Genomic DNA, 141,023 nt, shown 5'->3' with positions numbered 1-141,023 from the left:
TAGGTCGTAACTGTAGTCCTAGTTGACAGGTAAAGTGCACAATTTTGAGTTAACTTATTCGTTGTTTGATGCTGCCGTTTCAGTTGATTTGTCGAAGTGTCGAAAATATGGCTCCTGTTCACACTTCCGTAGATGATCAAAACCAATCAATTCAAAGGCGTTCTCAAGAATTAGACATCGATCAGATCCGTAAGAATTTTGGTTTACTCCCATTATAGATCAAACTAACTCAAGAGTTGAAGCCGTTGTGAAATTTGAAGCGGAGTACGTTCTCTGATTGGACAAGGTTATCACGTCCTTACTGCAAACACCTTTTCTATCTCAAGCTTGTGAAAATAAGGTTATCAAGGAATTAAGATATATTTATAATAGCCGTGTTTTTTGGTATTTCATATATAGTACAGTGAAAAATTGCCAAAAAACCGATCCGCTTTAGTCCGGTTTTTATATTTGAAAGTTGATACAATTGATTATTTGCCAGAATAATTTAACAAAAAGTTCAAACAAAAAATAGCGAAATTCAGACCAGGGGTGAATCGTGTAAGCTGATTTTTGATAGTTGACTGAAGGGGGTTTGTTCGTAGACTGCTACATTAACATGTGCTGTTGAGTGAGCTTAAATCTCGCCTAAATTCTTTATAACCTGAATCGAGTTGAAATGAGCTTGATTCGACTCGATTCCGGTCGGGTATCAGAGTCGAGTCAAAATTTGTGAAGAAAAACCTGTGTGGAGGAGTTGGTTTTACAGAAAAAGTTTTGTTTTAATCAAATTTAAAAACAAAATGCAAATGACGTAGGTAGAATATTCTTATATGTTGCTGAACTATTCAGTTTTTCATTGTTTAACACAAATCAAACTATCTCACTTTCAATTCATAAAAAACATCGAAACACCATTTGCATTTTAGAAAGTGCTGTCAAACTTAATCAATTTTAAATCTTCTTGTGCGGTGGAAACAGCAAAAAGATGTATTTGATCTAAACTGATATAAACCTTTGGTGGAAACATAGCAAAACTTAATTATCTTTTCTATTATTTTCCCTTGCAAAATAAGCCCAATTTATCCATTTCCTTTAACAAAACTAAATAATATCAACAATAACAGATTGATTTTTTCCCCAGTGGAAAACACATGATTCCGAATGCACAACTACTCAACGAACACAGCCATCGAGATACAAATGCAATATCAATCGTTCCAACATTTGAGAACGAAATCACATAAGATCAATTCGAGAATCGTATAAATGTCAAAAACCCATCCGTAGTAAGATTCTATTTTAACTTTTATCGGTAGTATCATACTGCCGATATTGTTTTTGTTATTCGTGTAAAATCCTACTATACTATTGACAGATTTTAAAACAAAACACTGGTAATGTTTTGAGTATAATGCTGTCATAACACAAAGAAAACCCAACATCAACGTGCTGGACAAACATCTTTAGGGACAGTAGACAGAGCGTTGTCCAATAACATATCCCATCTCAAGTCGTTTTTGCTCTTCCGAAATTGCGTACAACATGAGTTGTTGGCTTTTCCTTTTGTCCAAAATATCTTTTCAAAAAACGTACAGTTTGGGAATCATAGTCCACAGTAGTTAATTAATATATCACTTGACCATTGACCGGTTCAAAAGTTAATGTATTAGCTCCAGAATAAGTTTTTGAAAGAGTTTCAACTCCCATATTTGTAATCCAAAAGTTTCATTTTGTTAAATATCTGTGAACCTGGCTGCAAACTTTTAACATCTTAAAAATAAAAATGTTTGTTAAAAATTTACCTAAACTGTTTCTGGAAGTGTTTGTTATCGTTATCATAAATTTCGAATAAGTAATTCACTGATTACCTATCTTTAAAATTAGCTTTCCAATTCTTTTCTTCCTTTTTAAATTGTGTGATAGAGAATTCTTTAGAAATCGAATCATAAAAATTTTGTTCACAAATTTCTCACAGCGAAATTGAGATGTTTCTAAAAATACGGAAATCTCTGTGATTTTAGAAATATAAACTGACCAATTATGTTTTGCAAACAAGTTTTTGGTTCACAGAACAGCTGTCAGTGTCAAAATTATCTACCATTTAAAAAGAAATCACTAGATAGTGACCCACTTTGTACAAACCTTTAAACACTTCCAAAAGCCGCGTTTTATTATCACCGTGATCTGATCCGGATCAGATCATGATAATAAAACAGCATTGGATCATCATATTTTTTATTATTTAAAGTTTGGTAGCAGTGTCAAATTCGTTCTTTCAAAAGTGACATTTCGAAGCAAAAAAAATATAAACAAATACCCAAAATGGAAGCTGCTGTGGTTGATCGAAGTATTCATTCTAATTTTTATTTCTTTTCTCTATTAAAAACTTTTATAATTTGCAGTTTTTATTTGAAAGTGATGAAAGCGAAGAATCAAACAATTCAATTTTATCCCTATTGAATCTTATCGATGATGATTCAAGTTCCAGTTGTAGTTCCATAACTTCTGAAAATGTGCAAATCACAAAAATAAAAAAATGTTGAAAATACTTTTACATGGGATTTTTTTGAAATCATTCTTTAAATTAAAAATGGTTGTAAGAAACACTTAGGTGACATAAATTAGAACTCAGAACCGTCTAAACCATCTCAATAAAGAGAGTAGTTTTGAAATGACAGTGGTTTGTATTTAACACTTCCAAGAATTTCGAGAGAAAATCATACAAAATTCTTAAAAGTGTTGCATACAACCCACCGTCATTTCAAAACTACTCGATTTTATTTATGTTTTTTGACATTTAAAGCAAGGTTGCCCATAGAACACTTTGCTTAATAATTTTTTTTTGTTTCTTTTTTTTTGGGGAAAATAATACCCATAAATTATGTCAAATATACATTTTTTTGGACTTAATTATTTGAATTTCACCAATTAATTAGTTTTGTTAAAATATCTAATTATTTCATGGATTATATACCAAATAAATAAATATAAAGCTTTCGCTTTTTATTTAAAAAAATATTTTATTTCAGTCAAATTAAAATGTTTATATGGCAATACAGGTTTTATTTAATTTGTTTGCAATGATACCAACATTTACATGTGAAATCACAATGATAGAGCGCTCCTTGTTGTGAAAAAAAAGAATTAAATTTTGGATCTCAAATTGAGATCCAAACACAAAGCAGGATCTTGTGTTGTTGTTGTAATGCATGTAAATCCAAGATCAGGATCAGATCATGGTGATAATAAAACGCGGCTAAAGTCGCAGTAACAACTTTTAATTCATCTAAACAATACCAGTATAAATTATTCCCAAATATATCTATAGATATGTACTTATGGTATCTGTCATTAAGTCCTTTCCTTATTTATCATCCGTTCGTTGAAGCCTTTCAAGTATCCTATATAAAAAAACCATACAAATATATTTTTAAACGCATTCGTCGAAAACAACCAACAAATCAAATGACCAATTTAACAACAAAATACTTCACTTCACTTAAATTATTTATCTCGAACCGTTTTCGTAAGTGCGGTATCGAATCGAAAATTACTACACCAATGCATGTTGGTTGACCTTGTATTTGACTGCCGCACTAAACAGCAACCACCACAAATTGCATTTAAAAATTATGTCATTCTAAGTTTCCAAGCTGGCTGCTCGGGGCTTAGGCAGCCTGGGTATATACAGTACATTACATATATAGAAACACTCCAGACTCGTACGTATGTCGTATATCCAACAACAACAAAAATGCCAGTGATATATTCAATTGATTAGAAGAAATTATTCATAGGCCAATAGTATAACAAACTATACTAAAACTTGCCTACCCTATAAGTGATATGAATGGCTCCTAATGAAAATGTCCAGTCAACCACTTGTTCGTTTAGCTTCGTAAAATACTCGATTACGTCACAGCTTTGCGATTTATATTTTATCCATACATGTATAGAACATAACCAAGTAAAGTATACAAAGACTTGGCAATCATATAGTTTGAACAATTCTCCTCTTCTCTACAAGTTCTAAGCCTATTTCAAGCGATTTAAATGACCACTGCTTGCGCTGGTATTTACTTTTTATTATGCTCTTTGTTGCAAATAAAAGATAGTGCGCATCAGCTACTAATTTACAGTAACGATCAAAGGTTTTTAAAAATTTGATCGGGGTGAGATACTGCTTCGTAATAAAGTGACAACTAAAACAAATCAATACCACCGATAACGGAATCCGATGAGTAGTCTGCGGAGGGAGCCAAATGTCAATATTGACATTTCTGTCATATTAAAAAAAAAAAACAGGATAACGACTTAAACTTGTTTTAAAATAATTAAAATGGTATCAACTAATTGTTAATTGTTAAATTTAGATGAAGTCCATGAGAAACAATTATTTTATTACCTCCCTATCTTAATTTTGATTGCAGCGTTTTAAATCTCCTCGCCAGGAAGTAGCAGCACTTATTTGTTAATTGTGACGAGGAAATCCGTTGCACACACTAAAAATGTTGCCGTCGGTTGTCAAGCTGAAAGTCCCTTACACCAAACAATAAGGGGTTTCATTTTGAATAGCCCGCTATTTAGGAAGCTGTCATCTTTTGGGATTTTGCAAGTAAAAACTACGATATTACTGAATTGGAACGTTTACGTTTATTTTTAACAACGTGCCCACAAGCAAAAAACTATAACAATTTTATAAGAACATTTTAATAACCGGCGAGTTCTTGTGAACAGCTATAAACTTTTTTCTTTATAGTCCCGTGAAAAATTAGGTCTATGCTAATACTCCACAAACTTGAAGACTTAAAAAATAGAATTCTTCAAGTTATTGATTACATACAGCCGCAAATGTGTAAAATGCTCTTGAAAAATTTCATAAACAGGATATGGCTTTGGAACCTTAGCTATGAGTTTCGTTTGGGTGGTATGGCTTTTCACTGTTAATGAAATCCAATTTGCACCATGAATCATGTCAATATGCATTATATCAATAAAATAACGGCCCTTTGTTTAAACAATTCTCAATTTTGGACACACAAAACAATAGCAGCGTTAATGCATAAAATAGTTAAAATCAATAAAATAAAGTATAATTCAACTAAAAAAGTTAACAAACAGTGAGTATTTTCTGCAAATATCATTTTCTGTTATTTTGCGAGTTTTTTTGTTAAATTTATTAGACAGTGGAACGAGAAAAACATTGCAGGTAAGAGCTACGCCAAATCATAAGCCAAATAAGGAGCGCCGGACAATCGTACAGGCAAATCGAAAAAATTTGAACGTTTCTGCAAAGCTGATCCATAATGCCATCAATTTTGTGGAAAAAGTGGAAACCAGAGGTCGAAAACGCAAATTGGAGCACGGGTACCATAGGCAAATAGTCAAAATGTTAAAGAAAGACCCCTTTCAATCAGCTGTATAGATAAACAAAGAGCTCGAACTCAATGTGAGCGATGAGACAGTGCGTCGCACTCTTCGCACAGCTAATTTGAAGGCATGCCACCCAAGAAGAAAGCCACTTCTCTCCAAACGTCCTCTGGTTCAACGCCTTGCTTTTGCAAAAAAGTATGGTGGTTGGACACGAGAGAAGTGGCGGAACGTCTTGTTTTCAGACGAAAGCAAAATCGTTTTTTTTTGGTGGCACTGGGTCTAGAAATTTTGTTTGGCGTCCACCGAACACAGAGTTCCAGCCAAAATACACCATGAAAACAGGGGCCCTACTATGTAACTCGATTCTACAATGAAATTGCTCGAATTCGAAAAATTGCTACTATGTATCTATTTGACTACTTTCGAACAAACGAGAAGCGAATAGTTCTAGTAGTGCCAACTATATTCATATAAACTATCGAATAAACGAGGAACTACGTTACTCGAAAGTAGAATTCAAAACAGGGCAAAATCGAAAATAATCACTCTACATCAAATGTGTTTGCGAGCGGAGTTTTTTTTGTCAAAGTGTAACTAAAATGTTATAAATTTTTAATATGCAATTTGAATTTGAAAGTTTTTCATTCAAGTTTTTGTGTTTTATTATTTACACCGGGAATTCGTGATTTTTGCCAAAAATAGCGTTTGGACTTTCGTTTCTCTTCCTCATTCATTTCAAAATTCATCATCAGCAGGCACATGACACTTTCGATTGAAGTCAAAACTTCGGCAAGTATTTTTGTTATGGTTTGCTGTGCACGTCCAGCGTTCTTATCATCACCGTTGTGGCTTTGGTAACTTCTTATTGCCAAAAACTTCAATGCTGCTGATAACTTTATGATAATTGGAAAAGAATTTTATCTTCTGCGAGAAGTCATGTCGGACAATATGGTCTTAAGTAAGAACATAAACCCGTCTTTAGTTTAGTCTTTAGACGATAGTTCTAAAAAAACTAAAACAAAAGTATATATTTTTGATTAGGAATGCGTTCAAATATTCTACCGTACATACATATAAATGGTCCGTTAAATAATTTCTTTTTTTAAATGCTATAAAAACATCGAGTGGAGCTTCGACGCGTGGCACGTAGCGCCGCCGCCGTCCTGTGGAAACCAAATTTTGCCAATATACTTCTCATCCGTCTGTGAACAAAAATTCGTTCCACATGGCCCGATAACGATCGCCATTGACTGTAGCGGACACTCCGCCCAATTATGCCTCTGAACCAGAATCCGCACCAAACAGTGACTTGTTTTGGATGTATCGTCTATTCAATGTATGCTTACGGGTTTTCTGTGAACCAAATGCGACAATTTTGCTTATTTACATACCCGCAAAGATCAAGCTCCATCTGAAAAGGTGATGAACCATATTCGTTCAGCGGAAAGATAATCTAATTAACTGTGTAATTAGACATGAGCTAAGTGTAACCATTCACGAAAAAAGGACTTGTCGAAAAAAACATTCTATGGCGGACCCTATACGTGCAAACATTTTCTCACTCAGCTCCATTATTTTGGAATTATCACTTATTCTTCTGCGTTTAATTTGCTCGTACCGTTCTTCATTTCCTTGCAAATTGAACCAAATTCCAACGGTGTCCATTTTTGTAATAATTATTTTTGTCCAAAAATTTGATGTTTTATTATTGTTTTTTATTATTTTGTTTTTAAAACTGTCAAACAACTCGAAAGTAGAACATTTTTTGAAAATAATTTGGTATAACTGGCATTCGATTCTACTTTCATACGTGGTACTTTTTGAAAGTAGAATAGGAAATGATTTTCGAATAGAATCATAAGTAGAATCGAGTTACATAGTAGGGCCCCAGTCAAGCATGGAGGCAGCAAAATTGTTTTTTGGGGTTGTTTTTCGTACAATGGTGTTGGGCCCATAAAAAAAATTGATGGCATTATGGATCAACATGCGTATGTCCAAATTTTGGAGGAAGTGATGCTGCTTTACGCTGAAGAAGACATGCCTCTCAGATGGGTCTTCCAGCAAGAAAATGACCTAAAGCACACAAGCCGTAGTGCGAAAGAGTGGTTCCCGCGTAAGGATATACAGCTCTTAGATTGGCCAGCGCAATCTCCAGACCTGAATCCCATTGAGCATTTGTGAGGGATGTTAAACGTGGCGTTGGCAAGCACAACCCCAAAAATCAGGCAGAATTGTGGACTGTACAAAGTGTGTGGAGGGGAATACCCATAAAGCGGTGCAATAAACTGGTGACTTCAATATTATGAAAATGTGATGTTATGAAAGTGAAGGGTTATTGTACAAAATATTAATATGTTAAATAAATTATATTAATTATAAAATTTGATGAAATTATTGAATAAATGTTAATTTTTTGAATATTTATAAAACTGCTGCTATTATTTTGTGTGTCCAAAATTTGCAATTTTTTAAACAAAGGGCCGTTATTTTATTGATATAATGCATATTGATATGATTCATGGTGATAATGAAAGCGTAGAATAAGAGTTTCAGAAAAAGCTAAAGTTAGAGAGAAAAAAGCAATAACAAAGAAGATATGATAAAGAGAAATGAGAAAAAAGTAGTGCTGCTATTATTTTGTTGACAGCTGTAATTGTTTGATTATTTACTTATTGTTTCAAATTTGATAGCTTCGCTTGTCAGCACATAAAGTGTATACGATTGGTAAATTTTTCGATTTTATAAGATCTGTCAGTGAAAACATTGCTTACTACAATAAACTGTTAGAAAATATTTAAAATATATAAAATCTTTTATTCAATCCAGAACTTTTTTCAGTTTATTTTTAATGATAAAATAGTTTCCAAAAACAAAGTCATCAAACTGAAAGTGATTCATTTTCATTGCATTCCCACCTGTCAATTTTTTTCCAATTATCAAAAATTCTAACCATAAAATGGTTGATTCGAATCAGGAAATGTGTGTCCAATGAAGTTTTCAATACAAGCTATAACCAACCTGTCAAAAAAAAATGTCAATGATAATAATCAGTGAAAGTCCTAACACTGTCTCATTAATTGCCATAAAATGTATTTGTAAACTATTTGAAAGTCATGTACCTACACACCGAATTTATTGTCAGCGCTTCCATTTTTTAATTGTTTGACGTTTCTGGCAGTACACAAATTGACAGATATACTTTTTTGCTACCGAACAAATTGTCAATGCGAGCTAAATCATCTACCAATAAGCTTTAAGCATGACTGATTGTCAGTTAGTCTTCCAATGAACTAGTGAATTACTTGGAAGTTTTTAGAAGCTATCTTAAAATAATTTGTCAGATTACTTCTGACAACAAATTGTAAGAAATTGATCAGCAGAGATTGTGGCTTAACAAGAGTTTAAAATCTACCCCAATCATGTACATTTATCTTGATTTTATAATAATCATCTTTCCAATTATTGTGATCTATCATTTTAAGAAAATGTCTGGTTGAAATCTACCCGACATTTTTTTTCTGGAAAAAATCTGTCTTTGAAATCACTACAACAATTCGATTAATTAATGGAGACAGTTGCTCAATTCACGTCAGAATCATTTTTTTTTACAATTTTCAATTCTAATAAGAAGGAAACACAGACAAATATCAATTCAATTTCTCCAGAATAATTTCAATTTTAGCTATAACTGCCTCTTGAAACTTATTTCTGCATTATAAAATGGTGTTGAAAAACTTTTTAACGACACTGTTTAAGTTCACAACTTACTATATACCTTTGCACAAAACTTTGTCAATACAGTTTCAGCAGCAGTAACGACTCGCTTCAAGAGCAATAAAAGTTAATGCATATATACAATTGTATATACAATACGAAGCATGAAATAAATTTCACGAATTGCGAATCGCACAAATATTTGCTGAGTGCGCCCGGTCCGTGTATACGGGTCTGATCCAAGCCTCGGCCTCGTCCAGAGAGGGTGGTGGACAGAGATTAAAAACTGCATATCAATGAGGTTAAACAAAGTATATAGCCGGTGGGCACCGCCTCGGTTTCAATTCAGAATCTTGAATCTGGAAATGATTCAGAGATAGGTTATTTCTGTTTCATGTTTCGAATATACATATGTATCTCTATCTCTATAAATGTGTATTGTTTGTTTCTTGGTTTTCTCAGTTTTGTTGTGCTCTATAGAACCTCACTCTTTGTGTTATCAACACCAAATTGATATAAAAATAAAATAAAGGTTCTTACACTCCACGAACCGCGACTCAACTTAGCGTTCGCGGTCATTGTGTGCCGTTTGATGTGTAGAATTACAAGTTTTTGAGGGCATTTTGTGTTTGCACCACGACTACACTACGCTCGGTGTGTAGCTTGACTTGAATCTGTAGATCCGGCACCAAGTAAGTCTTACTCTGACTGTGTACAGGGATTGCGCCTGAGCCTGACTCGATAACTTGACAGAGACGTTGAACTGCATTTTCTTTGTTTGTAATTTAATTGGTTTGGATATCAGTTTGCAACTCAACAACAATGATACTTTGTGCAGAACACAGACACAGAGTCAGTAGTCGGATAGTAGTTAATGTCATGACTATGAGGTTTCCTCTTCACTGTTTGTGCGTCATCATCAATGATGCTCGAACAAAGTCAACAAAAGTAATTTTCTATCAAAGAACGTCCAAAGTAGGTACAATCTAAAAGCCTAAGACAAACACAGTACAGTGACGAGCAATTAATATGTCATTAGAATGTAACTTTAACACTGATGGAAAAAATCAGTTTTAGATTTAGTTACGCATTTCCGTTTGTTTATATGAACCGATGACATTTAAATTATGCATTCATGTTCTTTTTTGATAATGGATATCGCGTTGACAGTTCACAGCAGGGTTCAATGTTTTTCTTTAGTTTTGTAATTCTTATCATCACAGAGTTGAGAAATGTTTTTTTTTTTGGGATTAAGACGCCGAATTTGTTTCTACAACAATTGTAATTTGTATAGAAGTGTTAATACAATTGAATTGGCCTTTTTTTATCAGCTAGATACATATACGGAATTTCTTCCATATGATTTCGAGGTTTGGGTTTAATTCTGAATTCAACATGATCTTTAAATTTTAGAAATTCAACAAACATTTTCCAAGAATTGTAATTTTACAATTTGTGTTTTGCCAACAAAAATGACCAGTTTAGCCTAGATTATACAAAAGTTGGGTAACTTTTGAGGATATTTTGTTTACTATAGTTATTAAATCAAACTTCTACAGATTCGGGTGTGTATGATAGCTAATCTAATTAATATAGTGGTCACAATCGGACCAGTCACTTTTTTGAGTGCATTGTAAGATATTTAAAAATTTCAGAATTTGACTGCCAGGGACTGACGAGGTAACATAGTATTGATGCATGTTATACACAGTTTTGAAAGTATTTTTACATCACTGATTGTAGAAAATTGATAAGTTCTCTCAAATCAATGATAATATTTAATAGACACCCTTATTTGCTTTAATTGTTTTTTTTTTAAGAATTTAATTTGAAAGAAATACTACGAGTAAATACAGATATTAGGTTTTTCAATAAGGGCTTGACAACTTCTTTTTAAATAAAACGCAAACCATTTGAAATATTGCAAAAACTTTATTATAAGCTTTCAGTACAACCAAAATATTTATAAATGGAGCCCGACTTCATTCATATGGACTTCGATTGCTTCCTTAGTCTAAAGAAACAGCGGTTAGCAAGAGTTATTCTGCGTTTGATCTCACTACCTTGACTACCTCAAAGTTACGTCTGTCGATGGTGACGTTTTGACCAAGACGTCGTCGGTGTTGTATGTCCTTTCTTGGTGACAGCATGTACTTTGTTTTGCCCTCATTAACCGTTAAACCCATTTTTGCCGCCTCTGGCTCAATACTCACAAAAGCCCCATTGACATCACGCTGAGTTCTTCCGATTATGTCAATGTCATCAGCATATGTTAGTATTTGGACAGACTTTTGAAAGATAGTGCCTCTAGTGTTGACGTGTGAGCTCTGCACTATCCTTTCAAGCACGATGTTAAAAAAATCACATGACAGCGCATCACCTTGTCTAAAACCTTTTTTTTACATCGAAAGGTTCTGTTAAGTTTTTTCCAACCTTTATGGAGCAGCGTGAATTCTCCATGGTCATCCTGCACAAACGGACGAGTTTGGCAGGGATGCCAAAACTAGACATGGCTCTATACAGCTCGTCCCTGTAGATGCTGTCATATCCGGACTTAAAATCGGTGTTCTTGGGTTTTTTTCCAGGATCTGCCGTAATGTGAATATTTGATCAACTGTGGACTTTCCTGGTCTAAAACCACACTGATATCAGGTTGTTGACGATGGGCAGAGAAGATTTTATAGGCGATGTTAAGTAGACTGATTCGTCTATAGTTGGTGCAGTTTAGAGGATCTCCTTTTTTTCAGGATCGGGCAAACAATACTGAGGTTCCATTCATCGGGCATGCTTTCTTCCGACCATATCTTACAGACAAGTTGGTGCATACTTCTAACCAACTTATCTCCAGAACTCGGCATTCAAGCCATCCGCTCCAGCAGCTTTATTAGACTTTTGCTTAGATATGGCTATCTTTACTTCGTCTAAGTTGGGAGGACGCGATTTTGGGGTTAAGTCGTCTATGTTCAATGGATCATCCTGCCTGACAGCGGAATTCGGTTCGTAGTCGCCGTTATACAGTCTGCAAAAGTGGTCCTTCCATATCCTCAACATTGACTGCGGTTCCACTATGCTGTTTCCACTTTCGTCTTTGCAGCCTTCGGTTCTAGGTTTTTATACCTTTCACCTGCTCATAAAACTTTCGAACTTCATTCCTGCTTTTAAACCTCTCAACATCTTAAACCTCTCAACATCATGCCCTCTTTTTTTTCCTTCTGAGAAGTCGGTGTTCCTCTCGCCTCTTCTGTTCAAAGAGCTCATGAGGAGCTCTCATCCTTTTATGCAGAGCCGCTTTGCTTGCCTGTTGTTTGGCTGCATTTGCCTGCCGACATTCCACATCAAACCAGGGGTTCCTTGTTGGTGGCTGCTTGAAACCCAGCACATCATAGGTGGCTTCTCTGATTGCATCTTGGCAATGTTGCCACTGGTTTTCGATACATTGTGTTGGCGGCAGAGAACTTCGAGAGAGCTTACTTGTAACTCGGTCGGAAAAGGATTTGGCGATCTCTGGCGATTGTAGCCGTTCGACGTTGTACCTTCTCCCAACGTAGTCAACTTGTTAGTATAAATAAATAACTTAACGTAGCCCTTAAGAAAATAGTTTACAGGCTCGCACATACAACACTAACTTATTTCTTTAAATAACAGGCTAATGAAACTCACGCTTGTACTTATGTACCGAGCTGTTGAAACCACAAGGCCATAGATTGGTCCATGACATTTACTTTTTGAAGATAATTTTATTTAAATGTTGATCGCGGCTGCGTCTTAGGTGGTCCATTCGGAAAGTCCAATTTTGGGTAACTTTTTCGAGCATTTCGGCCGGAATAGCCCGAATTTCTTCGGAAATGTTGTCTTTCAAAGCTGGAATAGTTGCTGGCTTATTTGTGTAGACTTTCGACTTGACGTAGCCCCACAAAAAATAGTCTAAAGGCGTCAAATCGCATGATCTTGGTGGCCAACTTACCGGTCCATTCCTTGAGATGAATTGTTCTCCGAAGTTTTCCCTCAAAATGGCCATAGAATCGCGAGCTGTGTGGCATGTAGCGCCATCTTGTTGAAACCACATGTCAACCAAGTTCAGTTCTTCCATTTTTGGCAACAAAAAGTTTGTTAGCATTGAACGATAGCGATCGCCATTCACCGTAACGTTGCGTCCAACAGCATCTTTGAAAAAATACGGTCCAATGATTCCACCAGCGTACAAACCACACCAAACAGTGCATTTTTCGGGATGCATGGGCAGTTCTTGAACGGCTTCTGGTTGCTCTTCACTTCAAATGCGGCAATTTTGCTTATTTACGTAGCCAATCAACCAGAAATGAGCCTCATCGCTAAACAAAATTTGTCGATAAAAAAGCGGATTTTCTGCCAACTTTTCTAGGGCCCATTCACTGAAAATTCGACGTTGTGGCAGATCGTTCAGTTCTTGCACGAGCTGTATTTTATACGGTTTTACACCAAGATTTTGCGTAAAATCTTCCATGTTGTCGAATAACACAAACCCAATTGCTGCGAACGGCGACGAATCGACATTTCACGGTCTTCAGCAACACTCTCAGAAACAGACGCAATATTCTCTTCTGTGCGCACTGTACGCATTCGTGTTTGCATTAGCATTAATTGTTTGCTCACTTGGTCGATTATGTAGACCATAAATCGGACGTAAAGCGCGAAACACATTTCGAACCGAACACTGATTTTGGTAATAAAATTCAATGATTTGCAAGCGTTGCTCGTTAGTAAGTCTATTCATGATGAAATGTCAAAGCATACTGAACATCTTTCTCTTTGACACCATGTCTGAAATCTCGCGTGATCTGTCAAATACCAATGCATGAAAATCCTAACCTCAAAAAAATCACCCTTTATAAAAGTTCTTAATATATTCAATGTGAAAATTCAGTAGGTGCTCCTGACGTATACTTGTTTTTTTTTAACTTCCCATAGGAAGTTATTGTAGTTGTTCCGTTTGTCGAATTAAAAATGTTGACATTTCTAGACGGTTTAAGGTCCCTAGAGTCGAAATAAAAGATTGTAGAGAGATGTCTGTGCGTGCTCGATGGCTTTTAGAAATTATGCCGGACGTTTTTTAAAAAATGCTATACACAGGGCCGGCCCCAGACAATCTTGCGCCCTGTGCAAGATAAGTAGAATGCGCCCTTTTTTATATTTATAAACATAAGCTGATACACAAGCATTAGCTTTTTGCACATTACCCAGGAGGTAGACTTTCAGTGCGTTTTTTTTATTGAGGTATCCCAAGTAACCCTAAACCATAAACTAAAACCCAGCGATGAAATGGGCAGAGGGGAAACGCTTAAACTTGGAAACTTACCTTTCTGGCCTTACATTTTGCAAATTCAGAATGAGATCATCAAAGTCTAAAGAATTTAATAATTCCTTTTCAATGGACATTATAGATAAGCCTACCAATCTCTCATGCGTCATGGTTGTCCTAAGATATTTTTTAATAATTTTAAGTTTAGAAAAACAAGAAGCTACCGTAGCCGGGATTGTATTAAGGATTTGGAGAGCAATTACTTCAAGGTTTGAACTAAAAATTAAATTTAACACATCTAAACTTGAGCTTTGTGGTGTAACAAGCAAGGGGTTAACTCTTGAAACAATTCTTCTCCATCTAAATCTTTAAAACTACCTAATGTTATAACATTCTGAAAATTAAGGCATGAAGCACGTACGTTTTTATTATTTAAACATTCGCTTATATTACATAAAAATGAAAAATTGATGTTTTATGTATCAAGCTGTTCAAAACTTTCTGTAATAGATTGAATGGCTTCATTAAGAATTTTGAAAAAAAATATACTTTAAATCATCATCATCGCAATGATGAAGCTTCAAGAAACATATTTAGTATTTCCAGGGAACTAGCAATACGCTCGGTTAATTGAACAAACCTACCCATCAAATTTTTCATCTAAAACTTGTATGCCAATTGGCAGATTAACGGACGGACTTCACAAATATTTACTAGTTTTATTATACTTTCTAAAAAATCAAACCAAGTTATTTCCTAACAATTCTGCAATGTTTTTTGGCTCTTGGTTTCCTATTTCTATAAAGGGTCAAAAAGGGGTTTCAAAGTAAGACTTGGAATTTTGTTCTTATAAATTTCCCACCTTTCCACTAAATTTATGGAATGCGAGCAACATGGAACGAAAAATGATCTTGGTTCCAGGGTTCGAATTCGATTCTGAAGACCCGCTTCTTTTCCTATCATATTCGAACCATTATCATAACTTTGGCTTCGACAGTTACTTATTAAAATTCCACGTAATTCAAGCTTGTCTAAAATCAACGTTTTTGACGTTTTTTCGTCGTCCATAGCTTAAGAACCAGTAGAGATATCGACTTCAAATAAATGTTGTTATACAGACAATAATGCAGAAAGGTCTTTTAAAAAAATTGCGTGAGTGTTTTTTTTGTCATAGCAATTTAAAAAAAAGTTGAAAATTTTGTTTAACCCTAAATATCTCTCGAACCAATAACGCTAGAGACTTGAATTTAATTTGATATTGTATATTGTAACGTGATACCAAACAAATATATTTTTGGAAAAAATTCCATTTACCGTTTTTTTTGTTATAAATCAAATCAACTGAACAAAAATATTCCGACCTCGAAAATTTTACGAACAAAAAATGATTTTATCTCCAAACCAATTTTGTGCAACGAAGAATAACGTTTTTTACATCAGGTTAAATGTTTAGAAAAATAAAATCAAATCAATAGTTTCTTTTATAAAAATAAAAAACCTAAAATAAAATTATAAAAAGTTGGTAAAAATTGATTTTCGACTAAATATCTTTTCAAAACTCTGAGATATTGGCTTTAAACTGATTTTATCTTTAAAAAAATATTGTTCTCAACATTCAGTAAAATTTTGAGAAAAATCGAATTAACTGTTTTCTTACAAAAAATAAACACCTAAAAAATATAATAAAAGTTGGTAAAAGTTGATTTTCGACTCAAATATCTTTCCAAAGCTTTGAGATATTGGCTTTAAACAAATTTTATCTTTTATAAAATATTAGTGTCAATATTCAGTAAAATTTTGAGAAAAATTGAATTAACAGTTTTCTTACAATTTTTTTTATAAAAATCCGACAGTCCGTTTTTTCATAAAAAAATAAATTCTACAAAAAATAGTACCCAAATTTGGTAAAAATTGATGTTGGGTTCTCGATATCTCGTGAACAAAAGAAATATATTAACTTCAAATTAATTTCATTCATCCAATTTGTATTTGCTTATGTAAGAAATAAAAACTTTTAAGATATGCTACTAAAATTGGTAAAAACTGCTTTTCGAATAAAAATCTCCCAAAATAGATTATGAAATCAAACTCTTTCATTATACGAAAAATATTGTTGGTAATTTTTAATTTTTGTAATTCAAATGACGATTCTTTAAAAGAACTCAATAACCTACAGACCTTTTACGGAAGACAAATTGACGGACGGGATGAGAAGTTATAAGTGTGGGTTGCATCACAGGCTCTTCTTTTTTTTGTAAATAAACTTAAGAAGAAATGTTAAAATTATGAAAAAATAGTAAAAATTCAACAGTTAGTAAGAAGGTTGCTAGTTTAATAAATAAATCCAATCCATTCTAATAAGCGTTGATTACCTACCTTTTAGTAATAAGTTTGACTTTTCTTCTTCTTGTCAAAACCATGTTCATATTTTAATTGACAAATTATGTTCTATATTTATCATTTGTCTTTATTTATTTTCAGCGCCTGGAAATCGATAGGGAAGGATTAACCAAACTAAAAAAGGCAGTTAAAGCCATTCACAACTCTGGCAATAGTAAGTTACAAATTATACCCACACATATTTTTTTAGAGTATTATAAATTAACGATCATTAATTTTTCATTCAAAGCTCACGTTGATAATGAAATGTTCCTGGTGCGTGCCCTCGAACGGCTCGGTGGCAAAGTAATTGACCAAGAAGAACCCGACATTGGAGCTGCATTCTTAAAGTTTTCAGTCGTCACGAAAGAGTTGAGTGCCCTCATGAAGACCTTGGTAAATAATCCTTTTGCTTTTTTTGCAGTCCTGCTCTCTGTGCGCACTCAATCAAAACAAATAACAAAATTTCCAATTTCGAATTTTCAGATGCAAAACATAAACAACATTATCATGTTTCCAGTTGACTCGATGCTAAAGTCAGAGTTGCGTGGCGTGAGGGGAGAAATGAAACGGCCTTTTGACAAAGCTGCAAAAGACTACGAAGCGAAGTTTATAAAGATTGAAAAAGAGAAGAAGGCCCAAGCCAAAGAGGCTGGCATGCTGCGAACCGAAATCGATGCCGCTGCCGTAGCCGAAGAAATGGAGAAGGAACGAAGAATATATCAGCTTCAAACGTGCGAGGTAAATGATACTCTCCATTGAATTGTTGACAAACAAAAGAAAACCAAACAAAAAAAAAACATCTTTCAATCCCTATAGTATCTGCTTAAGTATAAGGAAATCAAAACAAAGACTGGTATCGAGCTGCTGCAGCACTTCATCGAATACTATCATGCATTGAATAAGTAAGTCTGACCGTCCGTCGTTGTAGTTTATACAGAATCCAAGTTAATACCTGTTTGTTCGTTTTTTGTTCGTATTCTCTTACAGCTACTTCAAGGACGGACTACAGACCATAGATCACTTTGGCACCTACATTGCCGATTTAAGTGCCAAGCTCCAAAGTATTAAACAAAAACAGGACGATGATCGGCGCAGCTTGTTGGATCTGCGAACATTGCTCCGTAGCACGCCCGACTTTGAACGAGTTGAGAATGTAACAACGGATAAGGGAACTGGTTATTCATTGCACCAGTTGCAGGGGGATAAACATCATGGCATTACCCGATCTGGGCATCTGCTAAAAAAGAGTGAAGGCAAAGTGCGTCGAGTGTGGCAAAAGCGACGATGCCGAGTCACAGCCGACGGCTTTTTGGATATATGCCATGCCGATGAAACTAAAGCACCCACTCGAGTGAATTTGTTGACATGCCAAATAAAGCCTGTACCGGATGATAAACGCGGTTTTGACCTAATAAGCTGTGAGTGACGACTAATTGTTGTTTCAAATAAAATAAAACTAAAAGAGATTTTCTTGTTTTGTTTACGTAGATAATCGTCCATATCATTTCCAAGCTGAGGACGAAAGCGATCAAAAGGCTTGGATGGCTGTGTTAGTAAATTGTAAAGAAAAGGCATTAACAAAAGCATTCCAACATGCGAACCCACAAATGAGTCCTAGTTTAGTTGAGCTGCAAAAGACTGTTATAAGGTAAGTGGTTTTCATTAATCATATTTTTGAATCGTGTATTTGTTCAATTAAATTTAAAAGGTCAAACCGTACATTCATCATTGTGAATTGAAATAAATTACAATTTGTATAATTTTGAAGTAAAGCTAAACATAGAAATTGATTTTTGCTACCGTTGATTTTGATCAAATTCTTATCCATTTTATTTATGCCAATGTATGGTCTCTACCTTATTATTAGACCTCATTAGACGTTATTTCTTTCCAAGGAAGAGAAAAAGTACATGTGCAAGTATTGAAACCTCTCTCTTACAGTGATATGAAAATAAAAACGAGATATTCCTTCTTCTCTTGGAGCCTTTTAAGCCAATGAAATAGTCCCACAATTTTTAATATCAGATTTATCGTTTTAAAATCATAATTTTCATGGAACATCTCTATTTAGGCAGTGGCTAAGTATTTTCTAATAGTTATTTTTAGTTTTTTTTAATTAAATAAAATGTTGACATGATAAGTATAAGTATAATAGTAAGACCCCACTCCTTATCACCAAACACCCTAAAGTTAGACAAGCTTCATAAATGAATTGATAGAATCTAGAAGAAAATTCATGATAATTTATAGATCGTTACACCCTTTACCGCATATCCAAAGTTCCCAAAATCCGCGATTGGTTTGTTGTACATTAGAATGGTCAGTTTCGTAAGCCACTAGACCTTTGTTCTTGAAACGAGCCATTGTCCTACCAAATTTAAGAAAGACAGTTTCTTTAATATTATATCTTAATATAGAATCATAACAAAAAAAATACCCTCAAAAGTCTATTTTTTAAGTAAACGGGTAAAACACTGTCGAAATTTACAGCAAAATATCTAAAATCAAAGAGTGATTTTATTGCAGTCCAAAGTTGAAACTATTAGTTATACCATCTCGTCGCCCCCCTCAGCTAATAATCTTATGATTTAACTACTTTAAGGATCTTATAGGGCTTTTCAAAAAGCGGTTTAATTTTATATTTAAAATAAAATGAGTGTTTTTTAAGAGAAATAAATAGATATAAAATAAATGTGTATGTATTTCATAAACAATGGAAAACGATATCAGCCAAGTAATCGCAGTACAATATTCTTTTCATGCAATATTCCAAACCAATACACATACTAACGGTTGTAAGTCCTCAATACCTTCAGAAATTCCATCTTTATATTCTTGAATCGATTGTTTAGCATTAGCATAGACCTTATAGTTCACGTGACCCCAAACAAAATACTGTCAAAGTTTTGAATCCGAACATCTTGGAGGAAATTTCTCTTGCACAATTTCGTTTAAATCATTTAAACAGTTCTTTAAAAGTGACAGCTAGCCAAATAGTAGACTAATCAAAATGAAGCCTCCTATTGGCCGCATTCATGAATGCCAAATTGCACTGCAAATATATTGTCATATTAATGATAAATGAAAATATATGTGAAAATAAAATAAGAAACATTTCGGGTTTTGAGAACTTTAAATATTTAATTTAGTTTTTGAATTAAATAAAATTAAAAATATAAGATATAATATGAGTGATGAAAGTACACTGCCAATCACTAGTATGAGGCCACATATTTTTCAACCGATTTTCGTTCTTTATACATACCTGCTGGAAATTTCGTTCCAATAAAAATTTACTACATTTGAGTAGGTAGATATTTTCTTTAAAAAAAGTAATAAAATTAAGGGGTTAAATAGAAAAAACAGTTGGAATTTCCCTACATTAATTAAAGAGCTACTTAAAAACAGTATGAAAAAGTGCGTCACTTAAATGAGGCCACATGAAAAATCTTAAAAAATATCAAAAAAATGAAAGAAATGTTTACAGTTTTTGGTTTTCAAACATTTATTTATTAAGTTTTTCTCAATTAATAATGAGTATGCCCCCCATTTTTCGATATATCCTCTATTAGACGGTTTGGAATGGAATCATAAAGTTTTTTTAAATAGTCAAGTAAAATCTCGTCCCAGGCATCACGGATAGCTTCAATTAAGGAGTCCTTGTCTTCAAATTGTCTACCGCCTTCATAAACTTTTCGAGAAAGCCTTGCCCATACGTTTTCGATTATGTTCAAATCCGGTGAATAGGGTGGCCATGGCAAAAGCTCTACGTTTTCTGATAAAATCCAGCTTTTCACAACCCGGGAAGTTTGGATGGGGCATTGTTTTGTTGCAAAATCCAAGGCAAAGGTCCAAAAATATTTTTCATCTTCGGAAATGAGCGTTCTAACAAGTATTTGTAGCTGTTTCCGTTCATTGTTAGAGAAAGAAACTCCAATTCGATTTTGCCATAGTAGGTGATAGCTCCCCACACCATAACACCTGATGTACGGCTGTGATGTCTTCCCAAAATTAGTTCCTCTTTTCTTAAATCATGGAAATAGGTTAGGTTAGGTTTAGAACAGGTTTCTTTTTGAGTTTTCTTCTCTGGATAGTACCATCTTTTCTTATTATCCTTCGGACTGTCGAAATACTGGCTGATACTCCGCTTTTGGACCTTATTTTAGTAGCTGATTGAGTAGAATTTGAAGCAATACGTAAAATTAACCGCTTTTCTCGGGATGTTGTTGCTTGGGCTGTGCGTCCTTTTTGGTTTTTTCCATAGTTTTGAGGATCAGCAAGATAGTTGTTTACAACTGTCTTACTTTTGTTCAGATTCCTTGCTATTTCTCGGCTTGAGAGTCCCATTTCCTTGAAAGCATCGATTTGTCCTCTTTCTGCTACTGTCAACGTCTTTCCGGAACCCATTTGTAGTTGAAATTTAATAAAAATAGTTATTTGTAAAACGTTCTTAAATATTGTAACCCAAATTTTGAAAAAAAAATTGCTGATCTGAACTTCTACAACGAAATATTCGCAATGGCCTCATCCTAGTGACTCACTTTTTTATATCCTTTTTAGGTAGCTCATTCATTAATGTAGGGAAATTCCAACGGTCTTTTCTAATTAACCCTATAATTGTATCACTTTGTTTTAAGAAAATATATACCTACTTTCATGTAGTAAAATTTTCCGGGCTAAACAAATTCCAACAGGTATCGGACCGAAAATCGGTTGAAAAATATGTGGCCTCATCCTAGTGATAGGCAGTGTATATTCGTATTTGTATTTAAATACTAAACAACTTATTTCATTTTGAATTCTTGAGTCTTTACGAAGCATCTGATTGTACAACGTCAAAATCAGTGTGCACTTACTTTGTAGCTGAGAATTTTACATTACGTCGGAGGTTAAGTTTTAACTCATTTTATATTTGCATTAAGCCAATTAGAATGCTTTAACTACGTAGCCCCATTGGCTGCGTTCGATCGCTACAAAAAAAAAAACATCTTTCAGCTCTTTATAAAAAGCAGATAAAAACTAATAATTTGAGATCCAAAATAATTACAAAGTAAACTTTTCAATTAAAAATTTTAATAATTTACCGAATTTTTACCAAAAACAAACAAATTTGAAATCTATTTTCAGACTCCTCCAAATTCAACCATTAAGTTGAAATAGCTGTTCTGTCAAATACCTATACACATTTCAAAAATTTGGAATCCTTTTAGCCCAGCTTTTTTAGATCATCTATTCTCTAGCAAAAACATTAACGTATCCGAATACCCTATCTGTCTAAAATTTGAAGAAATATTAAACATTACCTAGCCCTTTCTGTGCAAAAGTTAACTAGGCCCCACGGATCTCTTGCATTGTGCGAAGCCAGGCAGTTAATTAAACAATTGCATACTCCATACATAATGGTATACATTGACCTTATAAATAAATAAATCTTCATCAATTCTTAACACACTTGTTTGTTTATTGTTAATTTAACAGCAACCGCTCTTATTGACAAATTGTTTCCATACAAAGACAAAACAAAACAAAACAAATTTAATCAGTCTTTTGAATATAATACAATGTTTATTTTATTTCCCCGCAAACCCTTTTTAAAGTAACACCAAAACAACCATTTACGATTTATAAGTAGAAACAACAATAGTCCCAATTTCTGGAAGAATTGAATTCCATGACTGAGTGGTCCATGATAGCGGTACAGCTGTCCATATCCATGACATTGTTTCCGGTGGTGAAGAGCACAATGTTGAGAACAGCAACGATTACAAGTGCAGCACAAACTTTGGCAACGTTTGTGATAAAATAATTTTTTAAATCGCTCTCGTTGACTTTCTGCGCAACAAAATTTACAGCTCCAATAATCGACGGCGGCGGCGCCAGTGCGCCAGTTGTTGTTAATTAAGAAAAACATTTGTATTTATCAGGGTAAAGCTTTGCCTTGGCAAATTTAATCAAACGACTGAACTAACTTGAGTCATATTTCTCTGTTTTTAAAACAAAATTGTATCTCGAATATGATTGAGTGGTTTTTTTGGTGAGTCTTTTGAATGAGTTATTTCTTCTTCTTCTTTTTTTTAAATTTTATCGATGAATCTAATTTATCATAGCTTTGGATCATTAAAAATTCTGAATGTCATTTAAGATGTTAGGCTTTGATTTATATGGTTTGTGATAATTTAAAAATAAATAATCTTGATCAAATTAACGGTTTCAAAAAATTTAGTATCGCTTGATAAAAATTGCATCATCCTTAGGATCTAAGTGAAAACAAAAAGGAGATTATTTAACGTTAGCTGCACATGATTCAAGTTGAAGAAACTACTATCAAAAGAGTATTGTTGTGAAAGAAGATTAAAGGAAAAAGTTTGAATAACGATTTGTATAGAAAGAAGAGAAAGTGATAAGCGAAATCTTCTTCACTGAATTCAAATTTATGGTAAGAGAAAGAAAAAAAAAAACATTTTAATTTAGGAAGAGTACCACAACTCTGGCTCAAAAATATAGTACCGATTTTGGGGGTTTATCTCCCCTCAGGCCAATTTCATAAAAAATTACTCAAAATCTAAAAAAAACATATTTAAAAACAACGGCAACACTTACAGTTTATACCTTTTTCAAAAGCCAAAACTCTACTGTTTATAACAAATGTTAAATAAAGCTGCTTCAGTCAATAGTTCTTGAAAAAAAAACAATTAAGTATTATTTTTCTCATGATTATAGATATCGATACAAAAGGTTTTTTTTAGATTTGTAGGTCAATTTGTATAACATTGTGCTTATACTGAGCCCCTCTACTAAAAACCATTATTTTTTCTTGGCCGCAAAGTTATCGTACCCATGTTTTTAATTTTTTTAAATCAGAAAACTATCAGCTTGGTTCTCTAAATCGAGTGAAATGAAACCGATTTCATAACTTCAAATACTTTTCGAAATCACTTATGTTTCTTATGTTCTGTGCTTTTTAAATAAATAAATATTAAATATAAGTGTTTTTTATTTGCATTGTGTTAATGCACATAAGTTGCAGTTTTTGGTTTTTTTGCGATAAGCAGTTTCCAAATATCGGTTGGTAAGGACTCTGGTATCGAAGGTATAGTTTCTGAATGTGTAATGAAAGTTTTTGAAAGAAAATTGTTTTTGGTGTAGAGAAAATATTTGGTATGTTGCTTCGTCACTTCCCTCAAATAAAAAGTAGAAACTACAACTTCTCAAGTTTGAACCAAGGACGTTCTATGAAAAACTTAAAATTTACTTCCTTATAGCAAAACTATTACTGTTTTTAAACAATTTCCTCTTGTCGAGCTCAAATCAGAACAACTTAACCTATTCAAATTTAATCCCTTGAAAATGCCAAATATTTAAATGTAGGACGGAAATTCATTTCGTTTTGAGTTCGAAAAAAAAAAACTTAAATCGAAATTTTGAATCGATTTCAATTTCCTTTCGATTGAATGTGAAAAGTAGAACCTAGCTAAATAACTGATTTTAAATATCTTTTTGTGCGCAATTTTCAATAAAAATTGATGAAACCATTAAGAAGAAAATACTTAAATAAGAAAACAGTTCCTCATGTTCAGTAAAAAAAAACTCTTTTTTATTTTTTCAAAATTCTCTAAGCTCTGAGTTCTTCTATTATTAAATTAAAAAAAAAAATTAAAACCCCCGAATTCTCTTTAAAAACGCAATGTTTTTAAATACTATAGAAAAACGAATTCTATAAATCTGTTGTTTTTTTTTTTATAAAAAAGTAGGAAATAGTTTATATTCTGCGTAAAAAATAATTTAAATGCATTACAATATTCGAAAACCTGATTAAAATAGCTGAAAATCGAGATTTGGAAACAATCTAAAGTGCGTCTACTAATATGGTCAAGGACTGTATAGTGTATATACCTTCATTATTATATTATATTCAATGCCAATAACTCAAAACACAAGAAAAGGCCTTAGTAGGTTTAAATAAACCCACGACGATAAAATAGAACAAACAACATATTTTCAAACAATGAAATCTTCAAAGTAGTTTTTTTTTAAATTTAAATTCTTCGAGGGAATAAACCAAAAATCGTTGGGTTCTTAAGATTAGACAAAATAAATTGAATATCTTTGTTGTGTACCCAACCAAAAACTGCGTAGTGCTGTCCCCATTGATATTCTTTAGTTTTTAAAGAACAGGTTTCTTTGCGCCTCAAGCTGCAAGAACAACCCTTTATTTACATTTAATATGGTAATATTAATTTCTCTATATTTGAAAATATTTTGGAATTCATGAAATCAGTGAGTCTATTATTTTACATGAAGCTAAGCAGAATGATGCAATTTTCCTTAAGAAATTACGTACTATGGTTTTCTACTCAGAAACCGCATTCGAGTACTTTCTGATATCACTTGTCTACAAAAACAAATCACTCAAATAAGCGAGCCCTCTCTGCTAAAAATAGATAATCAAATTTGATAAACACAACACAGTTTGATAAATGACGCATCTAATCGTAGAAGTGTGTCTTCAAATTCGTTTAAATAGCAGAAGTTCTATGGAAATTTATTCAGTAAAGCAAAAGCTTAAAAGAAGTGAACATCATCTTAAAAAAAAGAAAATAAGCATACATTTTAACATAAAAGAATGGCACCTAAAGAAACTACAAGCAGTGAACCTAGTGCATCAAGTACAAATTCTGGATTCGAAAATAATAGATTCCATCGACATCCTGGATTCTTTTTTCATCATGGCCGACAAGAAAATAACATCCAAAATAGAACTAATGATCTAGATCATTCCGATGGACAAAAACATAGATGGCATTGTCATCGGGATCATGGATTTCCTCCTCATCGTCATTCCAATCATCATGAAAATCAATTTGGTGGTCACGTTAGTCACAATGGACATTGGCATACTCATTTGAGAACTCATCCACAACATTATGGACCATCTCAGCAACATAACTTTGAACATTATCGTCATCGTCATGGACCTCCTTGTTTTCTGAAAGCCTCAAAAAAGATACCCTATGATGAAAGATTTGAACCACCAAGTGGCTTTCAAATACATACAAATTGGGGGTGAAAAAAATAACAATTTTTGTATTTAAATATTTACTGCTTGAGTTATAAATAAATGTAAACATAAAAATTAAGTGTTTTGTTAATGATTTTAATAAGACTGCAAGATATCCATTCCATTACCATTGTTCAAAAACAATAACCTAGCTGCCAGCCAAAATACTTTATGACTTAGAAATTAAATTAACTGCGTGTATGGTTAGGTAGCTTCGTAAGGATTAAATACATAGGACATTTTGCTCTTCTATGTGTCCTTCGGAATCACTTCAATATCGTGTTCATTACAATGCGTAAAACAATGAAATATGTAGAAACATCTTCATATGCTAAAATTTATATTCATATTCATACATTTTTCGAAATCGATATTCTTTGACCAATTAAAATTTATATTTAAATGTTGAACGAAAACTTAATTTTTAACTATTTGCAGATACGTCCAAAATTTACCAGGAAATGACCAATGCTGTGATTGTGGTTCTCGTAATGATGTCACGTGGATAAGTTTAAATTTCGGTGTTCTCGTATGCATTCAATGTTCGGGCGTGCATCGGGATCTTGGAGTGCATCATTCAAGAATACAGAGCTTAACATTAGACAACCTGACAACAGCGAATTTATTAATTGCTCGCGCAATGGGCAATAGTACACTTAATGAGATTATGGAAGCAACACTGGGAAGAGGAAAACTATCACCGGATAGTACAATGTAAGATTGATTGATTTTGTAATTTTAATCCCATTAATTCATGGTCTTCTTTATTTGTCAATTTACATGCGTTCATTAATTAAATTATGTACTAATTAATTTATATTATGCTTTTATTTTAACTTAAATAGGGAACAGCGATATGATTTTATTCGCGCCAAATATGTTGCAAAACGCTATGTAATGCGAACGTGTGCCGATGACAATGACCTTCGCTGTGATCTTGAACAAGCCATAGTTAATGCTGATATGAGTCAGCTTTTGCAAGTTTGGGCTGAAGGAGCCGATTTGACATGCTGTTTGCCATCATCTGATGATGGAGAAACTGCCCTTCACTTAGCCATTTTACGTGAAATGGGTTCCACATTGCATATAGTAGATTTTCTTATACAAAATATGCCACCAAAGGGCCTTAATAAGGCGACAAATCCCCCAGATGTCATAGACATGACTGGAAAAAATACTGCGTTACATTTGTGTGCTCTGCATGATCGGCGCGAATGTTTGAAACTATTGTTGCGATCTGGAGCAGATTATGAGTTAAAGAATTCACAAAATAAAACTCCTTTAGAAATTGCCAAAGAAATGGGTCACAATGCGTGCCAGGAATTGGTAAATCAACTAAACTTACTCCTACGAATCGAATGCAAGATTAACGTTTCAATTATATTTTCAGATTGAATGTGCCATAAGAAGAGAAAAGAGTGCTTTTGATCATATCAACACCGATTGGAATCTGCCAAATGACGATGGTTCAACAGATTTCTCAGACGATGATACAGTCATTGATGAGCGAGTGAGTATTTATCGTTATAAATTGGAATGAACAAATGTATTGAATTTTTTCTTGCCAGAAATCACGTTCCCGACCACCAAGTTTTGCTGGAGGTGATTCGCCCATCTTGCGTTCACGTTCCTCGACATGTGATTCAATACAAAGTGGTTCTAGTCCAATATCGAATTGTCCGAATAGACAATTTCAGTTGCCAACAACAACTGTACCCTTTAATCAGGCCGGTACTAGCCCGAAGCAACACATTCCCATCGGACAATATCTGGCTGGTGGGGGTGGTTCCAGTCCTGGTTCAACTACGAGCAGTCAAAGAGGTGGCCTTGTTCAGGGAGCCAGGAAATCCACTTCAACTGGTAAATGAACCATTATTATTATTATTTGTAAATATGTATAACGTATTATTTGCTGTTCTCTTAGCAAATATGAATTCCTTGAAAAAACGTACAGCACCTGCTCCACCTCCAGTATCTAATTCCTTCTACGGTACCTTACCCCATGCGCCTAGACATTCACAGAATTTCGATAACAATGACTCACGCAACATAGTCAACCATAAGAACCAATCAGAAGTGGTCTATAGCACGTTGCCACATCTACGTAGTGTCGATAGTGCACGGGGCGCAATATTCCATTGTGATAATAAAGTATACGAGAGATTTGATCCAACTATAGCACAACAGGCTAAAGCAGCTGGCTTGCACGATACCGGCGGGGTTGGTGGTAGCAGTCAGAGCCTAAAGCAAATGACAACTTTTGGTCACAAACGTTCACCAAGCGGAGAATCGTTGAATCGACATTTAGCTGGAGCCAAGCTAGTTCTACCACCGACAGGAGAAATTCCTCAACTAAAACATGTTGATAAATCTCTTTCAAGGCCGAAAATTCCACCCCCAGGTCCACCAAATGGTATGATAAATAAAAAATAATTATTTTATATAAATACCATTGATTTTCATTTTCAGAAAGAGAAATATCAAATGGACAATCAAATGAGAGTATAAGTTCAATGGATGAAGGGCCGGTCGCACCACCCAGAAAGGTAAAAACTCGTTTGAATTAGTTAAATTACATCCACAATCTGATGGATGTGTATAGAGTGTAATCAAGAATTTAAAAACACATTACAGCCAGTGATGGACTATGTAAATAACTATAATAATCAGTTTCAAAGACTGAATAACGTGAAAAATAATTAAGGAATATTACTTATTCATGGGTATGTTCGACATTGTCTTCATCGGGTTTTCAAACTCGAGTGTCCTTTAAATATTATAATTCGTCGTCCTTGTATCTTCATTTACTGCGAAATTCACATTGTTTGTTGAATTTGTGGTGGAAAGTTTGTTGTATTCTTTAAAAATTAAATTTTTGATATCAATATTCTCCTAAATTTGAAAACATATCTATCTAGGCATCTAAATAGTATTTTCCGTGATTGCAATAAAAAGAGAAAACATGTTCCCTTCCAGTAAAAGCGTTGTGGCAATACCCTAGGTTTATGATGGTCTTTCACACAAAATTCATGACATGTTTTATTTTTGGGGTTTAAACAAAGATAGGTTTCCATTTCAGTCCTTGAATTTTTTTAGATAAGATTAGATTAAAAACATTTGTATTACTTTATTTTTAACATTACAAATCATCAGTGGACCAAAACAAAAAATATTATTCAATAATGCCACTTTTTGTTGCAGCGTAAAGCTGGAAAGTTAAAGAAAATATCGAGTCCTAGCGAAGAAACGGTATTTATAATGCAAAGAGTTGTGCTGATTCAATTATATCTCTAACAAAATATGCAAATGTGTGGCTCTTTTTTTAAATTTACTTCATAATTAGATTGCAATACTAAATAATTAATTAAAATTTTGAAAAAAGCATAATAAAATAGCAGTTACATTATGACATTCAGCCGCTTATCATCGTATTTTATGTGTGTGTGTTCTTTGCAAGCGTGTTAATTATCTAAAAACTAATTGTAAAAATATTAATTTTATTATTTTAGCTACTCAATCAAAACTATACTGAGTATGAACCATGGATGTCAGAAATGGATTCGTCTGGAGGACTTGATTATTCTGCTGATTCAAATCTCTCATCAATTGATAATGAACGTCTGAATGCATCACCAGATAGTAATCAGAAAGGAAAACAATATAATAATTACGTAAGTAAAAGAACTTTCTATTAGTTTTTTATGGACAATGGAAAATTTTTACTAAGCTTCAACTTGAGTTTGTTCAGAAAAATAATAATTTATGAATAAAATTTTATTTTAAGAATGGCCACCGAAGATGTCGCGCTCTCTATGACTGTGTTGCCGACAACGATGATGAATTGGAATTTAAAGAAGGTGAAATTCTCATCGTTCTTAATGAACGAACAGATGATGAAAATTGGATGGAAGGTGTTATCGAAGGTCATCCCAGTAGACGAGGGATGTTTCCAGTTAGTTTTGTTCATATGCTACCCGATTGAGATTTACACTCCAATAAGGAGTTCACAGATATTTGATAAAAATAATATTATTTCCTATTTGTACAGAAATTTAAAAAAATATAAATATATATACATATCGTAGTAGTTTTGTCCCTATTGTGAATTCCAGATTTCATAAACTGTTCATGACTGAGTTTAAATTTAATTATATAATTATTGTATATTAATTATTTATTGGTATAAAAGTTTTAAGTGAGCATAAAAAAGTCATACACTGCATCATTCTTATGAAAAATATAATAAATAAGGTTTGGTAAGAAAATAATTCTTCGGGAAGGAGCTTTCAAATTGACTTGCATGGTTTGGAACTTAGTTTTTAATTTATTTTAGGTTGATGTCTTGATAATCAAACAAAAACTTTCTAGAACAATATTGTTTAATTACACTTTGACGAAATTTTTAATCTTCTATGAGAATTTTGTATGACAATTCTACTTAACATGTCTTTTTATAAAAGTAACACAGAATGTTTCTCTTTTTCAAAATCACATTTAAATAAAACACAGTTTTGAAAAGAATATCAATTTTCTGGGATTCAAGCGAAGGGACAGATGTCATATACTTAACTCTATATTAATATGTGCGTATATTTATATTTATGATTTCTGTTTTTATTTTATCTTTTGTGTACGCAAATAAATTATTATATCCTTATCGTAAAATTAAATTATTATCATAATTGTTTGTCAAATGTATTAAAAGGGGTTTAAGCAGCTTTAAACTGCATTAAAACAGAATGCACAATTTTCCTCAACTTATAGTTCTATATTATATTTATATATTTTTTTAAATAATTTTATATCATTTATAAATAATGAATAATCAATATTCCTTTCAGTAACTCAAGACCTATTGTTTATTTTAAATACTTCAATTTAATAATAAAACTATTATTATTTCTTTTTTAAATTCTAAGAATTGTAATAAACATTTAAAAATACATTATAATCTTGAAAACATAAACATATGTAACTATATTTAATTAAATTCGACTATATTATAATATAATATCCTGTCTATAAAAAAAAAACATATATATACACACAACAAACATAATATATACGTATAACAAAAAGAACACACTTTATCGTTAATCTAAATTGTATGTAGTTCTTCTTGGTCACCCACATGTAAATGCATGTAAATAAATATTAACTTGGAGCAGAAAATATAAAAACGAAACAAAATTTTAACATTATAAACAAAAATAATACGCGCTGCCATACAAAAGAAAAAAGAAAGAAAAGTTTATTGTGTTTTTGAAAAGTGAGTTATGGAAACATTTTAAATAAAGTTGAAATATGTTACAGTTTCAATGTTATCCCGAGAGTTATATATAAAAAGAAAATATAAAACTATATATAGAAAGAAAATTATGTATACAAGGAAACAAAACACAAAGAATCGAAAACAAATATATATATACATATAAACAGAATAAAAAATGTTGCAATTAAAATTTAAAAAAAGGCAAAGAAAAGCAAAAAAAATATCAGTCATTGAACAAAATTTAAAAAAAAAATTAATACTATGAACTAAATTTACATTTTACTTATTTCCTATTTATTTATACATACTTATATAATTATATAAATATATTTTAATGTATACTTTTTTCAGTATTCGTATTTATTAACAGCATTCACAAAATAAATTTAAAAATTATTACAAAAATACATGTATAATAAAAAAAAAGCAAAAGAAAATTTAATTAAATTTGTTTATATTCAATTTCAAATTAATGTAAACGAAAATATATTATATTGAAATTAAACGCCAATGTATTATTGAATTAAAGAAAAATATACCTCAGTATGGTTCTATTATAGTATACTCAAGTTTTTATGTGTTTAAGGATAGTTTTTCGAGAACTTGTTAAGGCGCATTTACAGTTAAGGCGCATAAGAGTAGAAGTAGCATTTTATATGGACAAAGTTTTTGATGTGGGCTAAAAGGGTAACAATTTTCCGTCGGGTTTTATGATTTATAATCAGGATAAGGTTACGTGATACATAAATGCATGGGTAAGTTCTAAAAAGTATAGGAATATTTAAGTATTTAATCTTGACTTCATTCTATACTTTTTTGTATTAACTGCTAGCTAAAATGTCGACAGAAGACCACTCAATAATGAGGTAGGTGACTTATTTTTCTAATGGAACAGCAATACAAACCATTTTGAACTGTTTAGGGTAAGTTGGTGAAGTTTTTCACTAAATTTTCGGAGGTTCACATTCATTTTCGTCAATGAATCTAATTAGGCTAATTAACTTATCAAAAATTAACGTCTTATTTATTATTATCCTTAAAAAGTGTTTTGTTGTTCTTTGGATTTTGTAATAAGTGTCATTATATAGATTTAACTACAGCCCCTGGCCATATTATAAGACGCACTGCAGAATTTTTATAATGTTTAGATTATACGCAATATTTTTAACGTTCAAGAATGGATGTATGATTACATTTTTTTGCAAGATGGAGCTCCATGCCACACAGTCCGGTCCATTAAAACTTATTTGAGGGAAGAAAACATCCCTCTGTTGGACAGGCCGGGAAACAGCCCTGATTTGAACCCATTGAAAACGTGTGGGAGCTAATGATGCGGTCACTTATTGAAAGAGTAATTCACTTATTAAAAGAGTAATTCACTTGTTGAATCACCACGCACAAATGCAGGAAACAGTCAAATCATGCATTGACAGTTTGCCGCCAAGAATTGAGGCTCTTGCAATAGGAGGTTCAACAAAATATTGAAAAAATACAAGAATAACAACAACAAAAAACTGAAAATATTAATTTTAAAAAAATTCTTTAAATCTGTTGTTTTATTTCTAGGAAGTAGTTTATATTCTGCATACAAAATAATTTAATGGCATTACAATATTCGAAAACCTGATTAAAATAGCTCGAAATTACAATTTTGCATAAAATCTAAAATAATAAAGTGGGTAATACTCCAGACCCCAGTAGTACCCGTGGCATGATCGTTAGCGCATAAGACTGTCATCCCAGAGGTCTTACATGTACCACCTAAAGTTATTTTTACGAGTACCTTTTACAAGGAATTGAAAATTTCCCTAAAGTAATTCCTGTCAAGAAAAGTGCTTTATCAAATAAGCTGTTTGAATTTCGTTACTCGCACACAGAAATGATTGTAAGGCACAAGGACCAGATTCTCTATACTAGCTTTTGCGCGATCTAATTTATATTATATTTAAAATACTTCGGATATACTTTTACATTCCTTAATTGAAAGACGCCCATTTGAATCCTCAATGCTTAGAAACTGCAGTTTTAGATACATAAAGATCCAATACAAAACTCTCCAGCTATAGCCGACATGTTTCGCTAATGTTTTTAATAGCTGACCAAGTGCTCATTTTTCGATAGCAAAGCAACATTAAAAGCATTAAGCTCTTATATTATCCTCATTGGGTATTAAAGAGTGTTGGTGCCCAGTACAATAGGTAAAATATTCCTTAGCATTAGGGCAATGACTGATTTGAGAAGGACACTCTAACGAACAAAGTGTTGAAATTAACTCTTTAGACCAATACTGTTTAAACTACTACTATACTAGAAACTATAACTTATTCATTATAATGCATTGTTTTAATTAGCCGATTTTGATTGATTAGCTTCATCAACCCAAAACTTCTAAAAGTTTTCTTAAAAGCTTAACCCACTTGAAAAACTAGCCCTAGGTAGGAATTATATAAGTTTAATAACATGTTTCCTTGGTCTCTTTAAGCTTAAGAGACACCTCAATATTCTAGGGCTAGCGAGCAAAATTAATTGTAGTTTTTGTAATGAGCATGAGAAGACAACATACTTTTAATACATCAGGTAAACGTAATACCATCATTCAGAATTTCCGATAAAATAAAGATATATCGGGCATACATAAATAAATAAATTAGGTGAACCAGGCCCTAGTGGCTTACAACTGCCAATCATTCCTGTGTGCGAGTAACGTTGTCAGAGATAGAGGGGACTTACTGGTTATATGCCGTCCGAACGGCTAATTTGAGAAAGCACTTTTTATGACAAGAATTACTCTTCGAAGATTTGTTAATTCCTCGCAAGAGGCAGTACCCGTGAAAAAAAAACAAACTGATCTTTTTTAAAATACTCCAAATACTCAAAATAACCAATTTGGAGGGCAATCTCACCCATCTTCTTAGGGGCACAATAGATCTCAATCTCAAGGTCGCTGTGCATCATTCAGCCCAATTCTTAATATTCCCGGGGAAAACAATTCCCCGGGAGACTTGTTCTCCCGAGAGTAAAATTCTCCTATTTCGAATTCCCCGGGAAGACATTTTTCCCTTCGAAATCGGGAATGGAGAATTTTGATTTTCGAATCAGCTGTTTCGTATTGTTTGACAGGAAAAATAACTCGCGAACAAAATTTTCATCATTCAAATTAAAAAAAATTTAAAATGTTTTCAATCGCGGCAAGGATTTTACGTGAAGAATATGAAGAAAGTGAACATGTAAAACCAAGGACTATTAGAAGATCTTTAAGAGATAGTGCGAATCCCTTCGAGTTGCCTCAATGGCTGTAAGTATTCATTCATTCAAATATTGTCTATCATAATTTTTAAAAAATCATTTTTTCTTAGGTTTCAAAAGCATTATAGAGTAAACAAGGTTTCCTTTAAATACTTGTTGGATGTCCTCATAATGTACAGTAAACCAACAAGAAAGCGTTTTGGAATCCCACCAATCATTAAATTGAGCGCATGTTTACGTTTTTTTGCTGAGGGAGGGTATCAAACCGGGGTCGGAAACGAAGGAAGGGTTGGTATGGCTCAACCTAGTTTCAGCAAGGTGCTAGCTGAAGTACTTGAAGTTTTAGAGGAGCAATTATGTCCACAGTGGATAAAACTACCTAAAACAGTTGCAGAAAAAAGAAATATAGCGTTGGCGTTCTATACGAAACATAATTTTCCTGGAATTGTTGGTTGTGTTGACGGAACGCACCTTCAGATCATTGCCCCTTCTGAAAACAGGCACTTATTTTATAATAGAAAAGGAAAATATAGCCTTAATGTCATGCTCCTTTGTGACAATGAATTAAGAATTTCGTACGTCGATGCTTCCCATCCAGCTGCATGTCATGATTCCTTCATTTGGAATGTGAGCCCACTAAAGGTGCACTTTGCCCGGCGAAGGCAGCGAAAATTATAAATGTGTGCTGCGCATTGCATAACATATGCATTTATTATAAAGCCGATCCTATGGACGATGAATTGATTTCTGTAACACCTGAAATTTCTGAAATTCCTCTTGAAATCGCATCACAAGAAAGATCTGAGTATACCACAGCGGCGCAGAGAATATTACAAAATATAGGCATCAACCTTTAAACATATGTATGTAATACATCAATAAAACATTAATTAATTTATTCAAAAGTAATTCATTTATTTATTTAATATCACACGTTTTTAAATCAATTAACAACAAAAAAATAACGGAATTCATCCCATTCATCCCAATTAAGTCGTAGACAGTCTGTTCATAGTCGGAAAGTTTTTGTTCTTTGTTTGGCCCACCGCCAGTACCATTTCTGGCCTTAAGGTTTGTAGCAGCCTTAGCTCTAACATATTTTTTCTGGTCACACCACACCTAAAATAATAACACGCACTTCTTAATAATAAATTATCGAATTTTCGTTTAAAAAAATTACCTTTTTCCATTCCGATATGTTTTTGCTTGGTGGCCCAGATGCATTTAAAGCATTTTCAGCCGCATGCCAAAACAGTAACACCTCCTCCTTGCTTCCTTTCTGGAAGCCACAAGCAATATCGCGTTGGGCTTCCATCAAACTCAACAGAATTTGAAGCTGGCACTTGTTTGTTGTTTTAGACCTAAAAAAACTCAAATTTTAACATTTATTGTTTTAAAAAATAAATAAAATCTTACATTTTGGTCAAACTCCCCACCAAATTTATCGGGAGAAACTCGCGCCAAATACATTTTTTAATTCCCTTCTTTTGACATTTAGAATGCCTACTTTTTTCTCGGAGTATTTGTTCCCACATTCGAAGTTAGTTTATAATAAGGGAAAAGAGAAAAGGGAACAAAATCCCCGGGAATTTTTCGTTTAGAATATGAGAGAAGGGAAAAGGGAAATATTTCCCTGGGAATTTTCATTTAGAATTGGGCTGATTATCTCCTTAAAAAATTCAATCATCCATTCAAGGGCTCAATTCTATTTATAAAAACAAAATATTTCTCTGAATACGTCCACTAGTGAATCAGTAAATTGTTGTTTTTTCTTATTGGCAGCACTGTTCCTAATTTGACATTTCAACGCGCTGCCATCTATTGTTGAACAAACCCTAAGCACCCTCTAAATGGTAGTCGTGTGTTTTTGTTTAAGAATTTTCTTCTCATAAATCTTGTTTTATCTTCAATAATTACTCAAACAAATCCAATTATTTATTAAATTAGTAGATCAGTTATTGATTAATGTAATTAATCACATTTAGTGAACGTAGAAACCAAGTGAGTAACTAAAATCTTCATCTCCAACCATCAACCACTCACACAAAACGCTCGCTTTGCAAAAAAAAATATAATAAAAAGAAACAGACTGCAAAAGAACCCTCTGTTTGGCCAAAACCAAAAGATTATTACATCGAAAACAAAATATTCCTTCATATTTGATACTTATATTTTTTTTATTAAAAAAGCATCAACTTCAAATTTATAATTTGCAAAAATTATTTATTTCTATCTCCCCTGGCAGCTGTGCTGCATGCAACAACAAAAAAAAAGTAACTTTTTTGCACTTCTAAGTTAAAAGAAAAGGAGACAAGGGAAGAATTGTCATCAGGAACACCCGTGCCGTGCAGTACCCCCCAATTTCCCCACAAAGTTAAAAAAGTAACCGGGGGAAATTACTATGAGCGCTTCGAAAAAATACAAACAAATGGAAACAGTGGAGGACACAGAAAACCTTAAGCAAAGCAAACTCACCTCCTCCGACGACGGAAGTAATAACAAGTTCTTCGTTAAACAAAACAACGCTAGCAACAACATGAGTAATTCACAGCAGCAAGTTCCATTTGGATCAGCCAACGGCGAACGACGTCCAAATTTCTCGATGCTCAACAACGCCCAGGTTACCGAGAATAGGTCGACCTTTTTAAACAAGGCCTCCATAAATAATATGTCCAAACCAGGAGATGTTAAAAAAATTGTTATAAAAAACTTCAAATGTAAGTACATTATACATAACACGATATGCGTATATGTTCAAATAAAAAGTGCTATAAAGTCTGGGAAGAAATGAATGATAACGAGTAGGTTCTAAATATAAATATTATATTTGCATGTAGGTACTTTCTTTTTTAAGCTCATGGCCTTCTTTTGAATAGGTTCGGAGATTATCAAACATGCAAGTCCAGAAAGGAAAGCTAACTTCAGCCTCTACCTGGATCTATTTTGGTTTTACGATTGTTTAAAATATTTTTTTTTTTAAATCCTTCATTTGCACATTTTGAATATTGATATCATCAATGAAACAGATCAAGGCTATATACATATGTCAATTCGTAGTATCAATTTTAATACGTTTTCGTGTAAAAATTCGATTCATACGGAAAACTACGTCTAAGTGGGTAGTTTTGAAAAAAATGAAGTAAATTTTGAATGAGTAACACATAATTTTATCTAATTTGATTTGTTTTAAACCACTTCTATGTCAAATTGGAAAGGCTTATTTTGGAACCACTTTTCATGAAAAAAAGTGTACCTGTCAATACTAATTTGCAAATTGGCATTTTTCGTCAATTAGGTGGTAGTAGCTGGGTTTAAACTAGCCACAAACTTCTAACCAGACAATCATGATTCCTTGGTGATTGGAGAATGTATTATGCAAAATTACAAGATACAAATTTTGGCATAAATAATTGCAACAAAATTCAAAAACATCGAGCATTGTTATTATAATTTCTGAGTAAGAATAAACTGGGTTATTTCGAACTAGGAAGCATGTGTCCTAAGTTCTCCATGGCGCTCCTAAAGATGCGAACTAAAAGTAGATTTCAGTTAATTGAACCTTAAGATCAGAAAATTGTATTAGTTTTAGCTCGGAAAATATGAACAAATATCAAGCAAATTCTTCATGGCGCCCCTAAAGATGCCAGGAAACTAGTAGTAGATTTCATTTAATTAAACCTTAAGTTAAAAAAATAGTATTAGTTTTCACTCGGAAAATGTGAAAAATGTAAAAGAAAACACAATTTTAAATGTGAAAAAATCAGGAAGGTCATCACTTAAATGCTACATACATCTATACACAAAACGGCTTACATTTGAAAGTTAAGACACATAAGGGATTTAAAAGTAAGCAAGCTGCCAAAAATTGCCTTCTTATTAAGGCAACTTTATTGGAAAGTTGACTGGAAAGTTGGTAAAGAAAAATCCCTTTTACTATCAAGTCAAGTCTACTTATTTCAAAATAACAGTTGATCATTTGTTTTTATTCAATTTTCAGCTAAACTTTATTACTCTATGGTTTATTTATTTTCTGTACAATTATATTTAATGTTTTGTGTAAAAGGGTTCTCTGTCAAATTAGTAACAGTTCTTTGCAATACAAAATAGAAATTGTGATGGACTTGTTGCTTGCCTGAGGAGTGTTTTGTAGACAATAATGTTTTTAGTAGTTTTTGTACGATGAACTGAAGGTAGAGGTTAGTGAAATAAAGTTCTGAGTTTAAAATTTATGACACTTGAAAAATTACCTAGTTGCCTTTGTCAAAATGTACGTTCAAAGAATGAAGTTGACAATTTATCTCTGAAGTCTTTAAGTTTATGATGTTATGAAATGCCAATAAAATTGTCCACCTTCTTCTTGTAAGCTTAAATTTTGCACATTAAAATAAAATTCAAAGTCCACTAGAAAATTATTTTACAATATAAATAAATTCAGAGGGACGGTTTCCAAATTATTTATGATCCCAAATTTTGAAGATGTAAACAATTTTTGGAAAATTGTATCGTTAGCTTGACCCTTGCCTACAAGGATGATGTTTTGCCAGTCCACTGAATACCAAGAGGAACAGGAACCCCCTTTGTGTGCATTAGGTTGTAGACAAGGTTGTCCCGCGCGTCACTAGCGCGTCGGTGTCGTGGGTTTTTGCACTGCTAACGGACATTCGTTACCTTTTCTTTATACATGCCTGTTGACATATTTATAAAAGAAAGACACTAATAAACACTTAAAACCACTCTCTATGATAGGGCTAGTAATAAACTCTCTCTCTGTACCCGAATCTCTTATTAGAAAGCCACCAGGTGTTATTTGGCTCCTTTTGCGTAACCCTCCCACAGTCAACTATCATATTATGTGCTCTTTTTTGTTATATAAAGAGTATTGAAAAAAATATCTACATATGTAAGTCCTTAATTAAAGCGATTTAGTAATTATTCTTATTTTGTCTTTAAACGAGGTATTCACTGGAACAGAAAAGAGGCACTACGTGGTGTGGTGTTAACCTGTGCCTACTAAACCAGGTCGTCTCTCACTTACTCCTCCAGTAAAAAAACTAATTTCTTCCGTAAACAAAACGATATCGAATGTAACGCAACTGTCAGAAAATGGTTTCTAGAACCGATATTCCCGGCCGTTACAATTCTGAATTACGTGTATATCTATTTGGAATAAGAATAGTATCAACAGATGCAGAGTAGAACTCTATTCTCTATGTAGCTTTAAAAAATTTCAAACGAAAAATAACGCGTTGCACTTGAAATCATAAAAACTATAAAAAGAATTACTGTATATTGAAAATAATTATATATTATTATTGTTTTGCTTCGCTGTCCCACGTTTGGGCTTGATCCTTTCCTACAAGGACGATTTAAAGTTTCTTATTTTTCTGCTAGAAAAGCTGTAAAATACACCAGAAGTTCTGTCCTTGTCTCTTAATCGTGGCTTCAACTAATTAGGTGTTTAAAGTGGAATAGGTTCATTTTAAAAAAGTGTATAAAAATCTTAGCAAAAACTTTTTACCGCATACACAAAATGGCCTTGAATCTTGAAGTTGCATCCCATGTTGTGCGCCCTCTCAAGGGGTTATAAATACCTTTATAAATGAGTTAATACACTACAAGCAATTTGGAAAGCAGGGAGAAGGCTTAGAAAAAAGATTCCGATGCAATTTGATTTTGAATGCCTCCACATTGAAATAAGTGAGTCTACTGCGTCTGTACTTAACAATATTCCGAAATCGGACTAAAGGGTACATTGATGAACATTTCTAGAGCAACGGTTGAGTAGTTTGAGAGCAGTAGTGCAACAATAATTACTATGGTGAAACATTGCGGCAATTCTAATAAATAAAAAATAAACATAATTCTAAAAGACTTAGTTTAAATATAATGGCTTGTATAGTACAAAAAAGGCAAGGTATATTATCCATACTTTGCTTACAATAATAACTTAATATTCACTAAAATCTTTTCTTAAATCCGTTTGAGTATCGAGTAAGAAAAGTATGTAAGCTTTTATCTAGGAAGATTTTCTTAACAAAGATTAATTATTATTTATTTCTCTTCAAAGTTTATATCTCTTTTAAATTTTGTCTTAGTGAAACCAACACTACCAGAAAACTATTCAGAAAAAACATGTGAAAAATTGCAAGAGGCTGTTCTAGCAATTCAATTATCCAAACCAATACAATACTCCCTTGAAGAACTCTATCAGGCTGTGGAAAATATGTGCAGTCATAAAATGGATGCACAACTCTATGCCAAATTAACTGCATTAACTGAAAATCATGTTAAAAAGAATGTTGATTCATTCACTGGTGAAAGTATGGATAAATTGGTAAGTTGTTTTTAACTCCACTTAATTTTTCTGATGTTTCAATATTGTACTAATTTTTGTTTTAAAGGTTTTTCTTAACAAAATCAACGGTTGGTGGCAATCGTTCTGTCATCAAATGATTATGATGCGTAGTATATTTTTGTACCTTGATCGCACTTACGTCTTACAAAACCCGACTGTTCATTCTATATGGTGAGTTTTCTGATTTATTCTATAAAGTATGTATTTTTTAAACAATAGGAAAAACACTTAATATTTTTAAAGGGACATGGGACTGGATCTCTTTCGAACCCACATTGCACTCAACAGCTTAGTACAGAAGCGAACTGTTGAAGGTCTGCTTCTGTTGATTGAAAAGGAACGAAACGGCGATGCCGTAGACCGTGCCCTTCTCAAGAGTCTTGTGAGGATGCTTTGTGATTTGCAGATCTATTCAAGCGCCTTCGAGGACAAATTCTTGATTGCAACAAAGCAACTTTATCAAGCTGAAGGACAACGTAAAATGCAAGAGTTGGAAGTGCCTGAGTATTTGCAACACGTTGATAAGCGCCTTGCCGAAGAGAATGAACGTTTGTTACACTATTTGGATTCGAGTACAAAGTAAAATAATTTAAAAACGATCTACGAGGAAAGAATTTGTTATAAAATTTTTGTTTTATTTGATTTTAGATATCCACTTATTTATACAGTAGAAAAAGAGCTCCTTGCTGAACATTTAACGCTGATTTTACAAAAAGGTTTAGACACGTTATTAGAGGAAAATAGACTGACTGAATTGACACTGCTCTACAGTTTATTGAGTCGTGTTAAAAATGGTACCACAGAGTTATGTGGTAATTTCAATGGATACATAAAGGTAGATTTTTTTTTTAAGTTTTTCCTTTTCCCTTTTGGCTTATTGGATTATTTATTTATAGAAAAAAGGACGTACCATTGTTATTGATCCTGAAAAGGACAAGAGTATGGTGCAAGATTTACTTGATTTCAAGGACAAAATGGATGTTATAGTGCGAACGTGTTTTGAACACAATGAAAAGTACACAAATTCGTTGAGGGAAGCATTTGAGTTCTTTATAAATCAACGAGCAAATAAACCAGCCGAATTAATTGGTATGAATTTAAATTTTAAATTGTTATGATTTTAATATTATTTTTGTTAATTTATTGTTTTTTTTTGTCAAGCTAAATATGTGGATATGAAATTGAGAGCAGGCAACAAAGAAGCCACAGAAGAAGAATTAGAACAGATTCTTGATAAAATCATGGTGCTGTTCAGATTCATTCATGGAAAAGATGTATTTGAAGCGTTTTATAAGAAGGTAATTTATTAAAAAGTAAGACTTCCAGAGCATTGAAAGTTAAATGTGTACTATTTTCTAGGACCTGGCGAAACGACTTATCGTTGGCAAATCAGCCTCAGTGGATGCCGAAAAGAGTATGTTATCGAAATTGAAACAAGAATGTGGTGGTGGTTTTACATCAAAACTCGAAGGAATGTTTAAGGATATGGAATTAAGTCGTGACATTAATATTGCATTCAAACAATATGCTGTGAATTTAGACAGAGAATTCACAAACATAGATTTGACCGTAAACATCCTAACAATGGGTTATTGGCCAACTTATCCACTTACTGAAGTTACAATGCCACCACAACTTGTTAAGCCCCAACAAGTGTTCAATAAATTTTATTTGGCCAAACATAGTGGTAGGAAATTACAGTGGCAGCCAACCCTTGGCCATTGTGTTCTTAAAGCACAATTTGATCATGTAAGTTATTTTCTTTAAAACAAATATAAGCCCTTATAATTTTTTTGTTTGGTTACAATCTCAGGGTCCAAAAGATCTTCTGGTTTCCTTATTTCAAGCACTTGTCTTATTACTGTTCAACGACAAGAATATCCTTAGCTTTGAGGAAGTTAAAGCAGCGTGTAACATTGAAGTATGTCGATTGATATTTTGTCAGCAATTGTTTTTTTTTATATGTACATACATTTCTTAATTTAAGGACGGAGAATTACGAAGAACGTTACAATCTCTTGCCTGTGGCAAGGCACGTGTTTTGACAAAAATCCCCCGTAGCAGGGAGGTTGAAGACAAGGATCAGTTCCAATTCAATAACGAATTCACAAATAAGCTCTTTAGGATTAAAATAAACCAAATTCAAATGAAAGAGACGGTATAAGTGAAATATTATTATAACTCAACAATTTTATTTAATTGAAATCAATGTTCTTTTTATCAGGCGGAAGAACAAAAAGCCACAGAGGAACGTGTATACCAGGATCGACAGTATCAAATCGATGCCGCTATAGTTAGGATAATGAAAATGCGAAAAACATTGAGTCATAATCTTTTGATAGGCGAACTATTCAATCAGTTGACTTTCCCCGTAAAGGTATTGTATTGTTATATTTATTTCATGTATGTTTTAGTTAATTAATTGTTGTTTTTCTTTTTTTTCCATAAGCCTGCTGACTTAAAGAAACGAATTGAATCTCTTATCGACAGAGACTACATGGAGCGCGATAAGGATAATCAAAACCAATACAACTACGTCGCTTAAAAGAAGAAGGACTCATTATTTTTTGTTTGCAAAATAAAAATAAAATTCTTTAATATAATTTAAACCGGAGATAAAAAAGAAACGTGCGAAAAAAGAAGTTATTTGCGTAGGAATGATATAAATGAATATAAATGTGAAACTACAAAAAAGAAAAACAAACAACACGAGAATTCATTAAAAATATTTAAAACCAAAATTGCAATTGCGTTATTATTACAAAAAAAAAGATACTGAGAGAAGGTGCTATACATATAAGTCGTAACTAAATGGAGTAGAAAAAAGTACTATCTAAGTCCTGCAAATACAAGAGTACATAAATACATGGAAATGTCTATAAGAAGAGCAATCTTATTTCAAATCCTTTCAATATTCTATTTCTTTTGAATGTTTATGTTAGAATGTTTCGCGAACAGCAACTTATGATGGAGCATGTTTGAGTTTAACTTGGAATTCAGCGCATTAAAAACTTTCAAATCAAATCAAATTGGGTGGCGCAACAGTCCGTTGTGAACCAAGGCCTAGTGACTTACAACTCTCAACCATTTCTGTGTGTACTGTTGTCAGGAATGGAAGGGACCTTCAATTTTAGGCCGAATCCGAACGGCTAGTTTGAGAAAGCACTTTTTCATGACTAGAATTACTCTTGAAGGATTTTTCAATTCCTCGCAAGAGGCAGTACCCGCCAAAAATTATTTTTTTTTTTTAATTAAGGTGGCACAGGCAGGGATTGAACTTTCAGAAGATGTATATTTCGTGTTTATGTTTCTCCATATATTTTTGTAAAACTACACCTTATAATTCCATTATTTTTGTATGATGATGTAGAGAAAACTAAGTAGCTTAACTAAAATGTGGCACCTCGTAAATCATCTCCATATATTTATAATATCAAAAGAATGGATTTTCAGGTGTAGCTTAAAAAATTAATAAAATATAAAAATTATTTAGCGAAAATTGCTAACTTTTAAAATCAGCTGAACATAATTCACAAAAAAATTAATAAAAATATTTATGTATAATGATGCTAATGGGATTGTTCTTTGATTTTCAAATATTTGAAGACCCAATGGAAAAAAACGGCACAAGCCAGTTTTTCAGAAATAAAATAATGGTGCCATCTTGTGCTGTTCTTTTCTCTTTTTCAAAAATATGTGATTCTATCTTAAAAAAAAAAAAATTAAACCCATGGTGCAGAAAAACAGAATAGGTCCTAAACGTTGTGTTGAAGAAAGGCACAAATTCATAGACTTGTGTCGTTCTTTTATAACATCTCAGACTTAAATAATTGCTTTTTAAGTGCAGTGGTGTTATGACGCTTTTATTGTTATTCTTGGAGTATGTTTTTTTTTATAGTTTACAGGCACTCCAGGGGTTATTCGTACCTTTTATATGTTTATATTTAAACACAGTGCGAGCGTTAGAAAAATAGGGGAAGATTTAAGATAAGACACCGGTGCACATTGGTCTTAAAGTTCTGAACATCAAAATGGGAGGGAAAAACAGAGTTGGCCAAAGCATTATACATTCGCGATTAAGGAAGAATTTCTATACTTGACACTACGCCCGAAATTAAGCTCAAGAGTAAAGTGATGAGCATGCCTGAAAGTGCGAGCATTACGGCTGAATCGTGTAAGGGTTGGAATGCAACTGGCTAAATAGATAACTGTGACCATCAACAAAACGGTTGTTTAATAAGTAGAGGCTCTTAAAAATCGTCACTAACTACTCGCACTCACTCGTACTTATAATATAGCACCTACGTTTCCAATTAAAAAGTTCAAATATAATAACTTACAAAAGCTCACAAAATTCCTAATTATTGTCCTAGAAGTTTTAACGAAATTTACATTTCAACACTAAAACGTAAGAAAATGATGAATATGAATACCTTGGCGATTCACGGGTGGACGCTTTCTTAAAACGGAGAAACAAGAAAAAGCCATAAAGTTTATTCTATTAATGATTTATATTTATTTTATATATCCATACAAATATATTTTTTCTGAGCTTTAGAGAATAATGGGCTAAACATTTTTTTTGCAAATTTTAATTTTCTTCCTAAAAATTAATTTTTTTCGAAATTGTTTTGAGGTTTCTAATACCGTATTTCCCATGCACCCTTCATTTGAAGTATCAATAGTATTTTTAGAGTCGTTTTTTAGGGCAAAAACAAAATTAGAGTAGAACCTAAGTTATTATGAGAGAATCATCTGTTATCCTTATTACACAAACTATTTTATTTTATTTTATGTGAATATATTTTATGTGAATATATTATATGAATTGAATGGTGTAGGCCCGAGGTTGTGCTAAATAAGCGGCATACTACTCACTGTTTACACGTTCTTGTAATGCAAACACATTTTTATTGACAACAACAATACGTATAGATTCGGCAACTATGCCAGAATATAAACTTTAAATTTAGGGTCTATTTTGATTTCTGAATTTATTTTCATTTCTGTCTGGAACCTGGTTATTTTTTCAATTTGAATCAATCTCCAAACTATCTGGCGTAATTTCCGGGATCCTGATATATTAAAAATTCAATTTTATGAACTTAAGTTTCACTGAAAACTTTAAGGCGAGTAAGTTCATTATCTCTGGTATGAGTTAACTCCTTTAGACTTCGTAGAACCATAAATCGTTACTCTCTGTCAAACACAGGTTCTTAAAAAAATCCGTCGTAAAAGTTTATTTAAATTAAAGTTTTACTGTTTTTTATATTTTTTTATAACCGTTTTTTATTTATCTATTAAATAGTGGAAAGTTATGTTTAAGAATAGATGAAATATCTTGTAGAATTGATAGAAGAAAACCCAGTGGTCTCACAAAGTGCTAGCTGCAACATTGAACTCCCACTAGTAAGGTCTGAAAATAGTGCCAACAAATTAAAAATGAAATCAAGTTAATATACATCTAATCTGATTGGATTTCGATCTAATTAGCCATCTTTTTACCTTGTTAGAATAATTTTTTGTTGGAATCTTCTCTCCTTTTATATTTTCTTGATCCAAATGTCTTTATAGAAAAAATATTGTTGAAAGAAATTTGAAAAAAAAAACATTAAATCAGAGTATTTTTATTGAAAACTTACTCTGTAAATATCAGCTGCTTATTGTGGAACGCAGAGTGTGGAACGTTTGAGTGGCGTTTCAATAACATTCATAATACCCAAACTTAGTCGACTTAAAAGTGACTCGATTTAAAAATGTATATGATGACTATTTTTATTTTTCTTAGTAATATTGATGCATCATTCAAAGAGCATAAATAAAACTGGTCGTCAAAATCACGTTTTGACGACCAGTGTTACGAAACAACTGAAGAAACAACACTATTTGTAAGGTTTAAGATGTCCTAAATTCGATTCTCGCATTTAATTTTTTCTTAACGCATCAGGTTTCTAAAAAATATGCCCTTAAAAATTCTAAAAACCAATAACGGTATTTTTAAGGCCAAGTTAAAGCTGAGAATATCTCTTTACAATAAATTGTATGATGATTTTGCAAAGTTCAAATTTTTACAGTTTAAATCATTTTAGTATCTTACTTAGTTTCTGTAAATTCTCATCAGTTATAAGTCTTTACTTGATTCTATATGAAGTTTTGAGCAAACCTTGAATAAAATAGTTTCATAGCTTTGAAAAATGCTGATAATATTTTTATGTTTTAATATACACATGTACATATTTCAAAAACTTAGCATAATAGGAATGCTTAGACAACCGATTCGTTACAAAAGCAAAACTGACTTTCAAAACGATGAAGGCATCAACGTCTTCTTCAGGGGTCGAAAAACGGTGTCCGCTCATTTTTTTTTAATGTGCGGGAATGAAAAGAAGTCATTGGGTGCCAAATCAGGACTGTACGGCGGATGACCCATTAATTCGATGTTTTGACTGGTCGAAAATTCCTTATTTTGAGACGATGTGTGAGAGCTTGCATTGTAATGATGAAGAATGATTCGCCTCTTCTTCTGCTTTTTTCGAATTTCTCTGAAGACTTCTGGCAAACAAGTTGTCGTATACCATTCAGAATTAACCGACTCTCGTTGCTCTAACGCTACTTTTGCCACGTGGCCGATAATGCCGAAGAAACAGTCAACCATTTGCTTCGATGTGCTCCTGCCGCGAACAACTTTTGTTGGATTTGGCTCATCTTGGAAGACCCATACAGTCGATTGCTGTTTTGTAGATCATAGATAATGATTCGTCACCTGTGTAGATATTATACACATCCTTTGATGCACCTTGACATAATTTGTTCACCATTTTCTTGCACCAATCCACACGTCTCACCATTTCCTTGCACCAATCCACACGAGTCTTCTTTTGAGCATTTGTTAGATTATGTGGGATCCAACGCGAACAAATCTTTTTCACGGCCAAATGTTCATGTATTATCGTATTGATGCTAAAGCCCAAAAATGACTCTATCGTACGATATGTAACATGTCGATCTTGCTTTATCAGTTCATTCACAGCATTGATATTTTGTGGCAAAACAACCGGCTTTGGACGACCTTCCGGAATTCATCATGGAGCGAGCGACGACCACGATTGAATTTTTTATACCAGCTTTTTACAGTGCTTTATGATGGTGCTTTAACGCTGTAGAAAGAATTAAGTTCATCGCTGCACTCTTGTCTTAAAAATCCACGTCGAAAGTAAATGAAAATTATCGCACGAAAATGTTCACGAGTCAATTCCATTTTTTGCCCGAGATGCATTTTTCAAGTAACTGTCAACAACACAAATCGCACTTAAAAGTAGAAGGTTATGGTTAAAAATGTCAAACTTTCTGTTGAAAATGTCAGATGGCGCCTGGCAACTCTTACATATACCTAGTCTAGAAAATATAAGTAGCAACCCTCGTATTAGTGTTTTATTTTATTTGAAGAAAATCTTGTTGACCATTGTAATAAAACACATAATATTAAAAATCATTCTATAATTTTTTATTACTTATATAATAAAATATACGATAAAATGAATACATTACATATAAATATGTACAACTCTTGAAAATAAAAAATCATTTTGGTTATACTTAAAAGTACATGAGCTTCTAATCTTTATTCTTATTTTTTATTTTTTTTTATTTGACTTACTTAATAAAACTTACATAAACTTATGTATAGTAAAAGTATGTAAAATTAGTTTTGAGTTATTTTTATTTTATTGATCCTAAAACTATGATGAAATTATATGTTGTAAAATATTTACAAATAAGTTTTGTTCAGTTACCAGTCTATGGTTTGGTTTAGGAAAACATAAGTAATATGCATTTAATTCAATGAAAACTAAATTTTGTATATAAATTGAGCTGCCGTATCGGAGTTTCAAAATAGTTGTTTCTTTTTTCTAAAAGTGTAATGTCAACCTACTGCAGTTCGCAAACTGGAATAGCTTTGCCTGAGGTTGGAAAAAATCAATTCAATTTATTGAATCGATTTGATTAAAAAAAATAACAGCTACTATAAGGCGCAAATCGTTTGAATATTGTCAGAGGAGTATTATTAATTAAAATTTCAACTTTTTAAATATTTAATTAAGTACCAAAGTAATGTTTTAATATTAAGGCAGTTTATATGTTTAAGATTCAAGCTTTCTCAGTTAGAAAATCATATCCAACCGATAAGAAACAAAGCTGCCTGTGATTTGAGTTTTCAAAAACTTTTTTTTTTAATGTCTTAAATTAAATAAAGCAACTGAACAAAACTTTAAAGCAAAAATCTGTTTTTTTCTTCCTTTCTTTTATTTTTTAGTCTAAAGTTTATAGTTTGCTTGTTATTATTTTATAAAATTTATTCAATAATACTTAAAATTTCAAAAAAAAAAAAAAAACAGACAAATTAAGTCTTTGCCAATTAAATAATGAGTAATGAAAGTTCTAAAAAATATAATGAAAAATTAAATAATCTTAGTATAATGGCACTTAGTCGAATTAAATTTTTTATTCTTAGTTAATGAATTAAAAAAAAAAAACAACAAAACAAAACTACTTATTTACCGCTTTAATTTAAATCAGGCACTGGTCGTACAATTTTTGTTTATTTTTTATTTTCGTTGAAATTTAAGGCGCGGACAATTACTTAAGGCACAGATGTAAATTAACAAACAGAAAATAATAAAATTACTTATTGTCCATTAGAGTAAGTTAGTTTTTTGGAATATTCGAACATTTGTTTTCACTTTGTTTTCAAAGAAAAAATTAAAGAACAGTTTTTTAAAATGGTGCACTAGTATTGATTGATTGATTTTTGTTTTGTATTCATAAGGATTGGTAGCACAAAAAGACTGCTTAACACCAATTGTAGAATTTAGGCGTCAATTTAAATCACAATGAATATATGGAAAAAGTGGTTTCATTAGGAAACTAAATGTCCCATTTGTTTTTTTATAAAGTTATAGCAGCGCTCATTGTTAAGATACGGAAACTCTTATCACTTTCTCAAGTATTATCTTATATAATTACATAAGCCGAAATTCCGTACTAAGTACAAATACAACGATCAATATGTTGGGGAAGAATATAAGACCCGGGAAAAAACTAAATTTTTAGTAACAATGGCATCAAAGTAACGTTACGTTTGTTACTTTTAAGATTATTGCACACATTCTTTGTTTTTTTTTTACATTATTGCAAAATATAAATATGAACATTTAGAATTCAATTTTGTGTATGAATAAGTTCCAAAATACAATAAGGACTACGTTTAAAATGAATTAGACAGAAAGTGATGTTTTGAAACAAAATTTCAATCCCCATTATTCCTTCCTAAATGATGTAGGACTTACTCTTTTGGATTCATTTTTTTTTTCAACGATAAAAGCAAACATTTTTATATAAAATCAAATTAATATTTCAAGTGAAAAAGCCTTATATTTCTTAAGACTAATTAAAAATTGTTTTTTCTTTTATTCTCCTTGGACAAAATAAATGTTTGTGAGATAAAAAAAAATATTGTATATTTTTTAAAACTTAATTTATCTTAAAATCAACCTTAAATATTAAGAAAAAAAATATAAATGTGTATTTCATAAGATACACATCATATACATACATACATACATATATGTAATTAAGAAATGTACACAGTTTTTTACGATTTTATAATATAACTTAGATTGGCCTTACGTTTAATTAACGTATCAAAAACTTACATAATGGAGTTTGTTTTTTTTTGTCGTATTATTTAAATCAGTTTTACGTTATTTTTTTTTTGTTTGAACATATAAACGATATTAGACACATACTTCGTCATATTGTAATCTAAATTTATCATCAGCGGAAGCTAATTTGTGTAGAGTCTTTTTAATACGCAAAACTGGCAAACGTACATTGGCGTTTTGATGCCAACATTCTTTCATTAGTTTTGACATGCCAGCAAGCAGCTGAAAAAGAAAGGTTGAAAATAAATAAATAAATCAAGAAAATAGTTTAGTAGAAGAAACATTTCGAAGGTTATTTTATCTTTGCATTAATATAGAAAAATCTAAATTTAATTAAGAACACAAATTATTGAAGTTGAAGATATCCTTAAAAATAAATATTAAAAATTCAATTCTGGGAATAATTATCCTTTATTTTAAAAGGATAACATTTTTAATACATTCATGGTAGGCGGCAAATAAGAACAATGTCTAAAATTGAGCATATACAGTTGTGTTCAAAAAAATAATAGTGCCTGTTTTTTTTAGATTAAAACGTGACTCAAAAGTTATATAATTTTTCTTTTGTACAAAATAGGTAACCCAGTCTTTTATTATTATGCTTAAAGACTACTTTGTTTAAAACAAATAAGGTAGTGAAAACATGAATTAAATCAAAATAAAGCCAAAACTAATTGTTCAAAATAATAGGAGTAAACAAAGTAAAGTATAAAAAACTAAAAAAAAATATTCAATATTAAGATTTTTTGTCAGTATTTTGTGGAAAATCCTTTGTTTTTTATAATTGCTGCACATCTGCGTGACATAGAGTTCACAAGGGCCTGACAACGCTCAACTGGAATTTGGTTCCATGTTTCCTCGACTGCGTCTCACAACTGCCTCGAATTCAAGGGTCTTCGTCGAGAAACACCCTTTTCACATCTGCCCATAAATTTTCTATGGGATTGAGGTCAGGCGACTGAGCTGGCCAGTCCATGACCTCAACCATTTCTGGCAGACTACTAGTGTGTTTCGGGTTGTAGTCTTGTTGAAATACCCATTTAACCGGCATATTCCAACTCGCATAAGGCAGCATCACACTGGACATTATATCCACATAAGCGCGCTGGTCCATCGTGCCAATGATTTCATGTATGGGGCCAACACCACTTTAGCACCTCCATGCTTTACCGTTTTAATGGTGTACCGAGGCTTAAACTCGGAATTTTCTGGACGTGTCGGACGTATTGCCTAGAGCCAGTTCCACGGAATAAAACAATTTTGGTCTCGTCAGTCCACAAAATATTTCGCCATTTCTCTGCAGGCCAATTAGCATGGCTTCTTGCAAATTTCAAACTAGCGGCTACATGTTTTTTTGTAAGCATCGGCACTTTTCGTGGACTGCGAGCGGAAAGATTGTGTTCCAACAAACGCCTTCTTATTGTTACGCTACTTACTGCCAGTCCTAGATTTTTCTGGATCATCTTAGGGGACGCAAAAGGATCCATTCGGCTGTAGCGAACAATACGACGATCGTCATTTTCACTCGATTTTCTTTTCCGTCCCCGGGTTTCGACTTTTTTTCATATTTTTCAGCATTGGCGATCATTTGGTCAAGGCACCCCAACATCAACTTTATATCCTTATACGTTTTTTCTTCATTTCGCAACTTTTTTATGATTTTCCGTTTTTCGTCGGTGCAGTGCTTTCCTCGGCCCACTAAATAACCAATCTTGTTTAAATATTCGAGATTCCAACTATTTAATATTCCTATTTTAATTTAGTTACTTAGTGTTTATTTTTTTTTAAGTTTTTGATTTTTTTTTTACGTATAATATAACTCACACTCCTATTATTTTGAATAGCCTGATTGAGAGTAAAGATCATTTGATCTCTGGTTACAAATGTAAAGGGTTATGAATTGCAAACCAGTTCATTGTTTTATCATCTTTAATGTCCCGTTATACTTACCAGTAGAGAAGTGGGCTGATTACCAGTATACACATGGTAAAAAAAAACACTTGAGCAAATTTTGTAAACACACTCCTATTATTTTGAACACAGCTGTACATAGTCAGGGTAAAATTATTCAAAGCAATGATTGAATTCCACAATAAAATTGAAGTGGGCAAAATAATAAGAGTGGATCATTTTTTTTTCTTCTCATAATAGAATCTATGCCTTAAACGTTTTTAATTAGACCAAATTTTACATCCGAATTTTCTTTGACATGACTGTAAAACATTTCCAGTGCTACTAACCATTAATGCTGGTCACTTGCAATGCACCGTTAGTTTTACTTACAAATGTCAGATTTGCAATGGTAAAAAAAATAAGAGTGCTGAGTAGAATTGCATTATTTCTGGTCTTGTTCATTTCCGATAGCAATTTATTTATTGAATTTAGAGTTAGACTTGTATTTAAGTATTTAAAGTGTATTTATTTTTTAATTAATGGGTAGCGGAAGGCATTGTTCAGAGGAAGAACGCCGTTTGATTCTCCAACTAAGAGATAAAGGCAAAACATACAGTTTCATTGCAGATGGTCTTCACCGATTTCAATGTGTTGTTGCTAGGGTGCTAAAGGAGCGAAGTCTACCAACAAATTTTACCGAAAAAAAGAGGACGCCGAAAAAAAACAACAACTTTGCTGGTCAAAAGGATTGTTAGAGAGAGGTGCTTAAAAATCCCTTTACAACATTAAGCGGTATAAAAGTAAATCTAATATTGGATATAAGCTCTCGCACAATCCGCAAAAGCTTGCAGGATACAAATGTACATGGTCGAATTGCGAGGAAGGTTCCATTACTTAGTTCTAAGAACATAAATCAGCGTTTACGATTTGAAAAAGTAAATCATTCCCGAAATTGGCGAAATGTTTTTTTAGTGACGAAATCAGGTCCTATCTATTTGATAAAAAATAATATGACCAAGGAAATCTATTTGGACACTTTGGAAAATATAATGCTTCCATATGCCTTTAGTGTGGACCTACAGGCAAGATAACGACCCCAAGCACACGGCTAAGGTGGTGGACAGGTGGTTTCAACAAAATAATGTGCAGGTATTGCAATGGCCTTCTCAATCTCCGGATTTAAATCCTATCAAGAATCTTTGAAAAGATTTGAAGAATAGGGTCTCGTATAATCAACAGGCGTTATGGAAAGAGATACAGGAGGCATGTAATTCTAAACCTATGGAAACATGGCGAAAACTAATGAATTCTTTACCAAAAAGAAGAAGAAGGCAAACACCAGGTGGAACAACCCTCTCACGTTTCGTAAGGGACTCAAACTGGTTCCATTGAGCTTAGGAGGAAGCTTTAAGATTCATTTGGTATCACAATGGGCCATTAAACTGGCCTAAGTGTGTACGTTTCTATCTTGGACAGCCGCTTTAACCTAACCTAACCTATGCCAAAAAGATGCGGTGCGGTACTAAAAAAAAGTACATTCTAAAAAATACTAAAGCTTTAGAGGTGGCCCACATACTAAAATTCGTGAAGAAAAGCGTTTAAATTGATATTTTTTTAAATTTTTGGCCAGGATAAAAATCAACTTAAAAACTTATTGAGCAGGGTTTTGTTATTGAAGGTTATATTATTGTGAACAAAAATTAGGGAGAAGAAGTATTTCGGAAAAATATATGTATTATTTTCATTGGAATTAAAACAAATAAAGCCTAAAGCAAATTAATGGAAAAAATCGGTTTCACCACTGGATATAAGATGCCAAGTTACAGTAAGTAAAAAGGGGATGGTTCGGAATACCGCGTCTTTAACAGCCTGGTATTGAAGCACAAACGAAAACTGACTTAATCCAACCAGATAAAGGAGGCTGAACTAAACTTAGGGCAACAAATAAAAAAATATTAGAAAATCAAGGGAGTAGAGTACGTATGACAAGGTAAGACACAGCGTTGGAAGGCATTTCATATTTGCGAGGAAGTACGTTTCGATTTCCCTCGAAGCAGATATTGTGACAATGATAAAACTTAGACGATCTGTTTAACTGGTGCGCTTAGTGACAAAGATAAGGATTTAAGATTTAGAATGGTCCAACAAAATAATAGGGCAGTGTAGTCTTGGACTATTTCGGGTATTTTTCGATTCTTATCACAATTTCTTTTAAATTTAACGACATTCGATCAATTTTACTGCTGATGCTCTTCACTGACCTCCATGTGTTGTTGATAGAGTGCTTCAACAGCCCCAAAAAAAACCAACAACTTTGCTGATGAAAAAAATATAAATAAGAGCTTAAATGTCAGATGTCAGCTCTCGCAGGATGCAAATTATTTCGACGAATTACGAGAAAGTATCCGTTATACAGTTTTAAGATCTAAAGCTTTCACAATCGAATACAACAAATAGATAAAATGTTCTTTTTTAGTGACGAAACCGAGATAAATATATTTGGAACTAATAACAGAATTTGTGTGAAGGATAAATCAAGATCTGAAAAACTGTTGAACACGGTGACGGCAACATTAAATTCTAGGGTTGCTTTTCTTATACTGGAGTAGGTCCTATTTATTGTATAAACATTAATATGACTAAGCAAACCTATCTTTACATTTTGGAAAATATGACTCTAGTGTCTACAGCAAGATAACAATCCTAGCCACACGGCTATAGTGGTGAACAGGTGGTTTCATCAAAATAACGTACCGGTAATACAATGGCCTTGTTAATCTCCAAACTTAAATCGTATCGAAAAACTGTGGAAACATTTAAAGAAAAGGATCTCGACTAATACAGAACAAATACCAAAGAGATTATTTGGAAAGAAATGCCGCAAGTACGGAACTGTGCACCTGTGAAAACATGCCGAAAACTTATCGACTCTATGAGACCGAAAAAGTGACCCATTAGCAACTCTTTATAAATGGCGTTTAAATTGTTTTTTTTTTTTTTTTTTTTACTTTCCAGATGCATTGTATTATTTTCTGAATAGGATATAAATGAACTTACAATGTTAGGTTAAAGACAGAAAAAGTATTTTGTTAAACATTTCTTTTTATTTCATCGCTTTATTGCAAACTAAATGCAAAAATTGGTTTCACTTTTATTATTTTGGCCACCACAGTATATAGTCTTTTGAAACTTAGATATGAGAATATAAGTATGTATACATAGCCTTTTGAACACAATGCTACATTTTTTATTCATAGGATATTTTCAGAAACACTGATTTTATAATTTAATCTCCAGTCAAAAAATTTTTACATTACTAATATAAAAAAGTCCAAATAAACAACTTACCGGATCCGAACTCCAGCGATTCGGTATCGATGGACGATGATTATCGCTGCACACAACTTTTTTCATATCTTCAAAACTTGGATCTGAAGGTACAACATCATAATATGGTACTTTGTATTCTTCAGCTATACCACCCGATATCGTCCTTCTACAAACCTCCCAAAGAACAAGACCCAAAGCATAAATATCTGCCCGACGAAGTGCTTCAAAACAATGCATATTTATACTACAAAAGAATTAAATTAAAATCAAATAAATTCATTAAATTATTATTAAACAAACCTCTCATCGAGTACTTCTGGTGCCATATAACGTTTGGTTCCAACTTTTGGATTATTACCAAGATCTAACTTTCCAGTGACATGGGAATGCGTGACAGCCAATCCAAAATCAGCTATCACACAAGTTCCATTTGGTTTGACTAAAATATTTTTTGATTTTAAATCACGATGCGCAATTCCTGGTTTACCCTGGTTTATTAATTATTATTATTTATGAAACAAGTTCATTAATTTTCATAAAAACTATAAAATTTACCTCTTTTCCGAAAATTTCAGTATGTAAGTGTACAAGACCATTTGCAATGGATAAACATATCATTATCATATCATAATGACTGAGGGCATTCCTGTTCAAATGATCAAATAGGGACCCATGGGGATAATAGTGAGTGAGTAACCATAATTGAGTGCAGGAATTTCTTGATATCATATCTGATCCTATATAGCCAAGGATATTTGCATGTCGAAGTAATACAGTGCTACAAAATAAAACAGCAAATTAAGATCAATTTTGTTTCAACTTTAAGAACAAATTTGAACAAACCTATAAATTTCAGTTTCTCTCTTCCACGATTCCTCATCACGAGAGAAGAATATTTTTACAGCAATACTTTCACCGTGCCAAATTCCACGCCAAACCTCTCCATATTTTCCCCGGCCAATGCAATCGACTAATGTTATTTGTTTAGCTAAAGTTCTTTGAACTAATAATGGAAGACCACTTCCAGAGCCTGATGTCACAGAATGTTGAAAGTATTCCTACGTACAATTTTATTTGTATTTGTTTGTATTCGAGTCTATTTCAAAGTAACATACCTTTAAAGTACTGTCGCCAGCGCTTGTAGCTCTCAACATATCATCACTAACCAAATAAGATTCCGGATCTTGTTTGTTTCTAAAGGCAGTCAAGTTTTTCTGATGTTTCCGCCGTAAATAGTAAAGAACTATAGTTCCAATTACTACAATAACAAAAACCGGTCCAAGTATCGCAAATGATAACTTTACCATCCCATTTCCCATCGGATCTACTTGAGTTACTTCATCTAAAGTAGAAAATTTAAAATTTATAAATAAGATTGATTTAAATTCTTTAAAAAAAAAAGATTAAACATACTTTGAAATACCGGAGGTAATTCAGGAAAATCACCCCCATTACAATAGTCATCGGAACAGCATACCACATTGATTTGTACCACAGCATGCCGTTTTCTCGGTCCTAGATTATTCAGTGTGTTCTGATTACAAATCAATGGTAGCTGTTCTGGTGATGTTGTGCATCCCCGTGAAACATTTTCTTCACCATAGGCATTGCGAGTTCTTGATTTCCAACACTGTTTAAAATATTACAAGACAAATGTTAGGAACAACACTAAAGATATCAAAATCAATTTATTTACTTGAATGGCATTCTGGCACATATGAGCATCATGTGTTACATTTTTGCACGGCGATTCACATGAGTAGCATTTAAATCTGTATAGAAATATAAACTGTATTAGAAAAATCTAATTACTCCAATATTTCGTTTTAAAAAAAGAAACAACTCTACATGCTCTATAAAAAATTGAATTTGCAAAAATATAGGAAAACATTAAAAACAAGTGTATTGCAAAAGAAAACATTTAAAAAAAAAGGACAAAACGAAGCAGCACACCACAAAAAAAAGCATCGGCATCATCATTCACCAATGATGATTTAGCCATCGAACTCGATGCCCTTTACCTTCTTCGCATTCTTCTTTTTGATTTTGTATGCCTCCTAGAGGTAGTAGCATATGCGGGGAATATATTAGGATTTATTAAGAGAATAAAGTTTATATATTTTTAAGGGGGTTACTACATTATTATATGTTTCTATGAACTAAGTAGGTATGATCCACTTTCTTTTTCCATAAATATTGGTTATTTTTTAAGTAAAATTTGTCGTACATCAAATATTTCCATTTTTAACATGTGAAATTTACAATACCTAAGAAAAAAATTGGTCATATTAGGAATATAAAAAATCTAAAAGCAGCACAATGGTAGTACCTCTGGCATTAATAGTAGTTAGTGCGTTGGACTGTCATGCTAGAGGTCTTGGGTTCGATCTTTGCCTGTGCCATCTAAAATATTTTCACAGGTACTGCCTGTTGAGAGGAATTGACAAATTCTCTAAGAGTAAGAGTCATGAAAAGTGCTTTCTCAAATTTGCCGTTCGGATTCGGCTTAAAACTCCCCTCCATCTCTGACAACAGTACTCGCACACAGGTATGGTTGAGAGTTGTAAGTCACTAGGCCCTAGTTCTCAACGGACTGTTGCGCCACACAATTTATTTATTTATAACCCTCATAGCTAGACTATTTTATTGACATCATGTAGGATCTTAGCTTAGACTCGAACAACCTAATCTAATCCATTTCTCCAGCCTAAACACGGCGATGCTCACGTTACCTGCAGAATTAATTACAAGGGGCTTTCCGACCTGATTACTTTTCGCTCATACGCTTTAGGTGATCTACCGATGAAGTCCACAGATATTAGTTATTATCATGATATCTACTTCGAGGTAGATTGCAGCTTCTTCAGAATCGTCGTTAATCAGCAATTATCCGTAAGCCGTAAGAGTTTTCTCTGGAACCTGGCTTAGGGAAGGAAGTGACGTAGCTAAACTACCTGTTTTCCGATCTACGAGTATTCGGCAGTAACAACTTTTAAATAAGTTTTTACCAGCAGCTAGCATATTTCTTCTACTAAAGGATGTGCCATCTAATGGGTGTTTTTCATAGGTAATTTCGGCACTAACAGCTGTTTTCCAGTCGAAATGTCATACCGCCCAGGAGAGAAGTGTGTCGCTTATTGCCAAAATGAGCCCGTTGTATAAAAATAAATTTTGGCCGAAATGAAGAACCTACTGCACCTTCTATAAGGAAGGTTGAGCCAGCATCTGGGGATCGGAAAACCCTTCGAGAGTGACAGTTTGATGCAAATTATGAGTTGGAACCTTATTTTTTTCAAAGCAAGGCTGGGATGTGAGTAACTTTTTATTCTACTAAAATTGAAGACATGTATTTGGACAACCATTCGTGCTAAAAAAGTCCATGATGCAATCGATCTTTTTCGCACCAAGTCAACACATTTTTTTGGGGGGATTGGCAACGTTTAAGTTGTGAGGGGGTAAACCGTTATAGGCCGATGTTGGGCTAACAAATCGAAGAAACCATACAAGCACTTAATGCCAACAAGTATGATTAGTTACGGAATATTTTATTACAAAACAAACCGGACCAGCCATTTGAACGGCGTTTTCGTTTATAATAAATAGAGAAATATTTGTTCTTACTATTTTTTACATGGAAAAAAGATATCCTCGAAGGATCAAAGATTTATATTCATATACTACTATCCTGATGACATGGCCCATTCACAGTCTACGCCACCAAAAACTTTATTTCCCCGTCCGCCAATAAATGTGAATTGTTTAAAAATGATTGTCTTATTCTTTCGATGGTGATGTGAGAAAAAAGTTATTGTTCCCAAAACTGATCTTGAGTTTTAAACATGGTTGTAAATGTATGAAAAACGAATCATTCAAATGTTTCCAAAAACCGTGGCAGTTTTGACTCTAAGGAAGTTAAATAGCCACAAAACAATCAAATTTTTGATCCTACAGGTTTTTCAATTGATTTACTGGACTTCACTTAAATTCTCCTGCCTCTTTAAATTATTTTAATAAATCCTTTCAACCAGCTGGGTATATACAAAATTGTTACCTAATTAGTTTTCTTAAAATACGACCCTCGCATCTCGTCGATTATAAACGAATATTTATGGATCAAAATAGAGGACCTTAATGAGATTCCAAACAAAACTTACCTTGGATGTTTTTGTATAGAATTCTGCAGTGGAAATTCCCTAGCACTTGAATGGCTCGCTTCTAGATCCATATTTTCTTGATTTTCTCCCAACAGCCGACCATTTATTTCGCCTGAAATTTGATTAAGAACACACACTTAACTTTTGGTACGAAATTCAAGAGTTTTAAAGATTATATTTAATAATTTAAACGAATTTAAACACTTTGTTTCAATTAACACGTAAATAATATTTATATATTATGTATAATTCCGTGTCCAGCTGAATTATGATCTATTTGTATTATTTTTTCTTCTTCTTTCATTCAGTGAAAATAAATGCCACCCTTTTTTTAAAAACACAAAATTTATGATATGCTTCGGTTTTATTTATTCACAAATATATTAGATTGTTAGAGAACATTTTGAAATTGTAATATTATGTATTTTAAACCAACCTTTAGCGATATTTTGAGTTAAAATCGAAATTAAAATTACTATAAATACAATGGCAGCCATTGTAGTTACCTATCAAAAAATCAAATCAAAATAATAAACGATGTGCTATGTAAATGCAAGGGATTTTTCTTTATGGATTTGGGTTATTTTCTGAAGAGTGTGTTCAGCGATTGAAGGTGATGTACTTAGTTATACCCCTGTTTCATGACATTTTTTGACCCCTGCAACATTCAATGTTTACATCATAGAGGAAATATATTATCTAGAGTCCCGACCGGTACCCGTCCTACCTGAAACACCCTTAAATTTTATTCGAGGTGAACTCTCTCAAATTCCCTATCGGTGAATACATGTGAGTGGTGAAAAAAAGCAAAATGGGGGATTTCCCTTATAAAAAAATGTATGGAAATTTTGTGACCTGTCAAAAATTACAACCAATTTTGCAAAACAAAACAATGGGTTTTCGGATTTTAAGAGTAAGTATTTGTTAATTGTTCTGATTTTTAATATAATTTGATATTTTTCAGACCAAAAATCTTTATAATGAAGAGAGGATATACAAGTTCACTTAATTAAATAAAAAGTAAGTTAAATTGAAGTGAAGGAGGTACAACAATAATCGATTTATTTTATGGTCAATCTTTTCATTTTAGATGCTGCCAATAACATACTATAATGCGGGAAGCATTTTCCTTGAAGAAATCTGGGAGACAAAGCAACAAGGTGCTGATTTGCAGGCAAGTTTTGTGTGTATTATATTTCTCTTAAAAAATAATATTAATGTTTTTAACGACAGATACAGATTGTGTTCTCAATGTCCATAGATGCCGCAGGTGTTTACGGTGGAGGTGTCGCCATCAAAAACCATCAGCAAAAACACCACCAAGTCAATGATACAAGTACAAGAAGAAGTTTTGCCATGCAATAGTCGACCGCTAACGCCCTTTTCGATCAATTTCGTAAGTACGTATCGAAACAGTCATATCGTTGCCAACTAGCTTAATCCTCATCTTCTAGGTGTAAAGAGTACTACCAGAGACGCAAAAAAAGCAAGAATACAATCCAAAAAGTTTCAGCCTTGACTGTAAATTAAGTGAATTCAATTCAAACACTAAGGATTGCACTGGCTTAACGGTGGCAATCATTCGGAGTTAAAGTTTAAGTTTAAGTTAAACAAATTCGGATCAGTCTCTCGGCGAGTTGAATCCATCGATTTTCACACAGAAAATCAACATCAAAAACAGTAAGTCAACTTCCAATTGCGATTTCCTTATATAATGAAAATTAATTTGTTTATAGTCGAGAAAATTCAGCAGCGTCATGGCCAACTTGCCTATTAACCAACCCATCTCTATTCGCAGTGGAAGTGTTTGTGGATCAAGCGATCTCTGCGTGTCAACAATGCGAACACAATGTCATTAGGCCGGAGTACCAACCTGGACCCTTGTATTGCAAAAGCGCGAGAAGATCAGTGTAACTGCGATGCAGCGGCTACTGCAGCCGCTGAGGCTGACACCGCCTGGAAGAGGTAGGTGATACGAATGCCGGTTGAGAAGGAAATTGTTGGTAGAGTATAGTACCTCCTCAATGACGGGAGTCGCAAGTCATTGGTAAGCCATAAAAAATAAATTATAAATAAATTAAATACAAAACAATCTCAGCAGTTTTGTATTTACTACTTTAGAAATCCCTGCAATTTTAAGAAACTTGAAGACTAACGAAATGAAGCTGAATTCCATGTTTAGAATCAACTGGAAACGACACAAGAATGCCCCTACAAACTGCGCTTATGATGTTCCAAGAGTTGCTGCGCAAATGGTCGCGAGCCGGCAACCTTCATATAGTGAAAATATCGGATTGGAATTTGTCAACCCAAACGACTACTTCACAGTAAGTTTCACATAAACAACAAAACAAAAGCACTAATTGATGTTTTTTTTCAGCTACGAATCAAAGCGAAGCTAAGAAGTCGATATGCCGTTCAGTTGGTTCGACGATATCTTCGAATCTCATCCATGATACGTCGTTGCGTATCTAGTTTTTAAATTAAGCTATATTTTTTTCAAAATTGTTTGTAATTGAGTATATTTTTTGTTTTTAAAATTCAATTCCATTATAGATTATAGTTTTTATTTAAAATGTATATTACAGCTAGGTTCCTAAATTTATTTCTATGTATATCTAGAAAATAATCTTTTTTTGCAAACAACTTGTTTATTTATTTTGAGCTATAGTGTAATTTTGTATATATTGTATATTCTACTGTTTCTTTGCTGACTAGGATTATTTTTATTCAAAATTATTTATAATTTGCTTTACTTTAATAATAAAGGAATTTGTTTTGAATTCAAAGATGTTGGTGCTTTTTGCTTCAGGGGTTGAATTCGGTTGAATCAAGTGAATTTTGAAGAATATACAAATGGTAATGTACAAATTTTAAATAGTTCGTTTGAGATAATTTTTGATGCTGATTACGAATCTAAACTTCGATTTTAGCTACATGTGCTCAAACTGAAGAACACCATTTCTCAACATTATTTTTTTATTTATCCAATGTTCAACAAGATGAAAAGTACGAAACAAATTTAAGCGAAATATTAAAAAAATATTGTAGATTTGGAAATCATCACATTTAAAAAAAAAAAAACTACTTCATGAATTTAGTGAGCCTAAAAAAGCCTTAAATGTATGTATATTATGTCACTAATTATAAATTTGAGTACCGAATGGAATTTAAAAACATATTTGAATTAATTTCATTGTATTTAAAAAAATAACATGATTAACAAACCAGGAAGTCTACATGTTTAATGTTTCAAATTATTTTTTTTTTATAAAAAAAAAGAATACAATATTATTATTAATGAAAACAAATTGTTTTTATCCATATGCTCATCATTGCCAACAAAAAGGAGACATTTAACATTTTGAACTAATAGATAGAAATGGTATGTGATGTTAGTGCTGATGAGTTAGTGTGATGTTAGTGCGAAGTTTTGAGGGCGCTATTGCTTGATATAGAACCCTCCAGCTGTGATGATTCTCATCGTATCAGCTGAAAGAAGATTTTTAATTATAAAATAAATTACCTCAAGCAAAAACATAACACTTTTCACTTACTCTCTGTTGTAAATCATTAAGCTTTTAGTGCCAGATCAAGATTGGATAGTCCAGGCTCTGGAAAAATCTTAACGATAGGATTGCCTGTTTTAGACCCGCCTCTGAAATGAAAAAAACTTAAAAAACTAAAAGAAGTGATTTATTTGTTATTAAAAATCACCTCAATGGACTAGAAGCGTCACATCTTCAGCTAGAATCGTTTGTGATTTTTTGTGTTGTTAAATGAGAAATGCAATTTCTTCCAGTGGGATAAAACAACTTGAACAACGTGAACAACTTGAGAAGATTCTCGACTTCAGAATCTGGCATTTTCAAAAAGAATTGATAAAGAGAAAAAGGCGACGTTTTTTCTTCGTCCAGCCAAATACCATCGCCAGCAGATTTTCCGAACTTGTCTCCTTCTTCGTTGGTAACAAGAGGCAGAATTGAATTAAAGATATTGACGCATTGAAAGCAATAAATCATGAATAAAGGAAGGTATTTCAATTGAATTCCAGAGACCTACAATTTAAATTAGAAAAAGCGAAAATTAAGATAGTTCTTATTTTATTATTTATAAACACATCCTCACCAACTACATCACAGAGTTCGCCAAAAAATGTAAAAGGAAGGTATTCAAATGTGCATTTCTGCAAAAAAGAACATAGTGAATCAGATCAATTGTCCAATCCTCGGTGGTAGGTACTGTCTTGAAAAACTGACTGTAGATTAAATTAACTATTGTTCACATGATCAGGAAGGACTTGCATACATTGCGATCTTTCGCCTATCCGTAGCTGGCTCAAAGAAGTGTTTTGCATTGCAAAGATGGTGGCACATTACGTGAATGTGCTACTGCTTTCACACGCTGCAATTAATTCAACTTGTATTTGTATTTGGCTTGGCTATAAATGACCACCAAGTAAAGAGATTCCTCAACTTTATAACAACTCTCGACTTGTATATCCCCATCTCGTCAAGTGAAGCATGTCGGATAGGTTGCAAAGCGAAGCTTTTCAGACTTCTGCGACATCGCTGGAGTCGCCCCTTCTTATTCCTACAAGGTTTAAAATGAGGATATAAGCCATCAGAATAGAGCGATTTGATTGCCAGGAACAAAGTCTTGTTGAGGAGTGTAATTTTTTACTAAAAAACAAAACAAAACAATATTCATATAATTTGAGTTAAAAATTAATATGAACACATTTACCTTCAATTTGTACCTATTCACTCCACAATAAATATGTCGGCGTTGCTGGCTTCCTACTCGGGGCTTTTACTTCCACTTTTATTGTTGGTTCTGGTAATCCTTGGTTTCTTCTTTATCTGAGGATCAAATTAAATTCATTAAATTCATTATATATTTTTATTTCAATTAATTAATATTTTGTTTTACCTTCATTTGCATTATTGATACTGAATTTTCTTTTGTTTACATTTTCGTAGAATTCTCAAAATACTCACCTCGCTGTTGATTTGTCAAAACTTGACATTACTCAAATTGGGCCACGTTCGCATTGCAGCTCTAGGGTGCGCTTATACTTTCAGCACGGTTTTTTCTGTTTTTAGCGAAATTTTCCATAAAATACATGGAATTTGTGTGCCAAAAGCATTCAAATATTATTTTTAGCACAGTTTTCACTAAAAAGAATGTGTAAAATTCATTTTTCTAAAAATATTGCATTCATTTTTCAATTTTTGAATTCAACGGATTTCTTTTTTGAACGTCTGAGTTCACCTCACATTGTTTTCCCCCGTAATTGTGCAAACTTCACCAAAAGCCCATAACTACTACATAGAATCTGGATTTTCCCATAAGAAATGCACGGGAGAACTAACACATGCTTATGCTAACGGGCAAAATTCTCTAAATTTAGTTTGTAGGCCGAAAGAGAGCAAACCCATTAAGTCGGGACTCTAGATAATATATTTCCTCTATGGTTTACATTTTAAGCTTTTAGAAAGAAGTACATAAAAAAGGCTAACAAATTAACCAGAAGATTAATTCTTTTAAGGAAACTTAATTCTCTTGAAGAAGTATTTACTTTAAATCTATATAACAATTTTTAAATTTTTTTTACAAAGTACTTTTCACAAAAGTTTATCACACGGGAAATTTCTAATTTCTCTTCATTCAAGTGCATTCAGATAAACATGCAGATTATATTAGTCGATGAATGATGTGCAGATCCACTCTCTATAGTCTACATTTATGAAGATCTTTGTATATTATTTGTATATAATTTTGCATCCTCTTTTTGTGCAGGTTATAAAATGCAGAATAGTGTAAGTCTACCATTAGATACCAATTATTTAAAGTTTCATCAAATTAGGCCAATCATTCGCTAATTAACTAAACTGCCAATGTGGATTTACATGTATCTGCATAATGCAAAAAAAGTAAATGGAGGCAGGATATAGTCAAAACCTGAAAGTTGGAGAGAATATACCTGTGGAAACTGTTTCTAACAAAAACACTCTATATAGAGTGTTTTTGGTTTCTAACTTCCTCACCTTTTTGACAGCACAGTGCACAGTGATGCCTCAAGTCTTTTTATGATAGTGTAGTGAAATAATTCAACATTTCATAGAAAATAATGAGAAAGTGGGAAAATATTTTCGGACAACCAAGAAATATTATATCCATCCCTGAAAACATTACTCACACACAATAATGGTTAAGAATTGTAAGTCACTAGGCCCTAGTTCTTAACCGACTGTTGCGCCACCTAACTTATCTATTATTAACCAACAAATATTGCTTTTTTCATAGTTTTAAAACTATAGTTAAAAATTACTTTTAACGCTTTACAAAGTAAAAAAATAATTAAGTCTTCAGCTTGCTTGCTTTTACAGCTTAAAACATCTTTCGACAGAATTTAAGTTTCAAGAGTACGGTATATTTTTATAATTGTTTATTTTATATTTTTATATTTTTAAACATCACCTCAAAATTTTTGAAATCAAATTTATGAACGACACATCAAATATTGAATAACTATTGTAAGACTTTTCTTCAAAGTTCTTATGTGGCGAAAACATCAACTAAGACGCGCGTTAAATGTGTTTCGTAAGTATTGCGATATCATATTCCATTTACCACTTTAAATATCCTAATGTCAATAATGACATCTGTCATCTCATAACGATACTTTAAATTTTTGATTTCTCTTTTTTAATCCTTCTTACGAAATACGACGAAACTTTTAAATATTTTTTTTATCATAAAATGTACAAATTAAATAAAACTCTCACAAAACACTTAATTTTAAATAGACATTTCAAAAACTACCTCTCAACATGGTCTCCTTTAGCAACTGCATTCAATTCGCCACCATATAAGAAAATTAATTTAACGCGCAATGATGTGGTAAGCACTTTTTATTTTTGTTTTGTGTCACCAACATTCCAATTCTACTGATCTAGTGATGTCTTTCGTTCGGTAGGGATTGTTTAACTTACCTGAATTAAAGTCCTTCGAAGGATTCTATCTATTGAAAGATAATGTGGGAAACAAAACTGACGACTTAATCCAAGAAGCTATCTCCCAAAATCGTTCAAGAAAAATGGTAAACCACAATCATTTGAAAACTTTCTCATAATGGCACCATAAACAACATCATTTACTTGTTTAAGGTTGAGATTTTCGATGAACTATCTGATTCCCTTTGCAAAGTCGCTGATCTTGCTGAATTTATTCGAATCGCTCATCCACAGATTAAGTATTCGCATGCGGCCGAGGAGGCTTGCATATCAATAAGTGGAATTGTCGAGAGGTAAATCATTTTGGAGATTCAAAAAGAAAGCAACAATTCAAAAATAAATTGAAACTTCTTAGTTTGAATACGCATAAACCAATATTCAAGGCACTCCAAGGTGTTGTCGAAAATGGTGACATTATGCCAACAACAGAAATCGATCGTCACGTAGCCAAACTCTTTTTATTTGATTTCGAGCAATGTGGGATTCACCTGCCGGAGTCCGAGAGGCAAAAAGTAGTTCGTCTGAATGATGCTATCCTTCAATTGGGTCAGAAATTCATGGGTGGAGCCGTCCAACCATCAGCGATACCCAGAAAAAGTGTTCCAGAATCGGTAGCACATATGTTAGTTAATTTATCTAAGAAGAATTATAAATTAAATATAACTCTGTGGGTTTTAGATTTCCATCAGATGGAGACAACGTGTATGTGTCTGGACTATATACCAACTCTTCTAGTGCTCAGGCTAGAGAAGCAGCTTTCAGGCTCTTCCTTCGGCCAGTGGAGAGCCAAGAAGAACTCTTATCCGATCTCATCGCTTGTAGATACTATCTAGCAAAAACTTGCGGTTTCGAAACTTATGCACATCGAGCTCTGAATTCTAGCACCGTGGAGAATCCAACTATGGTCAAGCAATTTATTGACGAATTATCTGACGAGCTCCGACCTAGGGCAGCAAGAGACTTTGAAATAATGGAAAAAATAAAGGTTTTAAACTTTGAATTAAATGATTTGAACTTTTAATACATTTATGAAATCAAAATGATCCTTTCAGAAAAAGGACACTAGAAACTTAAATGCCGTGTTGGCTGCTTGGGACACACCCTATTTCACTTCAGTGGTCAAAAGTCAATTGCTCAACGCAAGTTCCAATGATTTCCTGCCCTATTTTAGTTTAGGCGGTTGCATGGAAGGCTTAGATAATCTCATGAAATCACTGTATGGAGTCAGTTTAGAAAACACTGAAGTTGAACCCGGCGAAGTGTGGAACAATGACATCTACAAACTATCTGTTATACATGAGACTGAAGGCCTCTTGGGGTACATTTATTGTGATTTCTTTGAACGCAATGGAAAACCAAATCAGGACTGCCATTTCACAATTCAAGGGGGCAAAAAACTATCGGATGGAAGCTATCAGCTGCCAATAGTCGTAGTTATGTTGAATTTGAGTCCAGCCCGGTGGACAGGACCGACTCTGTTGTCTCCGTCTCGTGTGGATAACCTTTTCCATGAAATGGGTCATGCGATGCATTCGATGTTGGGACGAACCGAGTATCAACATGTAACGGGGACTCGTTGTAGTACCGATTTCGCTGAGGTGCCATCAATTCTAATGGAATACTTTGCAAGTGATCCCAGGGTGAGTCAGTGAGAAATTCTTATTGATCCAAGCACAAAACAAATCTATTTCTCCGTCTAAAAGGTACTAAAAACATTTGCAAAGCACTATAGAACACATGAGCCAATGTCTGAAGAAATGCTGCAACGACTCTGCGCATCGAAAAACCTTTTCTCAGCCAGTGAAACACAGTTGCAGGTGAAAATTCTTCTTATTCCATGTTTGAATTTCATTGACTAAACAAACAAAAATATTTCTACCTTTCAAGGTTTTCTATTCTGCTTTAGATCAAGCTTATCATTCAGAAAAACCAAATCAAGGTCAAAATACAACAGATACGCTGAAAGAAGTTCAAGCCAAATATTACAGCCTTCCTTATGTGGAAAATACTGTAAGTTTTACTTTATCTATATTCATGATGTTCTTTTATTCTATGACTACATTCACAGGCTTGGCAACTTCGATTTGCGCACTTAGTTGGTTATGGTGCAAAATATTACTCCTACCTTATATCAAAAACAATAGCGTCTTGGATATGGCAGACATATTTTGAAGCTAATCCTTTCAACAGGGAGTCTGGTGAAAAGTATAGACAAGAAGTTTTAGCTCATGGCGGTGGTATTCCGAGTCGACAATTGGTAGCCAACTTTTTGCAAAGAGATGTAACGCCAAAAGCTTTATCGCAAAGTTTGATCCATGAGATCGATTTAAATAATGAGAAAATCAAAGAAATGAGTAAAAAGTTTAAATCATCGATTGGTGAATAATGAAGATGATGCATAATAAAAAAAAACTGTTATATTAAATCTTAAGTTTAATTTGAAAATTTGAGTCATAAGTGTTTAATAAATTTAAGTATTTATTGTTATGAAGATCCTTCAGCCCTAAGCTTTTTAATGCGATAGATTTTCGTTTGCGATTGAGTTTATAATTTAAGCAATTGATGTTTTCGTTTACTATTTTTAAATGATCTGCTTTAATATTTGTATTGTTTTATCTTCCGTAAAAAATACATCTTATAAGTTACTTAACAACAAAGTAGCTCACACTTTTTGAAGCCCAACAAATTGCATTCACTCTTTTTGAACAAAAATTTGTGAACTAATCGAAAACTATTTCGAACAAAATCGTGAAAAATATAGGGATTTATTTTTCCCGTGCACTTTTGAAACCCTTTCATTATACTAAGAAATATTGAAGCATCGAAATATTACGGATTGGTATTTTTTCTTTATTAAAGCCACCTTGACGAATAGTATTTAAGTTAATTTATGAACTATGACTATGAAAATTTACCAAAACAACTTCAAGGCCATTTTTTATCAAGGAAATAAGATGAAAGATATTTTTTCTGTTTTTCATCCTGTTTACTTCATTAGGTCAGAGCAAGCTTTCGTGTTCTTTTATTTGTAAGCCCTCTTTTTTTTTATATTGTACGCGCAAGAAGGGTAAACTGATGGGCATTCCTAAAAGAACGAGTATTGGTTGAATTGTTTGAGGGGGAAATGCAACTGGCTATTTCATTAGAGCATTGCTTATGGAAGTAGCGATAGAAAAATAAGATACATGAAACCTTACGACGTTGCTCGAGAGATGCAAAAGTTTCAGTTAGACAATGGTCACCTCTCATTTTTAGAGCTCTCTTTTGAATTCTGTCCAAGAGACTCAAGTGGGTTATAGGAGCACCTGCCCAAATGTGGGAATTGTACTCAAGTTTTGGACGAATATAGGCGTTATAAATTATAGCCAGATCAGAAGGGGTACAAAACTTCTTGCATCGTCGAAGAAAACCTAATCACTTTGCAGCATTTTTGGCGATGTCAAATATGTGATCACTACACAACAAGTGGTTTGTAATGCACATACCTAGGACTGATAGCTGTTCAGTCTCCTCGATGCAAGTACCACTCATTGGGGGAGGGTTACGCTTTTGCGACAGAGTAGACAGCATTGAGTTTTCGAAGCATTAAATTCTACACGGTTTTGATTCCCCATTGAACAATGCTGTCAAGATCTGAATTTAATGGGCTTATCATACGCTGCCGTTGGTAGTCCACATCCGAAGAACAAGGATGAGAATCTAAAAACGAATATGAAAAGCTGAGGGTACTGTTATCCGCGAAACAATTTAGTGGGTTAGAAGTTTCAGACAAAAGATCATTTATAAAAATGAGGAAGAGCGTCGGAGACAAAACGGAGCCCTGGGGCACACCAGCGTTTATTTTGTGAATATCAGATTTGAACCCGTCCAATACTACTTGAGTTGAACGGTCCGAAAGGTAATTTCTAACCCAACGAAAAAGGGATTCATCAATACCAAATGCACGCATTTTCTTAAAACTTTTAAGCGATCGATGTCCCAATAACGATTTTTGTATCGTAAATTGTTGTCTAGGATCTCAAAAATGTTGTGCCAAAAGATTATGGTCGGAAAAAACTATTTGCGAAATTACTTGCGGCTTTCTACTATTTTATTTAATCATATTTGACATCAGATTTGTAAACATTGCCTTTCCTGGATTTTTGGGACCATTTGAAAAATGATTCGACAGCTTAATTTTCATTAGGAGACGTATTCCATAGATACCAAATATATTTACTATGATTTTTCAGTCATGAGTATCTTAAGTTTCTGCCCCCACTATTAATAATTCTACCCATTATAAACTGAAGAGGCTTGATATCCTTCCCTATTTCCCTTAAGCTCGCACTTTGTTTAAACATGTTAAGGGTATTAATAACTTTTGAGTGCGTGTTAATAATTAAAAAAATATTCTGGAGTTAAGTAATTGACCTAGAGACCTCTTCGTAAAACGAATCCGGTAGGAGGAAAGATAAACTTATTGGTTGCATTTTTTTAGTCAATGGGGAGTTTTATCCGTACATTTCAAGTTAGGTTTCAGATCAATTCTAAAAATCGTTATTCGCCTTGTTTTTGTTTAGAAGGTATCTCTAGCATTTGTGTGGTTTGTTTTCACTTTTGAGGCGATTCATTTTGACATTGTATCTCCAACATAATTTTTGAAAATGTTCCAACATTTTTGCCTCCCTTAAGATACTTTTATTTAAACATCAAGTGAGTCGCCTCAAGAAAGTCCAACGTAAACAAAGTTTTTCTTCAATATTTGTCAATTGCGACCATATATGTATCTGCATTTAAATTTTCCAAAACAAAAAAGATTTAATATTACTCCTAGCGAGGAATTGACAAACCGTCCAAGATTAATTCTTTTCATGAAAAGTACTTTCTCAAATTAGCTCGGATTCGAAACATTCTGAACATTACTCATATACAGGAATGGTTGACAGTTGTAAGTCACTAGGTTCTGGTTTTCTACATGCTGTTGCGCCACTTAATTTATTTAAGTGCCATAATTCAGGTCCTTTTCATACATTCTGTATCATCCACTATGACCCCGTGGATTAAATTTTAGGCATATTTCAACATTTATATATTTCCCTTAAACCATAGTTGTTGATTTCAAGTGGATTTACAAGTTTTTGTATTTGATTTCTGCAAAATATAGAGGATGTAAGATTCAAAACTCATATTTGTTCGAAAGAGACAAAAGATCAAAATATAGAAGATCTTGTTAAATGCAGATTATAGAGTGTTCCTTAAAGCAGATATTAAGACAGACAAGTTCTTTCTTCTTCTAAAGCAGCATTTACATGAGCGCAACCAACGAACGACGAATGACTAACAAAATGTGAGTTTATATACGTTTGAAGACACATTTCTACACAAATTCTTAACAAAACGATAGGAATATAGTTTCTATTTGATTTATGATGCATACTTTTAATTTTCAATATCATTTATTAATAAATTTAAGAAAACAAATTTATTCGTCGCGAAAAAAAATTGAAGTTGATACGAACTGTCAAGCTTTATTCGCGTTCCATATTATCCACACTCCCAACGAATAAAATAATCGCTCGTACTTAACCTAAACAAATCAATCTTGTTTTGGTTTCGGTGGTCAAAGTCAAACTTTATTCGCGACGAATTAGAAACTCTCATGTGAAAGAAATGTTAAAATCGATGAATATTCGTTTATTCGTTCGTCGTGCTCATGTGAATAATGCTTAAGTTACTCTTCCACACATTCGTTTTTTTGATAAACATTTATCCCCTTCTGCTTTTAATAAAACAGCAAATCCAGATACATGCAAGTCCTCCATTATTTTGTCATCGAAGTTGCTATAAAAACATAATACTTAAGTGTTTGCTCAGCCTAACTATAATATAAAGAGATTTTGGCATCACTTATTTAAGTCATTTTCTTCTGTCACCGCATTATAATAAACTCCGCATATGTTTGGTCGTTCATACAAAAAAAGTTATGACGATTTACATTTATTAATTAATGTAGTGTTGTTATTTGCACATTCGGTAAGTGTTTTAAAAAGTATATATATAGAAAAAATATTTTTTTCATTAAATGCAACGTATAAACTATACAAAAACATGAGTGTTAATAAGACAATATCCAAAAGTAGATATTTAAGTGTTTGTGAATAAGCGTTTTTCTTTGTTTATTTCTTTATACCGTAAAATATTACTGAGGTAATTAAAATATTTAAAAACAATATTTTGCAATGGAAACTTTCACTATAAAGTGGCTGAAATATTAAAATTATCAAAAGTACAATCTCTACTTTACATCTTAAAAGTCGAGGTCGAAAAAGTGAAAAAAAAGACAATAAGAGGTAATGAATCACCTCGAGTCGAGTATTGTTATGGCATAAGAACAACAACACTGATTTGATTTTGACCGTAGGTTTTATCTATAGAAAAAAGTACTCTTCAGATTGTTACCTACATATATTCGAAGTTGTGTTGTTCTCTTCCAAAAAAAAGGTGAAACGGGTGAAACTTTCGTCATCATTATCTTTTAATCGGTTGATTACCCAAAATAAAATACTAAAAACACACAAAAATACCCCCTATTTCAGTGTGTGCCGTTTGCCACAACATCAGAGAACACCGGAGCTTGTAAAAGAAGGCCTTACTATTTGTGCCTTTTAGTCAAATGGAATCATATTCACAGATAAAGTGGAGCATGGATTTTCTTTTCTTCTGTTTTCTTCTTTTATGTCTGACAAAGCGATTGCGACGTTCTGACCTATTAAACTCTTGACTATATTAAAGATAAAAGAACTGAGGAACTATTCGGTGTGTTATCTTTTTCTGTGGATGAGGAAAACTTTTTAGTTTTTGTTGTATTTGATGTTTGTTGTTTTATAAACTGTACATATATTATTATATTATGCGAATACGTTCTCATTTGGCGATGTTTGAAATTGTGTCAGTAGGTAGTACCATAATGGAATTTGATAAATAAATTATTAAGCCTAAGATGTAGCAAGAAATTTACTGGGAAACTATTTAGATTAAGTGCGTGCTAAACAAGAAGCCTATTTTTTTAAATTAAGGGCGTTATATGTTAAGTATTTGTCTAATATAAGAACCTATAATACCTGTCGAGTGTAGTAATCTTAAAGCAAAATAAAAACTACATTACTTTTCACTTATATACTTTGTTGTTCTCATAATAAAACATGACACCTTTAACTTTATTCTATTTATATAGTAGCTAGGTAAAGTAAATCAACCACCCAAGTCTGATGTGGTTTTTTTTTATGGTCTATGTAATAAATCATCCAGTTATGAAAGGTTAATGGCATTTTAATTCTCCTTGTTTTTTTTTTACTTTAAAGCAAAATAAACGAAAGATTTATTCGACATTGAAGAGAAGCCAAAGTTGTTTCTACTTTGAATTTTTCTTTGAGCAATAAAAATGCAAATTATATTCTCAGAATATGTAAAAAGTGTTGAATGTTGAAGTGTTCTGAATTTCGTTCTTCCAAAGATGTAGAATAACAATATATAAAACACATTGCAAAAAGGTCAGTTTCGAGTTTTTAAACTTATTATACTTACGTATATTTATTTTGTTATTATCGAATGAGCTTTATCAACATTACCTAGTCTAGTCCCGACCTCTTTTAACAAGTCTTCAACTTATTCTGATCGCCAACATCTAATCGTTCCTGTTCATGCCATACTGCAAATGTATGTTACTAAGAAATCATCCATAGAACATATCACAATCTTAGTGATTTGCTAGCCTTAATAATACAGAACCACGTTTGTAATACTTCAAATTCACCCCTTTCTACCGTGATCGTAATCCAACTTTTACATACTGATCAAGATTTACAGCTTGATCTGGATGAAGAAATCGTTTTCATCCTTAGACATGTTCATTGGCCAATCTGAAAAGCTAAAGGATACCACTTTCGGAAATTTAGAAATATTCCTATTGAAAAAAATGTTGGCCTACGAACTAACTTCTATCATAATTTCCTATATTTGTTTGGTAATAAACCCCAAAGTAAAATTAATTCAGTCCCAAAATATAAACAAATTATGTTCCAAACATGGGACTTTTCTTTATGAACTAATAAACAAACGAATCTGAAATGCTTCTAAAATTATATAAAAACAGTGAGGTATGTATGCAACCACTCGCTAGTCAAGAGACTTAGGTATGTGCGAGGATTTAAACTCTTGAACTACAGTTTTTCGTTTTTAAAAGTTGTTTGTTTTTCAAAATGAAGTAACTGGTAATTTTTTATAACATAACTAACAAAGTCAAAAATAGATTATGCACTTATTGCCATTGCAACAATTGGTGGTCGTTAGCCCCTTTTGTCAGGTGGGAGTTAACTCTTTTGTTATTTCGTAGGGTCAAAAATTGTATTAACTTTCAAGAGAACAGTATTTACAAAGATCATGCCACAGTGCCTACTTTCATTCAAGGCAGATAATTTTGTTTCATACCATCTGATATGTGAAGCAAATTTTAATATTTGTACAAATGTTAATTATTAGTAAAAATTTCACCTGTGTTGGAAGAAAAAAAATGTATCACCCTTATGTGTGTTCAAGAGAAATTGATCACTAATTTTTGAGATCTTATATGAAAAGATTGATCAAAATAATAAAACTTTTTTATTTATATTTGGAAACAAAAATTGATAACGTTTTGTTATTTTATTATTAAATAAAAAAAAAGAAGTTACTACCATGCCAAAAATTAAAGGGATATCAAATAAAAGTCACGCAAATAAGCAACAACTAAATAAACAATTAGACTTATACATTATCGCCCCTTATTTGTGGTGTGTGTATTCAAAATTAAACTAATAACTTCCTCCCCTGTTAACATTTAAGGCTGGTTTTATAATAATTTTACAATAAAAAAAAAATGACGTTGATATTTTTAGACAATGACGTGTTTATATTAATTTTGAAGCAATTACTCAATGCTTTTAATATTTAGAAATATCACGCATTAAAGTGAAAACTAGAAAAACTTTGTTTTAAATTTTAACTACTCTAATGGAAGAGAGCTTTAAGATTTTCATTAGTGATTTGTGATGATGGCGCTCTTTATTTGAGTATATCTAAGATCTTAAAAACATGTGCGGTTTTCTGAGTGTTTGACATTGAATATGAATTCCTGATATCCGCTTTAGATTTGTGCGGCCACTTGGTGACCATCCCCGCAGTTATATTGCTGATAGCCTTATATGTTTGTCACTTTCAGTAGATTTGTTTACTAACAGATGTTAAGTGTGATAAGAAAATGTTATCTTTCTTAAGAATGTTGACAAAAAAACTAATAAACTTATTAATCATCATTCGATTTTTTTAATATCTTATCAGCCAATGCATGTAGGGTGGAATTTTAGACAGAATTACGTGTTTTAGTGTTTAGAGACTTGCTTTATTAAATGATTTGAATTGAATCCATATCCTTATAAAATTTAAAAGAAATTAAGTATTTACTTACTAGGGTCGCTAGACCTATTACGTCCATGAAGTTCACCTTTGCCGAGTAAAGGGGTTTTAATACTCCTAAACGCCATGTTTCTGGAAATTTACTGCAGCTCTCTTTAACAATTTCACATTCGTGCTGATACCTGTTTGACCGTTCTTCGCCAAGTAATAATAGCTTGGCCCACTTCTCTGCCTTCTTGTGTGCGGGAATTCTACTTCATCGGTTGGCCCGCAATGCACCCGTCGCCACTTTCGTCTTTATATAATAGACTATGAGTTCCTGGCCCATTCTCGCATGAACTGTTAACGAACCAACAATATTTACTATACAAAAATTAGAAACATAACAAACAAATAATTTTTCAACTATATTCTAACGTTTGATCTTTTTATTTTCAGACTTTGAAACAAAAGAACTAACGAAACCAGTATTAAATTAGTTCTAAGTACCAAAACCAAAATGTTCGAAAACGAAGGCATCGACGACGAAGACCTGGATTGTTCCAATTTGACAAACCGAACAAGTGTTATCTTTACAAACGCATACAATGGAATTCCTCAGACATTGATACTTAACGTCGTGGCATGGCTTCTGCTTATTATACTATTTACAACCTTACGTCACCAAGCTGGAGATTTTGGACGTTTGGCGTTGGTCAACAATCGAGGAAATAAAAAACGATGGACTGAAGTATTCTATTCACAACGCAGTGAATCAGTGCAAACACCTTCAAGTGATTTTCAAGGATCTCTCACAGTAAACAATCACCCTATCGATCATGGATTATTCACTTGGGTTAAAATAACATGGCAGCTTAAGAAAGAACAAATTTTGTTGCACACTGGACCCGATGCCGTTCACTATCTATCGTTCCAACAACATCTGATGGTTGTTATGGCTATCGTTACGGCAATCTCGCTCATTGTCATATTCCCCATTAACTTTCTGAATGGCACCGATCGAAATGGAACTTATGCTGTGAATGCTTTTGGTCATACGACAATGTCAAATCTGCCTCCGGATTCTGAATGGCTGTGGGTGCATGTAATTGTTGCTATACTTTTCGTACCACTTGTGGTTTTGATAATGCGTCGGTCTTCGGGAAGGAATGCCTTTAAAAAGGCACCCACTCGCACGATAATGATAACAAACATATCATCAAACGATCGCAACAAGACGGTCATTAGAAACTACATCCAAGAGTTGTTCCCCGATGTCACCATTGAGGATGTCCAAGTTGCTTACAATATTTCCAAATTGTATGAAAAGAATACCGAGTATGAAAAAGTTCTAGATGCTCGTATTTACTGCGAGAATCATCGTGACCGCGATTCGATTAAGGTGAAGCCAGAATTTTGTTCATGCAAATCGGAAAATGCCTACGAGTATTATCAGCAGGAGGAGAGAAAGCTATCTGGTGATGTTGCCCGGCTGCGAGCTGCTGCGCTAAATGAACCACTAGGCATTGCATTCCTCACTGTCTCAACTGTCCTTGAAGCACAAAATATTGTGAGTCATTTCACTCCCGGCACATATCGTCAATGGGATCTTACATTCGCTCCATCACCAGTCGATCTCTATTGGGAGAACCTTAACGTCAGTTCTAGCCGATGGTACATTAAATGGGCTATTGTGAATATTATACTCTTCACTGTGCTCTTCTTCTTAACAACTCCAGCTATTGTTGTGAATATGCTTGATAGTGTTGCACTTGTCAACGGCAATAATATCACTCAACTGAGTCCACTTATCTCGGATTTCTTGCCAACATTGATGCTTTGGACACTGTCGGCTCTGATGCCGGTAATTGTGGCTTTTTCGGACAAATGGCTCTCTCACTACACTCGATCCCTGCAGAATTACTCTATCATGACGAAATGCTTTGGATATTTACTCTTTATGATTCTGATTTTACCCTCACTTGGTCTGACTAGTGCTCAGGCTTTGTTAAAATGGACCGTAAGCAATGAGACAAGTCGCTGGCAATGTATTTTCCTTCCAGATCGAGGTTCCTTCTATGTTAATTATGTCATAACTGCGGCTTTTATTGGTACTGCACTGGAACTGTTACGTTTTCCCGAATTAATCGAGTACATCTGGATGCTTTGTACGGCTAAGTCCAAAGCTGAAACTCCGCACATTCGCAAGTCAATTATGATTGAGTTTCCTTTCGGCACACACTACGCTTGGACGGTAGTGGTATTTACCATCAGCATTGTTTACAGTATTTTTTGTCCGCTCATCATGCCATTTGCCATGGTCTACATATGCTTCAAGCATTTTGGTGATCGGTATAATCTTTTCTTCGCCTACGGTCCCAGCAACATGATAAGTCGCAATGGCGGCAAAATACATTCCACAGCTGTAACTATGACAAAGTTCTCTGTAATATTCTTGTTGGTGATAATGGCTATGTTATCGGTTATTCGCGGTCAAGGAATGGCCCGAGGAATAGTTCTTACATTCGCACTTTGCGTCACTATAGTTCTCTTTACTTTTATGTCACCTATTAAGCGATGTACCGCAGCTAAACGGCCGAGTATTGTTGAGATGACTGGACCAGCTCCTTTGTACATTGCGGATGTATTAAAACCTCAATCTGTTCCGCCGCATTCAGGTGCGCCTTTCGCTGGTGCTATGCCAGACTATGGATCGGATAGTGTTTCTGATTTTGACATCAGTTCACAGGGTAGCGTCGAGGCCTAAGAATGTTCTTTTTAATTTTTGTCTTAACTTTAGTCACACTAACAGCGTAACAAACTTGTATCTCGTGCTATTATTGGATAAGATTTTAATTTCTTAAAAACGAAAAAAAGAATACATATGATTGAAATATTTTTTGCAGCTCTTATTGTTTAGAAATTAAAACTGAAATTTAATTCAATTGAATCGCCTTTTAAAATGTGATAACGAAATTTATTCAAAGTTAATATAATTCTTTTCTTTGATTGTTTTCCTATTTTCTAATATATCACATTCTATTGTAAATATTTAACTTTTTTTATATATTTTTTTTTTTTAAATAATTAAGTTGTAAATGTTTGTTAATTGGCAACGCAGTTTCAAACGTCTTTAAATTTATATAGGAAAGTTTCTAAATACAAATATTTATTTTGTATGAATTATTCGTTATAAATTATATATTAACTAAAATATAATATTTATAAGTAATATTATATTATTGTAACATTTCTAATCACTACATAAAATTGTGTTTTATTTAAATGGCAACATGAAATTACAGAAGCCTTCGTTCTTTAGCAACCTATCGTTGGTTTGGGCTTTCAAATCAAAGAGAGTTATATTCCTTAATTTTTGGTAACTTTGTTGCGTATAAATAATGAAAAATCATGCTTAAAAATCAAATTTTAAAGAACAAATTTGTACTAAATTGGAAAATTTAATGAGGTAAGTAAAATTTTAATTATGGCGCCTAAATACCTCAAAGAAAATACTCTTGAATGTTAGTCATTCAATTCGAAATCTGCTCCCAAGGCCGCCGAATACTCATATTACGAAGTAGGCTGTAAGATTATGTGTTGTTTTGGAATTCGCATGATTGCGCTCTCCCAAACCTACCGAAAACATTAAATTTTTGGAAATGATTTCATTGTTATCTTCGACAATCTCTTTCGACAAATCTCATCATCTATCCCATTTGCCAGCCGACATTATCCGGTTCTGCATGATCTTTTCAACGTATAAGGAGTTTCCGAGTCGGTGTCTGATTTTAAACGCCAAAACATGGTAGAGGCCAACTTGGAAAAATACATGTGTACCTCACGGCTATAAGCAGTTTTAAGGGTAATTATTCCAAGGTATTTGAAATATTGAACTACGTAGAACACATTCTCAGTTACTCTGAAGGGTATGACAATTGTTCCTTTTACAGTCGGTTACACCATACTTACTTATGTCTTTATACCTGTTAAGCCCGAGGGTGTTCCCTAGCGGGACATAGGGCCTCAACTGCTCCTACGCGCCATCGTGTACGGTTTCCAACGATGTGTTTGAGCTCCTTCAAGCCCTTCTCAAATCTCGACGATTACTTAACGACTGTTTTTCTCCAAGTAATTCTTAGTCTACCGACTTTTCTGCCTTCTTGAGTGAATAGATTGCACTGCAATGCATGTTCTGCAATACAGTGATTACCTTTTTGAAGCTTGTATCCAATCCAATGATACTTGCACCTTCGTACAGCAGTGTCAGTTGGCTCCTGACCGCTGTTCTATAGACAACTAATAATGAAACTCTGCAGTATCTTAGTAACCGTCGCTATTATTTCCTGTTCTATCTGAAAGAAGGGATCTAGGTTCCCACATTCATTCTTTTAAAGCCTTTGCCTTCTTTGCAGACCTTGCCAAAGATCATACTAGATTTAAAAGAACTCAAAATAAATGCTGCAGAAGAATAGAATAGAATAGAATAGAATAGAATAGAATAGAATAGAATAGAATAGAATAGAATAGAATAGAATAGAATAGAATAGAATAGAATAGAATAGAATAGAATAGAATAGAATAGAATAGAATAGAATAGAATAGAATAGAATAGAATAGAATAGAATAGAATAGAATAGAATAGAATAGAATAGAATAGAATAGAATAGAATAGAATAGAATAGAATAGAATAGAATAGAATAGAATAGAATAGAATAGAATAGAATAGAATAGAATAGAATAGAATAGAAAAGAACGGAGTAATCTTAATAGCTCTGTAATTAAAATAAATTACATACAAATAAATGAGAGCAACGAAAATGACGAAATGCGAGGAAGAGGATACTTTTTATTAACTTAAAGACTGATCGACGAAGTTTTAAATTTGTTCCTGACTTTAAATTGAATAATATAGAAGACTTTTCAGTGTAGGCTTAGCTTAAGAATTCCAATTAAGATAATCTAATGTTTCGAACGCATTTACACTAAGGACTGGCATCACTTAAAAACACCTGCTCCTTTCACAGTCACAGCTGTTTGGTTGCAACTGCAAGAAAACAAGTCAAAATTAAACGTCATCTATTCGGATTTCTGAAGCTTGTTTTCACAAAAAAAAAAATAATTTAATTATTTTTCATGTTTTATTTGAAATGTAAAATAATAAAACAATAGCAATTAAAATTATGAACAAGCATGATTGGTTTTTGTTTTACCTTCTAAGTGCATTCGTATTTGGATGTTGTCTTTTCTTAGGTGGGTTCTATCCAGTTGATTTTCAAAAGACTGGATTAGCTCCGTCCCCGTTGCCTCCAACCAAACTAAATGGCTTAAGGTGGGTTCTCAAATAAAAATACAAATATTTTGTGTTCATAAAAAGTATAATGGAAATCTTTAACTTAATATAGCTTGAATCGACCAAAGAAACAATATTCAAATGTTGTTTTTATGGTTATCGATGCTCTACGATATGATTTCATTGTACCTGAAATGATGCCCTACACTAGCCGGCATTGTAAGATTAAATTGAAAGCAAGCATTCCAACAGTTACCTTACCTCGAATTAAGAGTCTTACATCTGGAACAATATCGAATTTCATAGATGTGATTCTGAATTTGGGAAGTTCCCAACCTCTGCAGGACTCAATTTTACATAAATTACACCAACGTGGAGATAAAGTAGTTTTCTATGGTGACTTTACATGGGTCGATTTGTTTTCGAAAATATTTACCCGATACGAATCCAATACGGATTCATTTTACCTAAGCGAGTTTCATGAAGTAAGTGTACCGCAAAATGTTGGAATTACAATGGTTAAATATTCTTTCCTTGAATCAAATCTAGGGCGACAATAATATCACAAAAAGCTTACATAAGGAACTAAGAAATTTGACCAGTTGGGACTTTCTTATATTGCATTATATCGGATTGGACCGAATTGGCCATATGGAGGGCTCGAATGGAGGAAAAATATTTTTAAAATTGAGAGAAATGGATGACATTGTAGATCTTATTGATAAAGCACTGGCAAAAAAGGTAATAGTTTTGAGTGGACAAAGAAAATTCGATACATTAAATTTTAAATGGGTTGATTTATATAGCTTACTGAACCGAAGCCTCTATTGCTTGTGACTGCTGACCATGGAATGAGAAATGGAGGTGGACACGGTGGAAGTTCTCCCGAGGAACTTTTTGTTCCACTCATTGCAACCGGTCGCTATTGCACCCCACAAAATAAGTAAGTTCTTGGCTTCTTTTACGTATGTTTCCAAAGACAACACATATTACCTTGATAATAAGATACCACACCCTTAATCCTTAGTCTCAAAAAAGTGGATCTTATATTGTTTTTGGCTCTAAGTTAATTTGAACACAACCACATTTCATATTTGCAGAACACCAGAATATAATCAAGTGGATATTGCGGCAACATTATCCATACTTCTTGATGTTCCAATACCTTCAACCAGCATCGGATGTATTATACCCGATCTAATAGAAACCTTAACTCCTGAAGAGAAATTGTATGCTTTTTATTACAATACAAAGTTTTTAGTTGACAAGGCAATTGCTAAATATGGCAAAAAGATTGTCGAGCAGATGGGTGGGTAGTTCAAAAATAAGGAAGAGATCTTCTAAAGCATTTAAAGTTTGTCACATTTTATTTTAGATTATTTTGCATGGTTTGAAACTGCAACTGATGCTCACACAATATATCTGACTAACATATTGAAAGAGAATACAACAAGTCCATATCTATTTGAAAAAGCCAAACTTAATTACATTCGTTCGGCATCTGAAGTCTCACATATATTTGCTCGATCATATACTCGATTCGATTTTGGAATGATTTTGTTTGGAGTTGCCTTAACTGGTTTGGTAAGTTTTAGTTATATTGTGTATGTTCTTGCAAAATCTTAACTGTTTTTACTTTCTTTTCTAGTCAACAGTTCTAGTTTTCGTGACATGTATAACTTCAACTAATTTGTCCAAAAAAATTCACGAACCGATGATTTATTTTGGTAGAATATTCCTCGCTGCAGTTTCAATAAACACAATTGGCTACGTGTTTCACTATGTCCACACTAGTAATATCGTACTTATGTGCCTTACAACTGTTCCATTATTTGTTATCATTTTATTAAGCCTTGAACTATCTAAACTTGTTCTTAGAAGTCGTGTGATTGTAAGAACTAAACAAAGATGTGATTAAGGAAAATTCTCTTTAAACTAACTTTAACTTTTCAGTTTACTCTTGACATTCCAATATCGATAGCATTCGGTATTCTGTTTCAAATTTTCTCACTTTGTAGTACGTCGTTTATCGAAGAAGAGCATCAAACGTGGTACTACTTAGGATCAACCTTCTTGCTTAGTCTGTTTTGGAAAAATATCTCGACTACACGACTAAAGGTTATTACTTTTAGTAGTTCATCCTCGCTAGAGCGAGATATTTTGATTTTCTTTAAAATTCTGAGTCCATTGACGAAACCATTTTTTGCTGTGCTTTTAACTGTTTTCATTCGGAGACTCAATCAAACTGGCGATAAATGGATGCGAGTACCGGACATGGGCGACTGGTTCGTTGTGTCGGAAAATAAAATATATCTTAGCTTGTTCCTTATTTTTAGTAAGTCGTTGTTATTTTTTGACTAAATTGCACCTTGGAAATTGGTGAATTTAAATAATTAATTTTATTGCAGGTCTTTTATTAATAATTTATCAACTCAAACAGTTTAACACACCTCTACAAATGGTAGCGTGCATAATCACTTGTATCTCGGTCTATTGCTATCGTGGTGTTATCGATGCTGTTGTATTTTTCCATGCGAAGCATTTTAAGTAAGTTAAGCTTAATGAAGTATAATGAATATTTTTAATTGTTATTATTGAATAAAAGTTTTCCTTTCAGTCCGTTTTTGGTGCTGCCATTCTATTGGTTGAGTGTGTTATTTATCTTAGCATCAAGTTATTGGCCTGTGATATTTGGTACAACAAAAGACAGCAAATTAGACAATGCCCGAGTGTGTAAATTACTTGGTACAAACTTAACAGTTTTTACCCTAGTATCAGCACTTCTACACAAGCCGCATAATGTGTTCCTTGTCTTTGCAATACAATTTATATTAAAATGTACATTTAGACTTTGCGATAATTTGAGAGGATCAAGAAGAAGACTAGACGCCCAAATGATTTTGCTGTACAAAGTTGTTGTGACTATTTATGTATGCAGAATGTTTTATTTTTATCAGGTAAGTTAGTTTGTTTTTTTTTTTATTGAAATTAAATAATTACTCCCGACACTTACTGCGAACTTTCAAGCCGCGAAAGGTTATTATGATTAAAATTACCTTCAGAATGTGTGCTTTCTATAAAAATTAGGAACGGTTTTTGCTATTACTTCAAAGTTCAACTTTGGCCTATTGAAACAACAGTTTCCCCTACGCACATAGTTTTATTGTATCTGCAAAATTTCTCATGTCCAAAAAAAAAGTTTAAAGAAAATCCTCCTACGAGAACCGTTTTTGAATATGAGGAAGCCAACTGTCGGTCTCAACGACTTCTTTAGGAACTTTAACTGGTCACTATGCTTCCTCGAAAGCGGCGGGTATTCCGGAGTAGATATGCTTACAAATTCAATTCATTGTAGAATGAGAAATTTTATAAAGAAAACTCAGGTTCGATTCGAGATTTAAATGGGGATTTTATGGGTACAATCTTCTTCCGCACTCGTGCAGTTAAAAAGAGTACTGAAAGACCTTGACCAACACAATGCCCCTGGACCGGATTGTATTCCTCCTACTGCGTTAACTGTTTTATCTTTCTTAATTTCTAAGTCTCTTTCCGAGTGAATGGAAATAGCATTTGTTAATCCCGTCACTAAAAAAGGCGAATTCCCTCTCCCCCTTTCTATCGTCTAAATTTCACTTATCATTTCAAGGTCATGTAAACGCTGATTATTTATCCGACAGTATGATTATTGAACTTGATATATCAAAAGCATTTGAGAGTTTCACACCAAGCTCTCTTACCAAAAATGTGCTTTTGGTAATGATGAGTCTCTTCTTCTTTGGATTAGAAACTGTTTCGCCGACGACAATATTCTAAGCTTTTCATATGCGTTTCTAAATTCGCATCCTTGTCTAACGGATGTAAAGCTTTAAGGGCATATCATTTCAAGCTCATTAAATTCAGGTCTTAACAGCATTGCCCAATGCAAAAGGAACTGAAAGGCGACCCCCGACAATATTTTCTGCTCACGAAGAATATCTTTGAATCGTCTCGAACCTTAATTCCCACTTACCTTTCCTTGCCAATAAAAAATGTTTACTAATTTGAAGGAAGCTGATGCACCACATCTTTTAACATTATCAAAACTGCATGAAAATATTTGATCAGAAAACCTTTACAACAGAACGAACATAAAAATTATAAAATATGTACTTATGTTTTTTTTTCTTACTTTTAAGGGTAATTCAAACAGCTTGGCCACAATCGATCTCAATCCCGGATACATTGGACTCTCTCACTACAATCCATTATTCGTTGGAATAATGGTTACACTAAATACATATTTTGCTGAAATTTTTGGTTTCCTTTATCTAATGCTGGAGATTTTCCAAAAACAAGATGAAATCTCCATTTCGAAGGAAACCAACGAATTCGCCAATTATGCTACAGAGAAAAATAATTACAATCTAGTCACAACAATAATGGCAGCAGTTAAATTATTAACAACATGTGTTTATTTGATTTTAATGGTAGGTTTTCGACATCATTTATTTATTTTCACAGTATTTTCACCAAAAGTATTGTACGAGTGTTTTTCGATATTACTCTTTTATTTAAATGTTTCGATGACGAATTTGTACTTTTATTTGTTACATAAAATTATTTAAATATTACAAAATTATAAATATAACATTTTTGTTTTTTAATTTAAACATAAAACTTAACTGATGTGGGGTTTGAATAAGTCAGGAAATATTTTGTTTTTGTTTGTCAATAATTGTAGGAAAAACTTAAATCTAGTATAAAAATAATTTAATTAGAGTCAACTCTGAGTGCGTAATGGATGTCATCCATACTAACATTGAGTAAGATTTTTTGAAAAATGTCAGTCCTTGAATGTTCACAGATTATGAGTCTTTCAGCTCCTAATTTTGAACAGATCCTTAAAGCAAGTCCTTTAAAAACAAAACAATCAAGGAAATACGAATATTTTAAATAATTCATAAATAAGTTGTTATTTACCTGGAGTAGGAATTGGAGCACCCATAAAAGCAGAAATGGTTTCGATTTGTGAATAAACTCCCATAAAATTTGTCTCTTCGACTCCAGTTCGAGTAACCTTTTTAAAGAAAACAATACATTGAAAACTTTTGATGTAAGATAAGATTGTTTTTGTCATACCTCTGCTACAACAGCTTGGAGGAAAATTTGTTCAAGTCTGGAACATTTTTTAATAGCCAACACTTTTGCACTTGATATCATTTCACTTAAGGCCTGTTGTACGTGTAACATATTCACGATTTTAGGTTCTGTTGGCTGTGCATCTGCAATTTCAGTTGCCCTTCGACAAATGTCAAGGGCTCGACGAGCATCACCAGATACAGCGGCGACTTTTCTAAAATTATTAAAGGAAATAACAAAGGATGGATAAATATACATTTTTTAAGTTTATAATTGCTAATTCCAAACATCGAATAGAATTTGATTTGTCTACTTCCTCAAAAAACTAAAATATCTATGAAAAACTTACCGTGCAACCAGCTGCACAGCATCACCTTTGAATGCTTCTGAACCTCCCAGCCGTCCAATAACAATTTCCTGAAGCTGTTTGTGGGTATATGGTTGGAAGGTAAGTCGGGTGAGACCAAGACGAGATGTAACTTTGCCTAAAAAAAAACAATAACTTAGAAACACTTTTATTCAGTGGTTAAAAATTGTATTTACCCATTAGAAGCCTTTCAGGAAGATCCATAGTATTGGCAATGGTTACAACAACCAAGCGAGCAGCTGACTTCGTTGGCCAGTCCAATAAGTTGTACACAACATCTTGGCGCCGATTACACAATATATCTAATTCATCAACTAAAAGCACTGTGGTTGTCCGCCGAGGTGCTGGAGTAGTGAATCTCTTTTCTAGCAATGAGTGAGCATGTTCCCAAGAGACAGTTTTTCCAGTCAATTGTCGATATATTTGGACATACGCCTGCCGAGGTTCTGTTAGCCTCATTCCATTGATTTCGATGAACTCAAAGTCAGGCAATTTATCTTCAGCACTAAAGCGTTGCAACTCTCGAATAACTCCTGTCACTGTGGCAGTTTTACCAGTCCCAGGAACTCCGGAAACATACATACAACCACCACATTGATCTTGAATTTTTCCCTGGAGAAATGTGTAGATATTGAGGAATTCTGTTTCACGACATGGTAGGCTCTTCGGCACCACTGATACGTGCAAACGTTCGCGAGCTATTTGTAAATCAGATTTGCGACGATCGCTCTTCGATGCCTCCCGACTGTCGATAGTTGGTTTTAAGCTGCCCGAACGCATTAGTTTAAGTTTTTGTGAAGGTGTCATTTGACTAGCTTCAGGTGATGTATGTTTACTAGCTGGGCTCTTGCGTGTTGGTGTTTTTGGTGCTGAGTATTCTTCATCGGATTGATTGCCGTCTTTCGACTTACGCGATCGACTTCTTTTGGGGGTCAAGAGAAGAGCTTCATCATTTTTGAAAATTCTCCTCTCAACAATATTCGAGAGTTGAATATTTCGCTTGGGAGTACCTTCAGCTAAAAACAATATTTTTAATTTTAAAGTTTGTATGGAAAAGCTTTACAGGAGAACTTACCAGCAACACGGCTGCTGGCTGATTTTAGAATACTTTTTCTCCTGTTGGACAGCGCCGGATCGTCAGGGTCTTTGGTTTTTTTTGAAGGTGTATGATAAATATCTATATAGGAAACATCTTTTGTAGCTGTTCGCTTTCTATCTTTTTGTATTGAATTTATTGTAGTAAGGTCTTCGATTTGCTCGTCAATTGAATTTCGCATAGAAGAACGTCGTGTGACAACATTTGGGCTAAAATAAATTATTTAATTGTTAGCTCTTTTATATATTATACGCGCCCATAAGGCTTTTACTCATAGTGAACACTCTAGAAATCAGAAGAGTGAAATATTTTAGTGCACAATACATCTTTAGGTCGCAATGCACTTACCCCAAACAAAATTCATTAATTTAGGATATGATTTAAAAGGAGATACGTAAAATTAAGCCGGTTAAAGCATTCCACATTCGTGTAGTGCGGGTAAAATAATAATCTCTGTACTTACAGTATGTCCAAAAAAGGCCCAAGGGTAAATTGATGAGCAATCCTAGAAGTCTTGCTATTACAGTTGAAATGTTCAAAGGAAGAAATTCAACTGACTAGAACATTTTTTTCAAAAAAGAGATACAATAAAAATGGGTTATTGGTGCACCTGCCCAATTATGAGAATTGCACTTGAGTTTCGGACAAATCAGATAGTCGAAGAAAAAATCTTAACCCTTAGAACCTTTTTAGAAGATGTCAAATATAGCATCGATAGGTAATGTGTGCTGTTCAGACTCATCGATTCAATTACTACCCAAAACATTGGGACAACAACATTAAATTCTACACGGTTTATGATTCCCTATTGGACAATGCTGACAATGAGCTTATCAAATGGTGCCGTTGGAAGTTCACATGCAATAGACAAGAATGTGAGTGTGAAAACTTTTTCTATCTATTATTTCAAAAAAAAAAACGGCAGTATAGCAAAACTACTTAATAAGGGCTGATTTTGTGTAGACAACAAAACCAAAACAATCAAACAACAATAACCAACGAACTTACCCCTTTTGACTTTCGGATAGTCGCAGTTTTATTTTCAAATTTTGTGGAGTATTTTCCGGGGTGCTTTTGATAATGGAGTAATTCATTATATCCGAATCCATGGTTGTATTACCCGCAGCATTGTCAAGGCTGATGTTTAAATTCCTTCTAGCTGCCAAGGCCTTAGCATGTGTTGGTGTTTTTGGAGAATGATTTTTCTCAGTGAGCGGTGAACTCAAATAGTTGGCATTGATTTCCTTATTAGTGGACGAAGTCATTTTCTTAGACGAAAGTTTGACAACGCTATTGCCGCCGATTATTTTAATCGGTGATACTCTGTTCTCATCCATGCGATCAACATCGACAAATTCTACGTCCTGTATGCGCTGTTTCTTGGCACTTGATGTAGTCCTAGTAGTCGATCGTCGACGTGATGCGCTTTCGCTAGTGCTTTTGCTCACCGATCGTCTCCTGGAAGTTTCTTCTTTTTGGTATTCCAATGGCACCAGCGTATAGGACTGATTTTTGAGCTTAATAAATTTATATCGACAAACAAACATCGGACAGTTTTTGATTTTCTTTTTAAGTATTAATCCCGATGCCGAATCTTGAGAGCTACCCGTGACCACATAGCACCTGCGAAATATGGTTTCGATTGATATATCTGGATCGTATGGACGATGCTCTTCAATGACTTCAATGTTAAAATCAATACACAAATCGTCACGATCAAAATTCTTTATAGGAATACATTCAGGTCTGAAAATCAAGTTTTTTTATTTACTTTTTGTAGTAGAGGAGGGATAAGTTCTGATTTTCTCTTACCTGGAATACCATTGGACCACAGCTCTGAAAGGATCTTTTTTTGAATATGGATCGCAGAGTTCATATAAGTAGAGAATCTTTGCAATGTCACAACCAGCATCAGTGTCTGGTTCAGCAGCATCGGCGTTTGATACAAGAACGTAGTCACCAATGCAAATACTCATTGGACCAAAAACACATTTTCTATGGAATTCACAAAGTTCAGATGTTGCTCATTAATTTTAAAAGAAAATATTGAATTATTTTGATTTGACTTACTTGTAAAAGTAAACTTGCTTATGCTCCAAATGGGGAACTTGAATGCCTGATACTTGCCCACCAACCCAATCAAAAGTTGTTGAATTATCAATTTCTTTTACCCCCATTTTAATTTTATTTCATTTGCCTCAGTTTATTTGTCAATTATTATTTTAAAAAATATTAACACGGTTACAAAAATAAATTAAATAATAAGGAGAACGTGAAGAAAATTGAAAAATGCAACCTAAGCAAAAGTTAAATGAAAATAAAATAAAAGCAAAAAGCGCGCAATTGTTTACTTCGGTCCCGCCAGTGATTGACGTTTATTTTGGCGGTAGAAAAACTGGTTCTGTTTGTTTTAAATATTTGATATGAAGTGCTGCCAATAAACTATAATTTTTAAGGGCCATTCGCACAGTAAGTAAATAACTAAGGTGAACAGATGTTTAATTATTCTGTTAGGATGATTGACTTTTACCACACAAACGAGCCTTAAAACTCATTGAATTTACTAACCAAGATTGTACTTGGCTTCTGTAAACAAAAGAAACATATGCGGTTAAGCTTAAGAATTCAGATAGGTTGACTGTATTCATTGCTGTTGGACAGCGGTAACGGAGTAAAAAACTGAGGGCTACTAACTTTACGTTTGTTTCGTGTGGTATGGTAGATGTACATGGAAAAATCTTAGGCCTTTGGTAGTTTAGTTCGCCTGTCTATTTTATTTCAGAAATAATTTAAAGAGCTATTTTACGAAATAAGTAAAATTTAATTTAAAGTTGTACAAAGAAAAAAATGAAGAAAGACGCAATAAGCAGTGTCTCTTTACAGTATGTTAATTTTACCCCCACTCAAAGGTAAGTTTATAAACAATGATAATTCAAATACTCAAAATTCACATCCTTCCCTAATGAAAATAAATACATTAGGTGGCGCAACAGTCCGTTGAGAACTAAGGTGTAGTGACTTACAACTCTCAACCACTTATGTGTGCGAGTACTGTTATCAGGGATGGAGTTGACGTACAGTTTTAAGTCGAATCCGAACGGCTTATTTGAGAAAGCACTTTTCATGTCAAGAATTAGTCTGGGAGAATTTGTCAATTCTTTGCAAGAGGCAGTACCCGTGAAGAAAACTTTGGATGGCACAGGCAGGGATTTAACCCAAGACCTTTGGCATGACAGTCCAACGCACTAACCATCATGCCACAACTTCAGTTTTTCTTTTAAATCTAGTTTGTTGAAACGTTTACAACAATAGACTTAATATAATTAACAAGTGATTATTCCTGTTTCATGATCTTTTGGTACAACAACAACAAACATGTTTCTTTATAAACTGTGGGTCTTTGTTAAGTTCTTAATTTGAGTAAATTAGATCAAATTGAGGTTTTTATTTTTATTTAATATTTTAAGTATGTAATATGATACATTTTTTTTTTATTTTTTCTTAGAACCTCTGAAAAAGAAAGTAAACTATTAACACACTAAATATGGATTGCTAGTCGCTTTGCATCTTCATAGGAAATACCGGTTTAAAGTGTCATAGGAAATACCGGTTTAAAGTGCCATCTATTGTATCAAAGCTTAAACAAGATTTTTTCAAAGAACCTAAGGACATCTATTATTATAAAGTTGGACACAAAAAGAGTAAACGTAAAGTTCTATTACTTAAATTACTAACCAGTTAGATCCTTCTGCTAGCGAATTGTGCATTTCATATCCATGCTTCTCATTAATATATTCATTGGGTAACTTATTGTCAGTTATTCTAATTTTCTACTTGAAAACCTTCTAAAATCGTTGATTATGATTTAATTTCCAATTCGGATTTTTCAAATTACTTTGAAATGGAAAACAGAAGAGAACAAAGTTTGAATTTTTCAAAGGATGAAAAGAATCAACCTAGTGGTTTAATAGGAAATAATAAAAGTAACTTCGTCATATGGCACTAAATAAGGAATAAGCAATTTTGTGGATGCCCCATGACGCGAAAGAAAACTCACCTTATTCATTATAAAACTACGAATATCGTTGTTTATTTTCAATGCTTTCAATTCTGTTAATTGGCAGTTATCTCCTTTGTTGGGTACTTCTTACACCCAATAACTTACTTGACACGTTAATCTTTAGTTGGACTTTTATTGGGAAACGCTACTGTGAATTTTACCTGCAAAGTACCTTAATTTTGACTTCACTTATCCTAAACAGAACACAACAATTAAGTTCCAAAAGAATCTTCATATAGATGACATTAATTCTAAGTTGGCTACTAGCAGTCCATATCAAGCACTAGTATGTCTCTTAAATGGAGACCAGTGTGTTTGAATAAGTTAAACATATTTCTAAAACCAGATTTGAAATTAAAAATCAAACAGAACTAAACCCTTTTGACAGTTATTGTTGTTCGAAACTCCGAAAAGGTTGTATAGCACTGAACCTTTTTTCTGATTTTGTTTTATCCAAAGGTTTCACCCACTACCATCACAAATCAAAACCCAAAGCAAAACGCCAAAAAATTCACATGTCTGTCAGAATTCTAAAGAACCACTTGCATAAAGGAAAAGGGAATAGGTTTTTACTTTTTCGTCTACGTTGTTGGTCGACGTAAGAAAAATTTGTCGTGAGAGCTTTTTTGTTTAAAATATATTTTTTCTAGTTTTTGTGCGTTTGTAACACATTAAAAATTCAACGAATTTCTTTTGCTGACTTCAAAATTTATAATTTACTAAAATAAATAATATGAAAAACATAAGCAAATTGGTTTATCAAGTCAAATACGGGAAATAGAATCGTGTGAAATTCGGGTGGAAAAAAAAATTGATCACGGAAAAATCGACACCCAACAGCAGTGTAGTAGCAGCAGAAGCAGCAGCAGAAGCGACTCCAGCAGCTCCACCACCAGAAGCAGCGACAAAAACAACAACAGCAACCATGTCAAGTAGCGAAGAGATGCTCTATGTGAAGGTATTTTTATGGATTCCTTTTGGTATTTTATGTTGCAAATTGTTGCACAGTACCTAGGTGCCTACCTAAAGATTTTCCAACTGCTAGCTGCTCTTCCGTCCGATCAAAATGTTTTGTTGTAATTGTGATTTTTCAAAAGTAGGGCTTATGCCCAAGTGAATTGAAATTGAAGCCAATTTTTCATTGCATAGTTATCTAACAATTTCATTGATAAGATGGGGGTGGCTTTTGTTTTATCGAATTTTTGCCTGAAGGCCTTATAGCCAAATTAACGGTCAAATTGATTCGCTTCTCATTCAACGGTATTTATTGTTCTTCTTTTAAATATCGAATCGAGTAGTATGTATGTTTCAGCAAGTACAACAGTTGGATTGAGAGTGGAACAAGCGGACACAAAAAGTTGCATTGCTTCTTTTGTTTTTCTGTTGGCATTTTAGAATTGGGACTTTATCGTGGTTGACAAGTGGTTTGGCTTAGTTCAAAGCATTGAATAGAATTTTTAGGGTGATAAACTTACTGCCAACAGAGCGGTATTGTTGTCGTTTCGCTTGTATTTTGGGTGATTCAGAAGTTCTATCGAGCTTCGCCAAGATAAACAAAGAATATTTTGCCACGAAGAAAAAAAAAATATGTGGTGGACGACAGGTTTACTTTTCTTTAGGTATTTTGAATTAATTTTGCGGGTTTTAGTGTTTTTAGTTGTTTGTTGTTCATGCAATGCACGTTTCCCATATTTGCTTGACATTTAAATTTTTTTCGCAACAAACTACTCGTCTAATTATTATGTATGAATTTTGATAAACCTGAATGTACCTACGTTAAAAGATGACCATTTGTATTTGCATAAATTATTTTTAATTTGTTTTATGTTTGTATCTTCATTCTTTACTAAAATTATTGGATGTTCAAATTAATTAGGTACTTTCCTATAATTATAAAATAGGTTTTTGATTGTTGACATTGATTACCAATAAAAATTCTGTCAAGGTGTTCTGATAAGAGTCTGGGAATTGTATACATTTTATTTTTAAAACGTGACTAATATGAATTATCTATGAAGAACGATCGCATAAGCAAAATGCAGTTTAATATTACCTACAACATGACTTGTTGTATTATGAAGATGGTATAGGTTTCATTTGCCGAAAGGTAAATACAAAATAGGTACCTACCTATATTGACTTATTTACAAGCTCAATATTATGATACCTATGATATGATATAATATGATATAAAATATATTAGTATTATAATTATGTAGTTAATAATACACTCGATTTGGTTGGGTAGTAGAAAGAGCATGGTGTGCTCTTGAAATCCAATTAGATAGGTGGTGGGTAGGAATAGGTAGTATTTATTTTGTTTTAAAGCCGGTCGTGTTGATAACATGGATTGTGTTGTAGACACATTGAGAATTATTTCCTCAAGCGGAAATAAAATACAAATGATACTTGTCTTCATTTTGCGGCTCATTATCGTCATTGATTTTACTAGTGCTGTATTGATTAATTTTACTTTATAGCTGAGTCGCACAGATTTGCTCCCGATATGAAGTAATTATAATATTCGCAAAGATCAGTATTAAAAGGCAAATTTATGGAGACTAGTGGCTTTTTAGTTAAAAGTTTAAATATCTTATGGGTAATGTAGCGATATGATAAAGGTTACAATCAAAAAATATAATGAATTAAATAATAATCACTTATGAGTTACATTGGAATGATAAATACCTTAGGATATTAATATATCATTCAAAATATTTTTTAAATGTTAAGCTTGTAAAAAGAAAAGTAAGATAGTTTGAATTAAGAATTTAGAGATGAGGCAGGTAACATTGTCCTAGCTCAAGAATGTTTTCGATGTCTATGAGCTTGTTGCACGGTGGGCGGTAAGAGTTTGCCTTTCGGTGTAAATGTTAATAAGTCCAAGCTGTGAATTGGATGGTTGTTGTCGTGGTGAAAAATGTACATATTCGTTTGTTTTGCTTTTGTTTAAAAACACAGAAAATTAGGTAAGTCAGGTAGGATTAGAAAGAAGATACCGATGCACAATAGCTTGAACTGTACGCACTTTTTAATGATTGGGAAATATTAAGTCTTAATAAAGCTTTACACATTTTGTTGGTGTGACTAAAGGAAGACTTTATTTACTTTAAAGAATGTTCGAAATTGGGATCAAAGGCAAACTGATGAGCACTCCTCTAAATACTGAATTTATGGAATATATTATAAACATATATTGAATTTTTTGAGGGGAGAAATGCAAGTGGCATTGTTTAAAAACTTTAGGAAAACGGTCGCCTATTATAATTAAAGATTACTTTTGAATTATATCCAAGTGATGACTGAAGTGCTTTATTCAATCCCCCACACCTAAATATGGTGGGGGATTGAACTTCCAATAGGAAGTTATTGTAATTGGTCCGATTTGTCAAATTGATAATTTCAACATTTCTCGACGTTTCAAAGTCCCTAGAGTCGAAATAAAAGATTTTTAGAAAGATGTCTGTGCGTGCGTGTGTACGTGCGTTCGTACGTCCGTACGTCCGTACGTTCGCGACGTTTTTTTCGTCCTCCATGGCTCAAAAACCAGAAGAGATATCAACTTCAAATAAATTTTGTTATAAAGATAATAAGGCAGAAATATTCAGAAAGGGCTCTCAAAAAAATTGCATGGGTGGTTTATTTTACCATAGCAGTTTAAAAAAGATGAACATTTTGGTTAACCCTTAATATCTTACGAACCAAAAACGCTAGAGACTTGAAATAAGTTTTATAAAAATCAAATTAACGTTTTTTTTTATAAATCAAAAACACTGAAAAAAAATTGTCACGTCCAAAATTTTACGAATAATAAATGATTTTATCGCCAAAACAATTTTGTGCAACGTAAAATAAAGTTTTTAACATCTGGTAAAATTTTGAGAAAAATCTAATTGATGTTTTTTTTTATAAAAAATAAAAATCTAAAAAAAACAACTCAAAGTTGGTAAAAATTAATTTTCGACTCAAATATCATTTCAAAAATTTGAGATTATGGCTTCCAACTAATTTTTTCTTATAAGACATATTGTTTTCAACACTCCGAAAAATTTTGAGAAAAATCGAATTGACAGTTTTTTTGACGAAAAATAAAAACCTTAACAAAAAAATTGATAAAAGTTGGTAAAAAATGATTTTTGACTCAAATATCTTTTCAAAACTTTGAGACATTGGCTTGAAACTACTTTTATCTTTTAAAAAATATTGTTGTCAACACTCAGTAAAATTTTGAAGAAAATCTAATTACCAGTTTTTTTTACAAAAACTAAAAACCTTACACAAAAAACAATACTAAATCTTGGTAAAAATGTACTTTCGACTCAAATAGCTTTACAAAAATTTAAAATATTGTCTTAAAACTCTTTTTATTTCACAGAAAATATTGTTTTCGATATTCATTATTTTTTTTTTATAAAAATCAAACAGTCCGTTTTTTCATAAAAAAAATAAAATCTACAAAAAATAGTACGCAAATTTGGTAAAAATTGATGTTCGGTTCTTGATATTTCTCAAATTAATTTCATTCATCCAATTTGTAAAATTTAAGAAATGCTACTGTAATTGGTTAAAATTGTTGTCGACTAAAAATCTTTTTAATAAAACTAGATTTTCAAACTAAACTATTTCTTTATATCAAAAATATTGTTAGTAATTTTAAAATTTGTAAGAATAATTTAACTAACAACTTTTTTAACCGAACACGTAAACCTACAAACTTTTAAGCAAGACAAATAGACAGACGGGATGGAAAGTTATCAGTGTGGGTCAAATCCCAGCCTCTTTTTTAAATTATAGTTAGGTCAGAATGGGTAAAATACTTTTTTCCTCTACTGATTGAGAAAACCTAAAAATGTATGTTTAAATGTTGGGAAGTGTTAGCAAGATCTTTTTGGATGACAGTATCAAACAGATAGATTTGTGCTTGAAATCAAGCAGCTCTATTGGAATATTTTAATTATTTTGGTAAACAAATGCCATGATATGATTACCTCGATTCGATTATTTATTCATTCTTGGTGTCTTCTATAATACTGCAAGGGCTTATATAGTAAAGATCGATTGGGGTTCGCTAAGTATGTACTTACAAGTTTTGAAACCATCGGTATGTAAAAACAACGGATGGTTTATAAGAAAGGGTGGATGCGAGGATAAATAATCGTTATTGTATTTAACTCCTCTGCTCTTGCTCTTTGACCATTTTTGACATTCGTTAGCCTTTTGAGTATTTTTTTAAGGTAACATAATAATTTTTATTTTTACATTAAAAAATATCTTTTTTTTTGGTAAAGGGTTGTTTAAAAAAATGTTGTATTTTCTTCTTTTTTCAAAAAAAAAACTATTCAAAGGCTCGTTTGTCTTTAATTTTAATTTGTATATAAATTTGTGGTCAGAGGCACACCCACTTATTTTTATTTTTAATAAAATAAATTAACCACATTTGAAATTAATTATTGAGAAAGTTTAAGGGTCTCAGGACTAGCTGTAGTGAGTGTTTCTTATAGAAAAAGGAAAAAGCTCTTGTAAGATAGGTAAAAGAAAAGAAGTGTCTATGTTCCCTTTTAAAAGCTAGTGCAGAAAAATGATATTAGGGATTTTTGCGGAATTTTTAAAGGTTATGTGAATTGATCTCTTTAAAAGGATCTTCATAAGGTAGATCGACAAGATTATTGGACTAAGGAAGATAAAGGTTCAACCAAGAAATCTACTTTGTAAAGCGCCGATTCTTTGAAAATAAGATTTCTGATTGGAAGACCAGACTTGGCTAGCGTATTCACGAAGATGATGTGAATTAAACATACATATAATGAGACCAAAGCGTAATTAATAATATAATCATAATGAGCTCGGAAACTTAACAAATTGTCGCGAACGAACCAGACAGATTGAATAGCAGAATCAAGGAAACTAAGTTCGGAGGGGAAATTGTAGGGCTACTTTTAGATGGTCGACGTAAACGGTAAACGCGTTGACTCTCTGACGTAAAAATCTTCACAATTTGTCCCAAAAGTGTCACGTAGTGGGACCCTCAACGCGTTAACAGCATTGTCCCTACTTTGTGACCGTGTAATGTCTGAATTAATGCTATTGGGTTTTTGGGAATTAATTAAGACAATTAAAACAGCAGTGACTTTTCAAGTCGATATTATATTTTGTAAATGAGAAATCGTAGGAATATATGTAACCCTTTTTATTTAGTTGATTTTTTCATAAAAAGACGAGATATTGCAAGTGGACTATTATGATATTAACATAAATATAACATGCAATCAAACATAGCTTAACAAAGTCATTTGTTGACTGTCAAATAGTAGCTTTATTGAATATAAGAATGAAACAACAACAACTTGTGTGTGCTACCACCAAGTTCATAGGCTGGAGTTATAGCTATTTCACGGGGGCCAACCCGATCTCAGACTCCTTTAGTGGTGCTTAATCGCTTTTTGTTCAATTTAATTTTTGAAGAACTTTTGCCCGAGCTGGGCTTGAACAAGCGATCTAGCGTGTGAGGAGCTAGTGCACTACGCACTACGCCACCGCACCCACATGAAAGTTGTAAGCCAATTACAGGTTTTTTCGTTCTATCGAACTATACTGAACCGATTAGCATTTTTTCTAAGTACACACAAGTAATTGTTGTTGTTTTATTCAGTTTCTTTCTATTATCTCCTCTCTTTTTCATAAGCCAACGATTTCGATTGGATTCGTATGAGGAGGGAGATGGGGCGAAAGAGTTGACACGGGTCAAGATTTTTTTTTTTTTTTTTTTTTTTTTTTTTTTTTAAATTTTTACAATTTTTGGAGGTTTTTTGTATGAAATTTTATACTCACAGTTTAAAGCAGCTGCTTGCCGAATTTTATAATTGAATATAAGAATGAAACAACAACAACTTGTGTGTGCTACCACCAAGTTCATAGGCTGGAGTTATAGCTATTTCACGGGGGCCAACCCGATCATCAGACTCCTTTAGTGGTGCTTAATCGCTTTTTGTTCAATTTAATTTTTGAAGAACTTTTGCCCGAGCTGGGCTTGAACAAGCGATCTAGCGTGTGAGGAGCTAGTGCACTACGCACTACGCCACCGCACCCACATGAAAGTTGTAAGCCAATTACAGGTTTTTTCGTTCTATCGAACTATACTGAACCGATTAGCATTTTTTCTAAGTACACACAAGTAATTGTTGTTGTTTTATTCAGTTTCTTTCTATTATCTCCTAGCTTTATTGTTGCCCCGAATGTGTTGAATAATGCTTTAGGATATTGTCAAATTAATTAAAACACTTTCATTTTTTTATATCGTGTGATTGTCATAGTTTTGCAAGTCAACGCATTGACATACTCGTCATAGCATTTTGGGACAACATTGAACAAAGTGTATCATTCGGGTGATAGTCTACGTTTTAAGCATTTGAGCTCTTAACGTTCAAACAGAAAATTTTGATTTTTTTGTGACGTCAGAACTTAACCCATTGACTCTTTACTTTGACCATGTAATTCTAGCGTAATAATTTACGGATGAATGACATTAGCACTATACAGTTTTAAGATTTTTTTTAAGCTTCAAGATAGGAAAGAGTCATCATACATAAATACAAATCTTAAAATCATTTAATATCTTACGGATTTATTAATTATTGCATTGTCCTTAAAAATGTGACCATCGCTGTATGTGTAGTTGTTTGCTAATGTTAAATATAGTTTTCCGTCGCATTTTTTGGCCGCTGTAATTTTTGCAATGAAACAATTAAGTTACATTAACTTTCCCAAAGTTTCGGCTAGGGTTGCTGCCTTCTTCAGGCCAACTTTATAAACACAAATAAAATATATCCTAGTTATATCAATAGAATACAAATACAATACAGTTTACTCAAAAATAGGAAAACAATTTAATATTAATTATATAAATTAATATATGTACATTAAAAATAAAACTATAAATAGCTATAATAAGTTTTCTAGACTTTTGTCTTAAAGAAAACAATTATCTTTAATACAAAGACACTATCTACAAACAAATTGTTGGGATGCCAATGTGCAACGCACTATCTTCGACTATTGCAAATGTGCTTTTGGACCACGTTTTAGATGAATGTTTAAATAACATTGAAGAAAAAACTGCGTTTATAGCAATATATGTTGACGAAATATTTGTAAAAGAAACACAGACAAAGTACTAAAAATTCTAAACGGATTCCACACAAAAATTCAATTGAAAATTGAAAATGAGGTTAACAAAATAATATCTTTCTTAGATGTAAAAATTTACTGTGTAGAAAATCGTTTGCTTTTCGAATGGTATTAAAAACCAACAGCATCTGGAAGACTAGTTAATTTCCGACCAAACCAAGCAAGGCATAATATCATCAAAACTGCGTCCAACTTCGTGATTAAAATTTTTAAAATAAGTGATATTGATGTACGATTCCACGTCACCAACGAGAAAAAAGTCATCAAAATCTTAAGTTATAATGGTATCCTTCTACCATAATTCGAAGTCTCTTTTAAAACACAAAATACAAATTCCCCGACAAAATATTGATGAGCCCATTAGAACGCACCACAAAACCATGGTTTACGTCAATTCTATCCGAAAACTTCAAAAAATCCAAATTCAAAAAATTAACAGAGGTTCGCCTTGCTTTCAAATCAAACAAAACACTTGACTATTGTTTTACTAAACTCAAGACGAAACCTGATAAGGACAAACAAACAGATGTGATCTACAAAATTAACTGCAATGGTAAATCAAATGAACCGTGCAACCTGTGTTATATTGGGACCACAAAACAACTTCTTAAACAACGCATCTCGAATCAAAAGTCCAACATAAAACAAAAAAATTATGAGAAGACAGTCCTGGCCATTCAAAGCATTGTAAGCGGTCATTCTCAAAACTTTGAAGGTGTGGAAGTTCTATAGACAGAGAAACATGTTTCGAAATGATAGGTTAGGTTAGGTTGGAGTGGCTGTCCAAATGCCATTGACGCAGGTAGACCTCAAGGGTCCATTGTGATACCACTAATGAGGTTACTCATGGGAGAGTAATGAACTTAAACAAACCATCTCGTACTTTTAATAAAGTTAGAGCGACGTTTTGTGTCAATCGTTGCCAGTTTACTGGTATTATCGAAGAAGGGATTACCGAGAAAGTTATTCCTTCTAATGGAGAGTGCTGGACATGTACATAGAAGGTGTTGGACTGTTTCCTCTTCCTCCTCGTCCATGCAGCTTCTACAGAAGTCATTTGTGTAGACCCCTCGCCTTAGAGCATGTCTTGCTATGAGGCAGTGTCCTGTTATTACTCCAATTGTAGAGCTTATACTTTGTCTGCTCAGTGATATCAAGCCTTTTGACCGTTTTAAGGCTATACTTGGCCATATTTGCTTGGTTGCTAGGCAGGTGGTACTCTGTGACCATCAAGCATTTGTTGATTCTAGAGCATATTGCTTGAGAAGATATTTACATGTAGCAAGTGGTGTTCCTAGGTTATGTTTTTGTCTAACATTAGGCAGAAGTGTTCCGTTTGGTCTCTGTGGCCTGGCACCCAAATGGTGAATGTTAAACTGTTCCGTCATCTCATTCAGAGATGATCGACAATCGTGGACTGTTTGAGAGTTTGTGGAGACAGACGCGAGAGATTTAAGAGCGGCTTGGCTGTCTGAGAAGATTCGTATATCCTTACAAGACGAGCCAGGATAGTGCTTCTTTAATCGCCATTACTTCTGCCTGGAATACACTGCATTGATTGGGAAGTCTATCGAAATGATACAAGTTAGAAACATTACAGTCATATTCTCAATAACAAAAACAACACTAACCGAAAACAAGACAAAACATTTCTGCTGTATTGCTCTCTTATTTTTTCTTAATTGTGATTTGTGTTTTATTCAATTAGACTTGACTTCATTCTTTGAAGTGCTATTATCTATATTTATAGTTTTAGTTATAATTAACTCAGTTTAAATGTTAAAGGAACCATTTATGAATTTCTCAAGTTTCACTAATAATAACTTTGAACTCAGTCTTTGGTAGCATCCCAGTCGTAGTAATTTTCCTCTATTTTTATTCCAGGGCCACCCTTTTTCAGAATGACTTAATATTGTCCATGAGATAGGTATCATTATCGTTTATCTAAACGAACTATTTTTTTTTTGAAGTTTTGACAAACATACAAATAATTTGCAGACCGAAAGTCTTTCGTCGCTTTTATTATAAGCAGATGCACTTAAAGTATGGCTTACTGGCTAAAGATTAATCACAAAAAATGTATGAATTGGAGAGTTTTAGAAAGCTAAAAGTTGATAACTTTCCATTCTTAAGAATACTAATGTTAAGACAGTAAACTTTGAGTGAATATAAAAATTGCTTGAGATGTCAACATTATCTGTGCCGTATTCAACTTTAAGTGTACAAAATTGTCTTTATCTTACAAATAAAAATTACTTTTACAGGGTGCCAGAATATGGATACCAAACGAAGAAAACGTGTGGGAGGGTGCCGTATTAGAACAGGACTACACAAAGGATTGCAAGGAACTTAACGCCTACAAAGATGCTGGTCATCAACAGATAACAATTAAAATTAAATCTGCTAATGACTTGCCCCCATTGCGTAATCCAACCATATTGATCGGGCAACAAGATTTGACCGCCTTATCATACCTTCACGAGCCGGCGGTCCTGCATAATTTGAAGGTGCGTTTTCGTGAACGCCAGTCCATTTACACTTATTGCGGCATAATATTGGTAGCAATAAACCCGTATGCCAAATTGCCCCTCTATGGGCCAGATATCATTCGAGCGTATCGTGGACATTCCATTGGTGAATTAGAACCACATATATTTGCTCTTGCCGAGGAAGCCTACACAAAATTAGAACGAGAAAAATGTGATTTAAGTATAATTGTGAGTGGAGAATCGGGAGCTGGTAAGACTGTTTCTGCCAAATATGCAATGAGATATTTTGCCGCTGTGGGAGGCAGTGAATCGGAGACGCAGGTTGAACGAAAAGTATTGGAGTCAAGTCCAATTATGGAGGCATTTGGTAATGCAAAGACCACACGAAATGACAACAGCTCAAGATTTGGAAAGTTTACAAAATTGTTGTTCAAAAATAATATGGGAGTAATGAATTTGACGGGAGCAACTATGCAAACTTATTTGTTGGAGAAGTCCCGAGTTGTATACCAATCTCCTGGGGAGAGAAATTATCATATTTTCTATCAACTGTGCTCAGCCAGGGAGCAACACCCAGAGCTTATGTTGGGTAAGTGTGCTTCTAAAATAATAAACAATGCTGTAATTTCTAATTGAATATTCATATTTAAATTTTAGACCATCAAGATAAATTCAATTTCCTCAACAAAGGCAAATCACCAGATATTGAGCGTGTTTCTGATGTTGATCAATTTAAAGAAACCGTTCAAGCAATGTCCATACTTGGATTTGGTCCAACACAAGTAAATAAAATATCAAATCATGGTTTCATTTTTATGTAATGCATTTCTTTTTAAATTTAAGATCTCGGAAATACTCAAAATACTTGCCGGTATTTTACATCTGGGCAATATTCAATTTGTAAGTCAATACAAAAAGGACACCAATGAAATTGATTCTGATGCCTGTGATATAATGGTAAGGCCCAACATAATGTGTTATTGGCTGAAAATCTTTATGCTGTGCAATTTTTCTTCTAGCCAAATGACTTGCCATTGCATGTTACCGGTGACATGTTAAAAATCAAAGCCGATGACTTGCGCAAATGGTTGATAACCCGTCAAATTGAATCATACCATGAAAATGTTCTAATTCCCAATAATATAGCTGCGGCCGAATCTGCAAAGGATGCTTTAGCCAAACATATATATTCCAAACTCTTCCAATACATTGTAGCTGTGATAAACAAAAGCTTAAATTCTGGCCGTAAGCAAAGTTGTTTTATTGGAGTTTTAGATATTTATGGCTTCGAGACATTCGATACGAATTCATTTGAACAATTTTGTATAAATTATGCAAATGAAAAACTGCAACAACAATTTAACCAACATGTCTTTAAATTGGAACAAGAGGAATACTTAAAAGAGGGCATCGTTTGGACTATGATTGATTTTTACGATAATCAACCATGTATCGATATGATTGAATCTAAGTTGGGAGTTCTTGATTTGTTGGATGAAGAGTGTAGGGTAAGTTTGTCATAATTGAAATGTGTTTTTTTTTATTTTGTGTATTCAAAATTCTCGTCTTTTTATAGATGCCCAAAGGATCTGATGAATCATGGGCTGGAAAGCTTATTGAGAAATGTTCAAAGTTCCCGCATTTTGAAAAACCAAGATTCGGAACAACAAGTAAGGTTCTTCATTGAATTGATGCGGTAAAATGTGTTTCATTTTAAATTTGATTTTGAAGGTTTTCTTGTTAAACATTTTTCGGATACTGTGCAATATGATGTTCATGGATTTTTGGAGAAAAACCGTGACACTGTGTCTAAGGAGTTGGTGAATGTAGTTGCTCAATCTGAAATGACCCTGTGTAAACAGTTAATGGAATTGGAGGAGACGGACACGCTAAGTGAAGCAAAAACTACAGTTGGTGGAAGGGTTGTTATAAGTGCATCAAAACAAACGGTAAGTCAACTAAACTAAAAGGATAGTATTAAGTACTTTTCGCTAGAGTAATTGTTGTTTTATGTAATATTATGTTGTTCTTTCACCCATGTGTTTTTAGCTGCCAGTGGACAAACGTAAACGAGTTAGTTACATTTTCTTACATATTTGTTTTTTGGCATGTTTCATAAAGACTAAAAACAGAATATGCACATATAATATACTATTTGGAATGATGGTTCCCTTACCCTACCCTGCATGTTGAGCGACAAAAACATATTATTATCCATTTTGTCCAAAAATGATTTCATTATTCGAGGCTTCTCATCTTCCACATTTTTAGTTAATATTTCGATATTTTTAGTGCCAACCAGTGCCTATCCTATTCCTTAAACATCCAACCCCAATAACGACCAAAAAAGTTTTAACACTTTCATTTATTCTTTATGATTGTATGTTAAATATCAAAAACCAATACGTTTTAAAACTGATTATTCTCAATTAAAAAAGTCAAACTCATCCTTGCTTTTTTCCTGGGTTCATTTTAATACAAAAATTAGAGTCCAAATTTCAATCTTTATATTTCTGATCTCTATTCTTTAGGTCACCCCGTCAAAACAGCATAAACGATCTGTTGGGTCCCAATTTCGGGACAGCTTGTCGTTGCTTATCTCAACATTGCATTCTACAACACCGCACTACGTGCGATGCATAAAGGTAAAACATACAAATTAAATGTAGGAAATTATAAGAAGAAGATACCATTCACTAATTTGTAGCCAAATGATGATAAGGTCGCCTTCAAGTGGGAAGCTTCAAAAATAGTTCAACAATTAAGAGCATGTGGTGTGTTAGAAACTGTTCGCATATCTGCAGCAGGTTTCCCATCTCGTTGGTCATACCACGATTTCTATACTCGCTACCAATTACTATGCCATCGAAAGTTTCTCAACAAAAGCGATCTAAAGAGTTCATGTCAAAATATTGTCACTAAATGGATTCACGATGAGGAGAAGTATCGTTTTGGTAATACGCAAATATTCTTTAGAGCTGGACAAGTCGCTTATCTAGAGCAAGTTCGTATGAATCTTCGCAAAAAATACATAATCACTGTGCAGTCTGTGGTGCGAAAATTTGTCTATCGCATGCGTTATCAACGTATCCAAAGGGTCGTGCTAGGCTTACAGACTTTTGCTCGTGGTTATATAGCCAGAAAGAAGGCAAGAGCTATACGAGAGGCGAGAGCAGCACTGATAATATCGAAATATGCTCGTGGCTATGTGTGCCGGCGTAGATTCCTTAAGCTACGTTTTTCAGTTTGTGGAATTCAACAGTATGCTCGAGGAATGTTGGCACGGCATCGTTTTAAATTGGCCATGGACAATCATAGGGCAACTCAGATACAACGTTTCTGTCGAGGTTATTTGGCCCGTCAGGCATATAAGAAGAAATTGCGAAGCATCATTGTTTGTCAGTCGGCGATTAGAAGATTCTTGGCTCGTCGTCTTTTCAGGAAACTTAAGGCCGAAGCCAAGACAATCTCTCACATCCAAAACCTATACAAGGGCCTGGAGAACAAAATTATTTCACTACAACAGAAGATCGATGAGTTGAACAAGGAAAATACACAACTCAAGCTAAAAACAACAGCTATTCCTGTTTTAAAGTATGTTACTCAATGGATGGTGTAAAATTAAGAAACTCATGAATTTGTTTATTTTTATTTTAGGAACCAGTTGGAACAGAAAAAGAATATCGAGAATCAGTTGAAACAGTTGAAATTGTTACTCGAAGACAAAGAGAATGCTTTGCTGGCGGTTGACAAACAACTTGAGGCGGAGCGAGATGAAAAAATGCAACTGCTGGAAGAGAAAGATCATGAAAGAGAAGAATGGTCTAAGCAAAAACAAACGTGGCGCATTGAAAATGAAGAACTCCGCAAACAGGTTGATGAAATGATCGAATTGGCAAAGAAAGAGGAGAAGGGTTCACTTCATCGTTCGCGTATTCTATCAGAAGTTGATGTCAATGAAGTTCATGAGGCTTATCAACGTGCAAAGAAAGACAAAGACTTTTTGGAGGGTGAAAATTATATGCTTAAAGAGGAAATTAGCCGTTTGCAAAAAGGAAATGGAAATGCTACAGAATATTCCAATCATACAAGATCTTTGAGTAATGCATCGAGTCAGAATGAAGAGGACTTTGGTTATGCATCGGCCAAGAATACACTTGAACCTAAGCGAATGAATCAAGCTTTGACTTTTGATAGTAACAATCAATCTTCAATGGAATCATTTGCAAAGATTGGTTGGTTTTTTTTTATTGGAAAACAATATGAAGGGAATTATTTAATTGCTTTACTTTTTTCTCTTACCATTAGAGGTGACATCAACTCCGAAGAGCGAACAAACAAGTTTAATTCTGAAGCTAAGGGGTATTTTGGAAGAAGAGAAAAAGAAAAACAAGATTTTGGTAGACCAAATGGAAAAGCTGATGAACAAAAACAAATCTACTGAAGATTCTCTAAGGTGTGTTCAATCATTTCTTTAGGCTTGTTTCAGATACAAATGTTTTAACATATTTCCAGAGTTACGGAGCTAGAAGTTGAAAATGAAAAAATACGCCATGATTATAGTTTATTGCGAAATAGCATAAGCCGTGGTGTTGAGATGCAAGAACTTGAAGGTAAATTTATAAACAAAAATAAACCCTTATCTAAAGATTACAATAAAAATTATTTCTTTTATTTTATTGTGTGTTAAGCTCAACAAAGTGCTCTTCAAGAAGAACTAAAACGCCGTCGGGATGAGTGCATCCAGCTTAAAGCCGTACTTCAGCAGCAGAGTCAATCCTTGAAATCATTTGGCGGTGCTAAACCAGTGCGAACAGATAATACATTCCAAGAAAACTCTGAACTTCTAGAAGCTTTCCAAGCACAGAAACTTGTCAACAGGTATGCACAATTTGTTGGTGTTTTATTGATAGTGTTTCCAAATTTTATTTGGACCCTGAACACTTTGAAAACCTTTTAAAAAGTCCAAGTGTCATTATTTGTATGGCTTATATGTTTAAGCTACAAAAAAAGAGAAGGATTATAGCTATTATTTAATTATGTTTCTAGTTGAATTAACGAAAGGAAAACAATTGTGAATAAATTAAATAAAATCTATACAAGAGCATTGAAATTACAGTTTTGCTTAATGTAGTTTTTAAGATGTAGAAAACAGAGCTCAGTTCTGCATCAAAATTATTCTTAAAAAACTTAAAATAATAAATGGGTTATATGTTAAAGTTGATGAAAATCAATACGTAGGATTTATTTAAATAAAATTGAATCCAAATCCAATTCCAAAATGATAACAAAAAATAGCAAGCCTCTGGATAGTGTCCGTTTGATGATTCAAATCTGTTCAGTAACCTGTTTTGAAGTGTGAATAGATCGAGACCATTTCCAACTTTAAATAAGCTGAAATCTTACTATCAATTGGGTGAATATATTATATCATTGCGTATGAAGTACTAACATTCAAAGAAAATCTCTTTTTTTGATGGTGAATTTATCTTAACATCCAATAATCTAACACTTAATGAATTTTTGTAGACGAAGTTTTGTCTACACTTTACATTACATCACTTTATAAACCATTTTAACTCGAAACCAATAATATTCACATTGTAACATCAAGTCTAAAACGTATATAATGTAAATACTCAGACCCTTCATACATAAAGCTATTTTATTGGTATGGTTTTTTGACGGGCAATCAAAGGTGAATCATTTTTAGGCATTTTTGATTGGTGGTTCCATATATGTAAAATATAGCTTATCCTTCACTACTTCAATTTAAAAAAATGGTTATAGATTTTTCGAAGGTATTTCATAGCGAATCATTTTGTAACAATTACAATAGGGAAGTTAATTCTTTTGTTTTGAACTATTTAAAGTTCTACCCAAATAGAAAGTTATGCATTACGAATGTGGTGTATACCGATTTGGTCAATTATCCTTTGAACTGAAACTGCTTTTGCTAATTAAAAAATTTACCTCATAACTCATAGTGCTACGAGTTTTTTATATCCACGTTATTTCCTTGATAACAAAAATAATGAACTTTTTACAACTCATGAAATTCAGTAATTCAGTGAACAAAAACATTTTCAAAATAAAAATAAAGGCGGAATGTAAAATTACTCATGAGGCCATTTCCACAAACAAAAAAATACAACTAAATTTACATAAATTGCAAGATATTATTTAATGACATGTATATTTCTTGTTATAGACAACTTGAATCAGAACTCAGTGCACTGACCGAAGAAAACAATGCCCACTTGGCTGAACTATCACGACAACTTGATGAACTACGAAATGAAAAGGCCCAACTTCAGACCATTCTACAAAGCGGTGTCGAAGATTTAGACGAAGCTAATATTGAGGCTATTCGTCAAAATGAGCGTTACCTAAGATATGAATTAGAAAAATCATACATGGAATACACTAAACTACAGGTTGGTTTAAACAAATACAAAAATTCATTGAATTTAAATAAAACGAAAAATTGAAATTTTATAGGAGGATATGAATGTTTTGACTAAGAAATACGAAGATGCCAAACGTACTATCCATACGTTGACTAGGAGACTTCGAGATCATGGCATATCGAGTGCAAATCCAAATCAAGAAGATTCTAAGGTTGTAGCGTCTGTTGGGAAAAAGAAGACCCATCATTACAAAGGTAAATTATAGAATAGACTCGAAATTTATTTGAAAATATGCTAAATCATATTTATTATAGGAATTCTCAAGTACAATAAAGGTGATCTTGATAAGATTTCTCAGCGCCTCATAGTTGGCCTGACACCTCGAGTTGCCATTGGCTTATTGCCAGGTTTACCAGCGTATATTTTATTCATGTGTATTAGGTAAGATGAAGTAACTTTCCCTACCTTCGAGTGTGTATAAAACAAAAACGTTTCTTCTTCCAGATATACTGACTTGTTGAACAATGACGACAATGTGCAAAAATTGCTGGCAATGTTTGTGAATCACATGAAGAAAGTCCACAAGTTCCCCTGTCCTACCGAAAATCGTGTCCTCTGGCTGGTTAACTCATTGACGTAATTTGAATGAGCCATATCAAAAATATAGAATGCATTTTTACCTTTTTTTTTCACATCTATTTTCAGACTCCATAATCTTCTTAAGCAATATGGTAACATTGAGGAATACAATCGTTTGAATACTCCACAGCAAAATCAGCAGTTGCTAACTAACTTTGATCTCTCTGAATATCGGAAAATCATATACGACATAATTGTGGGTCTATATGAAAGCTTAGTAAAACAAGTCCAGGGATTGATTAAGCAATTCGTGGTGCCAGCCGTTCTTGATCATGATGAAATTAAAAATGGACAGAATCAAGGTAATCGCCGAACAATATCGTTGGACGGTTCACCCGAGCATGCAAAGGTATCGGCACCAAGATTGCTTGTCAATCAACTGGAGCACTATTACAAGCAGTTTCACTTTTTCGGACTTCACATTAGTTATACAGAACAGATATTCTATCAGTTGTTGTATAATATTTGTGCCATTGCAATGAACACGCTTATGTTGCGTGGAGATATTTGCATGTGGGAGACAGGTATGAAGATTAGGTATAATGTAACATGTCTGGAAGAATGGGTTCGTGAAAAGAAAATGGTAAGGCTTGACAAAAAAAAATAAGATGAAAACTTTTAATGATTTGTATTATATTTTTTTGTTAGTCTTCTGATGTGACAAAACCATTGGCTCCTTTGATTGATGTCTCACAATTGCTGCAATCAAGAAAAACCGAGCAGGATGTAGATAGTGTATATGAATTGTGTAATTCACTGACAACTGCACAAGTTCTTAAGGTAATTTTCGTTAGGGATCTTTCAATAACGTCTATTCAATTATAAAAACTATATTTTGTTGTGATTTTTTAGATGATAAAATCTTACAACTCAGATGATTGTGAAAGAGAAATAAGCAGTACGTTTATTGAGAAACTAACTGATAAGCTCAACAACAGGAACATGGTAAGTGGCAGACAATTGTTGTGTCTACTTTTTTTTTTTTTTAAGACATACAATTTACGACCGAATCTTTGCGTAGCAAAAATATAAGAAAGAAAGATAACTAAAATATTTAAATATAGGAACTTAAAATAAGAGGTTCTCGATAAAATTAAAAAATCAGTGTTTTCAAAGAAAAATCAATGTAAAAAGTAAGGTATTCAATTAAAAATGGAACTCTGACTCGATTGAAGAGTATTGGCCTAGAGCTTCGCATCACTCTAGAGAAAAACGTTTTAAGGTTTTGCTTTAATAAAAGCCTTAATTCTGCGCGGCATACTGTCAATGCATGATTTGACTGTTTCCTGCATTTTTGGGTGGTGATTCCACACGTGAATTACTCTTTTAATAAGTGGTCGCATCTTTAGCTACTTCCCTCTGCATCAGCTCCCCCACATTTTATGGACTCAAATAAGTTTTTATGGGTGTGGCATGGAGCTCCATCTTGCATACAAATGTAACCATACACCCATTTCTTGAACACACGTGAATTACTCTTTTAATAAGTGGCCGCATCTTTAGCTACTTCCCTCTGCATCAGCTCCCCCACATTTTATGGACTCAAATAAATTTTTATGGGTGTGGCATGGAGCTCCATCTTGCATACAAATGTAACCATACACCCATTTCTTGAACGTTAAAAATATTGCGTTTAATCTAATAATTATAAAAATTCTGCAGTGCGTGTGGCACTGTATATAGCACTGACAGTTAAAAGAATATTTTTAGTACTAAATTTGTGTGATCAATAAATTGATTTTAGATAATCAATATATCATAATCGTAAGCTAATGTGGTTATAACAGTAGATATATAGCAGTTATATTTGCATTTAATAATTTTTTTAATTTAACTTTTTACTTAATACATTTTTTTAAGATTTGAATTCTTTTCACTAGTTTAATATTCAGACTTTTACTTGATTTAGATTTCATATACATATGTACATATTATCATCTATTCAAAAGTAAAACACATTTTCTAATTGCGTGTTTATCTTTTAGTATTTGTATGAATATATTGCACAACTGTTCTAGAATCTGATTTTGTTGAGTTTTACTTTGGACCGAAATAACTTACTTACATACATAAATCTGAATAAAAAGAAATGTTGCCTTAGGTAGAGTAACGCACTTAATTATTGGCACATTACGATAAACGTACTTTTAAGCATTTATAAACATGTGGTTTTGTTCAGTTTTTCCTTCGTTGGTTGTATTTATTAACTATCAAATGCACATAATGATTGGCACATTTAGATTATTATGTAAAAAAATTCCCTCCAACCTAACAGCTCTATCTATCTTCTTGCCTATAGTTCTTTCTCTGAATTAAGGGAATCCCTTTATAACCAATACCTTGACCAAATGGAAAATAACCTTCTTTCTCATGCAAGGACATTTTTCAAGTTTATAAATGTCAAACGAAAATCTGATGGGTATCCACCTTCAATGAGTTTCTCCAACATAATCTCCTCAGATCGAACAACCATATCAAATCTATTTGCTACACACTTTAGCAAATCGTATACTGAACATCTTCATGATCCTGATTCACACTACTTTAGTTATTTAGATGGTTGCACTAAAGCCTCTTTTTCATCTTTTACAATAACTGAAGAAATGGTACTTGCATTTTCTGTCAAAGCCTCTAACTGCACTCTTTGAACTCTCTCTTTCCCAAGGTGTGTTAACTCATATATCGAAAGAGTCATTTATATTTTCCATTCATAAACAAGGTATTAAAACTAAAATTAACAATTATAAACCTATTGCTAAACCTTCATGCATTCCAAAAACTTTTGAAAGCTTAGTTTATGCTTGCGTTTATTTCCATTGCAAGCCCTTATTCTCCCCCGCTCAACATGGTTTTCTTAAAGGTAGATCCACTACGACTAACTTAATTGAATTTATATCCAAAGTTTTGTTAGCCCTCGAGAATGGCAATGAAGTAGATGTTGTATACACTGATTACAGCAAAGCCTTTCATAAAATATCTCATAAGATAATTGACTAAAAGCCCTAGGCTTTCCATCTTTATTTATAAACTGGATAAGCTCTTATCTTGCGAATAGAACTTATAGAGTCCTTTTACGTAACTCAGTCTCCAGTCCTATATATGCAACTTCTGGAGTCCCACAAGGTAGTCACCTTGGCCCCTTCTCTTCGTCTCAGACATCCTAATGTTTGCGGATGATAAGAACATTTTTAAGATTATCTCTACTCCATCATTTCAAAATGATCTTAATATCTTCTTTTGTTTGCTGCATGCATAACTTCCTAGGGTTAAATGTAGATAAATGTAAACAAATGACCTTTTCGCGCAAACAAAACCCATCTCATAGAGTTTACTACTTCCTCAATGACGCCGTTAACGTAGTCGATTCTATTAAAGATCTTGGTATTATGTGTGAGAAACACCTGAATTTCGACCAAATTATTAATAAAGAAAATAGATCTCTCGGTTTTATTAAGAGATGGTCAAAAGAATTTTCCAACCCCTATGCAACTAAAGCGATTTACATTTCCTTAGTCCGTCCTCATCTTGAATATTCATGCGTAGTATGGTCTCCCTTTTATGAAAACTATTCACTGAGAATCGAAAATGTTCAAAGACGTTTCGTTCGATTTGCCTTACGTGGCCTCCCCTGGGAGGTTGTATCATCCTTGCCTCCTTATGCTGATGGACTAAAACTGATAGGCTTGCAGCAAGAACGCTGATATATTATTTGCTCACCAATTGTTAATGGGCAATATAGATTCCCCGGCACTCCTGAGTGAAATTCATCTTAACACCAACCCTAAATCTACGATCTGTCTCCCTTTTCTATATCCCCCATCACCGCACTAATTACGGGCACTTTGAACCAATGTTCAGAATTCTTCGTCACTGCAATGCTGCTATGCTAGTCTTTGACTTTGACATTTCCAAATCCCATCTGAAAGATACCCTTTACTTTATTATGTTAAGTCTATTATAGCCAGGCAAACTTTAGTTACAATTATTCAAAATCAATACAAAAAACCGTTTTCTTTCAAAAATTGCTTAAGAATAAGAATCCATACAAATTACCATACAAAAAATCATATTCAGAGATCGGTAAAATAATGAATTCGGAGCAACATGCAGCTTTTTAAGTCTGTCTAGCTTTAAAAGCGCCTGGTATAATCAAAAAAATCCAAAAATTATATCAACGCAATTTCTTGATGCAATGTAGTAAGACAAGAACTTTGAAAAAACTTCATGCCATGACGGTAAAGAGCCAATACATTTGAACTGCAACAGCTGAAAGAATGGCAAAACATCGAATGCGAATGCACCAGAAAAACATGCGCTAGATTATAATTTGGTCAACGTTATAAACTTTTATAAAAATGTGCCGATAATTTTGTGTTTACTTGTACTTGTTTGTTAATTAATTTCTGAACATAAATCCATCACACAATTAACCAAATAAACTGCATTTGTTCATAAATACATGCAACCACCACTGAAAAAGCAAACTAACAACATAACATAATTGTAAAGGCTACAAAAAAGGACTTTAAGTTTAGAAATACTTACGTGCCAATAATTAAGTGCATTGCTACATATGTACACGCATTAGCATTTAATTCACTTCTTCAAAACTTTCCTTTTCAAATTTTAAGTTTCAACAAAACATTCTAGTCGACACACCAAAACAAATAATTTATCGTTTATTTTCTTTTTGTTCCGAATCTATTTTAAAATATTTTTTTTAATTTCTAACAGGCACGAAACTACGAATTCACAATGGACCAAGAATTCATCCATCCTGTTAAGGTTGTCTACAATTACAGTGACGTTAAACTTGAAGACATTGAAATCCCCAAACAACTGCATCTTGATGAAATTCTCATTAAGATCTAAAAAAGAAGTAACAACTTAGATGCATCTGTATATTTCACCCCAACAAAAAAAAAGCAAATATTTAAAACAAAAAAAGAGCAAAATTGTACGACTATTTCTCGTATAACCTTAAGATAAATAATAATATTAATATATTAGTTACCATTTATTACATAAAAAAAAACATATATTATGTAAGCTTGTTGCCATTTTCTCACTATAAATCTATTTTGTACATTGTTAAATATTGTTGCATTATCAAGAACCGTTAAAGTAAGTATGTACTTAAAAATAAAAGACAAAATATATTCCATTTTTTGATGTAGTTTACGATAATAGTGCAAATGAATGTACCTTTCCTTGACATTGTAGACAAAATAACTACAATTATTATATTTTTGTTATCTTAATTAAAGTTAGTTTTTTTTTTAAATAATTATGTTAGAAAGATTATATATGTATTATTTAATTTCGAATTACCACCAATTTCTGTTTATGTTGGGGTTTTAAATCTTCGACAACATAAAACTTTTTGTTCTTTTGTAGAGTTACAAGAACAAAAAAAAGAAATTAAATATTTAGTTCTTAATAAAACAATCGTAGTATTAAATTAAATTTATAGTTAAATAAAACGCAACTAGAAAAATTTAGTAAAATTTAAAAGCAACACAACTAAAAGTTGAGTGAGAAAAAGTTATACCTATCAAAATTAAAATATTAAGATGATGATTTATTTGGTATTAATGTGTAAGAAAGAATAAAACATGAAACGATAAGATTGCCTAAAGAAATGCCTTAGAATGTTATACTATACTCTTCCTCAAAATTTAAATTAAGATCATATTTTTGAAATTTAATTTTGAAATGTGTAGAGAGATGGTTGACCAACAATATGTGATATGAAATGCATTCCATTTAAGTTAATACAAGAACACTTAAAAAATATTTATACTTTTGTTTGTTGAAATTCTAAAATATGTATTAAAAAAAATTCAATGTTACTTGGCACTTTGTACTAAGTTAAGTTAAAACTGATTTACAGTTTTAAAAATAGAAGTATTTATTCATTTTTGGGCAAAATTAAACAGGCCTAACACAGTTTATCTGCTGATCAAAAACTATATCGTTTGTGTATTTTAAAAAACCATTATTTTTAAGTTAAACTCTATTGAATAAAATCATTGGAATGTGTAAGATCAGCTTTATAAAAGTAACAGTTATAAACAGGTCGGCTTACAAGAAGAAACCCAAAAAAAAAATGGTTCATTTTTGTACCCATGATTTTCAAACTTTAAAAGAACATTTAAGATTACCGCTGGTTTTATGGACAGGATGAAAATTCTAGTCCTTTTTTATTCAGGTTTCCTAAGTTGTTCTGTATAGATTTAAATTTATTATTTAAATGTTCTTACATTTCTAAATTTAAACCATTTGTGCGAAAAAAAGTGTAAAACTAATGAAAGAAGAAAACGACCACGAGAAATTAAAATGTATTTAAAAAAAGAAGAAAAAAAACAAATATTTTTTGTATTGCCATTTAAATATTTTAAGATTCGATTATTTGTCAAACTTAAAATATTTCCGTAATTTTTTTTACATCGAAAATGTATATCTTATTTTTAGTTTTAAGAAAAACCGTTATATTATAAATACATACATATATACTATACAAATAATGCAATGATCCTTCTAAAAGAGTAAGTTATTAAAATACGTTAGTGATGATTCTTCATTAAAAACATGTTAATTGAAGAATTAAAATAGAACTGTTATAAATGTATACAATGCATATAAAAAATAAGCAAGATTATATATATATATTTAAAACAAAGAAAAAAAATAATAATATGTACTTAAAAGCAAAATAGAAAATATATTTATACAAATTGGCTTAAGTCGATTTTCTCGTTGAACATATTTAAATAAATCTATTTAATCATACAGATTAATTTCTCACGACTTCTCATTTCTTTTACTTAATATCTTTCTTCGATAGTGAATAGGGAAGGACAACTTTTGAATTTCTCCATGGGTATGCTGTGGATTGGACATGGTTCCTTGAATGCATATTTGCATAAAGACACCCCGTCTAGATCTGTGGAGTGGTCATGCTGTGCTTCTAGAGACGATTGGCTACATGTTTCATCCTAGACTTGTGCGCTACTTTGATTCTAGGGATCTCTCTGGGGTGTGGACGGAGGGAGTCTGGGAAAACTTCGAAATGTACGACAATGAGGCTCTTCAAAAAAGAAGATTTTTGTAGATTTTTGCTTTAGGAAATATATTTATATAGGTGTTTGTTCTGTGCTCAAGAATCACTTGTTTCCTACTTCAAGCTCCTGGCCTCATTCTTCTTGTCGTACTCAATGAAGTTGGTTTTTGATCCATTGTTCTGCATGATTAACGGTTTCGTACTTCAAATGGTGGTCATGTAGGCCAACATAGAATTCGTCCGGCCTCGGGTTCTTAGGATCCTTAACGTTTGCGCAACTCGACCTGAAGCTATATTTGGGTACCATGGAAGAAATTAGCACCTGGGTCTTGTCGGTTCTGGTGTCGCATTGACAGTGGTCGGCTTGGCTCAGCCTGTCTGAGAGGTAGTCCCCCTAGTGGGAGCACCGTGGGTTCTGTTTTCCACCTATAGCCCTTAGGAAACAAGTAGAGCCCTCCTCAACGAGGGCTGTGAAATTGTTACGATTGTACTTGTACCTCCCAATGGGTTTGAACAACAATTTTCTGTTGTCCTGATATTGTCAGTAAGCCCACCATTAAATTAATCCTAAACGGAAGGAGTTCACGGTAAGCGTACAAATAGTACTTACTTTCTGTCCTCAGACTTACAGACTCCGTTGGTGTTCATTAGCAGGACATACGTCCTTTAATACTCCTCTGGGCAAGATTGTCTTCTTTCTCTACTGGGTATTGGATGACTGAAAAGTTCCGACGCTGAACATTTTGGGTTTTCCCGAATTGATTTTCAGTCCTACGATTTTTGCTCATCTATTCACTCTTGCAAATATTTGATGGAGATATATGATCCTATAGGAGATTAAGCGTACATGGTCAGCGTAAACTCCTTCTTCCGTCTCCTGTCAAAAAAACAGAATTGGTGGCAGTGTGCAGCCCTGTCCGACACTACTTTAGGCTTTGAATTTATGTTATCATTTAGAACAGTTTAGAAGTACGAAGAAGATTGAAGATTTACTCACTTATATAAGAGATTTGAATACATGTTAGGTACCTTTTAATCCAGTATGGATCACTTCGACGGTTTATGTTAAACTTAAATATTTGGAAAGAATTTTTAACCCAATGAGCCTTTGGGAATACAAAACAGTGAAATAAGTCAACTGACAACAACATCTCTTTTGCCTTCACGTATCAATCAACCCTTGAACTTTGGAAAACATTATTAAATATTGTGCGGGACGAATATCCTTTAAAATTGTTTATTAACAAAAATAAACGCTCTTCTAAGAAGAACACCAAGTAATAAAAAGTAAAACAAAAAATCATTTCACTTCACTTAATTATGCACATTTTTCTTTATTAATTGACTAGACAGCTTCTTCCTGAATTATAACATTTGATAACTTATTCTTCGGCAGATTAATAGATAGTCTTCGTTCTGTTATTATACCCGTGGCGACAGTCATAGCATTTTCACGTATCGTAAACGCTTGTCCAGGGGTCATCACCATTTTCCTAAATAATGTTATTAAAACTCTTCCATGTTCACCAGGCATGATCATTCCATCAGAAGGAACTGTTAAATAAAAGGTTTTAGAAAAATGATCATAAAATGTAGAAACACTTCTTTACATAGATCTATTCTTGCTGGAACATTCCATGTTGTACTAAAAAGCTGTTGAATATATTTCGACATTAGCGGCCTTGAACGTCCACCTTCTGCACGGGATAACAAATACATCGATCCTTCGAATTGATTGGAAATGTCTTCGGAACCAGATGCGCAAAGTAACATGCCCCGCTCTACTCGAGAAATCTTAACTCCTCTAAGCAACGCTCCAACATTTTCACCTGCTACACCCTATTGAGAAAAAAAGAAATTGAAGCTTCCAATATTAACATAATCGGTAAAGAACCTGTTGCACACTCTTTTTGAATATCTGAATATCGCTGACTGTAGTTCGGATATTTTGATTGAATCCCAGCAGATCAGCTTCATCATTTTTCAAGATTGTGCCTCTTTTAATAGTGCCCACAACAACAGTACCCCTTCCTGATACAGTAAAGGCGTTATCTATTGGAAGAATAAACGGCGACTTAAAATCCCTAGTTGGTGTCGGAATGAAACTGTCTACGTGCGAGAGAAGTTTCTCTATCGAGGGTACTCCGTACTCGGATTGGTCTTCGCGCAATGCCAACAGCGCCGAACCATAAACAACAGGACTGTTGATTCCATCGAAACCAAAGTCACTGAGCATTTCACGCATTTCAATCTCCACCAATTCAAGTACTTCCTTATCAACCAAATCAGCTTTGTTTATATAGACTATGATTTTTTGTATTCCAACTTGCTTGGCTAGCAGAAGATGTTCTCTTGTTTGGGGCATTTGTCCGTCGGTAGCAGCCACTACAATTATAGCCCCGTCCATTTGAGTAGCGCCTGAGATCATGTTCTATATGAGAGATAAAAAATCAAAGTAATACTCAAATTAACCTTGTTTTTACCTTAATGTAATCTGCATGACCAGGACAGTCGGTATGAGCGTAAGTTCTTGAATCGGTTGCATAACCAATGTGGCAAGCGTTGATGGTGATGCCTGGAAGTATTTACAACGTCCTCAATATAAAAGCAAATGTTGTTTACATAATACTATTTATTTACCTCTGGCTTTCTCCTCAGGAGCTCTATCGATTTGATCATAAGGTATGTAATCAGCCAGACCCTTCTTCGAAAGAACTTTTGTGATTGCAGCGGTAAGGGTTGTTTTTCCATGATCAACATGTCCAATAGTTCCAATGTTGCAATTGGGCTTTTCAGGTTTGTCTTTGCTCGAATAATTCCTAGATATGGTTATCTGTATTGATCTGGAAGTAGATGGCTTGCACCAAGAGGGTTCCCTAGTGCTGAAAGGCTTACTGTTCTCGAGGTGGATTGTTGCTGTTTTAGAGCGATTTTTAATCTGAAGGAAGATCTGATGTCTACGACAAAGTTTTGTTATTGTATTCATTTTTGAAATTATCACTGAAGAGAAAGCGAACATTGGATAACCCGACTTTTTTAGGAGTACAATTCCACAACCCAATCCAACCAACCGCTTTGGGAACCACTTCAAACAGCTGTTGTGTTGAGAAATGTCAAATGTTTTGTTTACATTTTGTATGTCAGTTTATAAAGTGGGATTAAAAGCAAAGAGGTGTTTGGTAACTTCCTATTTTTTGTATGGCTTTAGCTTTTATTCATAGCTATATTTTCGGTGATGATTTTATTATTATTTTAATGGATTCACCTTTCAATATAACGTTTTAGTTGATTCCACGTGTAATCTTCGTTGGACTATTTAATAAGAGGATTAGAATTAAGCACCATTTGCATAATGGGCCTCGAGTCTCCTGGTCATTGACATAAAAGATATGGACTGCTAGTTGATACTACTTCTCATACAAAACCCCCTTAAAAGTGATTCTACATTCTTGGTGGAAACAATTATCATTCATTTTTAAATGCTTCCTCTTATTTCAAAGAATCTAAGAACATCTTTTATTATGATTTTGAAAAAATAAACAAAATACAAAAATCAAGTTCAAGATCTTCCCCATATTTCCACGAAACCTAAAGAAGAGCTAGTAGCGTTAACGAAAAGATGACACCAACGCTAAGTTGGCTACTAGAAGTCCATATTTAGTACGTCAATGCTAATGGAACTTGGCGGAAACAACTTATTTGTTGGTTTTATGGAGTAATTCATTTACGTGTTCCAAGTTGGTAGTGTTGGCATTTGACATCTGTCACACGCAGTTATCATATAAAGTCACATGAATCATGATATATGTAATGTTTCCCATTTACGATAATGAATCACTTAACAGTTAACTAAAATTCAATTTAAAAGCAGTGATTCCAACATGCAGAATTCATCGCCTTATCGGCAATTAAAGATCACGTGTTGAACGATATGTAAATTCAACAAGACAAGGTAATGTGCCACACAATACTAGTAATTATGGCGTGAGAAATTGTGACGTCAATTGGTTCCCAAGGCCGTGTGATTTGACACCACTAATTTTTGTTCTGTGAGGATAAGCAGAACAACGTGTTAAAGCGGGTAATCCTCAATTCTAGAATCATTAAAAAGCGACAGTACCCAAGTTTTAGCAGATTCAAAGGAATTACAATCTATGTAAAGTCGAAATTTATAAAGAAAACAAAAATGTATCATTGTGTGTATACTTTCTAAACCAACAAATGAGTGACAACGTATATTAAACATATATAAACCTACTTTCACACATTAATTTCCAACTCTAACTTTTTAAAAATCTACCTATACTCTTCTGTGTAACCCCACCTGTTTAACAATTAAAACTAGTTTGAACCCATCCGTCAAATGGCGCTAGCATCGTCATAGAGAATTTCAAACAAATCCAAATTTTCGCGCCAGTTTTGTTGACCATCGTGCAAGTTGTTTGTTATTTGTGCCGACAAAACTCCAACAGAATCTAATCATTCCTATAATTCAATTTTAAAACAGTAATTTCTATTAAAAAGCTTTTAAATTCAAACAATTCTATTACTTCCTTGTGTTGTTAAATTGCACTAAGTTAAAAGATGTCAAGTCCTGCTAGAACTCCAGGAAGAAGTGGCAATCGTGGCCAAAGAACTCCAACAAGAAGTTTGTTATTTGTTTTAAAAGTAAGCCTTTTACATTTATTAATACAATATCTTTTGTTATTTCTAACTCGAAAAGGACCTTCTGCCCAAGATGCCGAGACACCAATGCGAATGGGAGCTCGAGCTGTGGCTTCAGACAATGTCAGTCTACCACCAACATCCCCAGGAGGCTTAAGTGTCCCACCAACAAGCCCTGCTCGTGCAGCACCCATTAATATGAGTGAAATCGACCTAAGTTCACCTTTGAACTATGGTACTCCAAGGTAAAAAAAAACCTTTTTTTCTTCCAACACAAACAAATTCTAAGCCGCTTTGTTTGCCTTCCAGTTCAATGGGATCGATAAGAACTCCTCGATCCGGAATACGTGGAACTCCAGTGCGTGCTCGGCCCGATATCCGCACTGACAAACGCATGAGGCAAGTTGCAGTTGGCGGCGAGGCGGTAAGTTTTGTTTGTTTTCTTTTAAATTTTATTTCATAAATATTACAAATAAATAAAAATAGAAAAAAGCAATGCCAAGCTCAGCAGGAGAACCAGATAAGTAACAAAACAAACCCTATTTGATTGTTTCTTAAAAAAACAAAAAGAAATATTATTAAAACATACTGCTTTTCATTTACTAAACGAAACAAACTTACTCCTTTTCTTTTTAATTTGTTACGACAAAGAGGACACTTGTTGCAGATGTTCTCATACGTCATATATTTCTTGATGCATTGATGGCAAAATGAATGGCCACAAATTAGAAAGTCTGGGAATCTTTTTTTCTCAAGACAAATAGCACAGATATCCTCATCATTTTTGAAATTAAACATTTTGAATACAAATAAATAAAACTCAATATATACTTTTGACGTACATATGTAGATACCTACATACTTAAATTTATATGTTCATAAATTAACTAAATAAAAACTTATCTGGATTGAGGGAACTGAGTTTTTATCTCTCAGAATCTCAGAATTTTAAGGAAAAGCATTGCATCATCTTTAAAGGATGTCACTGCATAAGATATTTAATGAATCGATTTTTTGCCGTAAACCTTGGTAAAAAACGGTGCAGTGGTCATATGTCATTTATTTGAATTTGAATTTTTAGTATCGTTAGAGAACTGAAAACTAGAGTCGATTATTCTTTTTTTCTATACAGCATTCATAGTTTATTTTAAGGAGTATTAATGCAGTAGGCTTTTTCTTCCAACCCTTGATGGTTTTCAGGGTAGGTTACTGAGCTACAAATCCAACATTTTCTTTATAACCACTAAAGCGTCACCCCAAATGTATCTGCGTGCATGATTTGCTATTCTAAAGAAAATCGTTGTTAGGATGCAACAACTTCCTTGTTACGTATATTTCAACCTTTTATTAAAGTCCCTTCAACCCATCAGCAGACATATAGTTTGGTAAATGTTTTTTTTTTTTTTTGACTAAGGTTATCTGCTCCGCGATGATAGGTTAGGTTATGTTTAATGATGCAATGGTAGACCGAAAATCATCACACTCGGATGTGGATCAATTGTACTCCCCAGGAATTGTTAAGGATTTGGTAAGGTGTAGTAAAGGTGATGAGGGTTTAGGTTGAGGGCGCCTCCCTAAACCATCCTGATTTTTTTTTAGAGAATATCAGAATGTCCTTAGGCGGCATAATGAGACGTCTAGAAAACTTTCGACGTTTGGCCTAATTATTTGATCTATTACCTTATAAATCATAGCAACAACATTGCTTGGATGAAGCATTGATCCATTTTTGACCAATTGGTCTGCTCTTTCATTTTCGTCAATGTCACAGTGCCCTGGGACGAATGTAACTGTGTTGGCCTCACTAAAGGAACGTAGCTCCCTTTGGTACTATTTTACCAGTTTTGACTTTGTGACAATAGAGGATATGGCCTTGATTGCTGAATGGCTTTCAATAAAAATATCTGATTTATTTTGCTAAGGTTGTGAAAAGAAAGTTCTTTAGCTACGTTTTAGACTCTGTAGAGACCTATAAATGATTTGTTTTTATGACCCTGTTTTCCAACCATTCCTCCCTAGCAGGGATTTCTCTAATTGCTTCTGGTTTAAAATCTATCTAAGGTCTTAAATAGTCTGGAGTATTTACGTCAAGTCGATAGTGTCATTGACATTGAGGTCCCAGTTACTAGCCCAGGTACTGAGCCATTAAGACCCAACTGTAGAAGTTTGTTTGCTCAGTTTGTCTAGAATTTTATTAACAGCAAGAATGCAACTAAGGTGAATTATTTGAAGTGAATTAAATTTTCAACGGATTTGTCTTTCACGTAAGCATATTGGGGCTGTGAAATAGCAGTATCATTCATTTTTGTCGGATGTACGTTTCTATTAGTCTTTCTAAAGACCTTCAGAGAAAAAAAGATGGGGTTATATGCCTGAAGTCTTTCTGCTCAGTGTGTAAGGGCTTATCGGCTTTCGGAACAAAAATAACTGACTTCTATCCATATATTTGAAAAATATGTTTAGACATCCCTGAATATATTCACTAGCATCAGAACAATGGTGTTTTTGTCCTTAAAAATGGCAAATCCTACTCCCCCTCTAGCAATCTTCAAATAGTACTCACGGTTGATTAATTATAGCTTAAGAAATACTTCCAAGAACGAAAGCTTCTTAATGACAAGGACTATGGCTTTCGTAGCAATTCTCCAGTGGTTTGATGGTTTATCTTACCGAACAGTTTAACCAATTTTTACATTGTTTTCAAGAAAGTAAGATCATTGCACTTGATATTTTAAAAGCATTTGATAGTGTTCCTCGCTAAGCTCTCTTATCGAAAACGCGTGCTTTTGTTATTGATGAATCTCTTCTTCGTTAGATTAGAAACTACCTTTCTAACCGTTTAATACAAGTTGTATTGTCTAGTTTTGTCTTTTGTCTGTTATTTCTTAATATGTGTTTATAGATTCACATCGTTGTCCTTCGGATGTGGAACGTAAACGCCAGCGTATGTTAAGCTCATTTCGATCTCGACAGCAAATTAATAACCATGTAGAATTGAATGTTTCAAAAACTCAATGCTGTCTCCTGCCGTTAAAGCGTAATCCACCCCGATGCCGCTGTCCATTATTGGCACTTTTTTCCAGGAAAATAATCAACTTTCAGTCAGATAACCTCTTATGGAATAATCACATATTCGACATTGCCAAAAATGCTGCTAGGTGCTTAGGGTCTCTCCGATGGGGTAAGAAATTTCTCAACCCTTCTGATCGCGCTGTAATTTACAAAGTCCTTATTCGTCCAAGACTTAAATATAACTCAAAAATTTGGTCCACGAAAACAAGTTTAAGTCAAATTAAATGAACTATAAACGAAGCATTTATACCCCTCGAACTCCGCTGCAATATTTTCTTGCCTTTCGTTGTTTTACAGATATCTTTACAAACAATGTCCTGTTGAATTAGCTAATTGCATACAAAATTCGGACTTTACATTCGGCCTTTTAGGAATGCTCATCAGTTTACCTTTTAAGTATTGAGATTCTTTTTTAACCACACATCGAGAATGTGAAATGCTTTGGTCAACTCTGTTTCTCCCTCCTTATATTCAGAACTTAAACTTAATTCAACTTTTTAATGTGTACCGGTATCTGCTCTTGAATCCGTCCCTATTTTCCTAACGCTCGCACTTAAAATAAACGTTTGTTAGTTATAACCCCTTGAGTGCCTTTAATTATATTGGAGCATAATTGGGATTATTTCATCAGGCACTTTAGACTTGTAAGCTGAGAAGTAGACAAGCGCCCGTAAAACTTTTATGTAATCTAATATACATAATATGGTGTCATCTATGTATGTTTGAGACCTCCCCTGTACTTTTTTCTTCAATCAGGAATGTATTATTTGCACATCCTGAAAATGAGTGTTCATAAGTATTTATCGGGGTTTAGAGCTGGAGTGAGGCAAAGTTTTGTCCGTTTTTTTTTAAGGAAACCTGGACCAGTTGGTACCTTTGACATGACTTTTCTGAGCGTGGCGGCGTAATGTTTTGACCCAATGTCATTACAGACAATACGCTAGGTTGTTTGTTTTTGCATAAATAGTTGTTTTTTTTTAAATTAATTTTTCACTAATTTTGAATTAGTTCATTTGACATCCATATGGTGTTGAGCTTTCATTTGACTTTGGATATGGTGCAAGAGCTTTAATAAGCGTCTTGAAGAACAGAGGTTAGCTTATGAACTTATAAAATTCAGTTTGTATGTAATTTTCCAAAGATTGTTTTGAATAATTACCCAAAAAGAGGGACATTTTTTTCTGGTGTTTCTATAGGGTGCGCAATGATATTAACGTTTTTTTATGGTCACCTCCGAGATCACCTCAAGACTTGATCAAAGCATACTCAAATTTACACTTTCAAACAAAAAATGTAAATATTTCCCTAAGCTTAGTTTAGTTGTCAACAAAAATACTGACGTTTTTTTTTTAAATTTTACTATTTCCAAAATGAACTTAACACCACATTTCGCAGCCCATAAAAACTACATTCGTGGAATCGATGAGGTTTGTTATGTTTTTCATAAAACCAAAATATGTATCTCATTCCCAAATTTTGCTTTTCTAAAGGCTACTTGTCGTTTTATATCGGAACTTCGGGAAGAAAAAGATATTTGCGCTTTTGTTTCTCTCACCGCATCCTGTCATGAAGCTGAAAACAAGATTGACTACCTTCATTTCATATTCTGTACTATGATTGAGTACATTGATGTATCATTTACTGCAGCTATGTTAATGCTTTTGACGATATCTTTAGTTCTTGTTTTAGCTCTATGTGCCTTAGCACTAAATTCGTAAGTCTATTATCTTTTCTCTTTTGATGGAAGTCTTTATTTTTTGAATTATGTGTTATTTTAAATAGGATGTCAAATATTCTAAGTATTGTTAAACATTTTAAAATAAGCGAACACAATGCTGGTGTAACCCTTATTGTCCTTTACAATGGAATTCCTGATATCATATCAGCTTTCTTCTTCTATGATGGTGATACAGAAATGTTGATAAATGAAATGTTAGGAACGGGATTATTTTTACGAGCTTTTCATGGTGGTATCTTGGTTTTACTCAGTCCAATGACACTGCTTGGAACTTATTTCAAACGTGATTCATTTGCTTATTTGTGTGGAATGTTAGTTCTCTTTGACATATACATGGATAGAGAAACACATGTCCTTATGGGAGTATTTTCAATGACATTCTATCCGATTTTATGTGGTGTTGTATGTTATCATCATCATATCGAATTAAAAGGTATAAAATATAATGTTTGTTTCTCTTAAAAAAAAAAAAAACAAAATTTAATTAATTATTGATTGGTCAAACAAAGAGAGGATAGGACTCGATCATAAGGAGGTGTCAGGAGAAACCAAAATGCGTTTAGAACTGACAAAAGAAATCGAAATCATTCAAGTCCCACTTACATCTCCAGCAAATCCACTTGACCTTAACATTTGGAAACAGTTTGTACAAGTCATAAATCCTTTCCGAAAAGAAGTCTACGATGACGCGAGTTTATGGCAAAGAATTTTAATATTTTCCGCAATACCAGTTAAACTGGTAGTGCCGGTTGTGAATTTAAGAATGCCAGGATTTGGATGGTCAAGGCTGCTCCTGGTAATAAATTTCATATTTTCTCCATTAATAATGGTGCAGTTCATTGGACCAGAATACATTCACATTTGCCTGTACATTGGTGTTATTATGGCAATCATGGTATTCTGTTTGACAAAAACCAACATTCCACAATATCAGTTAGTATGTATTTTTAAAATTTATAAGAAAAAAAGGACTTTCTTTAACATTTTTTTTTTTAACACAAGACAATTGCATTTTATGGTATTTGTTGTGAAATGTTGATCACACACTTTCTTGCTGCAGAATTGCTTTCAATTCTGGTAACTCTGGGAAATATAATTGGTGTCAAGAGATCAGTTATTGGTACTACATTTTTGGCCTGGGGCAATACGATTCCGGGTAATATCGCTCTAAAAGTTGTTTTTTCTATTTTTTAAATAAATTGTCTACTTTCAGAAGTTGTCGTCTATCTGGCTTTATTAAATTTGAAAATCAAAACACTTCCTCTAGTTGAATTTCTTATGGCTCCACTCTTTAGTAATTACAGAAGACGAAATCGTAACAATTCATAACTACTAATTTAAACCCTTTTCTTAGATATGACCTTTGCTATTGGTTTGACAACACTCCTTCGATGTGCTGATAAAAGACGTTATACAGATATTGTAAGGCTGTTTTGTAATTTTTAAAAGCCATATTCTGTACGAAAGGTGTTTTCTTTCTTTCTTCTTCGAAACGATTAGCAGAATAAGGCTTCTCTCTTATACAAATATTATCTATTAATCAAACATTCTCTAGACACGAGCTGGAGATCTTGGGCAAAGTGGATTATGGTTTAGTTTCTTGCATCATATTCTCTTTTGTTTTGCTGTGTTTACAGTAAATTTTCATTTGCGGAAAAGTATTGGAATTTATTCAATTATGATTTATTTGATGTTTGCTCTGTATACGTTTTTGTATCAATTTGATTTTATTCACGCATTTGGTTCTGATCACAACGATGAAGAGAAATTCATTGCTGTAACTTGGGCATGAATTTCATAACACATAAACAAAAATTAAAAACCAAAATTAATTTCTGAGTTTTGTTAATAAAGTATATTTTGCTAATTTAAAAATGTATACCAAATCAAAAACATGTCTAAGTTTTTGGAAACACAATAAGCGGATTAAATGTACAATCGAATATATGTAATTTTATGAAATCAATATACAAATTAAAAGATATATGGGCTTATATGTTTAGCACTCTGGTTCGTCGATATTTAGAAAATTTCATTAGTAAATACGTTTGATATTCATGAAACCAAGAAAGCTGGCAAAGCAATGAAAATGAACAAGGAAAGGAGCTAATATATCGAAAACATGATTTAACTATAACCATCAAGCAAAGAATGATACTTCCAGATGAACCATAAAATTCAAAACTTTACATGAGTTCAGTCTTTAAAGCAAAGCGTTAAAAATGTTATTGGGTGCGTTGAATATCAGACAGATAGAGTATCCGGATACCTTTTTGTTCGGGTTTTACGTGCAAAGGAAGAGCTGATGCAAAACAGCTAGGATGTCAAAAAAGGAATCCAAAGGTTGAAGGAACCCGAACATTAATTTCAGATGTTTATATTTTTTGATAAAAATCCCGTGAATTATTAAAATTGTTCACTGAAAATTTTGTTTTAAATAATTTTTAACTTGGAAATCAAAATGTTAGTCTGCTTTTTGTGAACAGAAAGATATTTTTAATTTTTGCGTGTTATCTCTATTAAAGTATCCAACTCTATCAATAAGGTATATAAAAATGCACTTATCCACAATAACCTATCCACCTCGAGATTGAACAAGCGTACGAATTATAATAAAAATTAACGTCGGTTTTATCTGCTGCTGGTTTTATGCACCTTCTGGTTTGGCTTTTGAACATTCGAAAAAAAATTCATTGCATATAAAAAAAGACTTATTTCTTTATAAAAATTAATTTCGATAGCTTGAACCAATTCCCGAGCAACAATCGGAAACATCTGAAGCATCGACGGGTCCACAATTGGTGATTTGGGGAACAAATGTTGTTGTGAGTCAATGTAAGACAAAATTCAAGAACTTTCTTCTGCGGTACATCGATCCAGATGCAGAACAAGATGAAATTTCCGAAAACATCGATGTGAATGAGCCGTTGTACTTGCAAAAGCTTGAAGAAATTCACACTCTCGAAGAACCTTATCTCAATGTCAATTGTTCACATTTGAAGACTTTTGATGAGAACTTATATCGACAATTGATATGCTATCCACAAGAAGTTATCCCAACATTTGATATGGCAGTGAATGAGATGTTCTTCGAAAAATATCCGGCTGCCATTTTGGAACATCAAATTCAAGTGCGTCCATTTAATGCAGAGAAAACACGCAGTATGCGCGCTCTAAATCCTGAGGATATTGATCAGTTGATTAGTATATCGGGAATGGTCATTCGATCATCGAATATTGTGCCAGAAATGCGGGAAGCATTTTTCAAATGCATCATCTGTTCATTTTACACAACTGTTGAAATCGATCGTGGTCGTATAGCTGAACCAACTCTGTGTACCAACTGTAATACAAACCACTGCTTCCAGTTGATACACAACCGATCACAATTCACAGATAAACAATTGATCAAACTGCAGGAGTCACCAGATGATATGGCTGCTGGTCAGACGCCACACAATGTGCTCCTGTTTGCCCACAATGACTTGGTGGATAAAGTTCAAGCCGGTGATCGTGTGACTGTTACTGGAATTTATCGTGCAATGCCCATGCAAGAGAGTAATAGGGCTAGAAATGTAAAGAGTGTCTACAAGACACACGTAGATGTGGTGCATTTCAGGAAAGTTGATAATAAACGATTGTATGAAGAGGAAGATGGGTAAGTTTATTATTCTTGTTAATTTAAGATTGCATTGATGAGATGGTTAATTATTCCATTTTATTTAACAGAAAAGATCACATCTTCCCACCAGAGCGTATTGAGTTATTAAGAACGCTTTCACAAAAGCCTGATGTTTATGATCGTCTTGCAAGAGCCTTAGCTCCATCAATCTATGAGAATGCTGATATTAAAAAGGGAATATTATTACAGTTGTTTGGTGGAACTAAGAAGAAGCACGTAACTGCTGGAAGACAAAATTTCAGGTAAAATCAAGTTCTAAGTTTTTTTTTCTATTACATAAGATATTCGTACGCGAAACGAGCTTTAGAACTCTAAACATCCATTCTTTCTTTAAAGGTCGGAAATACATATCCTCTTGTGTGGTGACCCTGGTACATCCAAGTCTCAACTTTTACAGTATGTTTTCAATTTGGTGCCAAGGTCCCAATACACTTCAGGTCGTGGTTCTTCAGCTGTGGGTCTGACTGCTTATGTAACAAAAGATCCCGAAACAAGACAATTGGTTTTGCAAACGTAAGTTCCACAATTACAGTATAAAGATAAAGATAGAAATAAAATTTACAATCCAATCTTAGTGGTGCATTGGTCTTGGCTGACAATGGTATATGTTGCATTGATGAATTCGACAAAATGAACGACTCCACTCGTAGTGTTCTGCACGAAGTTATGGAACAACAGACCCTCAGTATAGCTAAAGCTGGAATCATTTGTCAATTGAACGCACGAACTTCAATACTGGCTGCCGCAAATCCTGCCGAATCACAGTGGAATAAAAATAAGAACATTATTGACAATGTACAATTGCCACATACTCTGCTGTCAAGATTCGATTTGATTTTCTTAGTTTTGGATCCACAAGATGAAGTATTTGATCGTCGTTTGGCATCGCATTTGGTTTCGTTGTATTATGTTTCAAGACAAGAAGAAGAGGATACCATGTTTGTAAGTTTACTTTTTTTACTTTAAGATTACTTGATGATGGATAAATATTTATTTTAATTTAGGATATGAGTGTCTTACGTGACTATATTGCTTATGCTCGTGAACATGTTGCTCCAACAATTTCAGAAGAAGCCCAACAACGTTTAATTCAAGCTTACGTCGATATGCGTAAAGTTGGTGCTGGACGTGGTCAAATATCTGCCTATCCCCGACAGTTGGAGAGTTTGATTCGTTTATCTGAAGCTCATGCTAAAGTTAGATTGGGCTCTGAAGTAACTGTTGTGGATGTTGAAGAAGCCTGGAGGCATGTTTTCTCTTTTGATTAAATTGACCAAATGTTATATTTATAGTTGTATTTTTGTTTAATTAAGATTGCATCGTGAGGCACTTAAACAATCAGCAACAGATCCACTCTCTGGTAAGATTGATGTGGGTATTCTTACCACTGGATTGTCTACTGCAGCCCGTAGGAAGCGTGCTGAACTTGTTGCAAGTATTAAGGATAATTTGAAGAAGAGAGTTAAAGTGCCAACAATTCCATATCAGAAATTGTTCAATGAGATTCGTGAGGCCTCACAAATTGTAAGTATTTTTGTAGACAAATCTTTCTTCGAACACATTTTTTGTTCGTAAAAATCTACAAACGGCTTAATGAAAAAACATTGATCACAGAATTTGAATATGCTAGATCAAATTTTCATACTCATTTTTTCCAAAGTCAAATCCGTTTCCAAACAAAAACAACTTAGTTTGGATTTTATAATCCGGATATTGATAATTACTTTGAAACCTGGCAGGTGGTGAAATTGTTTTTAAAAAAAAAAGTTGAATTACCTATTGGTTTCACTTACTGCATATTCCTGCAAAATGAATCCATCTACCTACCTGCATATAATCTTAAAACAAGGATCAGCTGATCTGTTTTTTGGTCGAACATCAAGACTGCATTTTTGTATCTTCTATAATCACAAAAATAACATGTTTCTTTGTAAGTAAACACATTGCAAATAAAAAAGAAAACTAAATTCTTCAAAAAACATTTTCCAAGGAATACAAATGAAACGGTGCAGTGTTATTCTAATTCTTCGATTTTGTTAATAGCTCAATGCTGCTATTGTTGTTTTATGACAGAAACTTAACCATAGCCCAACAATGGAAAGGTTTTAATCTTGGGATTTTTGAAATATACATAGGTTCTTAGTAAAGAAATAAAAAAAAATAATCTTAAGCCTGCTTAAACTGTGCCATAATATTGAACCTTAGATTTCATTTATCAGGTAGTTGTTTCTTCTTAAGCTGAAAATTGTATGCCTGTTGCAATTCTGCCTTAAGTTCTCAACTACCTGTTTATTAACATTTTTTCTGATAATATATTTATTTTTTTGTTAAATTTTCATTTTAGCTCATTACTCGAGAACAATTCGAAGATGCTCTGAAAGAAATTCAAGATGAAGGAATAGTTGTTGTTATGGGAAAGAACACAATAAGGGTCTGCTAAAATATTCCCATTTTTAAAAGGTCCTTATGTTAATTCTATTACCAATTATTTGTTCATGTTATAACTTTTAGTTTCTTTTTTTATTTGTATGCACTTCAAAAATAAATAATAAACAGACAACATAAGTTTTTCTTTGATTACTTGGATGATACATAAAAGTAAAAAAAATCAATTATTGCTTACTTTTATAGAGACATTTTCTTAGAGGTAGTTCTGGAGGCTTATTGCTTAAAATGATGAATAATTTACCTGGTTTTTGATTTTATTCTTAATTCAAATGATTTTTTCGTGTGTTCGACTTTATATCTTCTTGTTTGGAAAAAACGGATTTACAAATTAAATTTAAAAGTCTTTTATAGAAAGGATATATGTATGTATGTATATTTACATTTTACTGAAAAGATATTTTGCTCCACACACGCAATTTACTTGAAGTCGGCTTTTAACAAAAATATTAAATGTAATAAGAACACTTACTGGAAACAACATAAACACATAACTTGTAAGTATGCATTGCAATTAAGTTTTTCAAAGCATTTTGTTGTCTTGAATTTGAATCTGCTTATTAGTTCCGAGTATTTAATTTGAACCTATATGAAGTTCTGAAAATTATGTTTTAAGCGACCCATACAAGCAACAGTTGTGTGGACCGACTCCAAAAATACATATTTTTTGATTTTTTTGTAATTAGTAGCAATTCGTTACTTTTAATATTTAAGGAACGACGTTTTTGGCAAATTCTTTTTACTTTCTTTTATTTTAATATTGTTAAATCGACTTTTTTGGGTCTGACGGAAAGCAAATTGTTTGGAGAAGCCTCTATACAAAATTCACGTAAAAGATTTTGCGTGCCACTTTTGAATATGAAAGATTCTATTTCATGTTATTCGAGCTTATACATAGCTGCAAGAAGAAAGGGAACCTGTGAATTAATGAAAGAATGGTTGCTTTATAGTGTCAGAAATAAGCTCAAGACAACGGACGTGAAACCCATTGAATATTTGTGGGAGAAATTAAGAGAAGTCTAACAAAATTTAATTAATTAAAAGCGAATGTCACCAATATTTGGAAGAATATATCCAAGCCTTTCACAAAAAAATCTTGTCGAATCGATGCTTCGGCGATTACAGGCTATGATAGCGACTAAAGGCGGTCGTACAAAATCTTAGTCTTCTAATTTTACTTACTTAAGTTAGGGCTACAGTCCTGAGTGAACTAGGGCCTCACCCAACAAACTTCTCCATCTAGCTCGGTCTCTAGCTAGATGTCTGATCCGCGGTCTTCCTCTACTGCGCAGTCCTGTGAGTGTGGATTCGAAGACTTTCCGGGCCGGAGCATTGGTTTCCATGCGCTCTTCGTGACTCAGCCATCTTAGTCGTTGGACTTTTACCGTTCTGGCTAAGTCTACGTCGCTGTACAGCCCTTACAGCTCGTCGTTCCATATTCTCCTTCACTCCCCTTCGATGCATACGGGACCGTAGATCACACGAAGAACTTTTCTCTCGAACCGACCCAAGGTGCTTTCATCCGCTTTTGTGATAGTCCATGCTTCTACACCGAATAGCAGGACGGGGATGATAAGGGTCTTATATAGCAACACTAGTCCCTCGAGAGAGGACTTTACCACTCAATTGCTTTCTTAGTCCAAAGAAACAGAGGTTAGCAAGAGTTATTCTGCGTTTGATCTCAGCGCTGGTGTTGTTTTCTGCGTTTACAGCGGAGCCTAGGTAGACGAAGTCCTTGACTACGTCAAAGTTACGTCTGTCGATTGTGACGTTTTGACCAAGACGTCGGTGTTGTATGTCCTTTCTAGACGACAGCATGTACTTTGTTTTGTCCTCATTAACCGTTAAACCCATTTTTGCCGCCTCTGCCTTAATACTCACAAAAGCCCCATTGACATCACGCTGAGTTCTTCCGATTATGTCAATGTCATCAGCATAATGCCAGTAATTGGATAGACTTTTGAAATATAGTGCCTGTAGTGTTGACGTGTGAGATCTGCACTATTCTTTCAAGCACGACGTTAAAAAAATCACATGACAGCACATCACCTTGTCTAAAACCTTTTTTGACATCGAAAGGTTCTGTTAAGTTGTTTCCAACGACACAAACGGACGAGTTTGGCAGGGATGCCGAAACTAGACATGGCTCTATACAGCTCTTCCCTTTAGATGCTGTCATATGCTGCCTTAAAATCGATGAAAAGATGGTATTTGTCGGTTTGGTGTTCTTGGGTTTTTTCCAGGATCTGCGGTAATGTGAATATTTGATCAACTGTGTACTTTCCTGGGGTGCCAGCACGTACCTTGATACAATCGAGGATTGTCGATCGTCGATCAATTTGAAACAAATTATTTTTGACAGCACGTAATTTGAGACGAGTTCCATTGTGACTTTTACTTAAAAAAGTCATTGTGAACTATAAAATGAAATGTCAAATGAGTTCACTTTGAAATTATTTCATTCTACTTTCAATTTTAAGTCTTTTCCGAAATGTTTTTCTTTGATTCGGAGAGTGAAAGTGACGGCGATGAAGTGTCCAGTACTTAAATCAAAAGAAGATATTTGAGAGATAATAGGAACCCATTCGAATTGAGTAAAAATGAGCAAATATTCAAAAATAAAAGAAAGACATGTATAACATTTGTAAAACATTTTTTTTTAACTTCATGAAGCAGTTTAGAGTCAATAAGGAATGTTTTCACAAGATACTCAGCTCGTTAGATCTTCCAGAAGACAGAAAAAGAACATAAGCTCCATCAGTTCTACAGCTTTGTGCAACATAAAATCTCCTAGCCAGTGGGAGTAACCAAACCAATGGTGGAACAAATGTGTTGCTAAGTATGGCACAGACAACAGTTTCCAAGTTCTTTCGCCGAACGTTGGTTATCCTGGAAAATAAGTATTGTCTGCAATGGAATAAATTTGATAGCTCTATGTTTGGATACAGCAATGAGTATTATTATATTATACATAGGAAATTTAAACTACCAGGAATATTGGGCTGCGTTGATGGTACTTATATTTTTCCTCCCTAAACCAACGTGAGAACTGATAAAATTGGTTAAAATCTTAGTCTGTTTTTTATTTATTGACATTATTTTATTTTTGCATATTTCTAACACAAAAATCAATCCCGACGATAACTTATTTCTGTCGAGTGAAAACTTTTGTTTCAAACGTTAGTTTTAAGTTTGTGTGCTGCCGCATCTGGCGAAACAATCGAGGACACTCGATTGAACCAAAATGTGTGCTTCCAATTCTCGATTGTATCGACTAAACTCGGTTGTATCAAGTTACGTGCTGGCACCCCTGGTCTAAAACCACACTGATAAGGACCTATCAGGTTGTTGACGATGGGCAAACCATCCGCTCCAGCGGCTTTATTAGACTTCAGCTTAGCTATGGCAATCTTTACTTCGTCTAAGTCTGGAGGACGGGATTCTTGGCTTTCGTCGTTAAATGGATCATCCTGCCTGACAGCGGAATTCAGTTCGTCGTCGCCGTTATACAGTCTGCAGAAGTGGTCCTTCCATATCCCCAGCATTGACTGCGCCTCCACTATGATGTTTCCACTTTCATCTTTGCAGCCTTCGGTTCTAGGTTTATGTACCGGTGAATTTCGTTTCAGCTGTTCATAAAACTTTCGAACTTCGTTCCTGCTTTTAAACCCCCAACATCTTCGCCCGCACGCTTCTCATGCCCTCTTTTTTTTCCTTCTGAGAAGTCGACGTTCCTCTCGCCTCTTCTGTTCATAGAGCTCATGAGCAGCTCTCGTCCTTTTATGCAGCGCCGCTTTGCGTGCCTGTTGTTTGGCCGCATTTGCCTGCCGACATTCCACATCAAACCAGGGGTTCCTTGTTGGTAGCTGCTTGAAACTCAGCACATCACAGGCGGTTTCTCTGATTGCATCTTGGCAATGTTGCCACTGGTTTTCGATACATTGTGTTGGCGTCAGAGAGCTTCGAGAGAGGTTACTTGCAACTCGGTCGGAAAAGGATTTCTTTAAATCCTTGGCTACAACGAGGTAGTGGTCCGAGTCGATGTTAACTCCTCGGAAAGTTCGTACATCCATGATCGTGCGTCGATCGAAATATGGTCAATCTGGTTGACGTTAGATTGATCTGGAGAAGTCCAAGTTCCTTTGTGGATGTTGAGGTGTGGAAAACGCGTATTGGCTACCATGACGTTTCGCCCCGCAGCTAAATCTATAAGCCTGAATACGTTGTCGGAAGTGTTGTCGTGCAGTCTGTTCTTCCCGATTATTCCACCATAGATGTTTTCCCTTCCTAGCTTGGCATTAAAATCGCACAAATTTTAATATCGTAGCTAGAACACTGCTCATATGTTTTGTCTAAGAGCTCGAAGAACATATCTTTGGTGTCGTCGTCTTTCACTTCTGTGGGGGCGTGCGCGCATATCAGGTTAATGTTGCCGAATTTGGTCTTGATGCGTATGGTCATGAGGCGCCTATTGATGCATCTAAAGCTCAAGACTTCTTGCCTAAGTCTGGCTCAAATGACGAAGCCGCGTCCAAATAAGCGCTGTTGGTTTTCGTGGTAGCAGTCACCATAGTAAATTTCGCAGTGTTTCATCCTCTTTTTTCCGGCCCATCCCATCGTATTTTCTGTATGGCGGTGATGTCTGCTTTATATCGGTCTAGGGCCTCCGCTAATTCTTGGGCCGCACGTGGTCGGTTAAGGGACCTAACATTCCACGGGCATATCCGATGGTCGTTGTCCTTAATTCGATTGCGTTGGTTGTCAACAGTAAATCCGTCCGTATCCGACGCTTGTTGGTGCTTCGCAACTATGAAAGCTTTTACGTGGCCAGGAAGTCACTCCGACGAAACAACACCCAACCTGGAGGGCCATGTATAACTCCAAGGATATGGAGCCGGATAAAACCGCTCCTTATAGGCCTGGGCTCCGAATAAGTCCAAGAAGCCTTATAAGGTGTTCACTTAGTAGTTCAACCTTACTGGAATTGTAGAAGCCACTGTTGATTCCATCTCGGGAATTCCTCCGCTGCCGTCTGGATAAGGAGAGGTGCCTTAGTGGAAACACCTCTCCCCCCTCTCTCGTTTGCTGCCCCCAAAAACTTTCCACTAGGGTTGGAACCCAATCTCCAGTTGAGGTACTAGGCACCCGATGTTCACCACGGGGAAGTGAGAGTAGGAGTTCATAGACAGAGGTGGGTTTTGTGGACGCTTGTGTCCTCTTGAATGCACATGTCTACCATTTGGACATCTTCTAATTTTACCGCACTTAAAAATTACTTCTTGTTTCGGTCACCAAGTGTACGCTTCGTGTTGTGCCATGCATTTGAAGAAATTTTGATAGTTGTAATTATGTTTTTTTATTAATTTTGTGTACATTTTCTTTCTTGTTTATATAATGTCCATCATTCAAAACAGTAAAATAGTTTTTTCTTGTTGGTGTTCCCTCAAAATTGAGAGTAACTATATGTTTTTTAAGTCTGTAAAATAACAGATGATTTCCCTAAATAGAAGGAAAAATTCAAACTCAATTTTTATATAAACCATAATTTGCAATGTTTTCAAAAGGACAAAAGTAATTTGCAATATTTTCTACAAATCATTAGTTTAGCGTGTTTAAAAAATTAAATTACGGAGATGTGATGTTCATACAAGTGTTTTGTGTGTGGGCCACTTTAGTCTGTTTTATGTGCTGAACTTTGGTTTTAGATTACAGTTTTATGAATGTACATATATTTCAAAACTTGATACGATACCCCTGATTTGTTTTCGGATTCTTTATCAGAACAAAAAATGACTTAAAAATTGAATTTGAAAATCCTCAAAAGCCTAAAGACATTGTTTTGTTTAACTTTAAAAGGTGTTTAAAAATCTGACGTTTTCGAATTATTTTGAAGTCGTATTAAAACTAATATCATCAAAATTCTGGAAAATTATAATTTGATTTCCAGTGATAAAAGATTTTTAATAACTGTTATCGACGGATTTGTTTTTAATTTAATATTATTTTGCTTTATATATATATAAATGTATATTGTATAACATCTGTGAGGAAAAACCTGATAGCATGCATCAAAGGATACTACCTGACAGCATTTTAAACACTCAAGTTTCTAAAAGAAATAAGCTTAGAGAAGGCACTATAAAATTTAAAGCCTCATTTAATTCTAGAAGGGGCTTTGATTACTTAACGAGAAAAACTTGATATTTCTTAAAATTTAGATCAATTATTACGCTAAATTAAAAAAAAAAAATAGAAAGCAAAAAACACAGTAATTAATATATTTTACTGATCGTAGATAAATATTTTAGACTGGAATAATATAATTAAAGCATAGAGTTCATAACCATTATAAGAAAGAATATTCTCTACCTGAAAATAAACAAAAAATCAAAAATCTTACAAAGACGTTTTTGAAGTAAATAAGTTTCAACTCGTTTAAAGGACCCAAAGGACTTTCCATAAACTGTAAAACGGCCTACATCTGTATACCTGTGTCCTATTAATTTGAAAAGAAGAAACGATACCTAAATTTCATTTATCGCTACAGGCATCACACCTAGTTGCATTTGGAATAAACGCTCAAATCCTTACAAGTTTGGCTACACACAAAAAAAAAACGATCAGAGGATGGAAGGAATACCCGAAGCAAAGAGTGAAGAAAATAAGATACAAAGATGATCTGAAAAAGATGTAAGGACTTTTGAAATAATAGATCGGTCCTACGCCCTTTAAGTAAGTAGATACATACATACATACGAGTACATGTATCTATAAAGGAAAATAAAACCTTTTAAAAGATGCAGATGCAGATATTTTTTGCACCATCCATCCGGTTTGGAAACAATGCGCACTGATGTACAATTGTCGTATCACATCACGTACATTAGCTGTAGGTGGCCTCATAAGGATTTCAAACTTATTAAGAAACCTATATTTGTTGTATTATTCGTTTTAGAAATGTACCTATTATATTAGTATCTGTACTGTAAATGCATTCATGTTTTTATTTTATTTTTAAATTTAAATAAAAAAAAGAAATCCGCAAAAAATGAATTTGAATGAAAAAGCAGGTTACTAGGAAAGGGGATGGTGTAAAAACCCAACACCAGGTGTGACACTCTTATTAATGAAAAAAAAATGATTTGGTTTTTGTCAAATTTCAAAGGATCGATAGTTTCTGATTCCTTTGTTAGGTCGAGTTACATTCAATTCAGACCAATAGATCCACAAACAAAAGGTAAACAGAAAAATATACACAAAACATTTTAGAAAAGAAGAAAAACAACCTATACTGTATAAGAATATCTCATCGCAATAAGCACTCTCATTCCATATAAAATTGTAGGTAACCGCCATTATAACTTAAATAAATTGGGTGGCTCAACAGTCCGTTGTGAACCAGGGCCTAGTGACTTACCACTCGCAACCATTCCTGTGTGCAAGTAATGCTGTCAGGAATGGAAGGGACCTACAATTTTAGGCCGGATCCGAACGGCTAATTTGAGTAAGCACTTTTTCATGACAAGAATTAATCTTGAAGGAATTGTCAATTCCTCGCAAGAGGCAGTACCCGCGAAAATTATTTTTTTAAATTAAGGTGGCACAGGCGAGATTGAACCCAAGATTCCTTGCATGACAGTCCAACGCACTAACCATCATGCCACGGGTACATGGGCCATTATAACTTAAAAGTAAATTATTGGAACTTTCATAGGATCCAGATGAATAGCTGCACGGAATTATTTTTAACTGAGCTCAAAGCAGGGACTGATTTATCGGACCATTTATCGAGTCATACCTGACTTGACTTAACGTTATCGAGTAGTATAGTACAATTATTTGACCTTATCAGTTACCAAACTAATTTTCACTTGCAATTTAAACTGCTCACTGATACTACAGAAACGAATTCTTTTTAAAAATGTAGCAATTCAAGGATCCGGCATTCGAAGTGTAACCTTTTCAAAAGCCCATAAATTCGGGTTGGAAAATGATCTTCTTTTATTTTAATGAACTGAACTTTTGAAAATAATCAAAAATTCAGAAACTTATCACTTCAGCTAAAATGCTTCTTTTTTCTTTAAATATTGCCTGGAGGTGGTCAAAAAACGAATTGAAAGCTACGCGAACGTAACTTGCCGGTATCTTGGCACTCACCGATAAAGGGTATTTTTAGCGTCTTGAGTTTTTTTAAGTTTTAGTTTACTTTTTAAAATGTCCCAGAAAAAATAATAGATTGGATTCGCACCAGGTAAATTCGAAATAAAGTTCAAAACGATGTTTTTTCAACCATTCTTGGTTCACACACGATTTGCGACGCGCTACACATTCTTGTTGAAAAGAACAAGGTCTGCGATCCTTAAATAATATTTTAACTACTCTGAAGCCAGCCAATGCAAACAGTTGGAGAGTATCCATCAATTATTTGAGACCGGTGCTTTTTCTTGGTTTCCAACCGAAGACTAAAGTTTTCGTATGAACGTTTCTTTAAGTAAACTTTGCCATTTTTTTT

The 141,023-nt window shown here is 33.5% G+C and overlaps 13 protein-coding genes and 3 long non-coding RNA genes across 26 annotated transcripts in view; 11 read left to right on the top strand and 5 right to left on the bottom strand.

Moving 5' to 3' along the window:
- The window catches only part of LOC129952926 (arfGAP with SH3 domain, ANK repeat and PH domain-containing protein), a 61,322-nt gene extending 28,768 nt beyond the window's left edge, over positions 1 to 32,554 (top strand). The window contains exons 2-16 of one of the 2 annotated variants that reach the window (XM_056065897.1): positions 16,829 to 16,901; positions 16,977 to 17,122; positions 17,213 to 17,467; positions 17,546 to 17,631; positions 17,717 to 18,147; positions 18,218 to 18,377; positions 26,226 to 26,501; positions 26,633 to 27,113; positions 27,178 to 27,297; positions 27,356 to 27,647; positions 27,712 to 28,200; positions 28,257 to 28,333; positions 28,989 to 29,036; positions 29,297 to 29,458; positions 29,572 to 32,554. In XM_056065897.1, the coding sequence (XP_055921872.1) occupies positions 16,829 to 16,901; positions 16,977 to 17,122; positions 17,213 to 17,467; positions 17,546 to 17,631; positions 17,717 to 18,147; positions 18,218 to 18,377; positions 26,226 to 26,501; positions 26,633 to 27,113; positions 27,178 to 27,297; positions 27,356 to 27,647; positions 27,712 to 28,200; positions 28,257 to 28,333; positions 28,989 to 29,036; positions 29,297 to 29,458; positions 29,572 to 29,769 (3,294 nt within the window). In that variant the 3' untranslated portion in view covers positions 29,770 to 32,554. The remainder of the gene's footprint in view (positions 1 to 16,828; positions 16,902 to 16,976; positions 17,123 to 17,212; positions 17,468 to 17,545; positions 17,632 to 17,716; positions 18,148 to 18,217; positions 18,378 to 26,225; positions 26,502 to 26,632; positions 27,114 to 27,177; positions 27,298 to 27,355; positions 27,648 to 27,711; positions 28,201 to 28,256; positions 28,334 to 28,988; positions 29,037 to 29,296; positions 29,459 to 29,571) is intronic. The other variant, XM_056065898.1, reaches the window with a different exon arrangement.
- Positions 32,555 to 34,023: 1,469 nt separating this feature from the next.
- LOC129950455 (putative nuclease HARBI1) lies at positions 34,024 to 34,983 on the top strand. The gene is made up of 2 exons (XM_056062394.1): positions 34,024 to 34,354; positions 34,416 to 34,983. The coding sequence occupies exons 1-2, from the start codon at positions 34,233 to 34,235 to the stop codon at positions 34,981 to 34,983; spliced, it is 690 nt and encodes a 229-aa protein (XP_055918369.1). The 5' UTR covers positions 34,024 to 34,232.
- A 152-nt stretch (positions 34,984 to 35,135) lies between these two features.
- LOC129950454 (uncharacterized) lies at positions 35,136 to 35,775 on the bottom strand. The gene is made up of 4 exons (XM_056062393.1): positions 35,735 to 35,775; positions 35,486 to 35,666; positions 35,272 to 35,424; positions 35,136 to 35,156 (listed from the first exon to the last, which is right to left on the bottom strand). The coding sequence occupies exons 1-4, from the start codon at positions 35,773 to 35,775 to the stop codon at positions 35,136 to 35,138; spliced, it is 396 nt and encodes a 131-aa protein (XP_055918368.1).
- Positions 35,776 to 36,133: 358 nt separating this feature from the next.
- On the top strand, positions 36,134 to 43,401 carry LOC129951538 (cullin-4A). Its single transcript, XM_056063745.1, has 13 exons — positions 36,134 to 36,306; positions 36,551 to 37,022; positions 40,401 to 40,639; positions 40,707 to 40,831; positions 40,904 to 41,239; positions 41,309 to 41,495; positions 41,557 to 41,749; positions 41,822 to 41,958; positions 42,020 to 42,409; positions 42,474 to 42,581; positions 42,648 to 42,818; positions 42,885 to 43,037; positions 43,110 to 43,401. The coding sequence occupies exons 2-13, from the start codon at positions 36,707 to 36,709 to the stop codon at positions 43,203 to 43,205; spliced, it is 2,451 nt and encodes an 816-aa protein (XP_055919720.1). The 5' UTR covers positions 36,134 to 36,306; positions 36,551 to 36,706; the 3' UTR covers positions 43,206 to 43,401.
- A 5,732-nt stretch (positions 43,402 to 49,133) lies between these two features.
- Positions 49,134 to 60,287, bottom strand: LOC129951025 (activin receptor type-1). Of its 2 annotated transcripts, XM_056063015.1 has the most exons (11): positions 60,196 to 60,287; positions 59,760 to 59,871; positions 57,627 to 57,662; positions 57,302 to 57,377; positions 57,019 to 57,235; positions 56,721 to 56,947; positions 56,449 to 56,663; positions 56,161 to 56,383; positions 55,906 to 56,093; positions 55,624 to 55,849; positions 49,134 to 50,604 (listed from the first exon to the last, which is right to left on the bottom strand). In XM_056063015.1, the coding sequence occupies exons 1-11, from the start codon at positions 60,254 to 60,256 to the stop codon at positions 50,455 to 50,457; spliced, it is 1,731 nt and encodes a 576-aa protein (XP_055918990.1). In that variant the 5' UTR covers positions 60,257 to 60,287; the 3' UTR covers positions 49,134 to 50,454. The 2 variants fall into 2 exon arrangements, with proteins under 2 accessions (XP_055918990.1, XP_055918991.1); XM_056063016.1 differs by lacking the exon at positions 57,627 to 57,662 and having other exon boundaries at positions 60,196 to 60,256.
- A 301-nt stretch (positions 60,288 to 60,588) lies between these two features.
- LOC129949330 (uncharacterized) lies at positions 60,589 to 60,946 on the top strand. The gene is made up of 3 exons (XR_008782023.1): positions 60,589 to 60,672; positions 60,724 to 60,779; positions 60,850 to 60,946. It is a non-coding gene; the product is annotated as an uncharacterized LOC129949330 (long non-coding RNA).
- A 73-nt stretch (positions 60,947 to 61,019) lies between these two features.
- On the top strand, positions 61,020 to 62,737 carry LOC129951268 (uncharacterized). 3 transcript variants are annotated; one of them, XR_008782163.1, is made up of 4 exons: positions 61,020 to 61,439; positions 61,496 to 61,806; positions 61,881 to 62,086; positions 62,140 to 62,737. It is a non-coding gene; the product is annotated as an uncharacterized LOC129951268 (long non-coding RNA). The 3 variants fall into 3 exon arrangements; XR_008782162.1 differs by having other exon boundaries at positions 61,861 to 62,086; XR_008782164.1 differs by having other exon boundaries at positions 61,858 to 62,086.
- A 279-nt stretch (positions 62,738 to 63,016) lies between these two features.
- Positions 63,017 to 64,576, bottom strand: LOC129951595 (uncharacterized). Its single transcript, XR_008782200.1, has 5 exons — positions 64,506 to 64,576; positions 63,888 to 64,441; positions 63,477 to 63,817; positions 63,317 to 63,417; positions 63,017 to 63,251 (listed from the first exon to the last, which is right to left on the bottom strand). It is a non-coding gene; the product is annotated as an uncharacterized LOC129951595 (long non-coding RNA).
- Positions 64,577 to 66,447: 1,871 nt separating this feature from the next.
- On the top strand, positions 66,448 to 69,278 carry LOC129951946 (mitochondrial intermediate peptidase). Its single transcript, XM_056064315.1, has 9 exons — positions 66,448 to 66,665; positions 66,742 to 66,864; positions 66,932 to 67,071; positions 67,134 to 67,400; positions 67,457 to 67,763; positions 67,831 to 68,418; positions 68,482 to 68,595; positions 68,666 to 68,788; positions 68,847 to 69,278. The coding sequence occupies exons 1-9, from the start codon at positions 66,525 to 66,527 to the stop codon at positions 69,162 to 69,164; spliced, it is 2,121 nt and encodes a 706-aa protein (XP_055920290.1). The 5' UTR covers positions 66,448 to 66,524; the 3' UTR covers positions 69,165 to 69,278.
- A 3,380-nt stretch (positions 69,279 to 72,658) lies between these two features.
- On the top strand, positions 72,659 to 79,139 carry LOC129949619 (calcium permeable stress-gated cation channel 1). 3 transcript variants are annotated; one of them, XM_056061189.1, is made up of 2 exons: positions 72,659 to 72,793; positions 76,649 to 79,139. In XM_056061189.1, exon 2 carries the CDS (start codon positions 76,710 to 76,712, stop codon positions 78,954 to 78,956), a length of 2,247 nt encoding a protein of 748 aa, XP_055917164.1. In that variant the 5' UTR covers positions 72,659 to 72,793; positions 76,649 to 76,709; the 3' UTR covers positions 78,957 to 79,139. The 3 variants fall into 3 exon arrangements, with proteins under 3 accessions (XP_055917164.1, XP_055917165.1, XP_055917166.1); XM_056061190.1 differs by lacking the exon at positions 72,659 to 72,793 and adding an exon at positions 72,812 to 72,967; XM_056061191.1 differs by lacking the exon at positions 72,659 to 72,793 and adding an exon at positions 72,974 to 73,110.
- Positions 79,140 to 81,240: 2,101 nt separating this feature from the next.
- LOC129949615 (GPI ethanolamine phosphate transferase 2) lies at positions 81,241 to 86,110 on the top strand. 2 transcript variants are annotated; one of them, XM_056061181.1, is made up of 11 exons: positions 81,241 to 81,522; positions 81,596 to 81,968; positions 82,033 to 82,224; positions 82,290 to 82,426; positions 82,584 to 82,792; positions 82,859 to 83,067; positions 83,132 to 83,374; positions 83,437 to 83,818; positions 83,892 to 84,030; positions 84,101 to 84,440; positions 85,659 to 86,110. In XM_056061181.1, exons 1-11 carry the CDS (start codon positions 81,374 to 81,376, stop codon positions 86,085 to 86,087), a joined length of 2,802 nt encoding a protein of 933 aa, XP_055917156.1. In that variant the 5' UTR covers positions 81,241 to 81,373; the 3' UTR covers positions 86,088 to 86,110. The 2 variants fall into 2 exon arrangements, with proteins under 2 accessions (XP_055917156.1, XP_055917155.1); XM_056061180.1 differs by having other exon boundaries at positions 84,089 to 84,440.
- Positions 85,912 to 90,420, bottom strand: LOC129949617 (origin recognition complex subunit 1). Its single transcript, XM_056061182.1, has 9 exons — positions 90,135 to 90,420; positions 89,877 to 90,059; positions 89,073 to 89,810; positions 88,044 to 88,273; positions 87,145 to 87,984; positions 86,951 to 87,086; positions 86,602 to 86,815; positions 86,443 to 86,539; positions 85,912 to 86,375 (listed from the first exon to the last, which is right to left on the bottom strand). The coding sequence occupies exons 1-9, from the start codon at positions 90,239 to 90,241 to the stop codon at positions 86,233 to 86,235; spliced, it is 2,688 nt and encodes an 895-aa protein (XP_055917157.1). The 5' UTR covers positions 90,242 to 90,420; the 3' UTR covers positions 85,912 to 86,232.
- Positions 90,421 to 92,680: 2,260 nt separating this feature from the next.
- On the top strand, positions 92,681 to 116,653 carry LOC129949250 (unconventional myosin-Va). 2 transcript variants are annotated; one of them, XM_056060585.1, is made up of 22 exons: positions 92,681 to 93,082; positions 102,573 to 103,386; positions 103,455 to 103,579; positions 103,641 to 103,754; positions 103,817 to 104,305; positions 104,374 to 104,467; positions 104,529 to 104,746; positions 104,847 to 104,870; positions 105,329 to 105,442; positions 105,505 to 106,391; positions 106,455 to 107,032; positions 107,106 to 107,253; positions 107,313 to 107,410; positions 107,489 to 107,678; positions 109,009 to 109,234; positions 109,299 to 109,461; positions 109,522 to 109,648; positions 109,712 to 109,843; positions 109,913 to 110,429; positions 110,495 to 110,626; positions 110,699 to 110,791; positions 114,581 to 116,653. In XM_056060585.1, the coding sequence occupies exons 1-22, from the start codon at positions 93,050 to 93,052 to the stop codon at positions 114,716 to 114,718; spliced, it is 5,454 nt and encodes a 1,817-aa protein (XP_055916560.1). In that variant the 5' UTR covers positions 92,681 to 93,049; the 3' UTR covers positions 114,719 to 116,653. The 2 variants fall into 2 exon arrangements, with proteins under 2 accessions (XP_055916560.1, XP_055916561.1); XM_056060586.1 differs by lacking the exon at positions 104,847 to 104,870.
- A 1,565-nt stretch (positions 116,654 to 118,218) lies between these two features.
- Positions 118,219 to 120,010, bottom strand: LOC129949689 (elongation factor Tu). Its single transcript, XM_056061285.1, has 5 exons — positions 119,550 to 120,010; positions 119,393 to 119,484; positions 118,804 to 119,340; positions 118,520 to 118,748; positions 118,219 to 118,463 (listed from the first exon to the last, which is right to left on the bottom strand). Exons 1-5 carry the CDS (start codon positions 119,926 to 119,928, stop codon positions 118,255 to 118,257), a joined length of 1,446 nt encoding a protein of 481 aa, XP_055917260.1. The 5' UTR covers positions 119,929 to 120,010; the 3' UTR covers positions 118,219 to 118,254.
- A 1,314-nt stretch (positions 120,011 to 121,324) lies between these two features.
- Positions 121,325 to 132,678, top strand: LOC129951671 (DNA replication licensing factor MCM4). Its single transcript, XM_056063920.1, has 10 exons — positions 121,325 to 121,557; positions 121,633 to 121,819; positions 121,884 to 121,998; positions 129,126 to 130,042; positions 130,114 to 130,308; positions 130,403 to 130,579; positions 130,642 to 131,008; positions 131,071 to 131,312; positions 131,380 to 131,590; positions 132,411 to 132,678. The coding sequence occupies exons 1-10, from the start codon at positions 121,494 to 121,496 to the stop codon at positions 132,504 to 132,506; spliced, it is 2,571 nt and encodes an 856-aa protein (XP_055919895.1). The 5' UTR covers positions 121,325 to 121,493; the 3' UTR covers positions 132,507 to 132,678.
- Positions 125,733 to 128,368, top strand: LOC129951672 (putative sodium/calcium exchanger 7). Of its 3 annotated transcripts, none has more exons than XM_056063923.1 (9): positions 125,733 to 125,939; positions 126,042 to 126,073; positions 126,137 to 126,360; positions 126,429 to 126,817; positions 126,894 to 127,321; positions 127,387 to 127,540; positions 127,598 to 127,678; positions 127,739 to 127,806; positions 127,888 to 128,115. In XM_056063923.1, the coding sequence occupies exons 1-9, from the start codon at positions 125,870 to 125,872 to the stop codon at positions 127,978 to 127,980; spliced, it is 1,539 nt and encodes a 512-aa protein (XP_055919898.1). In that variant the 5' UTR covers positions 125,733 to 125,869; the 3' UTR covers positions 127,981 to 128,115. The 3 variants fall into 3 exon arrangements, with proteins under 3 accessions (XP_055919898.1, XP_055919897.1, XP_055919896.1); XM_056063922.1 differs by having other exon boundaries at positions 127,885 to 128,115; XM_056063921.1 differs by having other exon boundaries at positions 125,735 to 125,939; positions 127,940 to 128,368.
- Positions 132,679 to 141,023: the final 8,345 nt, after the last annotated feature.

This window comes from Eupeodes corollae, chromosome 3 (assembly GCF_945859685.1).
Source record: "Eupeodes corollae chromosome 3, idEupCoro1.1, whole genome shotgun sequence".
Classification (NCBI taxonomy): Eukaryota; Metazoa; Arthropoda; class Insecta; order Diptera; family Syrphidae; genus Eupeodes; species Eupeodes corollae.
This window is presented reverse-complemented; position numbering and strand designations above follow the sequence as displayed.

Bases quoted from the DNA above. Each gene is read 5' to 3' on its own strand.
- LOC129951946 (XM_056064315.1), top strand. From the start codon at position 66,525: ATGTACAAATTAAATAAAACTCTCACAAAACACTTAATTTTAAATAGA. The intron at 67,764-67,830 runs GTTTTAAACTTT...TGATCCTTTCAG, and splicing joins AAATAATGGAAAAAATAAAG to AAAAAGGACACTAGAAACTT. The intron at 68,596-68,665 runs GTGAAAATTCTT...CTACCTTTCAAG, and splicing joins CCAGTGAAACACAGTTGCAG to GTTTTCTATTCTGCTTTAGA.
- LOC129951672 (XM_056063921.1), top strand. From the start codon at position 125,870: ATGGTCACCTCCGAGATCACCTCAAGACTTGATCAAAGCATACTCAAA. The intron at 125,940-126,041 runs GTAAATATTTCC...CACATTTCGCAG, and splicing joins TACACTTTCAAACAAAAAAT to CCCATAAAAACTACATTCGT. The intron at 127,322-127,386 runs GTATGTATTTTT...TTTTAACACAAG, and splicing joins ACATTCCACAATATCAGTTA to ACAATTGCATTTTATGGTAT.
- LOC129951671 (XM_056063920.1), top strand. From the start codon at position 121,494: ATGTCAAGTCCTGCTAGAACTCCAGGAAGAAGTGGCAATCGTGGCCAA. The intron at 130,043-130,113 runs GTAAGTTTATTA...TTTATTTAACAG, and splicing joins TTGTATGAAGAGGAAGATGG to AAAAGATCACATCTTCCCAC. The intron at 130,309-130,402 runs GTAAAATCAAGT...CTTTCTTTAAAG, and splicing joins GCTGGAAGACAAAATTTCAG to GTCGGAAATACATATCCTCT.
- LOC129949250 (XM_056060585.1), top strand. From the start codon at position 93,050: ATGTCAAGTAGCGAAGAGATGCTCTATGTGAAG. The intron at 106,392-106,454 runs GTATGTTACTCA...TTTTTATTTTAG, and splicing joins ACAGCTATTCCTGTTTTAAA to GAACCAGTTGGAACAGAAAA. The intron at 107,254-107,312 runs GTGTGTTCAATC...ACATATTTCCAG, and splicing joins TCTACTGAAGATTCTCTAAG to AGTTACGGAGCTAGAAGTTG.
- LOC129949615 (XM_056061180.1), top strand. From the start codon at position 81,374: ATGAACAAGCATGATTGGTTTTTGTTTTACCTTCTAAGTGCATTCGTA. The intron at 82,427-82,583 runs GTAAGTTCTTGG...TCATATTTGCAG, and splicing joins TATTGCACCCCACAAAATAA to AACACCAGAATATAATCAAG. The intron at 84,031-84,088 runs GTAAGTTAAGCT...ATTGAATAAAAG, and splicing joins TTCCATGCGAAGCATTTTAA to TTTTCCTTTCAGTCCGTTTT.
- LOC129950454 (XM_056062393.1), bottom strand. From the start codon at position 35,775: ATGTATTTGGCGCGAGTTTCTCCCGATAAATTTGGTGGGGA. The intron at 35,667-35,734 runs GTTTGACCAAAA...GAGTTTTTTTAG, and splicing joins CCCGATAAATTTGGTGGGGA to GTCTAAAACAACAAACAAGT. The intron at 35,425-35,485 runs GTAATTTTTTTA...TTATTATTTTAG, and splicing joins ACATATCGGAATGGAAAAAG to GTGTGGTGTGACCAGAAAAA.
- LOC129949689 (XM_056061285.1), bottom strand. From the start codon at position 119,928: ATGTTCGCTTTCTCTTCAGTGATAATTTCAAAAATGAATACAATAACA. The intron at 119,485-119,549 runs GTAAATAAATAG...AAATACTTCCAG, and splicing joins TCCTGAGGAGAAAGCCAGAG to GCATCACCATCAACGCTTGC. The intron at 118,749-118,803 runs GTTCTTTACCGA...TTTTCTCAATAG, and splicing joins TCAAAAAGAGTGTGCAACAG to GGTGTAGCAGGTGAAAATGT.
- LOC129949617 (XM_056061182.1), bottom strand. From the start codon at position 90,241: ATGGGGGTAAAAGAAATTGATAATTCAACAACTTTTGATTGGGTTGGT. The intron at 86,816-86,950 runs GTAAGTTTTTCA...TAATAATTTTAG, and splicing joins GCTGTGCAGCTGGTTGCACG to AAAAGTCGCCGCTGTATCTG. The intron at 86,540-86,601 runs GTATGACAAAAA...TTCTTTAAAAAG, and splicing joins TCCAAGCTGTTGTAGCAGAG to GTTACTCGAACTGGAGTCGA.
- LOC129951538 (XM_056063745.1), top strand. From the start codon at position 36,707: ATGAGCGCTTCGAAAAAATACAAACAAATGGAAACAGTGGAGGACACA. The intron at 41,240-41,308 runs GTAAAATAATTT...ATTTGATTTTAG, and splicing joins TATTTGGATTCGAGTACAAA to ATATCCACTTATTTATACAG. The intron at 42,582-42,647 runs GTATGTCGATTG...TCTTAATTTAAG, and splicing joins AAGCAGCGTGTAACATTGAA to GACGGAGAATTACGAAGAAC.
- LOC129951025 (XM_056063015.1), bottom strand. From the start codon at position 60,256: ATGGCTGCCATTGTATTTATAGTAATTTTAATTTCGATTTTAACTCAA. The intron at 57,663-59,759 runs GTAAGTTTTGTT...TACTACCTCTAG, and splicing joins TCTATACAAAAACATCCAAG to GAGGCATACAAAATCAAAAA. The intron at 50,605-55,623 runs GTAAGTTGTTTA...TTTCTTTTTCAG, and splicing joins ATCGCTGGAGTTCGGATCCG to CTGCTTGCTGGCATGTCAAA.
- LOC129950455 (XM_056062394.1), top strand. From the start codon at position 34,233: ATGTTTTCAATCGCGGCAAGGATTTTACGTGAAGAATATGAAGAAAGT. The intron at 34,355-34,415 runs GTAAGTATTCAT...ATTTTTTCTTAG, and splicing joins TTCGAGTTGCCTCAATGGCT to GTTTCAAAAGCATTATAGAG.
- LOC129949619 (XM_056061189.1), top strand. From the start codon at position 76,710: ATGTTCGAAAACGAAGGCATCGACGACGAAGACCTGGATTGTTCCAAT.